Here is a 144,179-nt window from a genome sequence, read left to right as displayed (position 1 = left end):
GGGAATGAATTCCCTTGAACCCACAATCAATTTGAAAACTCCCCAAGAAAGCCAAAAATCAAGTCAAGGATGGAGAATCTAGACCCGATGAGAACCCGTTTCAAGAACCTAGATTATATTAAAATCTAGACCCGTTGAAGAACCCGTCTCAAGAACCCAGATTACAAAGGAGGAACGCCACAAAGGTTGTGATTTACCTTTGATAAGTTCAAGAGTTCAATCAAGAACAAGAGGAGAAAACTCAACTCACAAATAAAATTCAATATTGTCTAATCTCTCAAATGAGGCTACAAAGAGTTTTTAAACCCAAACCTAATCAAAACCCTAGCCAAAATAAAGCCCCTTTTTCCCAAAATTACCCTTGATGAACAGTACCGGCTACAGTACCCGCGGCTACAGTAACCCCAACAATAAATTGATGAAACCCTAGTTCCTAAAATGTAACTTTCCAAATAAGCCCTTGGCCAAAATACAAGGCCTTCCCAAAAACATAGTTCATAAGAAATAAGACATGTGAGCCAAGCATTTTCAATCCCACTTATTCTAAACTAGTAAAATCAATGAAGCCCTAGAATTAAATATGCAAGAAATAAAAGATAGAATAAGACCTGATTGGAAACCTTGCTCTGAATTCCATGCCATAAAACAGATGATGCAACCAACATAGCTAACTTGTTTTTCCGGGAGATAGTGCGACTCCATGGTGTACCTAAGAGTATTGTTTCTGATAGGGATGTTAAATTCCTTAGCTACTTTTGGAAGGTGTTGTGGGGGAAATTGGGTACTAAGCTCTTATTTTCCACTACTTGTCATCCGCAGACTGATGGTCAGACTGAAGTAGTTAATAGGACTTTAACTCAACTTTTACGCACTGTTGTTCATAAGAATTTAAAAACTTGGGAGGATTGTTTGCCATTTATAGAGTTTGCATATAATAGGACGATGCATACTACTACTTCATACTCTCCTTTCGAAATTGTTTATGGATTTAATCCACTTACTCCTTTGGATTTGATGCCTTTACCTGTTGATGACAGGAGTAGTTTGGATGGACAAAAGAAGGCGGAGTTAGTGAAGTCACTTCATGAGAGGGTACGGCTTCAAATTGCCCAAAAGAATGAAAGGGTTGCGTCCCAAGCCAATAAAGGACGAAGGCGTGTCATCTTTGAACCAGGAGATTGGGTTTGGGTTCACATGCGCAAAGAAAGATTCCCAGCCCATAGAAGGACTAAGTTACATCCTCGAGGAGATGGACCTTTCCAAATTCTTGAGAAAATTAATGACAATGCATATAAAGTGGATCTTCCAGGTGAGTATAAAGTTTCTGCAACTTTTAATGTTTCTGATCTTTCTCCTTTTGATGTAGGTGAAGATTCGAGGTCGAATCCTTTTGAGGAGAGGGGGAATGATAGGAACCAAGGTGGGCCTACTCTTAAAGATCCTTTGCAAGTTCCAGATGGGCCAATTACAAGATCAAGGGCCAAGAAGATCAAGGAAGCAATGCAAGGATTGGTGCAATCCACTTGGGATGAAGCCAGCAAGAGCCCAACACTGAAGATGGGTCTGAAAGAAGAAGAACCAGCTTTGATCCACTTTATTCATGCTGAGGAAGACATGACTTAGAGATACGGCCTATTGTTATTGGAGGCTTCTAATTTGGTTAAATGATTTATTTTACTAGTTTAGAATAAGTGGGATTGAAAATGCTTGGCTCACATGTCTTATTTCTTATGAACTATGTTTTTGGGAAGGCCTTGTATTTTGGCCAAGGGCTTATTTGGAAAGTTACATTTTAGGAACTAGGGTTTCATCAATTTATTGTTGGGGTTACTGTAGCCGCGGGTACTGTAGCCGGTACTGTTCATCAAGGGTAATTTTGGGAAAAAGGGGCTTTATTTTGGCTAGGGTTTTGATTAGGTTTGGGTTTCAAAACTCTTTGTAGCCTCATTTGAGAGATTAGACAATATTGAATTTTATTTGTGAGTTGAGTTTTCTCCTCTTGTTCTTGATTGAACTCTTGAACTTATCAAAGGTAAATCACAACCTTTGTGGCGTTCCTCCTTTGTAATCTGGGTTCTTGAGACGGGTTCTTCAACGGGTCTAGATTTTAATATAATCTAGGTTCTTGAAACGGGTTCTCATCGGGTCTAGATTCTCCATCCTTGACTTGATTTTTGGCTTTCTTGGGGAGTTTTCAAATTGATTGTGGGTTCAAGGGAATTCATTCCCACGGGTTCATATCAAACTCTGTTGGGGCCATTCGATAGGGTGCCTTATGCACTGGGGCTGTGGTTGGTTCAAGCTCAATTACAAATTCTGTCTTTTGATCTGGGAGTAATCCAGGTAGTTCATCAACAAAGACCCTAGGAAAATCCTCAATCACAAGGATTCCTTGGATTTCTTTTGGTCCTACCGTTACGTCCATCAACATTACTAGAAAAACGTTGTCCCCGTTCACCAAGCTCTTCTTGACTTTTTCCGCCGTTACTGTAGACAAATCAAGCTGAACAATCTCACCCATATAACAGATCCTTTCTCATGCAGGTAGATTGAATACTACTTCCCACCTTCGACAGTCTATCTAGGCATAATGACATAAACCTTGGCTTTCGCTGTTATCTTGGGTTTAGCGTTTGGTGTTAACGCTCCTCCAGGCGTAATCTGTGGACAATCCCGGATCATATGGCCGGTTTGACCACATCTGAAACAAGCTCCTGAGGCCCTACGACATTCTCCATTGTGCCTCTTCCCGCATTGGCGACAAGGTGGTGGAGTGACGGGTGCTGCCTTGCTGACTGCCACGCCCTTTCCTTTGCTTGGAGTTACAAGGGCCTTTCGCTTCCCCGTACTACTTCTTGGCGAGTAAGGAAATCCTCTTTTCCTATCCGCTTGAGCCTGTGCTATTAGTCTTTGTTGCTCCGCCTCTACTATTGAAGCTACATTGACCAATTCTTGGAAATTTCCTATCTGTAGGCATGCTACTTGGTTTCGGATATGAGGTTGCAAACCATCCTGGAACTTCCATGCTTGCATATTCTTGGTACTGATCAGATGAGGTACGAACCTCCCCATTTCCATAAAACGAGCAACCTACTGATCGACTGTCATATTCCCTTAGGTCAAACTTGCAAACTCCAAAAAGAACTCCCAAAACATGAGACCAATACATTTAATTATCAAAAGAGTCATGATTACGCCCAAACTAGTACGCGGTGTTATAGTATAGCTCAGGGTGTCGATCCACAAGGTGTCGGAACAAACACAATAAGATGCAAGCTTAAAAGGAAAGATCAAATTACAATATGACAAGAATCTGAAAATTCTACCTAAAGCATGTAAGTAAAATGAGATTAGGGCACGAATAAGAAGCGAAGTAAAACTTTGGGCTTCCATCAACCGAATCCAATACTCTGAGTATTTCAAGCGTATAACTATTAGATTCCAATCCTAGCATCAGATACCATGTGTTCCTAGGACAACTTGTGGTTTTACCCAGAGACATAATTGCTCTGATACCATGCTCTGTGGCTCCCCCAGCCCCAGCCCCAGCCCCCGCTTTGGATTTGGTTCAAACTAAAATGCCGGGATATACAACACAAGGTTACATACCGCTCGTACATGATAGATAAGATGCAATGCACCTAATGATAACTAGCAGTAGGCTATATATCACAGCAGAAAGTCAACTTAGGTCAAATAATAGAACAATAGTCATGCTACCGAAGAACATAAAATCTCAATATTTCATATTCCATAAGAGTCATCAAAAGTTGTTAAGAGTTTCCAAAAAGAACTCCCAAAACACAGGACCAATACATCCAATTATCAAAAGAGTCATGATTACGCCCAAACTAGTACGCGGTGTTATAGTATAGTTCAGGGTGTCGATGCACAGGGAGTCGGAACAAACACAACAAGATGCAAGCTTAAAAGGAAAGATCAAATTATAATATGACAAGAATCTGAAAATTCTACCTAAAGCACATAAGTAAAATGAGATTAGGGCACCAATAAGAAGCCAAGTAAAACTTTGGGCTTCCATCAACCGAATCCAATACTCTGAGTTTTTCAATCCAAACTATATACACAATTAAGAATTATAATACCAAATTCCTAATTTGAAAATATGACATTATATTCATTTACTTTCTCAAATTTAATTCTAGAATCTATTCTCCCTTTACAAACCACAATTCTCAAATATAAAAATGAATATCAGATCTAAAGACGACACTATGTTCTCAAACAATAATGCAGCAAAAGATCATGTCAATGGCATGAAAAGCCTGTTTAAATCACAATCATATATTCATAATATTATAGCTCAACAAAATCAAACCATAGCATGATATAATATAATTGTCTAAAACTTATAATGTCCAAAACAAATAGAGAATTGAATCCTAGAAATTAAACAATAAAGCTTAATCCATCAATTGAAATAGAGTCAAAGTATTTTCACCGATCAATTTTCGCCCTAGGCTTTACCTAAAATTTAGTTCTCTATGGAAGAACTAAAAATAAATAAAAATAGTATTTTTCTACTCTCTTTAGAACTGAGCCGTCTCACTTTTAAAACTCTCCAATTTTGTGCTAATGATATGCTTATATAGGATAGGAAAGAAACCATAATGTCTTCATGATTCCCGTATAAAAAATCGCCTAAATTTTAGGACTCATCTTGGCAACCACATATGCACTTCAAAGTTCAAATTTAGAAATCTCTATTAGAAACAAATTTGTAGCCCTTTAAGATAGCTTTTCAACGGATAAGAATCGAATCAATCCGATATGTGAGTGAAAAGTTACGATTAAAATACTAAACTATGTCCAAGTTGTCTCCTAGCGTGTTTTGGACTCCGACTTTTTCTCTTGATCCGAATTACTCTCAAACCCCCATCATTATCCTTATTTGAAGAGTCTTATACTCGTTGAAAGTTCATAGGTTGGTCCAACGTCTTGCCCACTTAAAAGTCCTTTGAATTTGACTGGGCTTTGACTTGATCTTTTATATACCCTGAAATTAAAAATAAAAATCTGCTTAGGAGTATTCCAAAGTAAGTAAAAACTCAATACAAGAATATATATTAATTCCAATAATTTCTATTTATATTTTAGCATTTTAGTTCAATAATAGGGTATTTAGAGTGCACTTTTGTACACTCATCACACCGCCCCCCCCCCCCCCCCAACTTGCTTATTGCTAGTCCCTAGCAATTTCTATGCAAAAGAGATGAAAGAGACTAAAGAAAATATTAAAATAGCCCATCAATTCATATTTTCGAGGTTTACATAACAAAACAATCTAAAGAATCCAATAACTCATCAAGATCAATACACCTGTAACAATTCACAGAGTGTGTGTGTATTCTTCAAGTCAAAACCATCTTACCATAAGTCTTGACACATGCAACATCAAGAACGTCTCAAGTAAAAGGTTCAACTCCATAACTCACGGGTATAATAGTGTTTCATGTAAGGGCTCTCTCTATGGAGTTGAGAAGTGGTGTACACACAATCACATAGAGATTTAGGTAATTATGAACAAGCAACAAGCAAGTATTGATCTTACAATAGGAATACTAACAAATGAGAATTCAATCATTCTTTCCACAGGCTTACTTGGGATCAGAACTGTCAAAACAAAAGGTTATAATGTGGCTTAGGTTAGGTTATATGACAAGAAAAGGAAAAAGATTCAAAAACTTCCAAGTACATACCTTAGGAATCTTATTAAACATCTCAATAAACCACATTTCTTACTTGATGTACTCTTCAACCTTTCAAATCATCGAATAATGCCTTTTTTCTTTTTCTTTTTCATTTTTTTTTATAATTTGGTGAACAATTATGTCACCCTGGTATTTTGCTATTTCTACCCAACCTTGGTATTTTTGCCTTTGAAACTCACTCACTTGAACACCTTGTAACTCATGTTCTTCCATTTTTTCTCTCTTTTTTTTTTTAATTCCTTGCAAAAGAAGAATTTCACATCTAGTACATACTTGGAAGTAACAAGGGTAGGAAAAATTACTGTATAGATTATACTCCAATGTGGAGAGGTATGGATAATGTACGTATATGAAGAATAAAAAAAAAAGGTTATATTTGTTTCTTGGCTCAAAGTTGGCTATTAGGGATCTATAATTCAAATGGTTGGCTTGAAAGGCTCGAACGTTAATCCTAAATTGACCTTCATCATATCCCAAGTATATCCGCCATCACACCACAAACCACGCAATGATATTCTCAAAAGAAGTGCCCAATTCAAATAACCAATGAATGCTTATCACAATTTCCAGAATTTGTTAGCTCTCAATCCTCTCCAGAACTCACAAATAAAGACTTAAGCAAAAGAGTTCTCCAGATACATGTGTCAAACCTCCATCTTACCACAAAACTTATATGAGTGCACTAGAATTCCTGTGAATACCTCAGCATAATGATCAAAATGGGTTGTTGAATTCACTAAGATGGCTATGTATGAGAATGAGTACCCATGTGAAATGATGTACGTGTGATGCTAAAAAGGAATTCTGACACATGTAAACGTGCCACAAAGTTCCAACAAGCATTTATGAATACATAATTTGCACCACCCCCAACTTAAAAGAAAGAAAAGGAATGAAATGAAAACAAACCAAAACAAATAAAAAAAACATACCTGCATGGTGTGACCAAGGTTGATAGACCGAATCTGTAAGTGGAATGTCTTCCACTTCAGGCATTTGCCTATCAATAAGGATTTAAGGTGTTGACCATTTACTTTAAAGACCCGGCCATCCCTAGGGTTCTCTGTTTCTACCACCCTGTTTTCAAAAACATGTTTCACTATAAAGGGGCTGGTCCACCTAGATCGAAGTTTTCCTGGGTTCTTGTGGCGCCCCTAACCCTCGCATGGGATTGGAGGATGACTGAAATGCTGGGACATGTAACACAAGGCTACACACCCCTCGTACATGATAGATAATATGTTATGCACTTAAGTACACTAGCAGTATGCAATAACGTAGCAGCAGACCTAGTCGTCCACTCCTTCTTTTCCCAAGTTGATACTTCATTTTACTAGTGCTGCTTCCCTAGGTGACCTTTCATGTGTCATTGGTCCAAAATAATCTAAGTGACAAGTGGCAAGTGAATGGGGTGCTTGGGAGTGTGCTAGCTGAAACCCTAAGGGCATATTTGTCCTTGATACAAAAGTCTCTTCACATATTCTTCTAGAAACTTAGTGCATGCTTCACACTTGGCAAAAACTGACCAAATTCGAAATTCTATGTGCCTCCCTTCGGTTTCCCTTGCAGATTTTCTAGAAAAGCTATATTTCACTTCCCTAGGCTTCCTTTCTCGAGAAATTTACCTTGGAACTCGAATTTTGGGCAAGACAATGGGCTAGGCGTGTGGGAAGATAGGCTTAGTGGCGGCCCCAGCCCCTGCTTGGGATTGGACGGTGACTGAGACGCCGGGACATGTAACACAAGGCTACACACCCCTCGTACATGACAGATAATATGTTATGCACCTATGTACACTAGCAGTATGCAATAACGTAACAGCAGAAAAATAGTAAAAGTCAGATATACTAAGCAACGTGATAAGCAATTGCAAACCACATGGCACCGTACTAATATCATACCCCAAACAGTCGAAACGTAAACATGTGTCATAGAGGCATAACATCCCAAATCATAGAGTATAGTTTAAAACTCCCAAAACACGGGGGACCTCCTCAAAAAGACATACTTCCACAAATGCTGAAGTCTAAAACCATAAGTATTGTTTTCCTTCTTCAATTTTTTTTTCCAAAATAACTTAAGCTCCCTTATTCTTCAAGAAGATTTGAGCTTCACACGTTTTTCCAAAGCCTTATTCGTGTCCCAGTTGTTATGCCGCTTGAACTCCGTAATGAATTCGAGTATATCAGTGATCTCCTAGTCATGGCCTCGAGTCATTCCAAGAAGAAGGGCTCGGGCCGATTCACAGTCATCTTAGGCACAATCCTCTCCAGAGGAGGATATGTCGTTCTCTTCCTCTTGGTCATGGTTGTCACTTACTAAACCTATCACAACTTCTACCATTCATGTTGGGGAATGGTAGTGGAAACTACCACAATGAGATTTCAAGAAATCTCAGCAAGTAATCACACAACATAACACAATTAACACAAGCATACAAAAGGTATATCATGAAATGCGTGCATGGACATGTACTTGACTTATGCCTTTGACCAGAACTTGACTTGTGCAGTTGACCATTTTCAAAATACTTGTAACCAAGACTTAAGCTTTTCATAGAAACTTCTTAACGTTTTCTTATTCATGTGAACTTATTCAAAACTTGTCTTATCAGAATATATCACAAGATTTGCATCGAGTGATCCTTAGCACTTAGGCTCATATTCTTATTCAGCAGGTGGACACAACATGGTTCCCCTTAGCACCGCGTGTTCCTGCTAGTTACAGCACCATCAATGGTTCATGCATCATCACGAATACATCATAAACAGAGATTCATATTAACTCGACCTTACTTCATCGGGTTACATGCATTATCCACCCACTAGCGTTAGGCACTTCCTTGCTCCAGTATCCTTTGAAAAGAATCCATTCGAGGCTCGTCTATGGTACTTTGTCGACCCAGGGGTTACCACTTCATTCTTAACACTCCAGAGTGGACAGAGGAGTTTCACTAGGACATTCCCCCACCCTAGCACTTGGGGTTGTGATAAAACTTATAAATTCTTTTCTTTGAAAACATTTTCCTTGAAAACATTTTTGAATACACTTTCTTTGAAAACATTTTTCCCCAAATGAATGTGACATGAGACTTATAATATGCGTACTTGCACTTGACACGTGACATGTGAAATGTCGTGCATGAAATATCTAAGCATAACATGTTCATTTCATGGCATGATAACATAAACCATATGAGATATCGAAACACATACATGGAACCATGAGAACTTGCTTAGGCCGAAACTCAGGTATAAAAACATGAAGATTCATGACTCAAACATGTTCCAAACCTCAAAAATATAACATAGAAATCAAGACATAGTGAAACAAAACATGAAATCATAGGTTTTTTACCAAGGTCCGAAACTTCCAAGACATGTTCAAACCGAAACATCACATTGCATAAACCATCAACCTCAATCAAGTGAAAACCAAAACTTATAGGAGTATTTCATGGCATTTTCATCACAAATCCAAAACATATAATTCCTTCTTTAGAGTTACTCAAGATCATATTACCACATTCAAACAAACAATCAAGAGATAGCAAGCAAAGCAATTGAAACCATGGAAGGATTTACACAAATATATACAAGCATTAACCAAGAGTAAGTTGAGTGTGTACCGACAAAAATCCACTTAAAGAAATACTAGCAAGCTATAAATCCAAACATACTATATTAGAAAGAGTAACTAAAACCCTATCTCATGTTCTTAAGTGTGTGTCTGGATTTCTAGGACATCACTTGGACTCAATCATTTGGCTTCTAGGATTTTTGGGTTAAAACCCCTTCATTTAACTCATGAAGTAAAACAAAACCTAAAGTAAGCAAAGATACATGTGGTGGTCGAAAACATGGAGGATGAGCTCCCCCTTACTAATCGGCTTCAAGGGTTTTCATAAAACCCTAAGTCATTTTTCCAATAAAACGTTAGAAAGTGTGGGTGTTCTATTTTCTCAAAGTCTAATGAAATTTGAACCTCATTTTCAGATTGAGAAGTGACGTCTGTGTGCAAAAACTTAAGGGAAGCCGATCCTTACCTTACTTATCCTTGGTGGTGCCGAAATCCTTTCTCTTGCAAGGATCCTCCTTGTTTGGTTGGAAAGAAAATACACGAAAGTGAGGGGACTTTCAAATGAACATGGGAGAATTGTGTGGAAAGAGTGAGAGCTCATGCAATTCTGAAAAAATGGGAAGGGAAAAGCCTCGCGGCGTGAACCCCTTCCTTTTTATAGAACACTCTTCACTTCCCTTCTTGGTTGCTTCCAAAATCCTTGCATGGGTGACAAGTGGCATAGGTTTCTTCTTCCCCTTTCCCTTTTGCCAAAAATGCCTCTTGGAGTTCACCACTTAGATTGCATTGGGAAGGGACATCTTGGGAGTGGCATGTAGGGTTTCTCTTACCTTGGCCAAAATTCCCTTTTCTCTCCTTTATGCCCTTCCTTTCCTTAAACAAGTAAATATTTCTTCAAGGGTAACTTGGTAAAACAATACATGCCTTTTCCTTTTCCCAATAAGTAACCTTTGGCATGGATGACAAGTGGCATTGGCAGTGTGCCATAGCCTTAGCCGTCCATTCCTTCTTCCTTTCCCAAGTTGATACTTCATCTTCCAAGTGCTCCTTCTCTAGGTAACCTTTCATGTACCATTGGTCCAAAATAAACTAAGTGAATGGGATGATTGGGAGTGTGCTAGCCGAAACCCTAAGGACATACTTGTCATTGATACAAAAGTCTCTTCACATATTCTTCTAGAAACTTAGTGCATGCTTGACACTTTGCAAAAGCTGACTAAATTTGAAATCCTATGTGCCCCCCTTCAGTTTCCTATGCAAAACTTCTAAAAAAGCTCCATTTCACTTCCCTAGGCTTCCATTTCCAAGAAATCTACCATGGAACTTGAATTCTGGGTAAAACAATGGGCTAGGCGTGCAAGCCATTCTTGGTGCTTTCCTACACCTCGCTCTCTCTCCCTTAACCCACTATCAAGACTATATTCAAGGTGTAACATTCTCATGACACATGGCACTAGTGACTTAGAATCGGGTCATGGGCCTAAACCATTGGACCTGGGTTTCTAAATAGGGCCGAAATTACAAAGTAAACTAAGGCCACTCTCCTCTTGGGCTCAAGTTACCACATCAAAGATTCTAAGGCCTTTCAAAGTAACTAAGGCTCCTAAAATGTCATGGCAACCTAGAACGAATTCTAAGGGCCAAGCCTAGACAAACTCGGGTCATCACATCCTTCCCCCCTTAGAAAAAGATTTCATCCTCAAAATCGTCACTGTAACCATTAATCAAAAAAACACTCATAGGAAGAAATACCAGGCTACTACCTCTTCCGTAGGAGGCTGTAGACTTCTCGGACGATGTTGAGGATTAGGGCACTTCATCTGCCTCTTCAGTCACAGAATCCTATGAAAAGTAAAATATGGCTTCCAAGTCATAATCAAAATACATATTGACTTGCATTTCATTCAACCTATGCTTTATCTCAAGCTCTGTGTCCTCAATTGGTTGACCTTCTTCATGGAAGTGAATATTATCTGTAGACGTATCTGAGGTCTCACAAGGTATAAACCAACTTGCGCGTTCTTCCGTTGTGCAACTCGATTCTGCTTCTGGATCGAAATTGCATAGATTTCTTCTTTTTGACTCCTTCGAGCTACACCACGGTTGTCGTTCCTTATGTGGTAATGCTCGTCAAAAATGAAGCCTTCCTCGAGCGTCCACATCCATCACATGAGTGCGATGATGCTCAAATATCTCCATCTATCTCGATTGTTCTGCTATCACCTGTTGCTTTCTTCTGAGGCAATCTTTGATACGACATTCTCTTCATTCTCTCAACTGTGCCACTGAAGAAACAGACATACGTGGGGTCCTTCTAGATCGTGCTGCCCCTGTTTCAAGGGTTTGGTAGGTGTACTGATATGAACCCGCGAGAATGAACTCCCTTGAACCCACAATCAATTTGAAAACTCCCCAAGAAAGCTAAATTCAAGTCAATGGATAGAAAAACCCGCGGGAATGAAATCCCTTGAACCCACAATCAATTTGAAAACTTCCCAAGCCCATCTTGAGTGTTGGGCTCTTGCTAGCTTCATCCCAAGTGGATTGCACCAATCCGTGCATTGCTTCGTTGATCTTCTTGGCCCTTGATCTTGTAATTGGCCCATCTGGAATTTGCAAATAATCTTTAAGAGTAGGCCCAACTTGGTTTCCATCTTGTACAGAAGGTTACCACGCTTAAACTAACAAACATGTGACCGACATATTTCACATAGAACAAAACATTCACAATATATATATATCAAACAATGCATGCATACGTCAAGAGTTCTAAGATACCAACAAATGAGGATATTCACTTCTCATTGTATCCTCTCGTTCCCAAGTTGCTTCTTCAAATTCCGTGTTATTCCAGAGTATTTTCACTAGAGGTATCTTTCGATTCCTCAACTCTTGTTACTTGCAGTCCATGATATGCACTGGCCATTCTTTATAAGACAAGTTGGGTTGAAGCTGAATCTCATTGGGCTCCATTACTGCTGGCCATCTTTCTCCAAAGCTCTTCTTCAAGGTTGACACATGAAACACATTATGTATTCCCTGCATTTGTGCTTGTAAATCCAACTTTCCCATTTTACCGAAACGTATGACTCCTTTCATGGGTGATACTTTGAGGTATACCCAATGTCCTACTTGATAGGAACCAAGGTGGGCCTACTCTTAAAGATCCTTTGCAAGTTCCAGATGGGCCAATTACAAGATCAAGGGCCAAGAAGATCAAGGAAGCAATGCAAGGATTGGTGCAATCCACTTGGGATGAAGCCAGCAAGAGCCCAACACTGAAGACGGGTCTGAAAGAAGAAGAACCAGCTTTGATCCACTTTATTCATGCTGAGGAAGACATGACTTAGAGATACGGCCTATTGTTATTGGAGGCTTCTAATTTGGTTAAATGATTTATTTTACTAGTTTAGAATAAGTGGGATTGAAAATGCTTGGCTCACATGTCTTATTTCTTATGAACTATGTTTTTTGGGAAGGCCTTGTATTTTGGCCAAGGGCTTATTTGGAAAGTTACATTTTAGGAACTAGGGTTTCATCAATTTATTGTTGGGGTTACTGTAGCCGCGGGTACTGTAGCCGGTACTGTTCATCAAGGGTAATTTTGGGAAAAAGGGGCTTTATTTCGGCTAGGGTTTTGATTAGGTTTGGGTTTAAAAACTCTTTGTAGCCTCATTTGAGAGATTAGACAATATTGAATTTTATTTGTGAGTTGAGTTTTCTCCTCTTGTTCTTGATTGAACTCTTGAACTTATCAAAGGTAAATCACAACCTTTGTGGCGTTCCTCCTTTGTAATCTGGGTTCTTGAGACGGGTTCTTCATCGGGTCTAGATTTTAATATAATCTAGGTTCTTGAAACGGGTTCTCATCGGGTCTAGATTCTCCATCCTTGACTTGATTTTTGGCTTTCTTGGGGAGTTTTCAAATTGATTGTGGGTTCAAGGGAATTCATTCCCACGGGTTCATATCATTTGGTATCAGAGCAAGGTTTCCAATCAGGTCTTATTCTATCTTTTATTTCTTGCATATTTAATTCTAGGGCTTCATTGTTCTAGGATTGATTACAAAAAAAAAAAAAAAATAGTGGTGGTTAGCAGACTTCTTCACTATTGTTAGGGTTGCTGGAAATCATTGTTCTAGGGTTTGTGTTGGCTGAAATCTCTTGTTCTAGGGGCTGCCGTATATCACTTGCCCAAGGGTTTCTGAGTTATTGTTAGGGTTTTCTCAACTGCTTATTCTTGTTTGTGATCAAATCAGTTGGTGAAAGGAAAAGAAAAGAAAAGAAAAGAAAAGAAAAGAAAAGAAAAGAAAAGAAAAGAAAAGAAAGGAAAAAAAAAAAAAAAATTCGAGGATTTTTTTCTTGAGCCTTATCATCAAAGGGGGTGATTCTAGTTGGTATCTTGTCTTATTGTTAACTGTTTCATTCGTATAATTTCCTTGATTCACGTGCCATTTTTTTTCTTTCCTTTCGTGTTTCTCTTGTTCTTGTTTCTTGGACCTAATTACTAGTTGGGATAAAACAAAGTTGCTTTGTCTTGATTGAGTCAATTAGTTCTTAAAGAACTGGAGTGGGAAAACTCTTGAGGTAAAAGGCAAGAGAGTGTGAGACTATTATCGAAAAAAGCCAATTAAGAGTGAAACACGAGTGGAGTGTCATTATTCGAGTGTAAACACGTGAGGGAGTGTGTGAGGTTTATTTATTTATTTATTTTTTTTCCCACTAACATTCTTTTGTGTAGCGCCTGATAATGTCTCATCGGAGTAGCGCATCACCAAGGGGGAGAGCAGATAACTCATCCTTTGTGTTGCAAGCCATGCAACAACAGTTTGAGCGGTTGAACTTGGTGTTGGGTGAAGTGAGGGATAGGATGGATCATCAAGAAGCCGCGATTAGAAATCTACAAGGTGGGAGGGACAGGAGGCGACGTGAGCATAGAGTTGAAAATCAGTATGAGAATGAAGGAGATGATGAGGATGAGGAAGACTTAGCATCTGACGTTGGGTCGGGTAGAAATAGAAGAGTTAGGCATGAAAGAGGATTTGAGGGGAATCTAAGGGGTCGGGATGGTGTAGATGGAGACCTTGGTAGCATCAAAATGAAAATACCACCTTTCCAAGGTAGAACTGACCCTGAGGTTTATCTAGAGTGGGAGAAAAAAATAGAGTTGGTGTTTGATTGCCATAATTACTCTGAGGAGAAGAAAGTGAAGTTGGCGGTAATTGAATTCACTGATTATGCTATTATTTGGTGGGATCAATTAGTGACCAATAGGAGGAGGAATTATGAGAGGCCTATAGAGACATGGGGAGAGTTGAAAGCTCTCATGAGGCGGAGATTTGTTCCTAGCCATTACTATAGAGACCTTTACCAGAAATTACAAAATCTTACACAGGGGTCTAGGAGTGTAGAGGATTACCATAAGGAGATGGAGGTGGCGATGATTCGGGCTAATGTAGAGGAGGACCGAGAGGCCACCATGGCTAGATTTTTGAGTGGGTTAAATAGGGACATAGCCAATGTAATTGAATTACAACATTATGTGGAGATAGAGGACATGGTGCACATGGCTATGAAGGTGGAGAGACAATTAAAGAGAAAAGGGACAGCAAGGTACACTTCGGTTTCTAGCACTACTTGGAAATCAAAATGGGATAGGAATGATCCAGGTGAAGCAAAGAGAAAGACCGAACAACCTAAGGGAAAAGATGAGGGAACTAGCAACAAACCCAAGGTAGAATCCCAACCTTCACGGAATAGAGATATCAAATGTTTTAAGTGTTTGGGTTCAGGGCACATTGCTTCTCAATGTCCAAATAGGAGGGTGATGATTATGCGTGACAATGGAGAGGTGATGACTGAGAGTGAGGATGATAGTGATGAGGTGCCCGAGTTGGATGATGCTAGTGATGATGATGGAGTGGTATACCCTGTGACAGGTGAGTCTCTTGTTGCCAGGCGTGCTCTTAATGCACACATTAAGGTGGATGATGCAGAGCAACAGAGAGAGAACATTTTCCATACTAGATGCCATGTCAACAATAAGGTATGTAGTATGATCATTGATGGAGGGAGTTGTACTAATGTGGCTAGCACTACTTTGGTTGAGAAATTGAATTTACCAACCTTAAAACACTCTAGACCATACAAATTGCAGTGGTTGAATGATTGTGGAGAGGTTAGGGTGGATAAACAAGTGTTAGTTACTTTTTCTATTGGGAAGTATCAGGATGAGGTGCTTTGTGATGTTGTGCCTATGCATGCGGGCCATATTTTGTTGGGGAGGCCATGGCAGTATGATAGGAGGGTGACACATGATGGGTTCAAGAACATGTACAGCTTTGAAAAGGAGGGCAAAACAATTAAGCTTGCTCCTTTAACTCCAAGCCAGGTCTATGAGGACCAATTGAAATTGAAAAGTGAGGTTGCTCAAAAAAGAAAAAGTGAAAATGAGAGTGATCAGAAGAGAAAGAGTGAAAATGAGAGTGATCAAAAAAGGAAGAGTGAAAAAGAGATTGAGCAAAAAAGAAAGAGTGAGAGTGAAAAAGAGCATAAAAGAAAGAGTGAAAAAGAAAGTAGAGAGGTGGCTGAGAGTAAAGAAAAAAGAGTAGAGCCACTAGAGAAAAAAGAAAGAGAGTCTTCTGAGAGAAAAGGAAAGGCAAAAGTGAGTTTCTATGCAAGAGAGAGTGAGGTTAAGAGGGCTTTCTTCGCAGATCGCCCTATGATTTTTCTTGTCTATAAAGAGTCTTATCTTACTCTTGATGAAACTAACCAGTTTCTTCCTAGTTTGGCTGTTTCTTTGTTGCAGGAGTTCGAGGATGTATTCCCGGATGAGATGCCAAATGAGTTGCCACCCATTAGAGGCATTGAGCACCAGATTGATTTTGTGCCCGGGGCTGCTATTCCAAATCGACCAGCCTATAGGAGTAATCCAGAGGAGACAAAGGAGCTTCAGAGGCAAGTTGAGGATTTGATGAGCAGGGGGTACGTGAGGGAGAGCATGAGCCCTTGTGCTGTACCAGTGCTACTGGTGCCAAAGAAGGATAGGACGTGGAGGATGTGCATTGATTGCAGGGCGGTCAACAATATCACGGTAAAGTATCGCCATCCCATTCCTAGATTGGATGATATGCTTGATGAATTGCATGGCTCATGCATTTTCAGTAAAATTGATCTTAAAAGTGGGTACCATCAAATTAGAATGAAAGAGGGTGATGAATGGAAAACTGCTTTTAAGACTAAATATGGGCTTTATGAATGGTTGGTTATGCCATTTGGACTTACAAATGCGCCCAGTACTTTCATGAGATTAATGAACCATGTCCTACGTGCATTCATAGGCAAGTTTGTGGTTGTGTACTTTGATGATATCTTAGTGTACAGCAAGAACTTGAATGAACATATTGACCATTTGAGATATGTGTTTGATGTGTTGAGATGTGAAAAGTTGTATGCTAATTTCAAGAAATGTGCCTTTTGCATGGAAAAAGTTGTTTTTCTTGGTTATGTTGTTAGTACGAAGGGTATTGAGGTGGATGAAGAGAAAGTCAAGGCCATCAAGGAGTGGCCAACGCCAAAAAGCATCACTGAGGTAAGAAGCTTTCATGGCTTAGCAAGCTTTTATCGGCGTTTTGTTAAAGACTTCAGCACCATTACTGCACCACTCACTGAGGTAATTAAAAAGAATGTTGGGTTTCATTGGGGGGCTAATCAAGAGAATGCTTTTGCCACTATTAAAGAAAGGTTGTGCTCTGCACCTGTGTTAGCATTACCTGATTTTAACAAAGCTTTTGAGATTGAATGTGATGCCTCAGGAATTGGGATTGGAGCCGTTTTGATGCAAGATAGGCGTCCCATAGCCTTCTTCAGTGAAAAGTTAAGTGGGGCATCCCTGAACTACCCTACTTATGACAAAGAGCTTTACGCTCTTGTTCGTGCATTAGAGACTTGGCAGCACTACCTATGGCCAAGGGAATTTGTGATCCACACCGATCATGAATCATTGAAGCATCTCAAGGGTCAAGGTAAGTTGAATAAAAGGCATGCTAGATGGATGGAATACATTGAGACATTTCCCTATGTCATCCGTTACAAGCAAGGTAAGGAGAACATTGTTGCTGATGCTCTATCCCGGAGGTATGTATTTCTTACTTCTATGAGTGCTAAAATGCTTGGGTTTGAATATGTGAAAGACATGTATGCCGATGACGCTGATTTTTCTAATGTGTATGTGGCATGTGATAAGGCGGCATTTGGTAAGTTTTACAAGCATGATGGTTATTTGTTTAAAGAAAGCAAACTTTGTCTGCCAAATTGTTCTATGCGTGAGTTATTGGTGCGTGAGGCACATGGTGGGGGATTAATAGGACACTTTGGTGTCAAGAAAACTTTAGACATTTTGCATGAACATTTCTTTTGGCCTAAGATGAAGAGAGATGTTAACCGTATTTGTGGAAGGTGCATTACATGTAGAAAGGCCAAATCTAAGCTTTTGCCACATGGGTTGTATACACCCTTACCCGTTCCTAGTGAGCCATGGGTAGACATATCTATGGACTTTGTTTTGGGGCTGCCTAGGACCAAAAGGGGTAGAGATTCTATTTTTGTGGTTGTGGATAGATTCAGTAAGATGGCACATTTCATTCCATGCCATAAAACAGATGATGCAACCAACATAGCTGACTTGTTTTTCCGGGAGATAGTGCGACTCCATGGTGTACCTAAGAGTATTGTTTCTGATAGGGATGTTAAATTCCTTAGCTACTTTTGGAAGGTGTTGTGGGGGAAATTGGGTACTAAGCTCTTATTTTCCACTACTTGTCATCCGCAGACTGATGGTCAGACTGAAGTAGTTAATAGGACTTTAACTCAACTTTTACGCACTGTTGTTCATAAGAATTTAAAAACTTGGGAGGATTGTTTGCCATTTATAGAGTTTGCATATAATAGGACGATGCATACTACTACTTCATACTCTCCTTTCGAAATTGTTTATGGATTTAATCCACTTACTCCTTTGGATTTGATGCCTTTACCTGTTGATGACAGGAGTAGTTTGGATGGACAAAAGAAGGCGGAGTTAGTGAAGTCACTTCATGAGAGGGTACGGCTTCAAATTGCCCAAAAGAATGAAAGGGTTGCGTCCCAAGCCAATAAAGGACGAAGGCGTGTCATCTTTGAACCAGGAGATTGGGTTTGGGTTCACATGCGCAAAGAAAGATTCCCAGCCCATAGAAGGACTAAGTTACATCCTCGAGGAGATGGACCTTTCCAAATTCTTGAGAAAATTAATGACAATGCATATAAAGTGGATCTTCCAGGTGAGTATAAAGTTTCTGCAACTTTCAATGTTTCTGATCTTTCTCCTTTTGATGTAGGTGAAGATTCGAGGTCGAATCCTTTTGAGGAGAGGGGGAATGATAGGAACCAAGGTGGGCCTACTCTTAAAGATCCTTTGCAAGTTCCAGATGGGCCAATTACAAGATCAAGGGCCAAGAAGATCAAGGAAGCAATGCAAGGATTGGTGCAATCCACTTGGGATGAAGCCAGCAAGAGCCCAACACTGAAGATGGGTCTGAAAGAAGAAGAACCAGCTTTGATCCACTTTATTCATGCTGAGGAAGACATGACTTAGAGATACGGCCTATTGTTATTGGAGGCTTCTAATTTGGTTAAATGATTTATTTTACTAGTTTAGAATAAGTGGGATTGAAAATGCTTGGCTCACATGTCTTATTTCTTATGAACTATGTTTTTTGGGAAGGCCTTGTATTTTGGCCAAGGGCTTATTTGGAAAGTTACATTTTAGGAACTAGGGTTTCATCAATTTATTGTTGGGGTTACTGTAGCCGCGGGTACTGTAGCCGGTACTGTTCATCAAGGGTAATTTTGGGAAAAAGGGGCTTTATTTCGGCTAGGGTTTTGATTAGGTTTGGGTTTAAAAACTCTTTGTAGCCTCATTTGAGAGATTAGACAATATTGAATTTTATTTGTGAGTTGAGTTTTCTCCTCTTGTTCTTGATTGAACTCTTGAACTTATCAAAGGTAAATCACAACCTTTGTGGCGTTCCTCCTTTGTAATCTGGGTTCTTGAGACGGGTTCTTCATCGGGTCTAGATTTTAATATAATCTAGGTTCTTGAAACGGGTTCTCATCGGGTCTAGATTCTCCATCCTTGACTTGATTTTTGGCTTTCTTGGGGAGTTTTCAAATTGATTGTGGGTTCAAGGGAATTCATTCCCACGGGTTCATATCACTACTACAACCTCCAGACTCCAACATCAGTGATGGGAACCAAGGTGGGCCTAGTCTTAAAGATCATTTGCAAATTGTAGATGGGCAAATTACAAGATCAAGGACCAAGAAGATCAAGGAAGCAATGCACGGATTGGTGCAATCCACTTGGGATGAAGCTAGTAAGAGCCCAACACTCAAGATGGGCTTGAAAGAAGGAGAACCAGCTTTGATCCACTTGATTCAAGCTGTGGAAGACATGGCTTAGAGATAGGGCCTATTGTTATTTGAGACTTCAAATTTGGTTAAATGATTTATTTTATTAGTTTAGAATAAGTGGGCTTGAAGATGCCTGACCCACACGTCTTATTTTCAATGAACTAGGGTTTTCAAGAAGGCCTTGTATTTTGGCCAAGGGCTTATTTGGAAAGTTACTTTTTAGGAATTAGGGTTTTAAGAGGCACTGTAGCGTTACTGTAGCCGTACTGTAGCCGCGGGTACTGTAGCACGACACTGTTCATCATGGGCATTTTGGGTAAAAAGGGGCTTTATTTTGGCTAGGGTTTTAATTAGGTTTAGTTTAAATACTCCTTGTAGCCTCATTTGAAGGCCTAGACAATATTGAATTTTATTTGTGAGTTGAGTTTTCTCCTCTTGTTCTTGATTGAACTCTTGAACTTATCAAAGGTAAATCACAACCTTTGTGGCGTTCCTCCTTTGTAATCTGGGTTCTTGAGACGGGTTCTTCATCGGGTCTAGATTTTAATATAATCTAGGTTCTTGAAACGGGTTCTCATCGGGTCTAGATTCTCCATCCTTGACTTGATTTTTGGCTTTCTTGGGGTGTTTTCAAATTGATTGTGGGTTCAAGGGAATTCATTCCCGCGGGTTCATATCATTTGGTATTCAGAGCAAGGTTTCCAATCAGGTCTTATTCTATCTTTTATTTCTTGCATATTTAATTCTAGGGCTTCATTGTTCTAGGGTTGATTACAAAAAAAAAAAAAAAAAAAAATAGTGGTGGTTAGCAGACTTCTTCACTATTGTTAGGGTTGCTAAAATTCATTGTTCTAGGGTTTGTGTTGGCTGAAATCTCTTGTTAGGGTTTCTGAGTTATTGTTAGGGTTTTCTCAACTGCTTATTCTTGTTTGTGATCAAATCAGTTGGTGAAAGGAAAAGAAAAGAAAAGAAAAGAAAGGAAAGGAAAAGAAAAGAAAAGAAGAGAAAAGAAAAGAAAAGAAAGGAAAAGAAAAGAAAAGAAGAGAAAAGAAAAGAAAAAAAAAGAAAGGAAAGGAAAGAAAAAGAAAAGAAAAGAAAATTTGAAAAAAAAAAAAAAAAAAAAAAAAGAAGAAGAAGAAGAAGAAGAAGGAGAAGAAGATAAGCAGAGGTAGCATATTTAAATGTTGCTACATAGTTACAACAAAAACAAAGAAAAACATTTGTTGATTGAGTTTTATCCTCAAAGGGGCTGAATACATATTTGTAGTTGGTATCTTGTTCTATAATTACTCTTTCTCTCATATAAATTCCTTGAGTCCGTGTCGTTTTATTCCTTCCTTGTTTCTTGTTTCTTGGATCTATATTACTGGTTGGAATAATACAAGGTTGTATTATCTTGATTTAGTTCAACTAGTTCTTAAAGAACTTGAGCGGGAAAACTATTGAGGTAAAAGGCAAGAGAGTGTGAGACTATTATCGGGGAAAAGCCAATTAGGAGTGAAACACGAGTAGAATGCCATTATTCGAGCGTAAACACGTAAGGGAGTGTGTGAGGTTTTTCCACTAACATTCATTTGTGCAGCATTTTACAATGTCTCATCGGAGTGGCTCTTCACCAAAGGGGATGGTAGATAACTCATCATTTGTATTGCAATCCATGCAACAACAGTTTGAGCGGTTGAACTTGGTGTTAGGTGAAGTGAGGGATAGGATGGATCATCAAGAAGTGGTAATTAGAAATTTACAAGGCAGGAGAGATAGGAGGAGGAGTGAACCTTGTATTGAACATAACTGTAAGAATGAAGGGTATGTGAGTCTCTTGTTGCTAGGCATGCTCTCAATATACAAATTAAGATGGATGATATAGAGAAGCAGAGCGAGAACATTTTTCATACTAGATACCACATCAACAACAAGGTATGTAGTATGATCATTGATTTGCGGAGTTGTATTAATTTGGCAAGCACTACTTTAGTTGAGAAATTGAATTTACCTACCTTAAAACACCCTAGACCATACATGTTGCAGTGGTCAAGTGATTGTGGGGAGGTTAGGGTCAATAAGCAAGTGCTAGTTACTTTTTCAATTGGAAAATACCAGGATATGGTCCTTTGTGATGTAGTGCCTATGCATGCTGGTCATATTTTGTTGGGGAAGCCATGGGAGTACGATAGGAAGGTGATCCATGATAGGTTAAGGAACATGTACAGTTTTGAAAAGGATGGAAAAACAATCAAACTTGCTCCTTTAACTCCAAAACAAGTCCATGGGGACCATTTGAAACTGAAAAGTGAGGTTGCTCAAAAAAGAAAGAGTAAAAATGAGTGTGATCAAAAAAGAAAAAGTGAAAAGGAGATTGAGCTAAAAAGCAAGAGTGAAAGTGAGATTGAGAAAAAAAGAAATAGTGAGGCCGAAAACGAGAGAGAGAATAAAATGAGTGAGATAAAAGATGAGGGTGAGGCTAAAACCTCAAGAGAAAGAGAGAATGAGTTGAAAAACAGTTGTCAGGTCGAGAGTTCAAAACAAGATGAAGGAAAAGAGAGTGACAGAAAAAAAGAGAGTGAAAAGCAAAAAGAGAGTGAAAAAGAAAGAATTGTGGAAAGAAAAGAGAGAGTGAAGAAAGTGAGAGAAAAACAAAAAGAAAAGTGAGTTTTTATGCTAAGGCGAGTCTTAATACTAACGAACTTGACGTATCTTTGCCTAGTGTTATTGTCTTTTTGTTGCAGGGATATGAGGTTATGTTTCCTAGAGGTGTGTTTAGTGGATTGCCACCTATTAGGGAAATAGAGTACTACATTGATTTTGTGTCAAGTGCGACAATTCCTAACCGACCTTTCTTTGAAGAACATGAGTCTTTTTCACACTTGAAGGGACAAGGTAAGTCGTTGACTATAATGCATGCTAAGCGGGAGGACTGTGTTGAGACTTTTCCTCATGTATTTAAATACACACAAGGTATGGAAAATTTTGTGGTTGATGCTTTAGCAAGAAGGTACGTCCTTATCTTCATTTTAGATGTAAAATTGTTGAGACTTGCATATAATAAGGAATTGCATGCTAATGATGATGACTTTGCTAGTGTCTATGGAACATGTGAAAAAGTATCGTTTGGTAAGTTCTATAAATTAGATTGGTACTTGTTTAGAGAGAATAGATTTTGTGTGCCAACTAGTTTTATGCTTAAGTTGCTTGTGTGTGATAGACATGGTGGTTTGTTGGGTAACTTTGGTGTAAGGAAAACTTTCAACATGTTGCATGAACATTTGTGGAAGTATTACTTGCCATTCATTGAGTTTGCATATGATTGGAGTGGTGTAAGAAAAACTTCAGGTGTGTTTCATGAACGTTTGTGGGAGTATCTTTTGCCATTCATTGACTTGCTACATGAACATCTGCGGGAGTATCATTTGCCCTTATTAGAGTGTGCATATAAAACCTTGCATACTACTATTTCTTATTCTCCATTTGAGGTTGTTTATGGTTTTAATCCACTTACTCCTTTACCTTTGATGGCTTTGCTTGTTGATGATAGGAGTAGCTTGGATGAACATTTTCAATTTCTTGAGAAAATTCATGAAAATACACATGAAGTAGATCTTTCAAGTAAGTATCAAGTTTTTGCTATTTTCAATGTTACGAACATTTTTCCTTTTGATCCAGGTGGAGATTCGAGGTCGAATCCTTTTGAGGAGAGGGGGAATGATGGGAACCAAGGTGGGCCTAGTCTTAAAGATCATTTGCAAATTGTAGATGGGCCAATTACAAGATCAAGGACCAAGAAGATCAAGGAAGCAATGCACGGATTGGTGCAATCCACTTGGGATGAAGCTAGTAAGAGCCCAACACTCAAGATGGGCTTGAAAGAAGGAGAACCAGCTTTGATCCACTTGATTCAAGCTGTGGAAGACATGGCTTAGAGATAGGGCCTATTGTTATTTGAGACTTCAAATTTGGTTAAATGATTTATTTTATTAGTTTAGAATAAGTGGGCTTGAAGATGCCTGACCCACACGTCTTATTTTCAATGAACTAGAGTTTTCAAGAAGGCCTTGTATTTTGGCCAAGGGCTTATTTGGAAAGTTACTTTTTAGGAATTAGGGTTTTAAGAGGCACTGTAGCGTTACTGTAGCCGTACTGTAGCCGCGGGTACTGTAGCACGACACTGTTCATCATGGGCATTTTGGGTAAAAAGGGGCTTTATTTTGGCTAGGGTTTTAATTAGGTTTAGTTTAAATACTCCTTGTAGCCTCATTTGAAGGCCTAGACAATATTGAATTTTATTTGTGAGTTGAGTTTTCTCCTCTTGTTCTTGATTGAACTCTTGAACTTATCAAAGGTAAATCACAACCTTTGTGGCGTTCCTCCTTTGTAATCTGGGTTCTTGAGACGGGTTCTTCATCGGGTCTAGATTTTAATATAATCTAGGTTCTTGAAACGGGTTCTCATCGGGTCTAGATTCTCCATCCTTGACTTGATTTTTGGCTTTCTTGGGGTGTTTTCAAATTGATTGTGGGTTCAAGGGAATTCATTCCCGCGGATTCATATCAATCAGTTATCGACATAGCTATTCTGCCTGTTCTGGGCTGCTTTCATTCTTTCTTGAATCGTGGTTACTTGTTTCTAAACTTCATGTAAATATTCGGGTCCTAGCATTTTACTTTCACCCACTTCATCCCAATACAATGGGGATCTGCATTTTCTTCCATATAAAGCCTCGTAGGGTGCCATCTGAATGGTAGCCTGAAAACTATTATTGTAGGCAAATTCTACCAAAGGTAGGTGACTTTCCCAATGACCACTTAGCTCCATAATGCATGCCCACAGCATGTCTTCCAAAGTCTGGATTATACATTTCGTATGTCCATACGTCTGAGGGTGATAAGATATGCTAAAATTCAGACGAGTGCCTAACATCTTTTGCAAACTCTACCAAAATCATGAAGTAAAACGGGTATCTTGGTCCGATACTATGGTTTTAGGTACTCCGTGCAATCGGACAATTTCCTTAACATAAACTCGAGAGAGTTTTTCCATAGAGTCTGTGTTAGCTATGGGTAGAAGATGTGCACTAGGTTAATCTGTCAACTATAACCCATATAAAATTCTTTCCTGAAGATGTCCTTGGCAGACCGATTACAAAGTCCATCGACACATCATCCCTTTTCCACTTTGGGATAGGCAATGACTGTAGTTCACCTGCCGGTCTCTGATCTTTGCCTTTTACCATTTGGCAGATGGAGCATTTTGCCACAAACTCTGCTACTTCTTTCTTAATTCCATCCCACCAAAACTGACTTTTCAAATCTTGGTACATCTTTGTACTGCCAGGGTGTACTGTGTAATGGGTGCAATGAGCCTCCCTTAGTATCTTTTCCTTCAATTCGGTGATGTTAGGAATCACTTTCCTCTCCTTATAAAAGAACATCGCATTCCTTCCCATAGAGAAATGTTGCAGCCCTTCTGATTTCAGAATCTTTTGTCGAAGCTTTTCCAGTTTCTCATCTTTACGCTGTCCCTCCAAGATTTCTTCTTCAGTCATAGATATGAACTCTTATACTACTATGAAAATGGCATCTCGCGGCAGATCTCCAATCATTAGATTCCTCAATCTTGCCAAGACTGATGGCAAGTCTATCTGAGCTTTACGGCTAAGTGCGTCTGCTACAACGTTCGCCTTGCCAGGGTGATATTTAATCTCACGCTGATAATCACTAATGGTCCCCACCCATCTCCGTTGCTTCATATTCAGATTTTTCTTACTGAACAAGTACTTGAGATTTTTGCGGTCCGTGTACACTTCGCATTTCTCTCCATACAAATAGTGCCTCCAAATCTTGAGTACAAAAACTACCGCTGCCAACTCCAAGTTGTGGGTAGGATAATTCCATTCATGATCCTAGAGCTGTGACGAAGCATAAGCGATGACTCTTCCTTCCTGCATTAGAACGCATCCCAAACCCATCTTAGAGGCGGCATTGTAGACCACGTAAGGCTTATGAGGTTCTGGTAGTGCTAATACTGGGGCCGAACTCAACCTCTTCTTCAATTCTTAAAAACTCTTCTCACACTACTCAGTCCATACATATCATTCTTCCTTGTCAGAGCCATTAAAGGGCTAGAAAGTCTAGAAAACCCTTCTACAAACCTTCGGTAGTATCCTGCCAAACTGAGGAAACTACATACTTCATGAGTATTAGTTGGCCTTTGCCATTTCGTTACAGCATCAATCTTGGCAAGGTCCACTGCCACTCCTTTGATAGAAATCACATGTTCCAAAAATTTCACTTCGCGGAGCCAAAACTCGCACTCACTAAGTTTGGCATGCAACTGATGTTCCTACAATATCTCCAATACCATCCTCAAGTGCCTCTAATGCTCTTCCTCATCATGGGAGTAGATCAATATGTCATCTAAGAACACCACTACAAAATTGTCCAAGTATTGCTGGAAAATCCGATTCATCAATTCCATAAATGTTGCAGGGGCATTTGTCAGCCCAAAAGGCATGACTAGGAACTCGAAGTGTCCATAGCGAGTTCAAAAAGTAGTCTTAGAGATGTCTTGCTCCCTAATTCTGAGTTGGTGATATCCAGATCGTAGATGAATCTTTGAGAAAACCGCAGCTCCTTGTAATTGATGTATCCTTGGCAAGGGATATTTATTCTTGACATTCACCTTGTTCAATTCCCTATAATCGATAAACATCCGTAGAGTCCCATCCTTTTTCTTAACAAACAAGACCGGTGCTCCCCACGACGATGAGCTAGGGCGGATAAAACCCTTCACTAGAAGCTTTTCAATTTGCACTTTAAGCTCCTTCAACTCTATTGGGGCCATTCGATAAGGTGCCTTATACACTGGGGCTGTGGCTGGTTCAAGCTCAATTACAAATTCCGTCTCTTGATCTGGGAGTAATCCAGGTAGTTCATCGGTGAAGACCCTAGGAAAATCCTCAATCACAGTGATTCCATGGATTTCTTTAGGTCCTGCCATTATGTCCATCATCATTGCTAGATAAATGTTGTCCCCGTTCACCAAGCTCTTCTTGACTTTTTTTGCCGTTACCGTAGACAAATCAAGCCAAACAGTCTCACCCATATAACAGATCCTTTCTCATGGAGGTAGATTGAATCCTACTTCCCGCCTTCAATAGTCTATATGGGCATAATGGCATAAACCTTGGCTTTCGATGCAGTCTTGGGTTTAGTGTTTGGTGTTGACGCTCCTCCAGGCGTAATCTGTGGACAATCTCGGATCATATGGCCGGTTTGACCACATCTGAAACAAGCTCCCGAGGCCCTACGACATTCTTCGTTGTGCCTCTTCCCACATTGGCGACAAGGTGGTGGAGTGACGGGTGCTGCCTTCCCGACTACCACGCCCTTTCCTTTGCTCGGAGTTACAGGGGCCTTTCGCTTCCCCGTACTACTTCCTGGTGAGTAAGGAAATCCTCTTTTCCTATCCACTTGAGCCTGTGCAATTAGTCGTCGTTGCTCCGCCTCTGCTATTGAAGCTACATTGACCAATTCTTGGAAATTTCCTATCTGTAGGCATGCTACTTGGTTTCGGATATAAGGTTGCAAACCATCCTGGAACATCCTTGCTTACATCTTCTCGGTACTAATCAGATGAGGTGCAAACCCCCCCATTTCCATAAAACGAGCAAAATACTGATCTACCATCCTTGGGTCAAACTTGCTAACTCCAAAACTTTTTGATGTTTAGCCATTTCTAGAAAGAAACTGATATGAACCCGTGGGAATGAATTCCCTTGAACCCACAATCAATTTGAAAACTCCCCAAGAAAGCCAAAAATCAAGTCAAGGATGGAGAATCTAGACCCGATGAGAACCCGTTTCAAGAACCTAGATTATATTAAAATCTAGACCCGATGAAGAACCCGTCTCAAGAACCCAGATTACAAAGGAGGAACGCCACAAAGGTTGTGATTTACCTTTGATAAGTTCAAGAGTTCAATCAAGAACAAGAGGAGAAAACTCAACTCACAAATAAAATTCAATATTGTCTGATCTTCAAATGAGGCTACAAGGAGTATTTAAACTAAACCTAATTAAAACCCTAGCCAAAATAAAGCCCCCTTTTACCCAAAATGCCCCAGATGAACAGTGTCACGCTACAGTACCGCGGCTACAGTAACGCTACAGTACTTCTTAAAACCCTAATTCCTAAAAGTAACTTTCCAAGTAAGCCCTTGGCCAAAATACAAGGCCTTCTTGAAAACTCTAGTTCATTGAAAATAAGACGTGTGGGCCAGACATCTTCAAGCCCACTTATTCTAAACTAATAAAATAAATCATTTAACCAAATTTGAAGTCTCAAATAACAATAGGCCCTATCTCTAAGCCATGTCTTCCACAGCTTGAATCAAGTGGATCAAAGCTGGTTCTCCTTCTTTCAAGCCCATCTTGAGTGTTGGGCTCTTGCTAGCTTCATCCCAAGTGGATTGCACCAATCCGTGCATTGCTTCCTTGATCTTCTTGGTCCTTGATCTTGTAATTGGCCCATCTAGAATTTACAAATGATCTTTAAGACTAGGCCCACCTTGGTTCCCATCATTCCCCCTCTCCTCAAAAGGATTCGACCTCGAATCTCCACCTGGATCAAAAGGAAAAATGTTAGTAACATTGAAAATAGCAAAAACTTGATACTTACTTGAAAGATCTACTTCACGTGTATTTTCATTAATTTTCTCAAGAAATTGAAAATGTTCATCCAAGCTACTCCTATCATCAACAAGCAAAGCCATCAGAGGTAAATGAGTAAGTGGATTAAAACCATAAACAACCTCAAATGGAGAATAAGAAATAGTAGTATGCATGGTTTTATATGCACACTCTAATAAAGGCAAATGATACTCCCGCAAATGTTCATGTAGCAAGTCAATGAATGGCAAAAGATACTCCCACAAACGTTCATGAAACACACCTGAAGTTTTTCTTACACCACTCCAATCATATGCAAACTCAATGAATGGCAAGTAATACTTCCACAAATGTTCATGCAACATGTTGAAAGTTTTCCTTACACCAAAGTTACCCAACAAACCACCATGTCTATCACACACAAGCAACTTAAGCATAAAACTAGTTGGCACACAAAATCTATTCTCTCTAAACAAGTACCAATCTAATTTATAGAACTTACCAAACGATACTTTTTCACATGTTCCATAGACACTAGCAAAGTCATCATCATTAGCATGCAATTCCTTATTATATGCAAGTCTCAACAATTTTACATCTAAAATGAAGATAAGGACGTACCTTCTTGCTAAAGCATCAACCACAAAATTTTCCATACCTTGTGTGTATTTGAATACATGAGGAAAAGTCTCAACACAGTTCTCCCGCTTAGCATGCATTATAGTCAACGACTTACCTTGTCCCTTCAAGTGTGAAAAAGACTCATGTTCTTCAAAGAAAGGTCGGTTAGGAATTGTCGCACTTGACACAAAATCAATGTAGTACTCTATCTCCCTAATAGGTGGCAATCCACTAAACACACCTCTAGGAAACATAACCTCATATCCCTGCAACAAAAAGACAATAACACTAGGCAAAGATAAGTCAAGTTCGTTAGTATTAAGACTCGCCTTAGCATAAAAACTCACTTTTCTTTTTGTTTTTCTCTCACTTTCTTCACTCTCTCTTTTCTTTCCACAGTTCTTTTCTTTTTCACTCTCTTTTTGCTTTTCACTCTCTTTTTTTCTGTCACTCTCTTTTCCTTCATCTTGTTTTGAACTCTCGACCTGACAACTGTTTTTCAACTCATTCTCTATTTCTCTTGAGGTTTCAGCCTCACCCTCATCTTTTATCTCACTCATTTTACTCTCTCTCTCGTTTTCGGCCTCACTATTTCTTTTTTTCTCAATCTCACTTTCACTCTTGCTTTTTAGCTCAATCTCCTTTTCACTTTTTCTTTTTTGATCACACTCATTTTCACTCTTTCTTTTTTGAGCAACCTCACTTTTCAGTTTCAAATGGTCCCCATGGACTTGTGTTGGAGTTAAAGGAGCAAGTTTGATTGTTTTTCCATCCTTTTCAAAACTGTACATATTCCTTAACCCATCATGGATCACCTTCCTATCGTACTCCCATGGCTTCCCCAACAAAATATGACCAGCATGCATAGGCACTACATCACAAAGGACCATATCCTGGTATTTTCCAATTGAAAAAGTAACTAGCACTTGCTTATTGACCCTAACCTCCCCACAATCACTCGACCACTGCAACATGTATGGTCTAGGGTGTTTTAAGGTAGGTAAATTCAGTTTCTCAACTAAAGTAGTGCTTGCCAAATTAATACAACTCCGCAAATCAATGATCATACTACATACCTTGTTGTTGATGTGGCATCTAGTATGAAAAATGTTCTCGCTCTGCTTCTCTATATCATCCATCTTAATTTGTATATTGAGAGCATGCCTAGCAACAAAAGACTCACCATACCCTTCATTCTTACAGTTATGTTCAATACAAGGTTCACTCCTCCTCCTATCTCTCCTGCCTTGTAAATTTCTAATTACCACTTCTTGATGATCCATCCTATCCCTCACTTCACCTAACACCAAGTTCAACCGCTCAAACTGTTGTTGCATGGATTGCAATACAAATGATGAGTTATCTACCATCCCCTTTGGTGAAGAGCCACTCCGATGAGACATTGTAAAATGCTGCACAAATGAATGTTAGTGGAAAAACCTCACACACTCCCTTACGTGTTTACGCTCGAATAATGGCATTCCACTCGTGTTTCACTCCTAATTGGCTTTTCCCCGATAATAGTCTCACACTCTCTTGCCTTTTACCTCAATAGTTTTCCCGCTCATGTTCTTTAAGAACTAGTTGAACTAAATCAAGATAATACAACCTTGTATTATTCCAACCAGTAATATAGATCCAAGAAACAAGAAACAAGGAAGGAATAAAACGACACGGGACTCAAGGAATTTATATGAGGGAAAGAGTAATTATAGAACAAGATACCAACTACAAATATGTATTCAGCCCCTTTGAGGATAAAACTCAATCAACAAATGTTTTTCTTTGTCTTTGTTGTAACTATGTAGCAACCTTTAAATATGCTACCTCTCCTTATCTTCTTCTCCTTCTTCTTCTTCTTCTTCTTCTTTTTTTTTTTTTTTTTTTTCAAATTTTCTTTTCTTTTCTTTTCCTTTCCTTTCCTTTCTTTTCTTTTCTTTTCTTTTCTTTTCTTTTCTTTTCTTTTCCTTTCTTTTCTTTTCTTTTCTCTTCTTTTCTTTTCCTTTCCTTTCTTTTCTTTTCTTTTCTTTTCCTTTCACCAACTGATTTGATCACAAACAAGAATAAGCAGTTGAGAAAACCCTAACAATAACTCAGAAACCCTTGGGCAAGTGATATACAGCAGCCCCTAGAACAAGAGATTTCAGCCAACACAAACCCTAGAACAATGAATTTCAGCAACCCTAACAATAGTGAAGAAGTCTGCTAACCACCACTATTTTTTTTTTTTTTTTTGTAATCAACCCTAGAACAATGAAGCCCTAGAATTAAATATGCAAGAAATAAAAGATAGAATCAGACCTGATTGGAAACCTGGCTCTGAACCCGTGGGAATGAATTCCCTTGAACCCACAATCAATTTGAAAACTCCCCAAGAAAGCCAAAAATCAAGTCAAGGATGGAGAATCTAGACCCGATGAGAACCCGTTTCAAGAACCTAGATTATATTAAAATCTAGACCCGATGAAGAACCCGTCTCAAGAACCCAGATTACAAAGGAGGAACGCCACAAAGGTTGTGATTTACCTTTGATAAGTTCAAGAGTTCAATCAAGAACAAGAGGAGAAAACTCAACTCACAAATAAAATTCAATATTGTCTGATCTTCAAATGAGGCTACAAGGAGTATTTAAACTAAACCTAATTAAAACCCTAGCCAAAATAAAGCCCCCTTTTACCCAAAATGCCCCAGATGAACAGTGTCACGCTACAGTACCGCGGCTACAGTAACGCTACAGTACTTCTTAAAACCCTAATTCCTAAAAGTAACTTTCCAAGTAAGCCCTTGGCCAAAATACAAGGCCTTCTTGAAAACTCTAGTTCATTGAAAATAAGACGTGTGGGCCAGACATCTTCAAGCCCACTTATTCTAAACTAATAAAATAAATCATTTAACCAAATTTGAAGTCTCAAATAACAATAGGCCCTATCTCTAAGCCATGTCTTCCACAGCTTGAATCAAGTGGATCAAAGCTGGTTCTCCTTCTTTCAAGCCCATCTTGAGTGTTGGGCTCTTGCTAGCTTCATCCCAAGTGGATTGCACCAATCCGTGCATTGCTTCCTTGATCTTCTTGGTCCTTGATCTTGTAATTGGCCCATCTAGAATTTACAAATGATCTTTAAGACTAGGCCCACCTTGGTTCCCATCAGAAACGATTATCAAACTCTGTCTTGAATCGTTCCCAAGTGAGTGCAGTCAGACTTCCCAATTCTTGAGCCAATAGTTGAGGTTTGGTGCGCCACCAGATTCCAACTTCTCCTTGAAGCATGTGGCCTGCGTATTGGACCTTCTGCTCTTCTGTGTATCCGCTAACTTCGAAGGTTCTTTCTAGATCCATAAGCCATTTGTTAGACTTTAAAGGTCGTTCTGTTCCAACAAAATTCGGGTATCTATACACCATGAACTTCTCGTAAGTACATCCTTGTTCCCCTCTGGGCGGTACTTGTCTGGCGTTCTGTCCTTGTTCCATCTGTGTGCGTACCACCTTAGTCATCTGTCGAATGGCTTCTGCTATAGCCTGTCACCCTTCCATTGGAGGATTCCCAGTCTCTTAATCCCCACCTCTCCAAAATGTATTCTGATGCCGGTTTCCAACCATGATTTCCTTCTCCTAAAAATGCACAAACCAGCATGCGTCAATCTGTTCCTTAAAGAAGGATAACCTTTCTTCTCTTGAACTCGCGATCTTTCGGGCGTATCTTCTTCTTCCTCTGGATTCAAGCCTATAGCTATAAGATCCAAGCCTACAACTACAGATCTCAAACCTAGTTAAAGGTACCATGCATTCCTTAGACAATGTGTGGGTTTACCCAGAGACGTAATTGCTCTGACACCATGCTCTGTGGTGCCTCCAGCCCCCACTTGGGATTGGACGATGACTGAGATGCTAGAACATGTAACACAAGGCTACACTGCCCTCGTACATGATAGATAATATGCTATGCACCTAAGTACACTAGCAGTATGCAATAACGTAGCAGCGGAAAAATAGTAAAACTCAGATAATCTAAGCAACGCAATAAGCAATTGCAAAGCACATGGCACTGTACTAATATCATATCCCAAACATTGCCCAAAACTTAAACATGTATCATAAAGATATAACATCCCAAATCATAAAGTATACTTTAAAACTCCCAAAACACGAGTCCTCCTCAAAACATAGTTTCACAAAAGTTGAGGTCTAAAACCATATGTACTGTTTTCTTTTCTTTCTTCTTCCACAAAATGACTTAAGTTCCTGTACTCTTCATAACCATTGTTCCATTAGGAGACAGACACCAAAAGGCCCCATGGGATTGCTCAGGCTTGGGCAGTATCAAAACCTAATTCCTTGGGCACTGCGTTTGCCTCAGCCGAGGCCATCAAGGCTCGCTCAAGATAAGTAGACAGCTGGTCCATTTTCCACCAAAACTTCAGATTCTTAGAGGGTGGGTAGATCGTACCATCGATCTCGGTCTCACAAATACTATTTAGGATCTTCCTGAGAAGCTTAGCCATATGTATCAATGCATCAGCAGTACAGTCATGACAAGCCTGAACAATGTACTCTTCCTCTATCAGAGAACCATCTGGGCTCATGTTTCCTGGGTATCCGGGCTACCTATAACAACTTCTATCATTCCGATTGGGGAATGGTAGTGGAAACTACCACAATGAGATTTCAAGAAATCTCAGCAAGTAATCACACAACATACCACAGTTAACAAAAGCATACAAAAGGTATATCATGAAATGCGTGCATGGACATATACTTGACTTATGCATTTGACCAGAACTTGACTTGTGCACTTGACCATTTACAAAAGACTTGTAATAGAGCTTTTAGCTTTTCAGAAACTTCTTAACTTTTTCTTAATCACGTGATCTTAATCAGAACTTGCCTTATCAGAACATATCACAAGATTTCCATCGAGTAATCCTTAGCACAGAAGCTCATATTCTTATTCAGACGGTGGATACAACACGGTTCCCCTTAGCACTGCATGTTCTTGCTAGTTACCGCACCATCAACGGTCCGTACACCTTGATGAATATGTAATAAACAGATATTCATATTAACTCGATCTTACTTTGTCGAGTTACATGCCTGATGCACCCACTAGCGTTAGGCGCTTCCTCACTCTAGTATCCTATGAAAAGAATCCATTTGAGGCTCGTCAACGGTACTTTGTCGACTCAGGGGTTACCACTCCATTCTTAAACACTCCAAAGTGGACAGAGGAGTTCCACTAGGACATTCCCCTGCCCTAGCACTTGGGATCATGATAAAACTTTTAAACTCTTTTCTTTGAAAACATTTTCTTGGAAAACACTTTTTGAAAACACTTTTTCCCAAATGCATGTGACATGAGACTTATAACATGCGTACTTATACTTGACATATGACATACGAAATGTCGTATATGAAATAACCAAGCATAACATGTTCATTTAATAGCATGATAACATAAACTGTATAAGATATCAAAACACACACTTGGAACCATGAGAACTTGCTTTGGCCAAAACTCATAGGTACAAAAACATGAAGAATCATTGCTTAAACATGTTCAAGACTTCAAGCATATAATATAGAAATCAAGACATAATGAAACAAAATATGAAATCATAGGTTTTTGACCAAGGTTTGAAACTTCCAAGACATGTTCAAACCAAAATATCTTGTTGCATAAACCATCAATCTCAATCAAGTGAAAATCGAAACTTATAGGAGTATTTCATGGCATTTTCATCACAAATTCGTAGCATATAACTCCTTCCATAAATTTACTCAAGATCATATTAGCATATTCAAACAAACAATCAAGGGATAGCAAACAAAGCAATCGAAATAGTGAAAGGATTTACACAAATATATACAAGCATTAACCAACAGTAAGTTGAGTGTATACTTACAAAAATCCGCGTATAGAAATACTAGCAAGCTGTAAATCCGAACATACTATATTAGAAAGAGTAATTAAAAACCCTATCTCATGTTCTTGAGTGTGTGTGTGGATTTCTAGGGCATCACTTGATCTTAACCCACTCAGCTTCTATGATTTTTGGGTTAAAACCCCTTCATTTCACTCATGAAGTACAACAAAACCTAAGGTAAAGCAAAGATACATGTGGTGGTTGAAAACATGGAGGATGAACTCCCTCCACTAATCAGCTTCAAGGGTTTCTTGAAAACCCTAAGTCATTTTCCAATAAATCAGTAGAAACTTTTGGTGTTCTATCATTTTCGAAGTCCAATGAGGTTTGAATCTCATTTTCGGGTTGAGAAAGTGACATGTGTGTGTAAAACTTATGAGGAAACCGATCCTTACCTTATCTATTGTTGATGCTGCCGAAATCCTTTTTCTTGAAAGGATCCACCTTGTTTGGTTGGAAAGAAAATACGAGAAAGTGAGGGAACCTTCAAGTGAACATGTGAGAATTGTGTGGAGAGAGTGAGAGTTCATGCAATTTTCGAAAAATGGCAAGGGAAAAGCCCCTTGGCATGTACCCCTTCCTTTTTATAGTAGACTCTTCACTTCCCTCATTGGTTTCTTCCAAAATCCTTGCATGGATGACAAGTAGCGTAGGTTTCTTCCTCCCCTTTCTCTTTTGCCAAAAATGCCTCTTAGAATTCCCCACTTAGATTGCATTTGGGAAGGAACATCTTGGGGGTGGTTTGTAGGGTTTCTCTTCTCTTGGCCGAAATTCCCTTCTTTCCCCTTTATGCCATTCCTTTCCTTAAGCAAGTGAATATTTCTTCTAGGGTAACTTGGTAAAACATTACATGCCTCTTCCTTTTCCCAACAAGTAACCTTTGGCATGGATGACAAGTGGCATTGGGCGTGTGCCATAGCCCTAGCCATCCACTCCTTCTTTTCCCAAGTTAATGCTTCATCTTCCTAGTGTTGCTTCCCTAGGTGACCTTCATGTGCCATTGGTCCAAAATAATCTAAGTGACAAGTGGCAAGTGAATGGGGTGCTTGGGAGTGTGCTAGCCGAAACCCAAGGGCATATTTGTCCTTGACACAAAAGTCTCTTCACATATTATTCTAGAAACTTAGGGCATGCTTAACACTTGGCAAAAACTGACCAAACTTGAAATCCTATGTGCCTTTCTTCGGTTTCCCATGCCGATTTTCTAGAAAAGCTCTATTTCACTTCCTTAGGCTTCCCTTCCCAAGAAATTTACCTTGGAACTCGAATTTTGGGCAAGACAATGGGCTAGGCGTGTGGGAAGATGGGCTAGCTGAAAATCCCTTGGTCTTCCTAGGTTCCTTTTGCCCCTTGGTTCATCTAGAAGGTTTCTAGCAAGTTGACATGTGGCAATTCTTCTAGGCTAGGCGTGCAAGCCATTTCTTGGTGCTTTCCTACACCTCTCTCTCCCCCTTAACCCACTATCAAGACTAGATTCAAAGTGTAACATTTTCATGACACATGGCACTAGTGACTTAAGATTTAGGTCATGGGCCTAAAGCCATTGGGCCTGGATTTCTAAATAGGGCCGAAAATTACAAGGTAATCTAAGGTCACTCTCCTCTTGGGTTCAACTTACCAAATCAAAGATTCTAAGGCCTTCCAAAGTAACTAAGGCTCCCAAAATGCCATGGCAACCTAGAATGAATTTTAAGGGCCAAGTCTAGACAAACTCGGGTCATCATAGTGCTTCTGAAGTCTAGAATCATATAAGTATACTCGGTCATTAGGCTTAAACGTCTTCTAACAACATTTTTATCATGAAACACTTTCATTTTAGCCTTATAAATTGTAGAGTTCTAATAAGCATCATTTCCAAACTCCTCTAACTCGCTCAACTGAAATTTCTTTAGCTTACCCGCATTCCATTTCGAAAAAATACTAATAGGAGAAGTGTCACCTAGGCCGAGAATTGTATGCTTTAAACCTGAGGACGGCAGTTTCAATTCCAATTTGGGACTCTCCACACTTGAAGGAATTTGGTTTTCACTTTTCTTAGGCAACTCCTCAAATTTTGATTGCCAAGCCTGTGTTCCATAATCCTGAGTTTCATAAAAAATAGCACAAATATCAACAACATCAAATGAATCACTAATAGTATCAAACTCAAAATTAACCAGGAAATATTCAAGGGGATCAAAAGTATGAGTTGTGTGAACTCCCTTGTCTATGAGTGCATCAATCATGTATGTTTATTGGCACTCATCATCCTCCCTGGGCTGCTTACTGATGTGGAATATGTTGACCTTCATGGTCATGTTTCCAAAAGATAGTTTCATCAGCCCAATCCTATAATTTATAAGTGCATTAGCCATAGCAAGGAAAGGTCTACCTAATATGAGAGGAATCTTAGAGTCAAACTCGACAACCGACTGAGTATTCAAAATTAAGAAATCAACAGGGTAGTAAAACTTATCAATTTGGATCCAAACATCCTCAACTATCCCTCTTGATTTCTTAACTGAATGGTCAGCCAATTGAAACACAACAAAAGTGGGCTTAATTTCACCCAAATCAAGCTGCAAATAAATGGAATAAGGCATCAAATTTATACCAACTTGCTCTGTCAGGAATGTTGTCTTCTTCACACGGTGCTTCCTCTTAATTGTACACAAATCCTTGAGAACTTTTGCATAAGTAGGAACTTGTTTAATCACATGCAAAAGAGGAAGATTGATTTTTACCTGCCTTAGATTTTCTAGGATTTCATTGTTAGGATCTAGAGTTCACTTGCTATTTTAAAGCTTGAGGGAATGGTACCTTAATAGGACTCTTCGCCACCTCAGGTTCCTTGGGCAGCTTGGCATCACTACTATCTTGATCCTTTTCCACATCCTCTGACTTCCGGCTAAAATTGGGGTGATTGCGCCACCCCAGATTATAAGTATCAGAGAAAGTTGTAAAAGGTTTCTTGTACATACCTAAGGCATTACATTGTTCCTCATACATCCCCCTCATCTCAATAAATGTTGGACACTCTTGGACGAGGTGATCTACCCCGCCACACACAAAACATGGTCCAAAAGACTTTGCATGATTAGCCACGTGTGTTGGCTTTAAGTCCTTAGTCTTTAACACTTCTAGCTCCCTAGTGAGCATCTCAACCTTAGCCTTTAGATTATCCTCTTCCCCGAGATGGTAAATTCCACCACCATTTGGGTTCCCTATAGGTCGTGACCTATTTGTGCTCTCAGTAGCACTAGGTCCGGTCCAAGTGTGAGCTTTTTCAGCAAGCTAATTGAGGTATTCTATTGCCTCATTAGGATTTTTCTGTAAGAACTCACCATTACACATCATCTCCACAAATTGGCACTCTTTAGGTGTAAGTCCCTCATAATAATAGCTCACTAAGCATCAATTCTCATACACATGGTGAGGACACATACTCAACAACTCCTTAAATCTTTCCCAAGACTGATACAAAATCTCACTCTCCTTTTGCGCAAATGTGAAGATTTACCTTTTTAAAGCGTTGGACTTATGTTGGAGAAAGTATTTATTAAAGAAGACCTGAGTCATCTCATTCCATGACCTAATAGATCATGGTCTCAGCGAGAATAGCCAACTCTTTGCTCTATCCTTCAAAGAGAAAGGAAAGAACTTAAATCTCACAACATTATCTGTAGCATTATGACTATAGAAAGTTGCAACTACTTCCTCACACTCTTTAATGTGCAAATAAGGATTTTCATTCTCTAAACCATGAAAGGTGGGAAGTAGCTATATCATCCCTGTTTTAAAATCAAGTTGATGAGTGTTGGTTGGAAACATGATGCATGATGGTGTGATTGTGCGTGTAGAATGGAGGTAATCCTGAAGAGTTCTAGTGGGTTGATCTTCGTGTTCACTCATTTCTTCAGGATTAGATAGATTGTCAAATAGACAATTTAAAAATTTTGATTTTGACTCTAGTGTAGGCCTACAAGAAAATATACCCAAGGTGTCTCTATATCTATGCATGCAAGGTAAAAAAAAACACACTAAAAAAAAAACTTCAAAAAGAAAAATAAAATAAAATAAAATAAAGATGTAGCAAGCTAGACGAGGGAATAAAGTTTCCACCTTTACAAACTGCTGAAAAGAAAAACTATCTAGCAATTCTTCTATCGTCTCCCCGACGACGACACCAAAATTTGATTATGCCCAAACTAGTATGCAGTGTTATAGTATAGTTTAGGGTGTCGATCTACAGGGAGTCGGAAGAAACACAATAAGTCGCAAGCTTAAAAGGAAAAACCAAATTACAATATGACAAGAATATGAAAATTCTACCTAAAGCACGTAATTAAAATGAGATTAGGGTACGGATAAGAAGACAAGTTAAGCTTTGGGCTTCCATCAATCGGATCTAATACTCTGACTTTTTCAATCCAAACTATATACATAATTAAGAATTGTCGCACCAGATTCCTAATTGGAAGATATGACATTATATTAATTTACTTTCTCAAATTTAATTCTAAAATCTTTTCTCCATTTATAAACCATAGTTCACATATCTAAAAATGAATATCAGATCTAAAAATGACAATATATTCTCAAACAATAATGCAGCAAAAGATCACATCAATGGCATAAAACGCCGGTTTAAGTCACAATCATATATTCATAATCCTATAACTCAACAAAATCAAACCATAGCAAGATTTAATATAATTGTCTCAAATTTATAATATCCAAAACAATTAGAGAATTGAATCCTAGAATCTTAAACAATAAAACTTAATTTATGAATTGAAATAAAGTCAAAGTATTTTCACCGATCAATTTCTGCCTTAGGCTTTATCCAAGATTTAGTTCTCTATGGAAGAACTAAAAATAAATAAAAATAATATTTTTCTCCGATCTTCAGAACTGAGCTGTCTCCCTTTTAAAACCCTCCAATTTCGTGCTAATGATATGCTTATATAGGGTAGGAAAGAAACCCTAATGTCTTTATGATTACCGCATAAAAAATGCCTAAATTTTAGAACTCATCTTGGCAGCCATGTATGTACTTTAAGAGTTCCAATTTAGGAATCCCTATTAGAGACAAATTTGTAACCCTTTAAAATATCTTTGCAACGCATTAAGAATCGCATCAATCCGATATGTGAGTGAAAAGTTACGGTTAAACTACTAAAATATGTCCAGGCTATCTACTAGCGCGTTTTGGACTCCGACTTTTTCTCTTGATCCGAATTACTCTCAAACCCCATCATTATCCTTATTTGAAGAGTCCTACACTCATTGAAAATTCATAGGCTATTCCAACATCTTGCCCACTTGAAAGTTCTTTGAATTTGACTGGGCTTTAACTTACTATTTTATAGACCCTGAAATTAAACATAAAAATCTACTTAGGAGTATCCCAAAGTAAATAGAAACTCAATTCAAGAATACACATTAATTCCTATAATTTCTATGCATATTTTAGCATTTTAGCCCAATAATAGGGTATTTAGAGTGCACTTTTGTACACTCATCAAGTCATTCCCCAAAAGTGGCCCCCTAACATAGATCTTTATCCTGAGTGAGGATCGGGCTTCACTTGCTTCTCTAAAGCCCAGTCCTTGTCCCGATAGTGAAATCTTTTAAACTTCTCAATGTCCTGAAGTATCTTAGTAATTGCTTGATCAATTGATTCAAGATGCTCCAAAATGGAGGGCTCGGTCGAGCTTAGGACCATTTTAGGCATGATCCTCTCCGAAGGAGGTGCTGTCCTTTTGCACTTCTTCATTGGAGTTTACTAAACCTGTCACAACTTCTGCCATTCCAAGTAGGGGAATGATAGTGGTAATTACAACAGTGTGATTTCGAGAAATCTCAATAAGTAAACAAATAACATGTAACAGATATCGTAAGCATATGTAAGCAAACTTGACAATAAATGCATGGACATGAGACTTTACTTATGCATTTGACTTTTCAAAAGACATCATGTAAATCATGACTTTCATAACCTTTTCTTTCATAAAACATTCTTTCTTCATTTCATGCTTGTTCATTTAACATACTTGTGACCTCAGTTCTTGATCATACAACATAACTTTGAGCTCGAGGCCTTTCTTGACTTTTAATATATAAATGGATACCTCATGGCTCTTGCGTGTTCCCTGCTAGTTACCGCATCAACCGTTGGCCACTTTGACCGAGGTGACTATGTCTTACTTTTAATCTTTCATATACGACAGTTCGCTTCACCTTCACCGTGGTACACCCACTAGCTTTAGGTGCGATCCCGCTCTAGTATCCTTTCCTTTTTGGAATCATTTGAGATCCGTCTACCATACTTCATCGACTCAGGAGTTATCACTCCATTTTAAATACTCCTGAGCTGACAAAGGAGTTTCATTAGGACATTTCCCCGTCCTAGCCCTTAGGGTCATGATAAAAGCTTTAAAATGACTCTTTTTTATTTTCAAAAGATTTTCACAATCCCAATGCATGTAACATGACAATGACACTTAAAACTTTCATAAGACACATGCGATGTTGAATACTTCATCATAACCATATGACATTCAAACATGCAATTCCAATCCATTTCGCGTTACGACTTGAAAATATTAAAACATGCGAACATGTTCCTTAATAAAAACACTAAGGCATTGACCATCAATCAAGAATCAAACATTCAATATTTAACATGTAGAGGCCAAAAAATGTAAACCCTAGTACATTCAAGAATCGGTCTTAGCTCATTAAACCTTAACCACCAAATGATCATACCTCATCCATAGCAATAACCGAGACCTTTAAGTTTGAAAACATGGGTTCCAATCAATTTTCATGAACTTAGAATCTTCTAATGTGTTAAGTAAAACCTTTAACAATGAACACTCATGGGTGGCCGAAACATTGTAGTGATCATAGATAAACATTTTCTTGAACTTAGTCCCATACTAGATTCGGTCAATATGATGACCCGAACTTGCCTAAGCATGGCCCATAGATCTTAGTCTTAGTTCCCATGACATTTTGGGAGCTTTAGTTAGACCATCCTTAGAACAATGGCACTTGAGACTATCTTTAGACCAATGGCACATGACAAGTCACCTAGGAAAAGAGCACTAGGAGATGAAGCATCAATTTAGGAAATGGAAGAAGAAGCAGTGTTTTAAATTTCGTACGGCCAAAATTTTTCGTACCGGCCTCAATTTCGACCTGTACCGACCTATATTTCGGCCTGTGTTTTTTTTTTTCATTTTTTCAAACTACAAGCATATTTTTTAACCCCCAATTCAGACTAGACTATTTATAATTTATATATATGTGTATTTATATATAATTTATTTATATATCGACTATCCCAAAACGGTACCGATACCGAAATATTTCATTCCAGTGCCTTGACCGGTACGGCGTCCGGTATGGTATTCAAAACATTGAGAAGGAGTGGACGGCTAGGGCAATGGCACACGCCCATGCCACTTGTCCCCCCATGACTTGTCCCCCATGCCAAAGGTTGCTTGTTAGGACAAGGAAAAGGCATGAGATATTTTACAAAAGTACCCTTGAAGAGATACTCACTTGCTTCAGAAAAGGGAGGGCATAAAAGGAAAAAATGAGGGTTTCAGCCAAGGGAGGAATAACCCACACACCACCCAAGCTTTTTGTCTTCCCAATGAAATCCAATGATGGGGAACACCAATGGACACTTCAGCTATAGAGAAAAAGGAAGAGGGAAAGGTCACTTGTCTTGCATGCAATGGACTTCAAACAACCAATGAGGGATTGAGGAAAATTCTATAAAAAGGGAGAGGAGTCACACGCCCAAAGGCTTTCCTCTTTTTCCATTTTCAGATTTTCCGTGCTCTCATTCTCACCACACTCTCTTATGAGAACCAAGGTGGGCCTACTCTTAAAGATCATTTGCAAGTCTCAAATAGACCAATTATAAGATCAAGAGCCATGAAAATCAAGGAAGCAATGCAAAGATTAGTGCAATCCACTTGGGATGAAGCTAGCAAGAGCCCAACACTCAATATGGGCTTGAAAGAATGAGAACTAGTTTTGATCCGCTTGATTCAAGTTGTGCAATACATAACTTAGAGATAGGGCCTATTGTTATTGGAGGCTTTCAATTTGGTTAAAGGATTTATTAGTTTAGACTAAATGGGCTTGATGATGGTTGGCCCATATATTTCTTATGTTCTATTAATTAGGGTTTCAAAAGAACTTTTATTGTACGCACTGAAGGGGGGGCCAGCCAAATAGAATTTTGGCTAGGGTTAATTTTTCAACTAGGGTTCTAGGGGGCAGGTCATGTAATATTCGGCCAAGGGCTTTTTGGGAAGAATTCACTTTGGGCGCCTAGGGTTTCTTTTATTTTTGGCTTATTTGAGCTTGTAGCCGTGCAACACTTTGAGTTTTAGACAATATTGAATTTTTATTGTGAGTTAAGTTTACTCCTCTTATTCTTAATTAAACTTTTGAACTTATCAAAGGTAAATCACAACCTTTGTGGCGTTCCTCCTTGTAATCTGGGTTCTAGAGACATGTTCTTCAACGGGTCTAGATTTTAATATAATCTAGGTTCTTGAAACGAGTTCTCAACGGGTATAGATTCTCCATCCATTGACTTAATTTTGGATTTCTTGGATGAGTTTTCAAATTGATTGTAGGTTCAAGGGATTTCATTCCCACGGGTTCATATCATTTGGTTTTTAGAGCAAGGTTTCCAATAAGGTCTGATTCTATCTTTTATTTCTTGCATATTTAATTCTAGGGCTTCATTGTTCTAGGATTAAAAATAAAAATAAAAAATAAAAAAAGGGTGCTACCAAATTTCTTCACTATTCTCAGGGTTGCCAAATTTCTTAACTATTCTTAGGGTTGCCGAATTTCATTGTTCTAAGGTTTGTGTTGGCCGGAATCTCTTGTTTTAGGGGTTGTCGTATATCACTTATTCTAGGATATTTGAGTTATTGTTAGGGTTTTGTCAATTTCTTATTCTTTTAATTGTGATCAAATCAGTTGGTGAAAAGAAAAGAAAAAAAAATTCTCCAAAAAAGGAAAAGAAAAAAAAAAAGAGTATAGAAAGTCCAAAATTTTTTCTTGAGCCTTATCATCAAAGGGGCTACATACATCATTCTAGTTGGTATCTTGTCTTATAGTTACTCTTTCATTCTTATAATTTCCTTGATTCTCATGTCGTTTTTTATTCCTTCTGTATTTCTCTTGTTCTTGTTACTTGGACCTAATTACTAGTTGGGATAAAACAAGGTTGCATTGTCTTGACTAAGTCCAATTAGTTCTTAAAGAGCTTGAGTGGGAAAACTCTTGAGGTACAAGGCAAGAGAGTGTGAGACTATTATCGAGAAAAAGCCAATTAAGAGTAAAACACGAGCGGAGTGTCATTATTTGAGTGTAAACACGTAAGGAAGTGTGTGAGGTTTTTTTTTTACCACTAACATTCTTTTGTGCAGCACATTACAATGTCTCACCGGAGTGGCTCATCACCCAGGGGGAGGGCAGATAAGTGTTAGTTATCCATGCAAATTGCAGTGGTTGAATGATTGTGGAGAGGTTAGGATGGATAGACAAGTGTTAGTTATTTTTTCAATTTGGAAGTATCAAGATGAGGTGCTTTGTGATGTTGTGTCTATGCATGCTGGCCATATTTTGTTGGGGAGGCCGTGGCAGTATGATAGGAGGGTGACATGTGATGGGTTCAAGAACATGTACAACTTTGTAAAGGAGGGCAAAACAACTAAGCTTGCTCCTTTAACTCCAATCCAGGTCTATGAGGACCAACTAAAACTAAAAAGTGAGGTTGCTCAAAAAAAAGAAAGAATGAAAATGAGAGTGATCAAAAAAGAAAGAATGAAAATGCAAGTGATAAAAAAATAAAGAGTGAAAAAGAGATTGAGCAAAAAATAAAGAGTGGGAGTGAAAATGAGCAAAAAAGAAAGTAGAGAGGTGGCTGAGAGTAAAGAAAAAAAAAAGTGGAGCCACGAGAGAAAAAAGAAAGAGAGTCTGCAGAGAGAAAATGAAAGACAAAAGTGAGTTTCTATGTAAGAAAGGGTGAGGTTAAGAGGGCTTTCTTCGCAAATCGCCCTATGATTTTTCTTGTCTATAAAGAGTCTTATCTTAATCTTGATGAAACTAATCAGTCTCTTCCTAGTTTGGCTGTTTCTTCGTTGCAGGAGTTTGAGGATGTATTCCCAGAGGAGATGGCTAATGAGTTCCCACCCATTAGAGGCATTGAGCACCAGATTGATTTTGTGCCTGGAGCTGCTATTCCAAACCGACCAGCCTATAGGAGTAATCCAAAGGAGACAAAGTAGCTTTAGAGGCAAGTCGAGGATTTGATGAGCAAGGGGTATGTAAGGGAGAGCATGAGCCCATGTGCAGTACCAGTGCTACTAATGTCAAAGAAGGATGGGACGTGGAGGATGTGCGTTGATTGCAAAGCGGTTAACAATATCACAGCAAAGTATCGCCATCTCATTCCTAGATTAGATTATATGCTTATGAATTGCATGGCTCATGTATTTTCAGTAAAATTGATCTTAAAAGTGGGTACCATCAAATTACAATGAAAGATGGTGATGAATGGAAAATTGCTTTTAAGACTAAGTGTGGGCTTTAAGAATGGTTTGTTATGCCATTTGGACTTACAAATGCACCCAGTACTTTCATGAGATTAATGAACCATGTCCTACGTGCGTTCTTAGGCAAGGTTTTGGTCGTGTACTTTGATGATATCCTAGTGTACAGCAAGAACTTAAATGAATTTATTCAGCATTTGAGATATGTGTTTGATGTATTGAGATGTGAAAAGTTGTATGCTAATTTTAAGAAATGTACATTTTGCAAGGACAAAGTTGTTTTTCTTGGTTATGTTGTTAGTACAAAAGGTATTGAAGTAGATAAAGAGAAAGTCAATGCCATCAAGGAATGTCCAAACGCCAAAGAGCATCACTGAGGTAAGAAGCTTTCATGGCTTAGCTAGCTTTTATTGGCATTTTGTTAAAGAATCTAGCACCATTGCTGCACCACTCACTGAGATAATTAAAAAGAATGTTGGGTTTCATTGGGGGGCTGATCAAGAAAATGCTTTCGCCATTAATAAAGAAAGGTTGTGCTCTGCACCTGTGTTAGCATTACCTGATTTTAACAAAACTTTTGAGATTGAATGTGATGCCTTAGGAATAGGGATTGGAGCCGTTTCGATGCAGGATAGGCAACTCATTGCCTTCTTTAGTGACAAGCTAAGTGGGGCATCCCTGAATTACCCTACTTATGACAAAGAATTTTATGCTCTTGTTCGTGCATTAGAGACTTGGGAGCACTACCTGTGGCCTAGGGAATTTGTGATCCACACCGATCATGAATCATTGAAGCATCTCAAGGGTCAAGGTAAGTTGAATAAAAGGCATGCTTGATGGATGTAATATATTGAGACCTTTCCATATGTCATCCGTTACAAGCAAGGTAAGGAGAACATTGTTGCTGATACTTTATCCCGGAGGTATGTACTTCTTACTTCTATGAGTGCTAAAATGCTTGGGTTTGAATATGTGAAAGACATGTATGCTGATGACGTTGACTTTTCTGATGTGTATATGGTGTGTGATAAGGCAGCATTTGGTAAGTTTTACAAGCATGATGGTTATTTGTTTAAAAAAAGCAAACTTTGTGTGCCAAGTTGTTCTATGCGTGAGTTATTGGTACGTGAGGCACATGGTGAGAGATATCAATCGCATTTGTGGCAGGTGCATTACATGTATAAAGGCCAAATCTAAGGTTATGCCACATGGGTTATATACACCCTTACCCGTCCCTAGTGAGCCATGGGTAGACATATCTATGGAATTTGTTTTGGGGCTGCCTAGGACAAAACGGGGTAGAGATTCTATTTTTGTGGTTGTGGATAGATTTAGTAAGATGGCTCATTTCATTCCATGCCATAAAATAGATGATGCCACAAACATATCTGACTTGTTTTTCAGGGAGATCGTGTGACTCCATGGTGTGCCCAAAAGTATTGTTTCTGATAGGGATGTTAAATTCTTTAGCTACTTTTAGAAGGTGTTGTGGGAGAAATTAGGTACTAAGCTCTTATTTTTCACTACTTGTTATCTGCAGACTGATGGTCCGACTGAAGTAGTTAACAGGAATTTAACTCAGCTTTTACGCATTGTTGTTCATAAGAATTTAAAGACTTGGGAGGATTGTTTGCCATTTATAAAGTTTGCATATAATATGAGAATGATGGAAACCAAGGTGGGCCTACTCTTAAAGATCATTTGCAAGTTCCAGATGGGCCAATTACAAGATCAAGGAAACAATGCACGGATTGGTACAATCCACTTAGGATGAAGCTAGCAAGAGCCCAACACTCAAGATGGGCTTGAAAGAAGGAGAACCAGCTTTGATCCACTTGATTCAAGTTGTGGAAGACATGACTTAGAGATAGGGCCTATTGTTATTGGAGACTTCCAATTTGGTTAAACGATTTATTTTATTAGTTTAGAATAAGTGGGCTTGAAGATGCCTGGCCCACACGTCTTATTTTTAATGAACTGAGGTTTTCGAGAAGGCCTTGTATTTTGGCCAAGGGCTTATTTAGAAAGTTACTTTTTAGGAATTAGGGTTTCAAGAGGTACTGTAGCGTTACTATAGCCGTATTATAGCCGTGCGTACTGTAGCGTGACACTGTTCATCAGGGGCATTTTGGGTAAAAAGGGGCTTTATTTTGGCTAGGGTTTTGATTAGATTTAGTTTAAATACTCCTTGTAGCCTCATTTGAAGGTTAGACAATATTGAATGTTATTTGTGAGTTGAGTTTTCTCCTCTTGTTCTTGATTAAACTCTTGAACTTATCAAAGGTAAATCACAACCTTTGTGGCGTTCCTCCTTTGTAATCTAGGTTCTTGAGACGTGTTCTTCAACGGGTCTAGATTTTGATATAATCTAGGTTCTTGAAACGAGTTCTCATCGGGTCTAGGTTTTCCATCCATTGACTTGAATTTAGCTTTCTTGGGGAGTTTTCAAATTGATTGTGGGTTCATGGGATTTCATTTCCACGGGTTTATATCATTTTGTATTCAGAGCAAGGTTTCCAATCAGGTCTGATTCTATCTTTTTTTTCTTGCATATTTAATTCTAGGGTTTCATTGTTCTAGGATTGATTACAAAAAAAAAAAAAAGGAAAAAAAAAATATAGAGGTGGCTGCTGTATTTCTTCACTATTGTTAGGGTTTCCGAATCTCATTGTTCTAGGGTTTGTGTTGGCTAAAATCTCTTGTTCTAGGGGCTGCCGTATATCACTTGTCTTAGGATTTTTGAGTTATTGTTAGGGTTTTCTCAATCGCTTATTTTTTATTGTGATCAAATCAGTTGGTGAAAAGAAAAGAAAAGAAAAGAAAGGAAAAAAAAAAATCACCTGGAAAAAAAAAAAAGTCCGAAATTTTTTCTTGAGCCTTACTATCAAAGGGGAAGCATACATTATTCTAATTCGTATCTTGTCTTATAGTTACTGTTTCATTCATATAATTTCCTTGATTCACGTGCCATTTTTTTTTTCATTCCTTCCATGTTTTTTTTGTTCTTGTTTCTTGGACCTAATTACTAGTTGGGATAAAATAAGGCTGCTTTGTCTTGATTGAGTTCAATTAGTTCTTAAAGAACTTGAGTGGGAAAACTCTTGAGGTAAAAGGCAAGAGAGTGTGAGACTAGTATCGGAAAAAAGCCAAATTAAGAGTGAAACACGAGTGGAGTGCCATTATTCGAGTGTACACACGTAAGGGAGTGTGTGAGGTTTTCTTTTTTGCCACTAACATTCTTTTGTGCAACACCTTATAATGTCTCAGCGGAGTAGTGCATCACCAAGGGGAGAGCAGATAACTCATCCTATGTGTTGCAAGCCAAGCAACAACAGTTTGAGCAATTGAACTTTGTATTGGGTGAAGTAAGAAATAGGATGGATCATCAAGAAGCAGCGATTAGAAATCTGCAAGGTGGGAGAGATAAGAGGCGATGTGAGCATAGAATTGAAAATGAGTATGAGAATGAGGGAGATGTGAGGATGAGGAAGACTTAGCATCTGAAGTTGGGTCGGGTAGACATGGAAGAGTTAGGCGTGAAAGATGACTTGAGGGGAATCTCAGGTGTAGGGATGGTGTAGATAGAGACCTTGGGAACATCAAAATGAAAATACCATCTTTCCAAGGTAGAGCTGACCTTGAGGTTTATCTAGAGTGGGAGAAAAAAATAGAGTTAGTGTTTGATTGCCATAATTACTCTGAGGAGAAGAAAGTGAAGTTGGCGGTAATTGAGTTTACTAATTATGCTATTATTTGGTGGGATTAATTAGTGACCAATAGGAGGAGGAATTATGAGAGGCCAGAAGAGACATGGAGAGAGTTGAAAGCTCTCATGAGGTGGAGATTTGTACCTAGCCATTACTATAGAGACCTTTAACAGAAATTACAAAATCTTACACAAGGGTCTAGGAGTGTGGAGGATTACCATAATGAAATGGAGGTGGCGATTATTCGGGCTAATGTAGAGGAGGATCGGAAGGCCACCATTGCTAGATTTTTGAGTGGTTTGAATAGGGACATAGCCAATGTAATTGAATTGCAGCATTATGTGGAGAATAAGGACATGGTGCACATGTCTATGAAGGTGGAGAGGCAGTTAAAGAGAATGGACAGCAAGGTACACTTCAGTTTCTAGCACTACTTGGAAATCAAAGTGGGATAGGAATGATCAAGCTGAAACAAAGAGAAAGACAAAACCACCTAAGGGAAAAGATGAGGGAACTAGCAACAAACCCAAGGTAGAATCCCAACCTTCATGGAATAGAGATATTAAATGTTTTAAGTGTTTGGGTTCAGGGCACATTGCTTTTCAATGTCCAAATAGGAGGGCGATGATTATGCGTGACAATGGGGAGGTGATGACTGAGAGTGAGGATGATAGTGATGGGTGCCCGAGTTGGTTGATGCTAGTGATGATGATGGAGTGGTATACCTCGTGACAGGTGAGTCTCTTGTTGCCAGGCGTGCTCTCAATGCACACATTAAGATGGATGATGCAAAGTAACAGAGAGAGAATATTTTCCATACTAGATGCCATGTCAACAATAAGGTATGTAGTATGATCATTGATGGGGGGAGTTGTACTAATGTGGCTAGCACTACTTTGGTTGAGAAATTGAATTTACCAACCTTAAAACACTTTAGACCATACAAATTACAATGGTTGAATGATTGTGGGGAGGTTAGGGTGGACAAACAAGTGTTAGTTACTTTTTCTATTGGGAAGTATCAAGATGAGGTGCTTTGTGATGTTGTGCCTATGCATGCTGGCCATATTTTGTTGGGGAGGCTGTGGCAGTATGATAGGAGCGTGTCACATGATGGATTCAAGAACATGTACAACTTTGAAAAGGAGGGCAAAACAATCAAGCTTGCTCCTTTAACTCCAAGCCAGGTCTATGAGGACCAACTGAAATTGAAAAGTGAGGTTGCTCAAAAAAGAAAGAGTGAAAATGAGAGTGATCAAAAGAGAAAGAGTGAAAATGAGAGTGATCAAAAGAGAAAGAGTGAAAAAGTGATTGAGCAAAAAAGAAAGAGTGAGAGTGAAAATGAGCATAAAAGAAAGAGTGAAAAAGAAAGTAGAAAGGTGGCTAAGAGTAAAGAAAAAAGAGTGGAGCCACAAGAGAGAAAAAAAAAAGAGGCTGAAGAGAGAAATGGAAAGGCAAAAGTGAGTTTCTATGCAAGAGAGAGTGAGGTTAAGAGGGCTTTTTTCGCAGATCGCCCTATGATTTTTCTTGTCTATAAAGAGTCTTATCTTACTCTTGATGAAACTAACCAGTCTCTTCCTAGTTTGGTGGTTTCTTTGTTGCAAGAGTTTGAGGATGTATTCCCGGAGGAGATGCCAAATGAGTTGCCACCCATTAGAGGCATTGAGCACCAAATTGATTTTGTGCCTGGGGGCTACTATTCCAAACCGACCAGCCTATAGGAGTAATCCAGAGGAGACAAAGGAGCTTCAGAGGCAAGTTGAGGATTTGATGGGCAAGGGGTACGTGAGAGAGAGCATGAGCCCTTGTGCAGTATCAGTTCTACTAGTGCCAAAGAAGGATGGGACGTGGAGGATGTCTGTTGATTGCAGGGCGGTCAACAATATTACGGTAAAGTATCGTCATCCCATTCCTAAATTGGATGATATGCTTGATGAATTGCATGGCTCATGTATTTTCAGTAAAATTGATCTTAAAAGTGGGTACCATCAAATTAGAATTAAAGAGGGTGTTGAATTGAAACTGCTTTTAAGACTAAGTACAGGCTTTATGAATGGTTGGTTATGCCATTTGGACTTACAAATGCGCCCAGTACTTTCATGAGATTAACGAACCATGTCCTACGTGCATTCATAGGCAAGTTTGTGGTTGTGTACTTTGATGATATCTTAGTGTACAGCAAGGACTTAAATGAACATATTGAGCATTTGAGATATGTGTTTGATGTGTTGAGATGTGAAAAGTTGTATGCTAATTTCAAGAAATGTGCCTTTTGCATGGAAAAAGTTGTTTGTCTTGGTTATGTTGTTAGTACAAAAGGTATTGAGGTGGATGAAGAGAAAGTCAAGGCCATCAAGGAGTGGCCAACACCAAAAAGCATCACTAAGATAAGAAGCTTTCATGGCTTAGCTTGCTTTTATCTGCGTTTTATTAAAGACTTTAGCACTATTGCTGCACCACTCACTGAGGTAATTAAAAATAATGTTGGGTTTCATTGGGGGCTAATCAAGAGAATGCTTTTACCACTATTAAAGAAAGGTTGTGCTCTTCACCTGTGTTAGCATTACCTGATTTTAACAAAGCTTTTGAGATTGAATGTGATGCCTCAGGAATAGGGATTGGAGCCGTTTTGATGCAGGATAGGCGGCCCATAGCCTTCTTCAGTGAAAAGCTGAGTGGGGCATCCCTGAAGTACCCTACTTATGGCAAAGAGCTTTATGCTCTTATTCGTGCATTAGAGACTTGGTAGCACTACCTATGGCCAACGGAATTTGTGGTCCACACCGATCATGAATCATTGAAGCATCTCAAGGGTCAAGGTAAGTTGAATAAAAGGCATGCTAGATGGATGGAATACATTGGGACCTTTCCCTATGTCATCCGTTACAAGCAAGGTAAGGAGAACATTGATGCTGATGCTCTATCCCGGAGGTATGTACTTCTTACTTCTATGAGTGCTAAAATGCTTGGGTTTGAATATGTGAAAGAAATATATGCCGATGACGCTGACTTTTCTGATGTGTATATGGCATGTGATAAAGTGGCATTTGGAGTAGCTTGGATGGACAAAAGAAGGCGGAGTTGGTGAAGTCACTTCATGAGAGGGTACGACTTCAAATTGCCGAAAAGAATGAAAGAGTTGCTTCCAAGCAAATAAAGGGCGAAGGCGTGTCATCTTTGAACCGAGAGATTGGGTTTGGGTTCACATGCGCAAAGAAAGATTCCCAGCCCAAAGAAGGACAAAGTTGCATCCTTGATGAGATGGACCTTTCCAAGTTCTTGAGAAAATTAGTGACAACGCATATAAAGTGGATCTTCTAGGTGAGTATAATGTTTCTGTTACTTTCAATGTTTCTGATCTTTCTCCTTTTGATGTAAGTGAAGATTCGAGGTCGAATCCATTTGAGGAGAGGGTGAATGATGGAAACCAAGGTGGGCCTACTCTTAAAGATCATTTGCAAGTTCCAGATAGGCCAATTACAAGATCAAGAGCCAAGAAGATCAAGGAAATAATGCACAGATTGGTGCAATCCACTTGGGATGAAGCTAGCAAGAGCCCAACACTCAATATGGGCTTAAAAGAAGGAGAACCAACTTTGATCCACTTGATTCAAGCTGTGGAAGACATGACTTAGAGATAGGGCCTATTGTTATTGGATACTTCCAATTTGGTTAAATGATTTATTTTATTTGTTTAGAATAAGTGAGCTTGAAGATGCATGGTCCATACGTCTTACTTTTAATGAACTAGGGTTTTCGACAAGGCCTTGTATTTTGGCCAAGGGCTTATTTGAAAAGTTACTTTTTAGGAATTAGGGTTTTAAGAGGTACTGTAGCGTACTGTAGTTGTACTGTAGCCGCGTGTATTGTAGCGCGACACTGTTCATCAAGGGCATTTTGGGTAAAAATAGGCTTTATTTTGGCTAGGATTTTAATTAGATTTAGTTTAAATACTCCTTGTAGCCTCATTTGAAGGTTAGACAATATTGAATATTATTTGTGAGTTGAGTTTTCTCCTCTTGTTCTTGATTGAACTCTTGAACTTATCAAAGGTAAATCACAACCTTTGTGGCGTTCCTCCTTTGTAATCTAGGTTTCTTGAGACGGGTTGTTCAACGGGTCTAGATTTTGATATAATCTAGGTTCTTGAAACGAGTTCTCATCGGGTCTAGGTTTTCCATCCATTGACTTGAATTTGGCTTTCTTGGGGAGTTTTCAAATTGATTGTGGGTTTAAGGGATTTCATTCCCGTGGGTTCATATCAATATGACCATGTATACTACTACCTTATATTCTCCTTTTGAATATGTTTATGGTTTTAATCCACTTACTCCTTTAGATTTGATACCTTTACCTATTGATTGTAACGCCCCGACCCCAAGGGTCCGGAGAGTTAACTCATAAAACCTGATAATCAGCTCCAACAAGGCTAGAGTACTTCCAAATTCAAGAATATATCCATTTTCCAAACCTCAAATTGAACGTAAATACTTCAATTAAATAAATCAAATAAACTCATTTATCCAATATTCAATCCAACAACCCAAATAAAATCAACTCTTCTTCATGTCTCAAACTCTTTTTCATGTCTCGAACAAAATATTTACTTTCAGAATGTAGAAACAAAACTTGTACAAAAACATTAGAGCAAAATTTTCAGAAAAATATACTTAATCCAAAAAGAGAATCCGTTGGCATTTCTAAACTAAAACATTATAATCTTATCATCGTTTAATATCACATCACGACAATACCATGTTTAACTCCCGTGGTAGGGTTATAAACCACCATTATACCCGTGGCTGGGCCATTTTCCATGTTTCACCCCCGTGGTAGGGTCATAAACCACCATTATACTCGTGGCTGGGCCATATACCATGTTTCACCCCCGTGGTAGGGTTATAAACCACCATTATACCCGTGGCTGGACCGTATACCATGTTTCACCCCTGTGGTAGGGTTATAAACCACCATTATACCCATGGCTGGGCCTTAACAAAAACAGAACGGATTTCATCGAAAATCCGATTACAATCATATACAGAATCAGAACTTCATGCCAAGGTTTTCAGATGACACATCACATCAAAACAAAACACTGAAAAGCTTCAGATCATTTCACATGTTCGAGATAAACATAAACAAAATATTCTCATTTGTTCATAACAAACTTTTAGAATTCCTTATTCGCTCTTTTACATAGTTCAGAAATAAAGTGCACAAAACTAGCTCATGTCTACACCAGTCATGACAGAAAACACTTTCTCTTATGTAGAATTTATGCATATGCAGAATAAACATCTGAGGTTGTTTTCAGATCACCTCTTTTAAAAAAAATAAACACATTTATTCTCAAAGTCAACCTCATTTTATTTGTTTTATGCAAAACTAGTATATGAACTCCGCTTACCTGACTTCTTCGTATTATCAACACCTTGAGCCGGAACTCTAATAGTAACACCACCTAAACAAAAAGAACATATATCCAACATTTAATAATCAATCTAGTAGACTGCTATTTATTGAGTAATAAATCAAAACAGTCCCTTCACAACTCAATAACTATCCTAATAATTAAACCCGAACAACTCTCCTCACCCATTCGCATTTAAAACCCAAAACAGCCACCTTCTATAACACCAAACCAATCATAATTATTTCCAAAACCAACAACCGCAACTTCAATAATTAAAAACATAACCCAACTCAAACTTCATTTCCAACCTTCCAATAAAACAAATTCAGTGTCCGCATCAATAATTAATTCATTCAACAATTTAAGACTTGCATAAAAGTTAAATACAACTAGCTCAAAATACCCATAAATTTACACCAAATAGTCTTAATTAATAGTCCAAAACAGTCTCACAAATCCATCCAAAAATCATACTCCTCAACTTCAATAATTCCATCACCTCACCACAATCCAACATATGAAACACCCACACAAAAAATAAATATATAATTGTAACAATTTGCCAAAAGTAACTGCAGGAATGCAAAATCTTATCCACGCCATAATCAAATCAGTAACACTTTTACAATTCACAACCCAATCACAAAATCCAAACACTACCACAAGCTTCGGGTGAGATTACCTAACCAAGTCACGAAAGCTTCAAATCCACCCCGAACCAAAACAATCCGCTGTAGTCTACGCTCAGAAAAATTCACAGCACTTCCTAGTGAAAGAAAAAATGCTTCTGCACAAAGGGAAAAATTAGAGTACTCCGAACATGATTTAGTGTTCCAAGCATGAACACTATGAATTCAGATGGAACGGGGATGTGTGCGAAAATTAAGCAACGAAAAAAAAATAAAAGTGAGACAGGAAATGAATGGTGGGAGATGAGCAAGACTACACTTCTGATGTGCGGCTCAGCAAGCCAAGCAGTGTGTGTGTGCGTGTGATCAAAACACGGTAGAAACCGAAAATGGAAGGAGACCCGCACGAGTAAGAACCAGCAAAACAGAGAAAAGAAAGGAGAATAACCATAAAGGAAAAAGAAAAGCCATAATAGAAGATGAAATTACCAAGTTTTGTTCAAAAACAGAAAGAAATTGCAGTGGAGAAACAGTTTGAAATTCGAAACCCTTGAGTCGAGCAGATGGTGAAGATATGGAGAAGATGAGAAGAAGAAAAAAAAATTGGATGAGAGGATCCGGTTGCAATGTCTGCCGAAGTGAGCCAAACCGATTCTTGAGTGTGGTGAGAGATGAAGATCAACTGCTAGGATTATGGGGGTTGGTGCGCACGGTTAGTGTGATGTGCAGAAAAATGAGGTGCAGAGGGGAGAAATCGTGGGGAAGAAAAACAATGCAGCAGAGGGAAACTCACCTAAACGACGCCGTCCGTCCCTCCACTTGAGCTCATGGGCTGGGCTTCGTCCTGACTTCAAAGGGGCTGGGCCTAAAGCCCGTTATCACATTCTCCCCCCTTATAAAAATTCCGTCCTCGAAATTTATTACAAGCAATTAGGATCATCGTCGAATAACTGTGGGTACTTGACTTGCATATCCTCTTCTAATTCCCATGAGGCTTCACTGATAGCATGATTATTCCATACCACTTTAACCAATGGAATAGTCCGATTACGTAATACTTGTTCTTTTCTCTCTACAATCCGCACCGGCTCTTCTGTATAAGTCAGATCTTCCTGAAAATGAAGTGGCTCGTAATCGATAACGTGGGTGGGGTCAAGTACATACTTCCTCAGCATAGATACATGGAAAACATTGTGTACACCTGAGAGTGCGGGTGGTAGGGCTACTCTGTAAGCCACTGGTCCAATCCGATCAAGAATCTCAAATGGTCCGATGTACCTAGGGCTCAACTTACCCTTCTTTCCAAACCTCATAACCCCTCTCATGGGTGCAATCCTCAAGAATACCTTATCCCCAACCTCAAACTCTAATTGGCGACGACGATTATCTACATAGCTTTTCTGTCGACTCTGAGCTGCTCTCATTCTAGCTCGAATGGTCTCAATCTTCTCTGTTGTCTTCTGTATGATTTCAGGCCCAAAATTTGTCTTTCTCCCACTTCGTCCCAATATAACGGAGATCTACACTTCCTACCATAAAGTGCTTCATAAGGTGCCATCTCAATACTAGCCTGGTAACTGTTATTATAAGCAAACTCGACCAAAGGCAATTGTCGAATCCAAGTCCCCTTAAAATCCAACATACAAGCTCTCAACATGTCTTCCAAAATTTGAATGGTCCTTTCCGACTGACCATCTGTCTGTGGGTGAAACGTCGTGCTGAAATTTAACTTAGTGCCCATGGCCTCTTGTAAGCTTCGCCAAAATTTCGAAGTGAAACGCGGATCTCTATCCGACACAATGGACACAAGTGCCCCATGCAACCTCACTATTTCCTGTATATAAAGCTCAGCTAGTTTCTCCAACTTATAAGAAACTTTGATAGGTACAAAATGAGATGTCTTCGTCAAACGGTCTACTATCACCCAAATTGCATCTTGTCCGGTCGATGCCCGTGGAAGGCCTGTAACAAAGTCCATAAAAATATGCTCCCATTTCCATTCTGGAATCTGAAGTGGTTGCAATAATCCTGCTGGTCGTTGGTGTTCTACTTTCACCTGTTGGCATGTTAAGCACTGTGCCACAAATTGAGCAATCTCTCTCTTCATACCCTCCCACCAAAAAGACTCTTTCAAATCTCGATACATTTTCGTACTACCCGGGTGAATTGTGTAAGGGGAGCGGTGCGCTTCTTCAAGGATAAGTCTTTTTACTACAACACTGTCCGGCACACAACATCTGTTTCCAAACCTTAATACTCCATCTTCAGAAACATTAAACTCAGGTTTATCCCCTTTTTCTACTTCTTCAATTAATCTCGCCAACTTAGAATCTTCTTTTTGGGCGAGCTTGATTCTGTCTATCAAAGCTGGTTGAACTATTAAATTGGCTATTAATGCTTGCTGGTCACCCACAACTACTTCAATAGTGGCTCTTTCCAAGTCCATTAATAAGTGGGGCTGAGTGGTAAGAGTTGCAATTACTGGTCCCACTGGCTTCCTGCTAAGTGCATCAGCTACAACATTAGCTTTTGCCTAGTTGGTAGTTAATGTTGCAGTCATAGTCCTTGACTAGTTCGAGCCATCTCCTCTGTCTCATATTCAGTTCTTTCTGAGTGAAGAAGTATTTCAAACTCTTGTGATCCGTGTAGATTTCGCACCTTTCACCATATAAATAATGCCTCCAGATTTTAAGTGCAAAGACAACGGCGGCCAACTCCAAATCATGTGTGGGGTAATTTTGTTCATATGTCTTCAATTGCCGAGAAGCATAAGCTATTACCTTTCCATGCTGCATCAAAACACACCCCAAACCCAATCGTGAAGTGTCACTATAAACCACAAATCCTCCTCTTCCGCTAGGGACTGTCATAACTGGAGCTGTCACCAATCTCTTCTTCAATTCCTGGAAGCTTTCCTCACATTTTTCAGTCCAAACATACTTGTTGTTCTTCCAAGTGAGGGCGGTAAGGGGAACCGCTATTTTTGAGAAATTGTCTATAAATCGACGGTAATAACCAGCCAAACCCAAGAAACTCCTAACTTCATGCACATTGGTTGGTTGAGTCCAGTTAACTATTGCTTCAATCTTCCCGGGGTCTACAGAAATGCCATCTCTTGAGACTACATGTCCCAAAAATGCGATAGACTCAAGCCAAAATTCACACTTCTTCAACTTAGCAAATAATTTCTTATCCCTGAGTGTCCCTAGTACTTGCCTCAGATGGTCTTCATGTTCGGCTTTGCTCTTGGAGTAGATTAATATATCATCAATAAACATCACTACAAATTTATCCAGAAACTCATGAAATACTCGATTCATCAAGTCCATAAATACTGCTGGGGCGTTGGTTAAACCAAAAGGCATGACTAAAAATTCATAGTGGCCATACTTGGTCCTGAAAGCTGTCTTAGGCACATCCTCCGCCTTGATTTTTAATTGATGATAACCCGATCTGAGATCAATTTTAGAGAACACCTGCGCACCTTGCAACTGATCAAATAAATCATCGATGCGGGGCAACGGATATTTATTCTTTATGGTCACTCGATTCAGTTCCCTGTAGTCTATACACATCCTCATTGTCCCATCCTTCTTCTTCACAAACAAGACTGGAGCTCCCCAAGGTGACACACTAGGTCTAATGAAACCTTTGTCTAACAAGTCTTGCAACTGTTCTCTGAGCTCGGCTAACTCTGATGGCGCCATTCGATAAGGGGCTTTGGAAAGAGGCGCCGTGCCTGGAGCTAATTCAATAGCAAATTCTACCTCTCGCTCAGGCGGTAATCCAGACAAATCTTCAGGAAAAACTTCTGGATATTCCCTCACAATAGGAATCTCTTCTAGTTTCAATTCTTCCTTTGGTTCATCCACCACAAAAGCCAAACACCTTTGACACCCGTCACGGATTAACTTATCAACCTGAAAAGCAGAAATAACTGATGGAGGGATACGCACCTTGGAACCCATAAATCGAAGTTCCTCTTCTTCCGGGAACTTGAACACCACTTCCCTTTTAAAACAATCAATACTAGCATAACTGGAAGCTAACCAATCCATCCCCAGAATTACATCAAATCCAGTCATAGGAAAGACTATCAGGTTAGCTGGCATTTCCTTCCCGCTAATAGTTATTGGACACTTGAGTAAAATCTTGTTACAAGTCACTATATCACCAGTTGGGGTAGAGACCCTCAAATTGCAGTCCATCTCATCAGCATCAATGGGGCACAATTTAACATAATCCATTGAAATAAAAGAGTGGGTAGCCCCCGAGTCAAATAAAACAGTAGCCTTATTGAGAAATAAGGGAATAATTCCTGGTTACGTCATATAACCCATAGAGATAATAAGACAAATATTCCTTAATTCTCAACAAATACAATTTTAAGATATGGTTAGAGAATTATACCTGTGATGACATCATCCTTGTCCTCAGCTTCTCCCGGTGTCAAAGCAAACACCCGAGCAGGTACATTCCTCCGCTGATTGTTGCCCTGATTATTCGGCCTAAAGTTTTGGGGTGGGTTGGGCCTTCTGTTGTTCTCCGAAAGCAATGGGCATTCTCTAATGAAATGCCCATCCCACTTCCTTCCTGCACTCCCCATGGTGTATGCGGTTACAGAACTTACAGGGGTTAGGTGTATGATTTTCCTATATCTGTCTCTGACTTGAACTGCTCCCCTCATTTCTCTTTTTCCATTGCCCTTGATCCGAACTAGGAAACCCTTGTGGAGAAGCTCTCTTCCTCTGTTCTTGCAATTCAGCACCCCTCTTAAGATTCTGTTCAACTAGCATCGCCTTGTGCACTAATTCTGAAAAATTCTGAATCTGTAAGACCATCACCCGTTCATAGATCCTGTAGTTCAAACCTTCTTCAAACTTCCTAGTCTTTTTCTCCTCATCGGGAATCAAGTATGCGGTGAAACGTGATAATTCCGCAAACCTTGTAGCATACTGGCGCACAGTCATGGTCCCTTGCACCAAATTGGTGAACTCTCGGGCTCTTGCATCCCTATCTGCCTTAGGGAAAAATCGATCGAAGAAAATCTGCTTGAATTGAGCCCAAACAATTACTCCGATCCCCTCAGCTTCCCTGATAACTTTCTCAGAATTCCACCATCTCTTTGCTTCTCCAGATAGTTTGAAGGCTGCGAACTTGACTTTTTGCTGATCGGTACAATCCAAAACACCAAATATTTCTTCAATGTCTTGTATCCAATCCTCCGCAGCGTTCGCATTGCCTCTTCCATCAAAGGTGGGACGATGCGTTCGATTAAATTGTTCAAACGTGCAACCCCCACCATTGTCGTCTTCATTCAAATCTTCAAGAGTTCGAACTCTACAACGAGCAGCCATCCTGAAAGTCTAAACTCGGTGAAACGTTCTAAAATAAAAGAAAACAAAAATACCAGGTAAATAGAAATAAATAAGAGGATAAATAAAATATGCATATAAACACACATACATATATATATATATAAATCAGATAACTATGCCAATCAGGCATCACTTATTACACACATATATCACTAGAATTCTCAAAGTTCCAAACTCAACTCCTAACATTAGCCAGATCTAAACCTCAAATCCCATCAAAATCAATCTTAATGTCCTTGGAACTCAAACTTAAATACCCCCATGACTATCCTTATAATCCTCCAATTCCTATTTTGAAATTCCCACATCTTATGAACCCACATATATCTAAACCTCCAAGGTCTACAGTATGCAGAATTCAAACCTGTCTCTGATACCAACTGTAACGCCCAGACCCCAAGGGTTCGGAGAGTTGACTCATAAAACCTGATAATCAGCTCCAACAAGGCTAGAGTACTTCCAAATTCAAGAATATATCCACTTTCCAAACCTCAAATCGAACGTAAATACTTCAATTAAATAAATCAAATAAACTCATTTATCCAATATTCAATCCAACAACCCAAATAAAATCAACTCTTCTTCATGTCTCAAATAACAACTAGAAATAATAAAATATTAACATAGTCTCCATAAACCGTCTAAATCCATTGAAGCAAACTTAAGAAAGATAATTAACCTCCAACACCAACACTAATATCATGAGATACCCAATAACAAATCAATGCTAATCTTCTCCATAGACTCTAATACTGATCTTCAGCTGAGCCATCGATGTCATCCGAAATATTATGAAGATTAACGGGGTGAGTTATCAACAACTCAGCAAACAGAGAACATATACTAGCATGTAAACATGAGCATTTATAACATCTGATAAGCCGAACAAAATATTTACTTTCAGAATGCAGAAACAAAACTTGTACAAAAACATTAGAGCAAAATTTTCAGAAAAATATACTAAATCCAAAAAGAGAATCCTTTAGCATTTCTAAACGGAAACATTATAATCTTATCATCCTTTAATATCACATCGGGACAATACCATGTTTAACCCCCGTGGTAGGGTTATAAACCACCATTATACCCGTGGCTGGGCTATTTTCCATGTTTCACCCCCGTGGTAGGGTGATAAACCACCATTATACCCGTGGCTGGGCCATATACCATGTTTCACCCCCGTGGTAGGGTTATAAACCACCATTATACCCGTGGCTGGGCCGTATACCATGTTTCACCCCCGTGGTAGGGTTATAAACCACCATTATACCCGTGGCTGGGCCTTAACAAAAACAGAACGGATTTTATCGAAAATCCGATTACAATCATATACAGAATCAGAACTTCATGCCAAGGTTTTCAGATGACACATCACATCAAAACAAAACACTGAAAAGCTTCAGATCATTTCATATGTTCGAGATAAACATAAACAAAATATTCTCATTTGTTCATAACAAAACTTTTATAATTCCTTATTCGCTCTTTTACATAGTTCAGAAATAAAATGCACAAAACTAGCTCATGTCTACACCAGTCATGATAGAAAAACACTTTCTCTTATGTAGAATTTATGCATATACAGAATAAACATCTGAGGTTGTCTTTAGATCATCTCTTTTAAAAAAAATAAACACATTTATTCTCAAAGTCAACCTCATTTTATTTGTTTTATGCAAAACTAGTATATGAACTCCGCTTACTTGACTTCTTCGTATTATCAACACCTTGAGCCGGAACTCTAATAGTAACACCACCTAAACAAAAAGAACATATATCCAACATTTAATAATCAATCTAGTAGACTGCTATTTATTTGAGTAATAAATCAAAACAGTCCCTTCACAACTCAATAACTATCCTAATAATTAAACCCGAACAACTCTCTTCACCCATTCGCATTTAAAACCCAAAACAGCCACCTTCTATAACACCAAACCAATCATAATTATTTCCAAAACCAACAACCGCAACTTCAATAATTAAAAACATAACCCAACTCAAACTTCATTTCCAACCTTCCAATAAAACAACTTCAGTGTCCGCATCAATAATTAATTCATTCAACAATTTAAGACTTGCATAAAAGTTCAATACAACTAGCTCAAAATACCCATAAATTTACACCAAATAGTCTTAATTAATAGTCCAAAACAGTCTCACAAATCCATCCAAAAATCATACTCCTCAACTTCAATAATTCCATCACCTCACCACAATCCAACATATGAAACACCCACACAAAAAATAAATATATAATTGTAACAATTTGCCAAAAGTAACTGCAGGAATGCAAAATCTTATCCACGCCATAATCAAATCAGTAACACTTTTACAATTCACTACCCAATCACAAAATCCAAACACTACCACAAGCTTCGGGTGAGATTACCTAACCAAGTCACGAAAGCTTCAAATCCACCCCGAACCAAAACAATCCGCTGTAGTCTACGCTCAGAAAAATTCACAGCACTTCCTAGTGAAAGAAAAAATGCTTCTGCACAAAGCGAAAAATTAGAGTACTCCGAACATGACTTAGTGTTCCAAGCATGAACACTATGAATTCAGATGGAACGGGGATGTGTGCGAAAATTAAGCAACGAAAAAAAAATAAAAGTGAGACAGGAAATGAATGGTGGGAGATGAGCAAGACTACACTTCTGATGTGCGGCTCAGCAAGCCAAGCAGTGTGTGTGTGCGTGTGATCAAAACACGATAGAAACCGAAAATGGAAGGAGACCCGCACGAGTAAGAACCAGCAGAACAGAGAAAAGAAAGAAGAATAACCATAAAGGAAAAAGAAAAGCCATAATAGAAGAAGAAATTACCAAGTTTTGTTCAAAAATCGAAAGAAATTGCAGTGGAGAAACAGTTTGAAATTCGAAACCCTTGAGTCGAGCGGACGGTGAAGATATGGAGAAGATGAGAAGAAGAAAAAAAATTGGATGAGAGGATCCGGTTGCAATGTCTGCCGAAGTGAGCCAAACCGATTCTTGAGTGTGGTGAGAGATGAAGATCAACTGCTAGGATTATGGGGGGTTGGTGCGCACGGTTAGTGTGATGTGCAGAAAAATGAGGTGCAGAGGGGAGAAATCATGGGGAAGAAAAACAATGCAGCAGAGGGAAACTCACCTAAACGACGCCGTCCGTCCCTCCACTTGAGCTCATGGGCTGGGCTTCGTCCTGACTTCAAAGGGGCTGGGCCTAAAGCCCAGTTATCTCATTGATGGCAGGAGTAGCTTGGATGGACAAAAGAAGATGGAGTTGGTAAAGTCACTTCATGAGAGGGTACGGCTTCAAATTGCCCAAAAGAATGAAAGAGTTGCTTCCCAAGCCAATAAAGGGCGAAGGCGTGTCATTTTTGAACCAGGAGATTGGGTTTTTGAGTTCACATGCACAAAGAAAGATTCCCAGCTCATAGAAGGACTAAGTTGCATCCTCAAGAAGATGGACCTTTCCAAATTCTTGAGAAAATTAATGACAATGCATATAAGGTGGATCTTCAAGGTGAGCATAATGTTTTTGCTGCCTTCAATGTTTATGATCTTTCTCCTTTTGATGTAGGTGAGGATTCATGGTCGAATCTTTTTTAGGAGAGGGGGAATGATGAGAACCAAGGTAGACCTACTCTTAAAAATCATTTGCAAGTCCCAAATGGGCCAATTACAATATCAAGAGCCAAGAAGATCAAGAAAGCAATGCAAGGATTGATACAATCCACTTGGGATGAAGCTAGCAAGAGCCCAACACTCAAGATGGGCTTGAAAGAATGAGAACTAGTTTTGATCCACTTGATTTAAGCTGTGGAAGACATGACTTAGAGATAGGGCCTATTGTTATTGGAGGCTTTCAATTTGGTTAAAGGATTTATTAGTTTAGAATAAATGGGCTTGAAGATGCTTGGCCCATATATTTCTTATGTTTTATTAATTAGGGTTTCAAAAGAACTTTTATTGTATGCACTTAAAGGGGGCGCCGGTCACATAGTATTTTGGCTAGGGTTAATTTTTCAGCTAAGGTTCTAGTGGAAAGGTCATGTAATATTCGGCCAAGGGCTTTTTGGGAAGAAGTCACTTTGGGCGACTAATTTTTGGCTTATTTAAGCTTGTAGCCTTGCAACACTTTGAGTTTTAAACGATATTGAATTTTCATTGTGAGTTAAGTTTACTCCTCTTGTTCTTAATTGAACTTTTGAACTTATCAAAGGTAAATCACAACCTTTGTGGCACTCTTCCTTGTAATCTGGGTTCTTGAGACATGTTCTTCAACGGGTCTAGATTTTAATATAATCTAGGTTCTTGAAACGAGTTCTCAACAAGTCTAGATTCTCCATCCATTGACTTGATTTTGGCTTTCTTGGGTGAGTTTCCAAATTGATTGTGGGTTCAATGGATTCCATTCTGATGAGTTCATATCACTCTCTTACACGACCACTTAGAGATTTCCTCTACTTTCTCACATTTTCTCTTGGTTTCTTTCCAACCAAACAAGTGGATTCCTTTTCAAGAGAAGTTTTCACCACCCTCAAGACTAGGAAAGGTAAGGATCGGTTTTTCTCTTAGTTCCACACACACAAGCCACTTTCTCAATCCAAAAGTGTGATTCAAATCTCATAAGATTTCGAAAATAATGGAACACACACACTTTCTACCCGATTTCTTGGAAAATGACTTAGGGTTATTAAGAAACCCTTGAAGCCAAATGGTGGGGGGGAGTTCATCCTCTAAATTTTCGGCCACACTCATGTATTTTCACACTTATTCTAGATTAGTCGAAGATACAAGGAAGTTGAAAGTTTTCTTGATTCAAAACCCTAGAAACCAATTGGTTTGGGACTTCTTAAGCCTTAGTGATAACCCTAGAAACCCTCACACACTCAAGAATATGGATGAGGGTTTTGGAACCCTATTTCTAACGAGTTATATTTCTATTTACAGCTTGCAATTTGTTTCATTTCGTGGATTTTTGTAGGTATACACTCAACTTACTCTTGGTTAATACTTGTATATATTTGTGTAAATCCTTTCATTGTTGTGTTTTCTTTGTTTGCTATCTCTTGATTGTTTGTTTGAATATGCTAATATGATCTTAAGTAAATCTATGGAATGAATTATATGCTTCAGATTTGTGATGAAAATGCCATGAAATACTCCTATAAGTTTCAGTTTTCACTTGATTATGGTTGATGATTTATGCAACATGATATTTTGGTTTGAATATGCCTTGAAAGTTTCGAACCTTAGCCAAAAACTATGATTTCATGATTTGTTTCACTATGCTTTGATTTCTACGTCATATGCTTGAAGTTTGGAACATGTTTAAGTAATGATTCTTCATGTTTTTGTGCCTATGAGTTTCGGTCTAAGCAAGTTTTCATGATTCCATGTATGCGTTTTGATGTCTCATGTGTTTCATGTTATCATGCCATGAATTGAACATGTTATGCTTAGTTATTTCATGCATGGTATTCCATATGTCATGTATTAAATGAAAGTACGTATGTCTTAAGTCTCATGTTACATGCATTTGGGGAAAAATGTTTTCAAAAAGTGTTTTCAAAGGAAAGAGTCTAAATGTTTTATCACGACCCCAAGTGCGAGGACGGGGGATTGTCATAGTGGAACTCCTCTGTCCACTCTAAAGTGCTTAAGAATGGAGTCTTAACCCCTGGGTCGACGAAAAATAGTCGAAAAGCCTCGAATGGATTCTTTTTAAAGGATGTTGGAGCGAGGAAGCGCCTAACGCTAGTGGGTGCATAAGGCATGTAACCCAATGAAATAAGGTCGAGTTAATATGATTCTCTATTTATGACGTATTTATCACAGTGCACGAACCATTATTAGTGCGGTAACTAGCAGGAACACGTGGTGCAAAGGGGAACCGTGTTGTGTCCACCCTACGAACAAGAATAAAAGCTCATATGATAAGGATTAGTCGATGTAAATCTTGTGATATGTTCTGATAAGAAAAGTTCAGATTAAAATCAACATGAAAAAGAAAGTCAAAGAAGTTTTTCGAAAACATTTAAAAGTCTCTGTTACAAGTTTTTTGAACATGGTCAAGTGCATAAGTCAAGTTTTGGTCAAGTCATATGTCAAGTACATGTCTATGCACTCATTTCATGATATACCTCTTGTACACTTGCGTTAACTATTATATGTTGTGTGATTGCTTGCCGAGATTTCTCAAAATCTCATTGCGTTAACCATTCACCAACCGGAATGTTAGATGTTATTATAGGTACCCCGGATTCCCAGGAATCATGAATCTAGATGGTTCTCTGGCAGAGGATGAGTATTCTATACAGGTTAGTTCCGACTTTTTGAAGTTCGATTGGTACATGACCAGTTGTCCGCTTATCTTAAGTAAACCTCGAAGCCCTCATCTGATCCAAGGGCAGTAGCCAAGGAATTAGAGTTGTCACCACCCGGACCTTAGAAGTCTCACGGAGTCTTTTGGTGTCTAGCTCCTAATGGGACATTAGCAATGAAGAGAACGGGAACCTAGTTATTTTGTGAAAAAAAAAAAAGGAAGAAAAAACTTATAATTTAGATCTCAGTTTTTGAGAAACAATGTTTTGAGGAGGTCCCGTGTTTTGAGAGATTAAACTTTACTCTATGTTTTTTCGGGATGTCGTATCTTCTGATACATATTTATGGTTATAGACAATGTGGGGATATGTTTTTTGTTAGTACGGTACCATGTGCTTTGCAATTGTTTATCGCGTTGCTTAGAATACTCGACTTTTCATTATTTTTTTCAGTGCTATGATATTGCATATTTCTAGTTTACTTAGGTGCATTGCATATTATCTGTCATGTACGAGGGGTGTTGTAACACCCCGCTTCCCAAAAAGACATTTTAGAATTTTTGGGAAGACAGTGTGCTACTACTAAACTTAAACTTAAAAGCTTTTCTTTTTTAACAAAACGCCAGATGCAAAAGATTTCCATAAATAACAAACTTCAATAAATGCTGAAAATCCAAAAATAAAGTCTGCGGAAGCACTTATTTAAAAAAATTACGGAAGTCTCATGTGCTTATCAAAATGATTTATTTAAACTATAAACCATAGAAATAATTATAGCATAATCTATCTAGGCCTCTGCCTCGCCTCCCGGGGTCAAGTCCTGTTCTGCAGTTTCATCCTCATAAATGTCATCATCACCTGGGGTAGTTTAAAAACATAAAAACAAACTAAATGAGTCGAATACTCAATAAGCAACACATCATACAGTAAACATAATAAACATAAAGTTTCTTGAAAAACGTGTATACTCACAAATACATATGTAATTAACGTGAACATGAACATGGACTTATATTTTCATTTATCATAGGCCATTACCCACTATTGACCCCCACGAGTTAGGGTTAGCGAATCTAAGTAGATTCCGATTCCGATTCTGCCCGTGGCCGCGGGTTATGGAATCCATACATAAGGAAGACATACTGGGTGCACTACCAGCATGCATGACCTGGCAATGCAATATGCCCATAACATAGGTACCGTTTTCATATCATAACATAGGCCGTTACATATTTCATCAAAACATACTTGCATACTTGTCATTTCATACATTTCAAAAGAAATCACATACATACTTGTCATATCGTATCATAGATTTCAAATGAAATCGCATTCTTTCATAAATATCGTGATACATGTTCCCTCACATAAACTCATGACTTTTCATAGATAATTTTATACATAACTCTCACATAAAATCATGCATTTCATAAATAATTTTATGAAATAACTCTTACATAAAATCATGCATTTAATAAATAATTTTATGAATAATCTCTCACATAAAATCATGTATCACTTTCCATAATTATTTTAATGCATAAATTATCACATAAGATCATTAATATTCATAAACTTTCACATAAAATCATAGATTTTCATAAATATATAATGATTGGATATGTAAAGAGGAGCTTCCAACGAAGGGCATACATGCAAAATATTTTTATAAAAGACATGTCGTTTACCGTACATACGTGTAAGGATATGATCATGCTACTTACCTTGTAGTGCTAATCCACTATTTTCGGCACATAATCGATCACCTATAAAATAAACACATAATTTACATAAATTTCTAATTAAACATGTGATTTTATTTAAAACCTAAAATACTAAAATAGTCTATATTTCCTAAACCTAGATTCTTTCTAGTACTAAAATATTCTCATATTTTCATCCTAAATAGGCATGGGTATTTTTGGAAAATCAACACAAGGGCATTTTTGTAATTGTGTCAATAACCTACGGAACCTAAACTACAACTTATACTTGTAGAGAAACAGAAGATACGAGAGAAAGAGAGACGTGCGATACTTCACCGAGAGGAAGAAGCAGTCGCGACGGTGGGTCTGGTGGCTGGGCACGGCGTCAACTCCGATGAGTGGCGGCTATGCAACTGAGAGTAAGAGAGTTATGAGAGAGAGAGAGAGAAACTGAATCTTAGAGAGAGAGATTACGGGGAGAAAGTTTACGCACCACGTAGTGTGCATGGGGCTTTGGGTGGTGGAGCTGGGCGACACTGGGTGGTGGAGGCTAGATCTTCGGCGTCATTTGTTGCTACCGAAGGTAGCGTCGCCGCCCAACAGTGGCAGAATGTGGCTCTCAGTTTGGGTGAGGATATCTCCTCTATTTCGGTGCAGTAAAACAGAGTATTGTCCGTGTGTTGGATGGGCGGTGGGCTGGCAGATATCGCCGGATGTGGTTGGCTTGGCCAAGCGACAGTGGTGGAGGGCATCGTTATGGAGGGTGTCGGCACGTTAGGTGGCTTCCGATCGGGGTCCTTGTGCTGTGTTAAAGGAGCTGGCAGTGGAGATATCGTGAGTTTGCTGTGAAGAAAACTGGTGGTTCTAGGTGATGTGGCTGTGGCTTTCGGTGGGCGTCACGGAGGAGGTCTTGGGTGGTCTGCTAGACGAATTGAGGGGAGTTGGTGGAAGAAGGCTGTGTGTTCGTGGCTTACGGAGTGTGGGCTGGCAGCGGCGTTGAGGAGAGGCTGGTGGTTGGACGAATGAGCCTAACTATATATATAGACTAGTGAAAACCCTAGTGAAGAAGGAGAAAAACGTGCGTGCATGGAAGTAGATTAGATTTCGTGCATGTTTGAAATACATAGAATAAAATCCGGTAGCTAGGAGTTATATTATAAAGAGGAAATAAGAATAGTGATCGTGTTTGGACTCTAACACACGTGTTTGGAGTAAAAAAAATAAAAAAATAAATAAAATAACAATAAAAACTACCAAAATAAAATAATAATAATGGAGCATTAACTCTAGGTTTAAAAAAATTTCATCTGATAATTCTCATATGAGCTTTAACTCATTTATTGAGTCAAAAAAAAATTTCTGTAATTTATCTCTAAAAAAATAGGATCGGGTCGTTACAGGTGTGTAGCCTTGTGTTACATGTCCTAGCGTTTCAGTCACCGTCCAATCCCAAGCAGGGGCTGGGGGCGCCATACTCAAGTAACAAACATTCATATACAAAACACACATTGTGCAATCCGAACCCTAAGATGGCTTCTTATTCCATTTTCATAACATGAATACATTCCATAGGCCATTCTATTCATACATTAGATAGTCATGCTAATAAGAGATTATATCACATGGAAGAAACATCAATATCACAAACATTCACATAAAACTAAGCAACCAACAAGTTCACATGACATATACACAAGATATCCAAGATGGTAAATTCCACCACTATTTGGATTTTCAGCAGGTCGTGACCTATTTGTACTCTCAGTAGCACTAGGTCCAATCCAAGTGTGAGTTTTTTCAACAGGCTCATTAAGATATTCTATGGCCTCATCTGAATTTTTCTGCAAAAACTAACTAAGCACCAGTTCTCATACCCATGGTGAGGACACATACTCAACAACTCCTTAAACCTCTCCCAAGCCTAATACAAAGCCTCACTATCCTTTTGTGTAAAGATGGAGATCTGCCTCTTCAAAGTATTGGTCTTATGTTGGGAAAAGTATTTGTTAAAGAAGACCTATGTCATCTCATTCCATGATCCTATTGATCATGGTCTTAGTGAGTACAACCAGTTCTTTGCTCTATCCTTCAAAAAGAAAGGAAAGAACTTAAGTCTCACAACATCATCTGTAACATTATGACTATGGAAAGTCGCAACTCTTCCTCAAACTCCCTGATGTGCAAATAAGGATTATCATTCTCTAAACCATGAAAGGTGAGAAGAAACTATATCATCCCTATTTTAAAATCAAGTTGACAAGTGTTGGCTGGAAACATGATGCATGATAGTGTTGATGAGTGTATGAAAGTGCACTCTAAAAACCCTATTATTGGACTAAAATGCTAAAATATGAATAGAAATCATAGGAATTAATGTGTATTCTTGAATTGAGTTTCTATTTACTTTGGGATACTCCTGAGTAGATTTTTATGTTTAATTTCAGAGTCTATAAAAGTGCAAGTCAAAACCCTGTCAAATTTAAAAGACTTTCAATTGGGCAAGACGTTGGAACAACCTTAGAACTTTCAATGAGTGTAGGACTCTTCAAATAAGGATAATGATGGGGTTTGAGAGTAATTCGGATAAAGAGAAAAAGTCAGTCCGAAATTTGCTAGAAGACAGCCTCTACATATTTTAGTATTTGATCGTAACCTTCAACTCAAATATCGGATTGATGCGATTCTTAATACTTTGGAAATCTATCTTAAAAGGCTACAAAGTTGTCTCTAATAAGGATTTCTAAATTCGAACTCATGAAGCTCATACGTGGCTACCAAGATGAGTCCTAAAATTTAGGCAATTTTGTATGCTGGAATATGAAAAAATTAGGATTTCTTTCCTACCCTATATAAGCATTTCATTTTGTTATGGATTGAGGAAGTGCTAGAGTGGAAGGATTGTAGTCTGGAGTGGAAGGGGGCAAGGTGTGATGAGGAGGGAAGCTTCTGCTATGAGGAGGGAAGCCTCTGTGTTGTGTTCATAAGTCAAAAATGGAAAGGTGGTTAATGACAGTTAGTTGTGTGCGAGAAGCTAAGAACGGCGTTGTGTGATGTAAAATTAGTTTCATTCTTTTAATAGAACGTTGTCGTTTAATAACTTTTCTTCTTATTAATTGTAAATGCAATCATTTTTACTTACGGGAACTACAATAAGTGTTGTTTAAACACTACCGTTTTGTTCAAACAATTACTGTAAATAGAAGACTTGGGGGGAAAAGTCCCCGCCGGATAATTCATGCAATTACAGACTCGCCTCTTCTATCTTCACTTCATTCTTCTTCCTCACCCTAATTCTGGAGAGTGACTTCTCGAATAAGTCAGTTTGGGTCCATTACAGTTGGTATCAGCCATGGCAGAAGGAACGTGTTCATATGCTCAAATAGTTGATTCAATGAATCATTTACGGCAGCAATTGGATCGACAACAAAAACAAATCGAGGATGCGATTGGTTTATTGTTGAAGCAGCAAGAGGCTGCCAGATCGGAAAGAGAAGCACAAGATAAGAAGTTTTAGGAGGTTTTACAACAAATCTCAAAGATTTCGTGTCATGATTCTGAGGATTCTGGTAACACACATCAAGATAATCAAGAGCAACAAACGCTGCACAGAAACGAAGATATGGAGGAAGGCATGGAAGGAATGCGTAACATAGAACTTGTGGATAGAGGTTTTGTAAGAGGAATTAAGTTAGACTTTCCTCGCTTTCATGGTGGTAATCCATCACCATGGATTTATCGTGCGAATCAGTACTTTCTGTACATCAGGTCCCTCTTAGTCAACATATTTTCATTGCTTCATTCCACATGGATGATGAGGCTTTGGTTTGGTTCCAGGATGCCAGTGAGGTAGGAACATTCCACTCTTGGGAGGACTTCATCAAAGCTGTTCAAATTCGATGATCCAATGGAGTCAATTACTCAACTCAAGCAGGTTAGTACAGTTAATGATTACAAAGCTGAATTTGAGATGTTTTCCAATTGTATTAAAGGTTTGTCAGAGAAGAATAAGTTGAGCTGCTTTTTGAGTGGCCTACGTGATGAGATTAGGCTACCTGTGAGGATGTTAAATCCTTCATCTTTGAATGATGCGTTTGGCTTAGCCAAAATTCAAGAACAATATGTGATGAGTATAAGGAAGCCTTGGAGAAATTCACTTACTGATTCGAGTACGTTTAGTCCAGAGTCGAGTATGTTGAAGTCTAGGCAGCCTCCTTCAATTTTAGGCACACCGAGGGTTCCACCTTTAGCCAAGTTTCTTTATCATAAGGTCTCTAAGTCTCAAATGGTGGAGAGGCGTAAAAAAGGCCTTTGTTATTTCTGTGATGACAAATGGCAGCCTGGTCATAAGTGTGCCAAACCAAAATTATTTCTGTTAGAAGGTATGGAATTTGATGATTCCAGTTGTAAAATGGATGCTGATACTAGTGGTGAAGTGGTTGTTGAGCCTGTGGAAGCTGAAGCTGAAATACCTTCTATCTCATTTCAGTCTATGGTTGGAGCTGGGGGACCTAAGACAATGAGACTTATTGCTTCTATAGGCAAGAAAAAGTTGGTCATCTTAATTGACACTAGCAGTACACATAATTTTGTGGATACTGCAGTGGCTGCTTGATGTAAGTTGCCTGTGCAATTGGGCCAGACTATTCGTGTTAAGGTGGCTAATGGCCAGCTTATTAACAGTACTGGCAAATGTAAGGTTGTTTCCTTGTTAATTCAGGGCATACCATTCATAGTAGATTTTTTTACTCTCCCTTTGGGAGGATGTGATGCAGTTCTTGGCATTCAATGGTTATCTACATTAAGTCCTATTCTCTGGGATTTTGTGAATATGAATATGCAATTTCAGTGTATTGGTCAGAAAGTTTCCTTGAAAGGATTGACACCACCTCAGTCTGATCTTATTGATGATGATGAGTCTTTTAAGACCTTTGGCTGTGGCAGCAAAGGATTTTTTTTTGCAGTTAGTTGCTTGTGACTCCAGTGAGTTTTCAGCTTTGCAAGATGAACAAGTGCAGCAGCTTTTACAGCAGTATAAAGATGTTTTTTATGAACCTACTGGTTTGCCACCCAATAGATTCCATGATCACAAGATTAACTTGAAGCCAGGCACTTCTCCTATTATTGTTAGGCCCTATAGATATCCATTTTTTCAGTAAACAGAAATTGAAAAAATTGTTAAGGAGCTCTTGGCTTCTGGTGTTATACGGCCTAGTCAATCACCCTTCTCTCCTGTTTTGCTAGTCAGGAAGTCTGATAGCACTTGGAGAATGTGCATTGATTATAGGGCGTTAAATGAAGTCACTGTTAAATACAAATACCCCATTCCTGTTGTGGATGAGCTCTTGGATGAACTTTCAGGTTCTACAATTTTTTCTAAATTGGATCTTAGGGCAGGTTATCATCAAATACGCATGAGGGACAAGGATGTTCATAAGACTGCTTTCAGAACTCATGAAGGGCATTATGAATTCCTTGTAATGCCTTTTGGCCTTACTAATGCTCCTTCAACCTTTCAGGGCCTTATGAATGAAGTTTTCAGACCATTCCTTAGACAGTTTATCATTGGTTTTTTTTATGACATACTAGTTTATAGCAAATATATGCCATCTCATTTAGTTCATCAAGCTACTGTGTTGCAAACATTACAACATCATCAGCTTTATACTAAACAATCGAAGTGTAGATTTGCATGCCAGGAAATAGAGTATTTGGGGCATCTGATTTCAAAGGAGGGAGTGAGAGCAGATCCTAGGAAATTGGAGTCTATGGTTACTTGGCCAATACCTAAAAACCTGAAGTCATTAAGAGGTTTTTTATGATTGACAGGTTACTATAGAAAATTTATTAGGGGCTATGGTCAGATTGTTGCTCCTTTGACATCTTTGTTAAAAAAAAGATGCTTTTGCTTGGACAGATTCTGCTACTAAGTCTTTTGATGCCTTGAAAGTTGCTGTCACAAGCCCTCGTGTTCTTGCTCTACCTAATTTCACTAAGTGTTTGTCATTGAATGTGATGCTTGTGCTACTAGTGTGGGAGCAATTTTGATGCAAGATCAAAGACCATTAGCTTTTTTGAGTCAGGCTTTGAAGGGCAAGAATTTAGCTCTACTTACTTATGAAAAAGAGTTCCTAGCCTTAGTGCTAGCTGTTAAGAAATGGAGGCCATACCTTTTGGGAAGTGCTTTGTGGTCAGAACTGACCACCATAGCCTTAAATATTTACTTGAGCAGAAAATTGGCACTGTTACACAGTAGAGATGACTTTCTAAACTCCTTGGCTATGAGTTTACAATTGAGTATAAGAAAGGTGTGGAGAACAAGGTGGCTGATGCCTTGTCTCGCAAAGATCAGGTTGATGTAGTTGGAGAGCTGGCAACTTTATCATATCCTATACCAACATGGCTTTCAGAATTAAAAGTAGCTTATGATGCAGATCAGGCTATACAGAAACTAATCACTGCATTGCAACTTGATCCTATTCTAATTCTTCATTTAAACTGAGGCATGGCATTTTGTTTAAGAAGGACATAATTTATGTGCCTGATTCTCTGTCCTTGAAATAACAAATTTTAAATTACTTGCACTCTAGTCCTGTTGCTGGCCATTCTGGATTCCACAAATGTTTGCACATAGCAAGATTAGAATTTTATTGGCCTGGTCTCAAACATGATGTTAAGCAGTTCATTCGAAAATGTGACACCTATCAAATGAATAAGATTCAAAATGTCCTTCTAGTGGAGTTTTTACAACCCTTACCTATTCCTGAGCAAATATGGACTGATCTCTCAATGGATTTTGTTGAAGGGTTGGCCATTCCCAGAGGGTATTCTGTCATTATGGTGGTAGTGGACAGATTATCAAAGTATGCCCATTTTATGCCTTTAAAACATCCATTTACAACTGCTCAAATGGCCTCATTGTTCTTCAATAATGTTTTTAAGTTACATGGTTTACCTAAAACCATTGTTTCTGATCGTGGCTCAACATTTACTAGTTCATTTTGGAAAGAATTTTTCAGATTGCAGGGAGTTAATCTTTCCTATTCTTCAGCTTATCACCCTGAAAGTGATGGCCAAACAGAAGCTGTCAACAAATGTCTTGAACATTTTCTGAGGTCTTTTCTGGTGACAAACCAAAGCTATGGGTGGATTTGCTTTCATTAGCTGAATGGTGGTATAATTCCACATTTCACACTTCCACAAAGCTAACTCCATTTAAAGGTGTGTATTGGGTTTCTCCAATTAGACTTCAGGCTTATATTCCTGGGTTGACTTCCAATAGACAGTGGACCAGCTCTTGCAAACTCGAGAACAGATTTTTCTTACACTAAAGTTCAATTTATCTCTGGCTCAAGATAGAATGAAGTTTTATTATGACAAGCATAGAACTGACAGGGAATTTTCTGTGGGGGATTGGGTTTATCTTAAACTTTAACCCTATAGACAGCAGTCTGTGGCAGCCAGAAGGAATCTTAAACTTTCACCTCAATATTTTGGGCCATTTCAGGTCACTCATAGAGTTGGCAAAGTGGCATATCGTTTATGTTTACCCTCAGATTCACTCATACATCCAGTTTTTCATTTTCTGTTTTGAAGAAAAAAATTGGTGATCAGTTTACACCTCTCTCTACTTTACCTCCAATTGACTTGCAAGGGGAGTTAAGGCCTCAACCTGTGAAAATTTTAGAGAGAAGGAGTGTCAAGAAGGACAATAGAGCATTGGTGGAAGTCTTGATTCAATGGGAAGGTGCTGGAGTGGAAGATTGCACATGGGAACCTTACTGGCAGCTTCGGCAGCAATTCCCTCACCTTGTGGGCAAGGTGCTTTAAAGGGAGAGGGTGTGTTATGGATTGAGGAAGTGCTGGAGTGGAAGAATTGCAGTCTGGAATGGAAGGGGGAAAGGTGCGATGAGGAGGGAAGCTTCTGCGATGAGGAGAGAAGCCTCTGTGTTGTGTTCATAAGTCAGAAATGGAAAGGTGGTTGATGACAATTAGTTGTGTGCGAGAAGCTAAGAACGACGTCGTGTGATGTAAAATTAGTTTCATTCTTTTAATAGAACGTTGTCGTTTTATATCTTTTCTTCTTATTAATTGTAAATGCAGTCGTTTTTACTTACAGGAACTACAATAAGTGTTGTTTAAACATTGCCGTTTTGTTCAAATAATTACTATAAATAGAAGACTTGGGGGGGGGGGGGGGGGGGGGGGGGGGGGGGGGGGGGAAGTCCCCGAAGGATAATTCATGCAATTACAGACTCGTCTCTTCTCTCTTCACGTCATTCTTCTTCCTCACCCTAATTCTAGAGAGTGACTTCTCGAACAAGTCAGTTTGGGTCCATTACACATCTGCACGAAATTTGGAGTTTTTCAGAAGGGAGACGGCTCAGTTTGAAGAAGGAAGATCTGAAATTAATTTTCATGGCCGTCGTTTGCTTTATTTTTCTCTCGAGATTTTTGTTGTACATTATATTTATGGGTAACTAAATTCTCAAGTAGGCTAGGGATGAACTTGCACCGTAGATGGTATTTTTAATTTATTTTTAATTTTTGTACTTGATTTTCAATTACTAAAACTCTTTTGTTTTATCATTTTCAATTCATTGTTGATATTTTCTTCTCCGAATAATCATAAAATTTATTCTGTTTATAAATTCAGTCATGCTTTTTCTATTAAATGGATTGGTTCTTTGATTATGTTTGGATCAATTATTTATCTATATTGATTCAATTCTTTGCTGCAATAATGCTCTATGAATATATTATCATCGTTGGATTTTCTCAGTAGGGATAATAATTTACATGTTTTAAAAGTGGTGAATGATTTTTCAAAGGGTTACATTTAGTTTAATTTTGCTTTATAAATCTATACCTTCCGATTGTGAATTTTGGAAATTGAGTTCCCAATTGAGTTATTCAATGAATTAAGAATAATTAAAATATAGGATTTGTGCAAGGGATTCCTGGCACTTTGTTGTTCATCAAATTTGAATACTTTTTCCATTAGTTTCTTTGTGCCTTTGCTATTCTTTTAATTTGTCTCTCTGTGGAATCGACACCTCAAAGATGTGCTACAACTACTGCGTTATTCTTTGGGCTTAATCAAGTGTGGTTGTGCATGTAGGATGAAGGTAATCCTAAAGAGTTCTAATGGGTTGACTTTTGTGTTCACTCATTTCTTCGGAACTAGATGTGTCAAGTAAAAGATTTAAAAATTTTGATTCTGACTCTATCAACTGGCCTACAAGCAAATCTACCTAAGGCGTCTCTATATCTATGCATGCAAGGTAACCAAAAAACTAAAAAAAATACTATGAAAAAAAAGAGAAAAAAAAAAAAGCAATGCAGCAGGCTAAACGAGAGGGAACGACGTTACCGCCTTTACAATATGCTGAAGTAAATTATGCCTTCTATCGATTCTTGCACCGTACTCCCCAACAACGGTGCCAAAATTTGATTATACCCAAACTATTATGCAGTGGTATAGTATAGGTCAGGGTGTCAATCCACAGGGAATCAGAAGAAACTCTACAAGATGCAAGCTTAAGGGAAAATATTAAATGACAATATAACAAGAATATGAAAATTCTACCTAAAGCACTCAATTAAAATAAGATTAGGGCATGGATAAAAAGGCAAGTAAAGGTTCAGGCTTCTATTAACCGAATCCAATACTCTGACTTTTTCAATCAAAATTATATACACAATTAAGAATTATAGCATCAAATTTCTAATTGAAAGATATGACATTATATTCATTTACTTTCTTAAAGTTAATTCTACAATCTATTCTCCATTTACAAACCATGGTTTTTATATATAAAAATGAATATCAGATTTAAAGACGACACTATGTTCACAAACAATAGTGTAGCAAAAGATCATATCAATGACCTGAAAAACAACTATTAAGTCACAATCATATATTCATAATCATATAGCTCAATGAAATTAAATTATAGCAAGATTTAATATAATTGTCTCAAACTTATAAAAATTCAAAACAAATAGAGAATTCAATCCTAAAATCTTAAACAATAAAACTTAATCTCTGAATTGAAATAAAGTCAAAGTATTTCACCAATCAATTTCTACCTTAGGCTTTATCCAAGATTTAGTTATCCATGAAAGAATTAAAAACTATAAATGATATTTCTCTTCTCCCGAACTATGCTGTCCGTCCATGCCCTTCTCTAAAAAAGTATTCTATTTGCAAATAGTCCTCCTCGTTGAAGAGTCTTCCCACTTTGAGAGTCTTTGTTGAAGAGTCCTATCCATTGGTTTGAAGAGCTTCCTTGCAGTTTGAAATTGAAGAGTCCTAATTCATCCCCCGCCCCAGTACATCCTCACCAATCCATCCTTATCACAGTATCTAATTCACTTGCCTACCTACCAACCCATCATTATCACGTCATTCCAAAAGTAAGTGTTTTTCTTTTTTTTTCTTTTTCTTTTTTTGAAAAATAATTGTTTATCCAATCCGTCCACCAACTTCTTTTTCCACCCAATATCCATTATCTTCAAAAGTCCTCCTCTAATTTAAATCTTGGCCTTTAAAATCCAAATATTGTCAATGGCTTTGCATCTTTCTTTTAATGGGCTTTGGCTCTCATTTGACTGGGCTGTGACATCCTCTTTTATGGATTTTGCAATTAAATATAAAAATGTGCTTAGGAGTATCCCAAAATATATAGAAACTACATTCAAGAATAAAAATTAATTCCTATGATTTTTATTCATATTTTAGCATTCTAGTCCAATAATTTGGTATTTAAAGCCCACTTCCGTACACTCATCAGGTGACATGATCTCACAGCTTGATTTCCTTCACATTTCCATCTCATAGTTCCTCTTGGTGTCAAGTGTCCATTACTATTCATCAAGTGTTGCTAAGATCTTGCCAAGTGTCCAAATAAAACTTTTCTAACCTATTTTAGACTTTCCACACTTTGATTTTGAAAATAATGCACTTGGTGCAACTATCGAGATTATTATTCACTCCGAAAAAGTAAAAAATAAACTTTGCACTGAAAGTTCCAAAATTAACCTACTAACCTAATAGTGCAATTCGTTAATAAACTTTGACCAAAGAGGTTTTGCATTTTTTAAATAGTGGCAGCATGCCTTCGGGGTTAAATCATACTTTTATTGCTTTGGTTCCGAAGGTAAACTCTCCTAAATCAGTTAATGAATTCCGCCCAATTAGTTTATGCAATGTATGGTATAAACTAATTTCTATGGTTTTAGCCAATCGATTGAAATCCGTTTTGACGAAGATGGTCTCTTGGAATCAAAGTGCTTTTATTCCTGGATGTTTAATCACTGATAATGTCATGATAGCTTATGAGCTTCTTCACTCAATGCATGCTAGGAAGAAAGGCAGGGAAGGGTGCATGGCCATTAAATTAGATATGTTTAAAGCTTATGATAGGGTGGAGTGGGATTTCTTGGAAGCAATTCTAACTCGTTTGGGGTTTGGTGCTCATTGGATCAAGTTGCTTATGACTTGTGTTAAGTCAGTCACTTATTCTGTTGTGATTAATGGAAAACCTGGAGATGTACTTGTACCCTCAAGGGGGCTGCGACAAGGTGATCCTTTGTCCCCGTACTTGTTCTTACCATGTGCCGAGGGCCTTAGTAATTTGCTCTAGCAAGCTGAACTGAAGGGTATGATTAAAGGGGTGGGTGCAGCTAAGGGAGGCATAAGGATCAACCATCTCCTTTTTGCTGACGACTATGTTATTTTTTGCAAGTCTATGGAAGTAGAATGGTTCAATTTACTCCAAATTTTACACATGTATGAAGTGGCTTCTGGGCAAGTGCTAAACAGACAAAAAACTTCAGTTCTTTTCAGCTCTAATACAAGGGCTTCTGTGAAGGAATGTATTCTCCAACACACTGAAGGAGTTGTTTGTGATAATTACAATAAATATTTAGGTTTACCTACTGTTGTGGGCAAATCAAAATATGATACTTTTAAAGGGCTCAAAGACAAGGTTTGGAAGAGGGTCACGAGTTGGAAGACAAAACTTCTATCAACTGCAGGAAAGGAAATCTTGATAAAGAGTGTTCTTCAAGCAATCCCGGCATACACAATGAGTGTATTCAGACTTCCAAAAGGTTTGCTCAAGGAAATTGAACAGTTGTTTGCAAAGTTTTGGTGGAATCATAGCTAAGATAATAAAGGAATACATTGGACAGGTTGGTCAAAACTTGGTTCTGTCAAGAGTGTGGGAGGTTTGGGCTTTCGAGATCTTAATTGTTTTAATAGAGCGCTACTGGCAAAACAGGTATGGAGGTTCATTCAAGATCCTTCCTCCTTGGTTGCTCGGGTATTTAAACAAAAATACTTTCCATCTTGTCATGTATTGAAGGCAAAAGTGGGATATTGTCCCTCACACATATGGAGAAGTTTATGCTCAGTTTTGGACTTGGTTAAAAGGGGGTATGTTTGGCGAGTTGGAAATGGAAAGCAAATTAAGATTTGGAAAGATAAATGGATCTCCATCCCAACTACTTTCCAAATTCAAACCCCAATTTGTCATTTGAATGCTGAAGCTACTGTGGATGAACTTATAGATGAAGACACAAAGACATGGAAACGAGATGTGGTATATTAAATTTTTAGAAGGGAGGAGGCAGATTGTATTTGTAGATTACCCATTTGCTATCGAGGTATGGAGGATCAGGTTATATGGGGTTTAACAGCAAATGGTTTATTCACAGTAATATCCGCCTACTTTACTGATTTTGGAATGAAGAATCAGAGTATCGGTCAGGCTTCTATATCTTTGCATGATTCTAAGATATGGAAGAAGGTGTGGACTTTGGACTGCACAGGGAAGGTAAAGCAGTTACTGTGGAAGGCTTTAAACAATATTTTACCCACAAAAGAATCTATGTTCAAAAGAAGGATAGTGGAAAATGCATTATGCCCGATTTGTCAACTGGCTGAGGAATCTGTGTTACATGTTATGTGGCTATGTCCTGCGTCTATGGATGATTGGGGGGAGTTGATTAGTCCTTTACAGAAGTGGAAACAGAGTTACGCTAATTTTAAATCCTTATGGGGTGATCTGGTTTCAAAATTAGATGATGGTATTATGAATATAGCGGCTGCTGTTTTTCATGGCATTTGAAAGAGGAGGAATGAGTTTATGTTTAGAAACATGTTTAGAAGCCCTTCTATTCTATTTCAGTTGGCCATTTAGGATGCTGTAGTGCCTGCCATTCAAAGTTCACAGGTCCCGAATGAAGACATGCTAGAAGTGTCAGCAGTGAATAATACTGCACAAGGTTGGATCCCACCAGATATTGGTTACTTTAAAGTTAATGTTGATGCTGCTTATGTCCAAGAAAGTGAGAGATCATTGTGGTGAAGTACATGCAGTTCTTGTTGCCTCCAGAAGTGGTATCCCATCTGCTGTTATAGCATAATGTTAGGCTCTACTTAGAGCTGTGACCTTGTGCCACGAACTCTGTTTGAGGTGTGTCCAATTTGAGGGTGATGCAAAATTGGTTGTCGGTGCTGTTAATAGGATCTCTGTTGATTGTTCTTGGTATGGTCAACTCATTGAGGATATAAAAGGTGCTTTGATGGATTTTCAGTACTGGTCTGTTATGCATGTGAATAGACATAGAAATCGAGTAGCGGATGCTGCTGCAAAGTTAGGACTAAAGTTAAATTCTGAACAAGTGTGGTTAGAGGAGGAACCTACTGAGGTTACTCTGTTTGTTATTCTTGATAAATCATCTTGTATTCTTTGATTTATGAATGGAAGTTTCATTTCAAAAAAAAATAGTGCAATTCGTTTATCAAAATTCAACTCCAAAGTGCTTCAAAATAATCAAAATGCTTTTTCAAACAGACGTTTCGTTCGAAAATTGAAAATGAGTTTATTATGACATAAGATCCTAAATATTCAAAAAAAACTAATGGCACAGACTGCATGCCATCCTGACACTTCTAACTACCTCAGATAAATAAAATTGCATTTTTTGCCTCATAGTGATTGGCAACACTAAGTATGCTAACAGAACAAAACCTACGCAATTGGTCGAGACCTGAAAACTTACAAAGTTTTCACGAGGTTGTAAGCCTTTAGAAATTTCACTATTGAATTTCTAGAGGGCTGTTACATCCTCCCATCCTAACATAAAAGATTTTGTCCTCGAAATCGACATGTAATACCGCACCTAAAAAGCCCATTAGGACTTGACCTTAGCACCCATGATCCTAGTTAGTATTGTGATTTTTTTTAAGAAAAAATCTAGAGTTTATTATTAGCATGCGAATCACACAATGAGTTTAGTTAGAGCTACTGAAGGATTCTAGTATTTCATTTTATTTTTATTTTTAGAATAACTACCAAAAAGCCAATACTGGTATGACACTTGGCACCATTGATGGACTAAGCTGAAAGGAGTTTTGGTTGGACTGAAGTAGCCCAAGAATGGCTTACTTAGGGTCCTAAATCACTAAGGATGTGATGGACCTAAGAAAGACTTGATATTTGGACCCAAACTTAGTAGGCCTTTGAGGCCGCCATAGATAAGCCTCTAAAATCTGGACATAAGGTCCATACAATAACCCATGCCAAAGCCCACATCCAAGGCCTATACAAATGGCCCAACAATCCCAACCATAAGGCCTAAAAAGCCTTGTCTTTCATTTTATCCTTCCAAATGAGGTCCACATATACCATACTATTGGTTTCCCTCAAGCCAAAATGAACCAAATGCCCCTAGGGTTCCCACCCAACCATAGTTAAGCTTCTAACTTTAGTTAAGAAGCACTATTCATCTCACACATGAGTAGTAACCTCAAAACCATGATGTTTGCATAGTTTTCTTTAAAATGTTTTTGTCTCATTTATCAAGAAAGGGGGCATTTACTCTCCCTTCTCTCTCTAGAAAAAAATTATCTCCCTTCTCTCTAAACTCCCTCCACAAATCTAGTTAGAGGGGGTGGGAGCTTCGGCTCCCTTCCCCATCCCTCCCTATCTCCTCCCTCCTCCTCTAAATAGTAACAAGTCAGTTACTATTCATGCCACAACACCTCACTCATGGACTAGACCTAGCAAAGGGCGAAATACTTCCAAGAAACCAAACCAAAACTCAATTACTTCCCTAGGAAATGTAGTTGGATGCAAACCGAGTGACCTTAGTTCTTCAAGGATTTCATGCTTCTCATTAAGCAACCTCCACACGCCACCACCCTTGCCCTCCAATCCCTAAGAGGTCCCTCAAGGCACTCAAAAACTTGTTGACCATTTATCCCCCAAAGAAATGCCAAACTGATTGGCAATAGAAGAAGGTTGCACATGTCACTTGGCAACCACCTTCATTTCACTTCCTTTCATGACCTGCACTCATATGATCACTTGGCACCCAATCCAGCTTCCTTCCACCACCTGAAAAGCCATCAAATGAAGGTCATCATACCTACAAAACAAAGTCAAAGAGATGAGACAAACAAATGAGTAAAAACTGGACAGCTAGGGGTGATTCAAATCCGTCGGCTAGCTTGATCTCACCTTGAATGATTGTTTCGATTTTTCTTCTTATTTCTGAACCAAGCCAGCCCTGCACCCATAGAGTCATTGTAGCACCTGGTCTTGAAGGAGTCATGAGAAAAGAAACACTATTCAACCCTCACTCCACTGCCCACTTCCACCAATCCCAAGCCTCTTCTTCATCCAAACCCATGCCCCTCACCCTCCATGAAGCCCTATAAATACCTCCTTCACCTTCTCACTTCCTCACACCACTCCTCAAAGCTTTCTTTTGAGTTCTTATGTGACGCCCCCAACCTCCACTTGGGATGGAATGGAGACTTAGAGCGTCGGGACATACAACACAATGTTGCATACCCCCGTACATGACAGTTATTATGCAATGCATCCTAGTATGCAATTAGCAGTATGAAATAATTGCAGCGGAAATAAAGGTAAAAGTATAACTTCTGCCAGAATAACTAAAAACATCCCAATTCATTAGTGATCATCAAGTTCAAAGTACCAAATGTAGCATAATCTTAGAACAATTAAGGGTCAAAGTCAAATCATCCGCTACTTGCGTTCTAAAGCATGAAGGACTTGGGCTATAAACATAAAGATTAAATCCAATCTCCTCTCAAGATTCGACTCCTCCTCAATCAGTCAGATCCAGCACTCCTCTAACTCTTCCTCCTCAAGACCGGACATAACTTCTACCATTCCAAGATTGGAAGTGGTCCCACAAGGGGTGAGATTTACTCAAAATCTCAGTAAGTTAAACAACCAACGTGCACAAAAATAAATTAAGCATGAAGAATGATAAATATGCAATGCATGAAATGCAGAAAAATAGTATGCATGACTCCATCCAAATTCCTTAACATTTTCAGATAAATGGAGACACATGTTTTCATTCAATGAACATTTTTACTTCTATTTTTGAAAACACAACTTCATCATAAATTTTCATCATTATTAACAATTCATATAACATCATAATGTGTGGTAACGTCACAATTCCCCATATGCATTGTAAGTACTTGCCGATAACCGTAGTACAACTCATATTGAGACTACGTTGTCTATAGACTCATTCTCAATGCATTGGTAAATATAACATAACATCATAACGTATACACCTACCAATATTAGGTGTCATAACATATTGACTTCGCTCCGACGTTTTTTAAAAAGAACTCATTCAAAGCCTATTGACTGTTCTTTGTCAACCCAAGGGTTATCACTCCATTCTTAAACACTTTAGAGTGGACAATGGAGTTCCATTAGGATAATTGCCCACTCTAACCTTTGGGGTCGTGACAAAAATTATTTTCATGTTATGCTTGAAAAATATTTTTCATGATATGTGCATATGTAGCAAGTTTTCCTGCAAAAATAACATTTTGATGGGAACCAAGGTGGGCCTAGTCTTAAAGATCATTTGCAAATTCCAGATGGGCCAATTACAAGATCAAGGACCAAGAAGATCAAGGAAGCAATGCACGTATTGGTGCAATCCACTTGGGATGAAGCTAGCAAGAGCCCAACACTCAAGATGGGCTTGAAAGAAGGAGAACCAGCTTTGATCCACTTGATTCAAGCTGTGGAAGACATGGCTTAGAGATAGGGCCTATTGTTATTTGAGACTTCAAATTTGGTTAAATGATTTATTTTATTAGTTTAGAATAAGTGGGCTTGAAGATGTCTGGCCCACACGTCTTATTTTCAATGAACTAGAGTTTTCAAGAAGGCCTTGTATTTTGGCCAAGGGCTTACTTGGAAAGTTACTTTTAGGAATTAGGGTTTTAAGAGGTACTGTAGCATTACTGTAGCCGTACTGTAGCCGCGGTACTGTAGCGTGACACTGTTCATCAGGGGCATTTTGGGTAAAATGGGGCTTTATTTTGGCTAGGGTTTTAATTAGGTTTAGTTTAAATACTCCTTGTAGCCTCATTTGAAGATCAGACAATATTGAATTTTATTTGTGAGTTGAGTTTTCTCCTCTTGTTCTTGATTGAACTCTTGAACTTATCAAAGGTAAATCACAACCTTTGTGGCGTTCCTCCTTTGTAATCTGGGTTCTTGAGACGGGTTCTTCAACGGGTCTAGATTTTAATATAATCTAGGTTCTTGAAACGGGTTCTCATCGGGTCTAGATTCTCCATCCTTGACTTGATTTTTGGCTTTCTTGGGGAGTTTTCAAATTGATTGTGGGTTCAAGGGAATTCATTCCCGCGGGTTCATATCATTTGGTATTCAGAGCAAGGTTTCCAATCAGGTCTGATTCTATCTTTTAATTTCTTGCATCCTTAAATTTAATTCTAGGGCTACATTGTCCTAGAGTTGCCAAAAAAAAAAAAAAATTACAGAAACGAAAAGTAGGCTGCCAAAATTCTAAGGGTTTTGGGTTTGGCTGAAATTTGCATCACCTAGGGTTTCAAAATTCTAGGGTTTAATGCATATCTGAGTTTGTCATTTGCTTGGAATGCCGTTCCATTGATTCTCTTCCATTTCGTTGTCAATTCTTGTGTGCTTCAATTCAATTGCTTGATTTTTACAATTGAGTATTTCTGTTTGTGATTGAATTAGAAAAAAAGAAAAGAAAAGAAAAGAAAGGAAAGGAAAAGAAAAGAAAAGAAAAGAAAGGAAAAGAAAAGAAAATTCGAAAAAAAAAAAAAAAAAAAAAGGCGAAGAAGATAAGGAGAGGTAGCATATTTAAAGGTTGCTACATAGTTACAACAAATACAAAGAAAAATATTTGTTGATTGAGTTTTGTGCTCAAAGGGGCTGAATACATATTTGTAGTTGGTATCTTCTTCTATAATTACTCTTTCCCTCATATAAATTCCTTGAGTCCCGTGTCGTTTTATTCCTTCCTTGTTTCTTGTTTCTTGGATCTATATTACTAGGTGGAATAATACAAGGTTGTATTGTCTTGATTTAGTTCAACTAGTTCTTAAAGAACTTGAGCGGGAAAACTATTGAGGTAAAAGGCAAGAGAGTGTGAGACTATTATCGGGGAAAAGCCAATTAGGAGTGAAACACGAGTGGAATGCCATTATTCGAGCGTAAACACGTAAGGGAGTGTGTGAGGTTTTTCCAATAACATTCATTTGTGCAGCACTTTACAATGTCTCATCGGAGTGGCTCTTCATCAAAGAGGATGGTAGATAACTCATCATTTGTGTTGCAATCCATGCAACAACAGTTTGAGCGGTTGAACTTGGTGTTAGGTGAAGTGAGGGATAGGATGGATCATCAAGAAGTGGTAATTAGAAATTTACAAGGCAGGAGAGATAGGAGGAGGAGTGAACCTTGTATTGAACATAACTGCAAGAATGAAGAGTATGGTGAGTCTCTTGTTGCCAGGCATGCTCTCAATATACAAATTAAGATGGATGATACAGAGAAGCAGAGCGAGAACATTTTTCATACTAGATGCCACATCAACAACAAGGTATGTAGTATGATCATTGATTTACGGAGTTGTATTAATTTGGCTAGCACTACTTTAGTTGAGAAATTGAATTTGCCTACCTTAAAACACCCTAGACCATACATGTTACAGGGGTCGAGTGATTGTGGGGAGGTTAGGGTCAATAAGCAAGTGCTGGTTACTTTTTCAATTGGAAAATACCAGGATATGGTCCTTTGTGATGTAGTGCCTATGCATGCTGGTCATATTTTGTTGGGGAAGCCATGGGAGTATGATAGAAAGGTGATCCATGATGGGTTAAGGAACATGTACAGTTTTGAAAAGGATGGAAAAACAATCAAACTTGCTCCTTTAACTCCAACACAAGTCCACGGGGACCATTTGAAACTGAAAAGTGAGGTTACTCAAAAAAGAAAGAGTGAAAATGAGTGTGATCAAAAAAAGAAAAAGTGAAAAGGAGATTGAGCTAAAAAGCAAGAGTGAAACTGAGATTGAGAAAAAAAAAATAGTGAGGACGAAAATGAGAGAGAGAGTAAAATGAGAGAGATAAAAGATGAGGGTGAGGCTGAAACCTCAAGAGAAAGAGAGAATGAGTTGAAAAACAGTTGTCAGGTCGAGAGTTCAAAACAAGATGAAGGAAAAGAGAGTGACAGAAAAAAAGAGAGTGAAAAGCAAAAAGAGAGTGAAAAAGAAAAGAATTGTGGAAAGAAAAGAGAGAGTGAAGAAAGTGAGAGAAAAGCAAAAAGAAAAGTGAGTTTTTATGCTAAGGCGAGTCTTAATACTAACGAACTTGACGTATCTTTGCCTAGTGTTATTGTCTTTTTGTTGCAGGGATATGAGGTCATGTTTCCTAGAGGTGTGTTTAGTGGATTGCCACCTATTAGGGAGATAGAGTACTACATTGATTTTGTGTCAGGTGCGACAATTCCTAACCGACCTTTCTTTGAAGAACATGAGTCTTTTTCACACTTGAAGGGACAAGGTAAGTCGCTGACTATAATGCATGCTAAGCGGGAGGACTGTGTTGAGACTTTTCCTCATGTATTCAAATACACACAAGATATGGAAAATTTTGTGGTTGATGCTTTAGCAAGAAGGTACGTCCTTATCTTCATTTTAGATGTAAAATTGTTGAGACTTGAATATAATAAGGAATTGCATGCTAATGATGATGACTTTGCTAGTGTTTATGAAACATGTGAAAAAGCATCATTCGGTAAGTTCTATAAATTAGATTGGTACTTGTTTAGAGAGAATAGATTTTGTGTGCCAACTAGTTTTATGCTTAAGTTGCTTGTGTGCGATAGACATGGTGGTTTGTTGGGTAACTTTGGTGTAAGGAAGACTTTCAAAATGTTGCATGAACATTTGTGGAAGTATTACTTGCCATTCATTGAGTTTGCATATAATTGGAGTGGTGTAAGAAAAACTTCAGGTGTGTTTCATGAACGTTTGTGGGAGTATCTTTTGCCATTCATTGAATTGCTACATGAACATTTGCGGGAGTATCATTTGCCCTTATTAGAGTGTGCATATAAAACCTTGCATACTACTATTTCTTATTCTCCATTTGAGGTTGTTTATGGTTTTAATCCACTTACTCATTTACCTCTGATGGCTTTGCTTGTTGATGATAGGAGTAGCTTGGATGAACATTTTCAATTTCTCGAGAAAATTAATGAAAATACACGTGAAGTAGATCTTTCAAGTAAGTATCAAGTTTTTGCTATTTTCAACGTTACTAATATTTTTCCTTTTGATCCAGGTGGAGATTCGAGGTCGAATCATTTTGAGGAGAGGGGGAATGATGGGAACCAAGGTGGGCCTAGTCTTAAAGATCATTTGCAAATTCCAGATGGGCCAATTACAAGATCAAGGACCAAGAAGATCAAGGAAGCAATGCACGTATTGGTGCAATCCACTTGGGATGAAGCTAGCAAGAGCCCAACACTCAAGATGGGCTTGAAAGAAGGAGAACCAGCTTTGATCCACTTGATTCAAACTGTGGAAGACATGGCTTAGAGATAGGGCCTATTGTTATTTGAGACTTCAAATTTGGTTAAATGATTTATTTTATTAGTTTAGAATAAGTGGGCTTGAAGATGTTTGGCCCACACGTCTTATTTTCAATGAACTAGAGTTTTCAAGAAGGCCTTGTATTTTGGCCAAGGGCTTACTTGGAAAGTTACTTTTAGGAATTAGGGTTTTAAGAGGTACTGTAGCATTACTGTAGCCGTACTGTAGCCGCGGTACTGTAGCGTGACACTGTTCATCAGGGGCATTTTGGGTAAAAGGGGGCTTTATTTTGGCTAGGATTTTAATTAGGTTTAGTTTAAATACTCCTTGTAGCCTCATTTGAAGATCAGACAATATTGAATTTTATTTGTGAGTTGAGTTTTCTCCTCTTGTTCTTGATTGAACTCTTGAACTTATCAAAGGTAAATCACAACCTTTGTGGCGTTCCTCCTTTGTAATCTGGGTTCTTGAGACGGGTTCTTCAACGGGTCTAGATTTTAATATAATCTAGGTTCTTGAAACGGGTTCTCATCGGGTCTAGATTCTCCATCCTTGACTTGATTTTTGGCTTTCTTGGGGAGTTTTCAAATTGATTGTGGGTTCAACGGAATTCATTCCAGCGGGTTCATATCACATTTATAGATGTAATATGTAAAAGTGGTGAAAAATATTACGTGTCATGTTAGTATGTACTCAATGTATCATATAACATGATATTTTATGCGCAAAATGATAATTGAAATATGAATGAAATATTTATCAACAATTCATAAATAATCTATCAAGGTGTAAGTTAGAGGCTAACTTACAAATTTCCTGAGAAGTCGAAAAAAAGTCGTAGTAGTTGAAATCAACTGTGCAACTAAAATCAACTGCGCACTAAGCTAAGATTAATACTAATATGGATGAGGTTTATAAAAATGGGTATTTACAAAAATATCTCCAAACTTTCAAAAATTACCGCTAAAGCCCTAATTTTTTACTAATTGCAAACGAACTCCAAATTTAACCAAATTTCATGGGCTTCTTATTTTTGGCATTATAAAACCATCTATACCCTTAGATTTTTAAAAATAAAAGTGGAACTTTCTCAAACAGTCTGAACTCGTGGCATGCACTCTAGTTGATACCTAAGTGTGTTTTCAACTATTGATCCTTATGAATGCATGCATATGATATTTTCTTTAATCACAAACAATCACTAAAGTCTTTAATGACATGATGGAGGCTAAATATTTTATAATCAAGCTCATCCCAACACTTAATCATAGCTAAGAAATCCTTAATCTCCAATTTATTTAAAACCAATATATGCTTGATGATCAAAATAAGATTTAAAGTCTATCATGGCATACTTTTAATCAAGAATTAGACCTTCCATAATCATTCTAAGACAATAATAAATCATATCAAATCATACTTAAGACATTCCATAGCTAAATTTCCACTTAAAATCATTTAAACATTCAAACCATCCTTTAATGACCCGGTTTTAAACTAAGCATGATAATCTTCTCAAAACTCAACCAAATCTCGTACCAACACTTGAAAACAAAGCTTGACATGCAAACTAAGATCAAGAGCAAGAAAATTTACAAACTTCATGGCTTTCAAAGCTCTCAAGACAACCTTGCTCAAAAACACTCAAGAACTCTCCAAAACTCACTCAGTTTCACTCAATTGCTCTCTAAGGGAAAGAACTGCTCTCAAGACTCAAGAGGAAGCTTGGAACTGAGGTGTGGAGGAAATTAGGAAGCGAGGGAGGTATTTATAGGCTTCAAGAGGGGAGGAGACATTGCTTTGGTGCAATGTGATTAGGTGAAGTGGGCGGTGCACAAGTCTGAATTTTTTCTAGCTAGCTTCCATGGGCTAATGTCACCTTGTGCAGGGGGAATAGTGGCCTGAAACCACCATGATTTTCTCCTTACTATGGCTAAAATGGTCCTGTAGGGGTGTCCAGGTCGTGGGGCATGGTTCAAATGAAAAAAAAGTCAAGCAAACCACCCATGCAAACCGGCAAATTCAAGTGGTTTCACTTAGTAGACTTGAACTTTGGTTTTCAATGGTTTTAGGTGGGAAAATCTTAGTCAAATTTCTCATGATGGTCATGAGACCTCTTGGGAATTGGATGGCGATGGAGGTGGTGTGGGGTGGTGGCTCAACGAAGGCAAATGGTTAAATCTCAACCCAACCGGTTCCAACTCAAACTAGACTAAGGTGTAATCGGTTTGGCTTCTTGGTTTGGTTTGTGGAACCAATTTCATCCAAGGCTTATTCTGGGTTTGAAGGGGTCTCATGAGGTGTCTAAGGACCATATTACCATTGAGAAAATGGCACAAAAATATTAGTCCTAAGGGTAAAACAGTCCAAGTACTCAAAGGCATACACAATAACCGATTGATGTGGATTTGGGGTTTGATATGTCATTTCCCTTAATGACATGTGGGGAGGTTTGTCTAAGGTATTAGTAAGGTCTAATTATGATGGAATGAAATAATAAATCACGAAAATTTTGGATTAAAAGGTTAAGAAAAGATTAAGATGAAATTAAGTTTCAAAACATGGCTTAAAGATCACTAATCTCGTGTATGTTGATTAATAGTTTAAGCCAACTTTCAAAACTTAATTTAGGCATTTAGGGTATGATATGGGCTTATGGTGTATTGGGCTTTCAACTTGAATAGTAAAATAAACACAAACATGGCTTTGGGCCTTGTGGGCTAAAAAGGGCCAAGTGTGTGGGTTGATAACTTGTGGGCTTTTGGGCTTGAATGAAAGGGGACCTCGTTTCCGGATTTTGAGAGTTAAAATGAGACCTCAAGATCCACTAAGATGGGCTTGAAACGGCTTGACTTGGCCTAATTGGGCCATGGGTCAGCTCTACACCAAGTTTGGCCCAAAGGCCTTAAGCTTGGGCCAAAGCTAGCTACTAAGTCTTGAATCCCTAAGAGCTTGGTTCAAGGCTTCTTGGGCTAGGCCCATGAATGTTCTAAGGTCCTAAAAGCCTCACTAAATTCACTAATGAGCTTGCTTCTCTAATCATTTGCTTAATGATATTAAGTGCCAAGGTTAAGGCTAACCTCACTATCAACATTGATGTTAGTAATAACATAAAATTAAAAACTTAATCTAGAGCATTTAAGGATTAATCTTAATGGTGAATTAGGTGGGGTGTTACATCTTAAGAGCCATCCCTTCTTAGTGTGAAGAAATAGTGAAACCGAGCGTGTTTGAGAGAGTTCTTGAAGTGAGGTTGTGTTGAGAGCTCAAGGCCACTCTTTTTGTAAGTAACCTTGCCTTATCCTTTGTTTAGTATTAGCATAGCATGTTAGGCTTTAATTTATGGCATGAGAATGAAGTTTTAATTGTGTTTTATTGAGGACTACCATGCTATATGCAAATCGGGTCAATGTGGGAGTATTGAATGAAAAATTACTTTTGAGTTGAATGTTTAGCCATGGTATATCTTAATATGATTTTATATGATTCACTAAAGTCTTGGAATAAACTTCGAAGATTTAAATTTGAGGTTGAAAGCATGTTCTGATAGGTCATAAATTCATATATTGTGTTCATCATCTGGCATGCATTGATTTTACTTGATTTAAGTTTAATTTGTGGAGTTTGCTTAAGTTGCCTAGGCTTGAATAATGAACATTTAGAAAAAGCCTTGTGATTGGGATAAGAATGGAAATGCATGATTTAGTTAAACATTTCTTGCTAAAAGAAAAGCTAGAAACATCATTCATATGTTTAGTGGATGGTTTAATGATGTTTTGGCCTTAATCAAGTGCTTAAGTGTTGGTATGAATTTTTATGACCTAAATCTAAGTTTTTAAGTGTTCCCTAAGGTTATAATCATAGTTTCCACTTTATGAATTCGAACACATGCATCCATAGAGGTTTTAAGCTTAAAATCACATATAAGCCTTAGGAGATGGATACCACTGGTTGGGTATGTTTGGCATAGTTGTAACTTTAATTTTGAAATTATAAAGGCATAGATGATTTTAGAACATAGAAAATATGAGGTTTATGAGATTTGATGAATTTTGGGGCTCGATTGTAAATAGTGAAAATTTAGGGCTTCAATGGCAATTTTGAAAAGTTTAAGGGAAGTTTTGTATATACCAATTTTTGAACCCTTTTGATTATGAACATTCATAAGTGTAATTTTTATTTGATTTTTATTACTCTTTTAGTTATGAAAAGTGTCAGTTTTCCTTCAATTCTATTGATTTTATTTTATTTCTATATATTTTTTAGATTTGAAAGAATGATAAAATTTAGTACAAAAGGAGAGCATTTTGGTATAAAAGAAAAAACTACGCATCCAGACTAACGAAAGACAACTAGATATGAAGAGAGAGTAGGAGATTTGGGCGAGGAACCTTATCCCGTGCGCAGCAAAGAGATGTGTCTCGCCAAATGGCAAGAAGACTTACCCCTTGGTAGGCAAATAGTCTTTCCTCTCGATAGCTGAGGAGATTAGTATATTCAGCACACACGACATTTATCCGATGGAACCCTCTCGAGTTCCGCAATAAATTTGGTGACCACCAAATCATCCCAAGTTCCAAAATTCAAGTCACATATCACTGAATCTTCCATTTTAGAACAATCTCGTTATTATTGGGATAATTTTCTTTTATGTTAACATCTAACTTTAGAAATTATTTTTCAGATTTTTAGACTAGATTGTAGCCGCATTTATCATGCTTCCGCATTTGAAGTTTTGACATTTATTTAATCTTGACTTGTGGGATGGATAGGAGAGTCAAAGTTTTAGAGGCCAATAGTCCAGAGTTTAATATTTAAGTTTCTTTCAAGGAGGCAAATCGGGAGAGCAGAGGCAAGAGCCACATGCTTCATCAATCGACTCTAACGAAGAATTATAGTTTTATTCTTTTTCTTTTTAGTTTCATTATAAACTAATTTTATTTTCTATAACTTTGATGTAGTCTAGGATTGAACATACAATTTATATTCTAAGTTATTTTATTTTTAATATTTTCATGATTGAGTGTTTATTTCTTGTTCGTTTTGCTTGCAATCTTCTAGCTAATATTGTTCGATCTATTGAATCGCAATAAGACCGAGAAATGAAGCATTATTGGTGCCACTTATCTATTATCTGCCGACGCATGAAGACAAACAACTTTAGGTGTCTATTATCAAATTACTGTTTGACTCCACTCAGAAGCATTATTGATTCCACTCATCCATTATCTGCCAACGCATGAGGAAAAATAACTTTAGACGTTTATTATCAGATTATTGTGTATAAAGTTACTTTTTAGTGTCTATAAAATGAAGTTTGTAAACAAAGAAGACATTCAAAAAAATCTCAAATGAAGCTATTTCCTTCTCTTAATCCTAACTTCCGAAAAATCTCTTTGTAAAAATTTTTTCATATTTTTTGCCTCAAATTCCTTTGAGAATTAATCTCCTTATAAGTATGAAAAAGTATTGGCATCAGCCCACTATTTGGAATCATCTAAAACACACCATAGTAAAATGACCAAAAACACCCACAACAAAATCCACTTCCCTCTCATTCAAAACTCACCCATATCGCCCAAGACCTCCCCCCTCACCAAGGCCTCTCGCCCCTCGCCCATCCTCGGGCGTCGACTGTTGAGGTGTCAATGATTGTCGAGATGGCGCTAGTCAGTGGGTAGTCCGGCGGTGGAGATTTGGCTGTGAGGGAGGGATTACCCATGAGGGAGAGGGCATGTAAGGGAGAGAGAAACGGTCGGTGTGAGTAGTTCGTGTGGGTTGGGTAAGGAGGGTATGGCCGAGGAGTGGACGTCCGGCGTGCTCGTGGGCGGCGACACTCGGCTGTAGGTGGCGGAATGTGAGCCGCAACGTGGGTGCGTGGGGTTGGGCTATGGGTGTGCGTGCGGAGGAGCTACGGGCCTTGGGCTGGGGAAGGAGGACGGGCTCGGTGGTGGTGGTCGGTGGCTGCGATGGGAGGCCGAATCGGTGCCGGCGGTGGATCTGGGCTGCGATGGGGACACAGGTGAGAAGTGAGAAACGAGAAGGAGAGAGGGAAACAAGTGAGAAGAGAGAAACGGGAGGAGAATGAGAAACGAGTGAGAAGAGAGAAACGAGTTTTTAGAAAAAAAAAAATTGGGACACATAAGGTGTGCTGCGGATCAGCCGTGAGCAGGGGCTGTTCCGTAGCATTACTTTACAAGTATTATGTTTTTAATGAAATCAAATTTATCAATTATGATTTTTATCTTTCATAATTGTTATATCTTGTATATAGTCGGTTATATCATCTGTTATTATTATTATTATTATTATTAATCTAGATATTATATTATTATCCTGTCTATACGTTATTAACATCAATGATATTGAAATTGTTATATTTTATAATAATAAAAAGATTCATAAATAATTTTTTTTGTTTATAAAATAATAATAAAATAGATAAAGAGGTAGTAATTAAGTACCGTACCAGCCCAAAAGGACAGGAGAGAGGGAAAGATGAGAGGTGAACTATGTACCCTCGCAAAATCTGAGTGAGAGGGAGCGATTTGGATTTGGGGGTTTTGCAAGCACGGTGGCGCTTCTTCTTCTCTGAGATATTCTTCCCCTTTCCCTCGAGTTTTCCTTTTGAAAACGTACTGTACCCGCGGGTTACGAGGGAGTCCAATTCATTTATCTCATTCGATTTGATTGGATTTGCTTTATTATAAGGCGCCCGAGAAGGCAGACAGGGAGAGTCATGCAATTGTGGTGGTTCTGGTGGCGTTGGGGCACTTGTACTTTAGAGACGAAACCGTCCGATGCGTCACAGGAAACGGAGGTGGCAGGTGGTCTTCTTTGATGGCCTTGCAATTGCAAATGAGTTGGCAGCCGAGTTTACTCAGTCAGAAGCGCAAGAACGGCCCCCCTATAGGGCTCAAGAACCTCGGCAACTCCTGCTATCTCAACAGCGTCCTCCAGTGCCTCACCTACACCCCTCCCCTCGCTAATTTCTGTCTCAAATGCCAGCACTCCTCTCTCTGTATGCACTACTTTCTTCTTTTCCTCCCTTTGCCCTAATTTCCTGGCCTTCTTCTTTATTCGTCTCAATTTTCGCGCAGGCGATTTGACGCGCGACTGTCCGTTTTGCATTCTGGAGAAGCGGATTGTGCGCTCTCTGAGCGTGGATCAAACCCCTGACGCGCCCTTAAAGATCCAGAGCTGTCTCCGCATTTTTGCCGAGCACTTCCGGTGCGGCCGACAGGAGGACGCGCACGAGTTCCTGCGCTATGTGATCGACGCCTGCCACAACACATGCCTCCGCTTGAAGAAGCTGCAGCTGCGGCGTTCCAACTCAAAGGGAGGCGAGCAAAGTACTTCCACTGCGACTGGTGCTACAACTACTGTGGTGAAAGAGATCTTTGGGGGTGCGTTGCAGAGCCAGGTGAAGTGTCTTTCTTGTGGCAACGAGTCGAATAAGGATGATGAGATAATGGATATTAGTCTTGATGTTTTGCTTAGTAATTCACTTAAAGAGGCATTACATAAGTTCTTTCAACCCGAGGTTTTGGATGACAACAATAAGTACAAGTGCGACAAGTAAGTCACTCTTCCAAAATTCAAATGGCGATTTCCTTTGTTTGTGACCTATCAAAAAATATTGTTATCATTATCGTTGAAGGAACTTATGCTTGTTTAGATGTAAGAAACTGGTGGTAGCAAGGAAGCAAATGTCTATACTTCAAGCCCCCAACGTCCTTGTAATCCAGCTCAAGGTGGGTCTATTTTTAAAAAATGGATTAAAATAGTACCTTGGTAACAATAGGTTTCATTGCTTTCTAGTGAAGCTGACGCTGATGGATTTTGCTGGCAGAGATTTGAGGGCATACTTGGTGCTAAGATTGATAAGGCCATTGCATTTGAAGAGGTTTTGGTGCTTTCCAGTTTCATGTGTAAGGCAAGCCGGGTATGTTTTAGTTCTATTTTTAATGAAGTTCATCCAGATGCCAAATGGTTGCTAAAAATGTAATTTATTCTTAGTCATTAGATTATAAGTTTTCCTGTATACTTGGGCTTTTGCCTACTCTTTTGATCAATAAAAACTTGTTTACCGATAAAAAGAAGTTATTAGATTCTAAGTTTGATAATATCTGCACAAACTGACACACAGTGAACTGATTGAATTTTCCAAGGCGTAGAAGATATATATCATCATTCACGGGCTTTGATAAACGTTATTTGGTTCTATGTTTGATAATATTTACACAAGCTGACACACAGTGACCTGATTGAATTTTCCAAGGTGTAGAAGATATATATCATCATTCACAGGCTTTGATAAGAATTACAACCTAGCCAATTGGAAAAATAATAGTGAGAACACTTCATGATGCTCTTTTCTTCCTTATTAAAAAAAGAAAATTTTGCAAAGCTGCAAGCCATAAGAGATATGTCATCACATTGATCATGTAACAACCACTTCCATTAAGAATAGGATGCCTCATATCATTCATGCCCTAGTGCAAAGATCGAAGAATTGTGTAAACCCAAAACCAAAAAAAATCTTTATCAATGTCTTTACAAGATCAGATAAAGAACCAAATAATTGTTAAAAACCAAAATAGCGTACTAAAAATAAAGTCTACTTGCTGCAAGCACTTTAAATGGTCTCTCTAGGAATGACTTCAACTCTAGATTCTGCGGTCTATACAAATTATCTTTGATGGTATCCAAGTAGTTTAAACAGAAAAATAAAATGATAATTGAATACACAATAAGTAAATATGTCATAAAGTAAATAGAGTTCTAAGTATGTTGGCTATTAAAAGGACCCCAACTCCATTCATGTGACCAATGAGTTTAGTTGCTTCGGCATCCAGGGGTGATCTCTTAGGATATGAACATCACTTGTTAAACTCTAGTGTACTCGAGTGAGCTTATCCCTGTGGACCATACAATATGGTTGCACTCGCCTTTTAGCTACGGAGCCATTGCACATTATATCATATGACAAAAAACTTTAAAAACATGTCTTTAATCCCGTTAAACAAATCCCAAAGACTGTACAAATGCAACATGTCTTTAATCTTGTTTAATCTTGGACCCATGCAATGCATCCCATCACACGGATCATGTAGATAATCGGCTTTTCACCAATGGGGTGTCACCACAAGAAATTGTTTGCACCTAAGGGTTCGAACCTTAGACCTGGAGGGGGCAAACCACTAAGATCAAAGCCCTTACCACTTGAGCCAATTCCTAGGGGTTACATTTCATGCATTTATACATCATCTTTCTTTCCTTTTTGTTCTTTCCATTTTCATAGCAATGGTATATTTATATCACTTTTAATGCCCCTCTTATATTGGGCAATGGCTTGAAATAGTGTGGCTTCTATTGTTTATATGGTTCGAGATTTTTTTAGCTTTCTCCCCCCTGTCTCTCTCTCACACATACATAGATGCTTCAAACTCAATACCATCCTCATCGGACTCCTCCTCTTTCCTCACAACGTTAGAGTGATCTATTGCTAATGGGTTTTTACAAGTGGTTACACATTGAAGCTAATGTATTGAGTTAATGAAAGTTGTAACATCCCCTTCCCAATAGGCTTGGGAATGCTACTAACTTAAACATCATGTGAGCCGGATATGACTACTAACAAGATTCCATAAACATTAAAACAATCCCAAATTTGATTAATAAAAATCATGGGCAGCACTTCATGAAAAACCCTAGTCTGTGGATGTTCATTTTTTTTTTTGATAAGTAAGAACTTTATTGAATGAAACTAGGCGAAACCCATGTACAAGGGAAATATGCAAAAGAAGCACCTAATTACATTCTAGAAACCTGAAAGAAAAAAACAAAAACTCATGAGCTTTCCCTTCCTTAAGAACAATAGCTGAAACCACTGCAGCAAAGAAGATACAAACAATTTCTAGATATCCTCAACAGTTTGCTCCTTGTCGTTGAAGCACCTCTCATTCTTTTCCTTCCATAAACACCACATTAAACACAAAGGAATCATCCTCCACACCGTTGCCAACTGAGAGCTATTGTGCTGTAACATCCTATAACACCCATTTCCTGTAGGTTAGGAGTGTCACATGTTTTTCATAAAATAAACTCGGCAAGAGATCTCATATTTAATAAATGAAATTATGATTTATTTTTTAGAAAAAATGTCTGATAAAATGTCTTCCAAAAATATTAAACGAATAAACTGAATAAAATTTATGTCATGAAAACAATTTTATTCTAGAAGATCTAAAACTAAATCAATTGCTCCTTCTAATCCTGGCCTGCCTACTTGTGTTCATCATCCTCCCCTGGATGGTTAAAAAAATATGAAATAAACTATACATAATAAACATAAGGTTTTCATAAAAACTTTCATGCTGAGAGCTTAAAACCATGACTGTACATACTGATGCTTATGCTATGCATGACTTGATTTATCTGAATTAACTGACTGATCTGACTGGCCAACACACTTAACCCTGTGTGTGAGGTTGTGCACTGGCCCCACGTCCCTTGGCCGCTAGGAGAGTCGTTGATAGTATTTTGGCATACTATGGTGGATCACGCTTGAGTCCGTGGCTTGCACATCCACCCTGAAACTGAATTGCATTGGTACCATGCATCTAAATGACCATTTGAGTACACTTTTTCACCTCTGTTCATGGGAGACTGAGTGTGTGATTCTAGAAAGTGTGGGAAAGAACATGGGTACGTTGAATGTTGTTAGTATTGATTTTAAAAATTTTGAGGTAGTAAGGAAGGGAAGATGGGTGCATATCACTGAGAGGGTATGGAAGTGGGTTAAGAATCTTCATCTGGAGTTAGCCACGGCATGGTGGTTCACAAAAGCACTGGAGGATTGCTTAAAGTCAGGGAGAAAGGGTTTTTACTCAGCACACAGAAAAGGTGATAGGGGCTTCATAGCTCATAGAAGCTCCAATGCACAAGGGGTTTTCATGGCCCTGGTGGAATACAAACAGGGGGGCCGGCGCAACTGCATTATCATTCCTGAAGGTCGAGAGGGGAAGGGGTGGAGGAAAATGGTGGAGGTTTTGAAGGAGGAGGGCAGAGGAGGCCGTCACGTTGGAGTGGCCTCAATGAAGATGGCAGCGACGTTGGTAGCTCAACCTTCGTCGCAGTCGTTAAAGGAGGCTTTACAGAAACCCAAACCGATGCCTGTTGCTAACCCTAGCAGGCGTGAGGTTGCCATTTTTGCAGAGGTACAGCGTAGAGGGGTCGATGGCAGGGGAGCTATTTGCCCAAATAAGGAAGAAATACTTCGGGTGCTGGCAGAGATGCAGGCTCAAGTGGGAGAGTTGCAGAGGCAGATGTTTGGCTTAATTCGGTATATAGAGGAGGATAAAGAGGAGGGAAAGAAACGGTGCGGAGTGGAGGGTAGGGGGCAGGAAGTAAAACAGTGTGGATCATTAATTGATAATGGCGTGGGCTGGGGTGGGCTTGGGTCAAGAGTAAGGCCTGTTGGAGGGGTGTTGAAGGGGAAGGGAGTTGGGCAGTTGGAAGGCCCGGTTGAGGAGGAAGGCCCAAAAGCCGAAATGATATCGGCGTTACGGGGGGGCTTCACACGACGGCGTCTCCGCACATGACGGAGCCACCACTTACACAGAAAGTGTCGCTGTCCCGTGGGGAGTCATCCGGTCGCGTGTCAGAGCCGATGCCGTCGCCGGAGGAAGATGAAAAAAAAATAGTAAGCCGATTGGGCCTGTGGTGGTTTTGCAGGAGCTGGAAATGGAAGAGGGGGAATTTTTGGGAAGTAAGGTAGGAGATGAAGGAAGGGATCATGCTGGTGAAATACCACATGAGTCCGAGACTGAAGAACCAGAGAATCTCGGGCCAATACAGAACACGCGGAGGGAGGGTGAGAAAGGGTCTGATAGTGAAGATATGGGAACACTGGTGATTGTAAAGGAGAAGGAGCAGAGGGAGGGGGAAGGTGAAGGCTCCTTGGTTTTATTCAATGCTGAATCTGAGACTGAAGAGCCTGCAGGGGAGGATCCCTCTCCGATAAGAATTATGCATCCTTTACCTGCAGATTGGGTTATGGAAAAGGTGGAAGAATTACAGAGTTGTGTGGGGATTTCTTGCGTGGGATATGCAGATCAGTTTAGGGCATTGTTAACAGCCATTGAGGCAGGCCGTTATCAACAGGAAGCAAGGCCAAAAAGAAATAGAGATTTGCAGCGGCTGGATTGGTCTATTAATTATGACAATAAGGAGGGGAGTGCAAGTCGTGGTAGGAATAAAGGGAGGGCTGGTATGGTTGTTAAATGAAGCAAAAAATTCTGATATGGAATGTAAGGGGGTTGAATGAGATTAACAAACGCCTCCAAATAAGATCCTTATTAAGACAATGGAAGATGGACATTATTTGTTTGCAAAAAACGAAGCCGAAGCTTATTACAAGAAAAACCATACGGAGTATTTGGAGTTGTCAATATGTAGGATGGTCATACTTACCTTCGCAGGGGGCTTCGGGTGGTATATTGGTTATGTGGGACAAAAGGGTGGTGGAGAATATGGAAGAATTTGTGGGAGAATACTCGGTGGGATGTTTTTAAAAAAATACTATAGATGGTTTTGTATGGGCCTTTGCTGGGGTGTATGGGCCTAACTTAGATAGCAAAAGACGTTTGCTTTGGGATGAGCTGGCTGGTTTATGTTCTTGTTGGGAGGTTCCTTGGTGCATTGGTGGAGATTTTAATGTGACAAGGTTTTCCAGTGAAAGATCCGGGGATGGGAGAAATAATCACGCAATGGTGGAATTTTCTGACTTAATATCTGAGCTAGAACTTATGGACCTTCCTCTTATGGGAGGTGATTATACGTGGTCTAATAACCAAGCTTGGTCAAGGCTAGACAGATTCCTCATATCTCCCTTATGGGAAGCGCAATTTCCAGATGTATGCTAAAAGAGACTTCCACGGGTATGTTCTGATCACTTTCCTATAATGTTAGATTGTGGAGGAATTCCAGGGGGGAGAAAACCTTTTAAATTTGAGAATATGTGGTTAAAGACGGAAGGGTTTGTGGAACTGGTTAGGCACTGGTGGAAATATTAGTGGAAGAGATCTCGTGGAGGCAAAAGTCAAGAGCTTTGTGGCTCAAGGAGGGGGATAGATGCACAAAATTCTTTCATCGAGTTGCAAACTCACATAGGAGGTTTAATGCCATAGAGTCCATGATAGTAGATGAAGGTATATCCTCAGATCAAGCCGTAGTTAAAGATCATGTTGCTGTACATTTCGAACGATTGTTGACAGAACCCCATGAATGGAGGCCAAAAGTGGATGGTCTAGTTTTTGAGGCCATTGATCAAAACAGCATGACTTCGTTGGAGAGACCATTTGAAGAGGAAGAGGTACGACTCGTCGTCAGAAAAATGAACAAGGACAAAGCGCCAGGTCCAAAAGGCTTTAAACTATGGCATTTTTTCAAACTTGCTGGGAGGTGGTGGGAGGAGATATCATGCAGGTGTTTCAGGAATTTTTCTCGTTTGGAAAATTTGAGAAAAGTTTAAACGCTACTTTTATTGCACTTGTCTCTAAAAAGGTGGGTGCCATAGAGGTGCAAGATTTCAGGCCGATTAGTCTTGTGGGCAGCATATACAAGATAATAGCCAAGGTACTTGCCAATAGGATGAGCATAGTAATGGATAAGATTATTTCTAAGTCTCAAAATGCATTTGTGAGAGGTAGACAAATACAAGATTCAGTTCTTGTAGCCAATGAATGTCTAGACAACAGGCTTAAGTCGGGGGTACCAGGTATTTTATGTAAGTTGGACATGGAGAAGGCCTATGACCACGTCAATTGGGATTTTCTGGTTTATTTGTTAGGTAGATGTGGATTCGGGGAAAGATGGAAGGGGTGGATAATGCATTGTGTCAACGGCTTGCTTTTCGGTTTTGGTAAATGGTGACCCGGTGGGCTTCTTTAATAGCTCACGAGGACTACAACAAGGAGATCCACTTTCACCACTCTTATTCGTCCTCGTGATGGAGGCACTTAGTAGAATGGTGTCGGCGGCTGTAGCGGGGGGGTTTTTCTTCAGTTTTTCAGCGGGGGCTTCTAACCATGGCTCCATCAATATTTCTCATCTTTTGTTTGCTGATGATACGTTGCTGTTTTGTGAGGATAATGCAGGACATATTCAATCTCTAAAAGCTATCTTACTTTGTTTTGAAGCGGTTTTCGGGTTAAAGATCAATCTTGCTAAAACGGAGATGGTTGCAGTGGGTGCGGTGAGAAATATTAGTGGGTTGGCCAGCTTATTGGGATGTGTGGTCTCCTCGTTGCCGTTAAAGTGTCTTGGTCTTCCGTTGGGTGCAAATTTTAAAGCCAAGACAATTTGGGAGGAGGTGTTAGAGAAACTAGAGCGTAGGCTGGCCCGGTGGAAAAGGTTATACTTATTGAAAGGGGGAAAGATCACACTTATCAAGAGCATGCTATCTAACCTTCCCACATACTTCTTGTCTTTATTTCCCCTCCCGATAAGCATTGCATCCAGAATTAAGAAACTCCAACGTGACTTTTTGTGGAGTGGACTAGGGGATGAGTTTAAATTTCACTTAGTTGGATGGGATAAAGTATGTACTCCCTTGAGCGTTGGTGGGTTGGGGGTTCACAATGTTAGATTCTTTAATAAGGCTCTACTAGGAAAATGGTTGTGGCGTTATAAGCATGAGAGGGAAGCCTTATGGAAAGGGGTAATTGATGCGAAGTATGGGTGTGCAAGGGGGGGGGGTTGGTGTTCTAATGAGGGGAGGGGACTTTCTCGAATAATACTAGGTTGTGTTTGGGGGAGGGCAGTAGAATCAGCTTTTGGAATGATGTGTGGGTGGGAGATATGGCCTTCAAAAATGCTTATCCTAACATTTTCAGAATTGCAAGAGAAAAGGAAGCTATGGTGGCTGATGTGAGGGTGGTTAGACAAGGTTCACAGGAGTGGAACATTAATCTCACTAGGGAGGCACAAGATTGGGAAGTGAGTGAGCTGGTGGATTTTTTCAGCTTATTATATAACATCACTACCGTGGGTCCAGCTGACAACATGATGGAATGGAGGCTTTCCAAGAACGGGAAATTTTCGGTACACTCTTTTTATTACATTCTTTCAGCTCAGGATAGACCCTATTTTCCTTGAAAGAACATATGGAGGAGTAAAACACCTCCCAAGGCTGCGTTCTTTGTTTGGACAGCAGCTTTAGGGAAGATACTAACCATGGACAACTTAAGAAGGCGTGGACTCATAATTATGGATTGGTGCTGTATGTGCAGAAATAGTGGAGAAACGGTAGATCATTTATTATTACAATGTGATTTTGCAAGAGACATATGGACTTACTTTTTCAGCAATTTGGGAGTCGCATGGGTAATGCCTGGAACAGTGGTGGAATTACTAGCTAGCTGGAGAGGGATCACAGGGACACCACAGATTGTAGCGGTGTGGAAGATGGCACCTATTTGTATTTTCTGGTGTATTTGGAGTGAAAGGAATGGAAGATTCTTTGAGGATCATGAACGCTCCTCGGAGGAGTTTAAGAGCTTTTTTTGGAAGACTTTATTTATGTGGGCCATTGTTTTAGAGTTAAATGGTCTCAACTTCCATGATTTTCTTGTAACAATTTCTAGTTCTTAATTTGGTATACTCATATGTATACCTCCGGTGTACTTGGGCTATGCCTATCTTTATCAATACAATTGCTTATTACCTATCAAAAAAAAAAAAAAGACCATTTGATTAACTGATCTGATCTTATTTTGCACTTGAACTTAAGATAGCTTATGTGTCTTATGCGCATGAGATGCATAACATAATACATACAGAATTATAATTTCTGAATCTGAACATGATGCGGAATGACATGATCGTATGCTATGTTGGATGATATGTTTGCATATGACACTAGTGGTACATAAAAATGGTTGTTAAAGAATTGGCGCTAATAATAAACTATATAAGCTGAACTATGATGATCCTAATTTGTGATCAAATTACTTATCTCTTAGCACTGCTTTCTGAATCTCACTTCGTAGCTCGTCAGCTATACGAAATATTAACGTCACTAAATCTGTCTAGGAAAACGTGTCCTACTATCCCACTTAATTAAATTCATATAGTAGAAAATATTATGTTTATCACGAAAATCAATGAATATTGATGTCTTAGATTATTTAAAATATTAATAGCATATTTTTACTTCCAAGATATAACTTAGTATAATACTTGGGATATAAGTCATAATCAAAACCTAAATTCTTAAAATAGATTTCATTTCTTAAGATAATTATTCAATCTTATAAGAAATCTAATAAATATTAATATCATTTAAATATTCTTAACATATTCCTTAATTTCTTTTTAAGTATAATATAATAATTTTATTAAAATCCGACTAAATAGACAAAGGGAAATATTAACTAAAATAATAGGCTCAAGAGTATACTTTAAAATACATTTCAAATTCTTTAAACATTTTCTTATAGAAATGAGCCTATGACTAATATATTTAGTTAAGTAAAAACTTTGGCTTAATTATCAGCCCAACTCAACTTTAAATAAAATGACGTAATAATCTCCATAATTAACATATAGTTAAGTGTATGGTTATAAATGTAATTATACTTGAAACAATCCTACGGGAAGGGATTAAAAAGGGCATAAAAGTAATCTTATTTAACACCTTCAGTAAACTGAAAACCTAAAAACACAACTTATAATTTGTAGAGAAACAGAGGGTATCGGGAAAGTGGGAGAGAGGCGTGCGTTTACATGGGACGAAACTCACCGAGGGAAGGCTGAGGCGACGGTGACTTTGGAGTGGCTGGAAGTGGCCGGCGACGTGACTGGGTTCCTCTGGTCAGGGTGGTGCGACGCCATGAGAGGGAGAGAGAGTTCTTTCAAAGCTTAATGAGAGGGAGAGAGAAGGGTGGCGACGGCCGTGGCTTACTGGGATGGAATGGGTGTGACGGGGTTGTGTTGGTCGGTGTGTTCTGTGGCTGAGTTGGTTCGGTCTTCCTTGAGGTGGCGTCGTCTTGTTCTGGGCAGTCGTGTCGCCTTGGGTGATGGATGGAATGTTAGAGACTTCGGTCAAGTCCCTAAACACTATGATCTCCACACCTAGGATCTCCTTGAGATGACCGAAAGCCCGTTCCTCTCTTGCTTGATTCTCGAACGATGGTGGTCAAGATGACCACTTTGGTAAGGTGAGGTTAGATGTTTAGGCTTGAATTGATGTATGGGATGATGGAAAGGTTTGATGAAGTGTATGGCTACAATGGCGGAAAGGGGTGCATGGCACTAGAGTGGAGCTAGGGTTGGCGCCACTTGGGACTAGGGTTTAGGGTTTGGAAAGTGGTGATGGACGGCTAGGGTTTGCAATTAGGGTTTGGAATTAGGGTTTGGAGATGGGCGGCTAGGTTTGACTTGTTTGATTGATTGAGAAAGGATATGGTCAACTAGGGATTCCTAAATTATAGGAACACCAATATGGAAAGAAGTGTGGGCGGCTAGGTCACTCCCAATTTGGCAAGTGATTGCCGAAATTGAGTTGGATGATGGCAATGATCTTATGATCGGCTAGGGCAAAGATGATGAGGCAAACAATTATGGAAAGTTGACTAACACTATGGTTGGTCGACTTTTAGGGTTAAATGGATTGGAAGAGCAAAAATGTGATGAACACCAAGAATACAATGAAGAATACTCAAGAACAAAAGCATAAAACACTTAAGGACTTAAATGAACAAATGAACAATAATGATAATTCAACACTTGATTCACGAATTGCACAAGAATTGAATAAACCTCATATATTGATAAACACAACTTGGATTCACAGATTGCACCAAGTTGCAAGAAAACAAGATAAATGAATTACACCTATTCAATGAATTGCAAGGTGTAATCCTCTCTTTAGGATTCACGAATTTCACCCAAAAAGTCCAAGTGCAAAGGCACCGTTTGTGATCTCTCAAACAATAGTCTTCCCTCTTGGAAATTTGCCAAAAAGATTCTAAGGCAAGTGAATGGAGTCCTATTTATAAGCAATACAATTTAGAAACCCCTAATAGGTCCATTGAAAATAAATAAATAAATCAAAATAAATAAATAAAATAAATAAACATGATAGTAGCATGGACCAAGTCTGGCCGTGGCATGCATGGCCCATGGTGGGCTAGGTTGGTGCATGGTGGTCTTCGGGCTGATCCATGGCTAGGTGGTGTGGCATGGCTTGCTGATGGTGAGCCATGTGTGTGCGCTGCATGGCTCAGGCTGGTGGCCTAGGCGTTGAGGCTGCAAGGCATGGGCTAGAGCCATGTGCTGGATGGCATGCCTGGTGGGCATGCCACTGGCCTATCCTACAAGGCACGGGCTGGAGCCATGTGCTGGATGGCATGCCACTAACCTCGCTAGCGTGCGGTAGGGGTTGTGCGTGCGAGCGCACTGGGTGGGCTAGCTGTGTTGCGCATGGCCTTGCGGCACATGGGCGCGCGTAGGGCCACGCAGCCCATCAACGTGCGCATGGGCCTGCGCACTGGAACCCGCATGCTGGGAGCCCTGTGTGTGTCATCACGCATGGGCGCGCTGCTGCGTCCATGTGCGCGGCGCATGATTGTGCGCATGGGCAGGCGCTCACTAACCTCGCTGGCCTGCATGCTGGGAGCCCCGTGTGTGTCATCACGCTGGCCAAGGCATGCATGCATGCTGGGTGCCCCGTGCATGTCACCCCACGAGCCAAAGCATGCTTGTGGGCTAGCCAAGGTGCATGTCCCCACCATGACTAGGGCATGTGCGGCATCTCTAGAGGCAACTCAACATGGGGGTCTAACAGAATGGTGCCGTGTGGGTGCGTGAGTTTGGCTTTCGTGGTAAGGAGCAGCTCGGACTGACAGGTGGTGCAAGGACAACCTTACAGTTTAGCTGTGGCAGTGGAGAGGTTGAGAGGTTTGCTATGTGTGGAAGAAACGACATGGAGGAGCTCTCAGTGGGGCTACGGTTTCTCTATTTTTCGGTGGTTGCTCGACGGTGATTGGCAAGGGTTGTGAAGGAGGAAGTGGTGGTGGGTGGTTTGTGCGTCTTCCATAAGCTGTGACCGTGGGTAAAAGGTGTGGGTTGTTGGGTTCGATGATGATGGTTCTTGGTGCACTGTCGTGTGTGTGCTGTGCGGTGTCCTCGTGGTTGAGCTACGATGAGGGTGGGTTGTGAAAGCGAAGGGTGCTGTGCGTGAATGAGGTCCAGCTTCTCCAGATTTGTTTTGTGTTTATTTCTGGGAGTCTAGGATGAGTTTTATAAATGAGGCGGATGGAGATATCGTAAGTGATAATGAGATTGGATAAGTTGGAGTTGAGAGTTGTTTTCCCATTAGGAAATTTATTCAACTAGGAGATATACACTGAGGCTTACAGGTGGAGATAGGAAGAAACAAGGCTTTATAAAAACAAAAGAACTCTAGCGGTTATTGCAAAATTTGAAGGGTCATACAACAATATGATAATAATCCTATTAAAATTAACAATTTAAAATCTGATAAAATAATAATAACAATATTTATAGTTATATGAAAAATACATAAAACTTATCTTATGGCTTAATCTTAGGATTGAGTTGTTACACATCCCCTTCCCTAGAATTAGGAATGTCATGTATATACGTAACTAAAGCCAGGCAAGAGGCTTGCATAATTTAACGAAAACATTGTTCATCTCAAAAGAAATTTTTTTTTTTTTTTATGAGTAAAAAATATTATATATAAAAGAAGAAACCAAGTACATTGAATGTATACAAGAAAACACCTTGTCCAAAATGACCCAAAAAGTCCCTAATGACTCAAAAAGCCCGTGAAAAGAACAACCCAAAATACACCAGACCGGTCCCTAACCCTTGTTTCTCGTAGAACTAAAACTCTACCCGAACACCCAACCCCCAACCGTTGATTCCCCCGTCTTCACAATGGCCTCTCTTTAGACTTCCCTCTAGTCAAGCTACCACTCTTAGCGTTGTAGTTGATTGCCTAAGAAAGATGTTGTAACTCCCTGCTTTTCTTGAAACTTTTGGCTTCAAGCGAGTGGCTTGCCTCAATCGCAACGATTAGTTCATTGAATTGTTCTTCACATCCTCCATGTGAAATTCCCACAAACTGCTGAATCTCATTAACTTTAGGCAAAATCCAGTCCGCTATTGGTGGAAGAGACACCAGGGGAGCAGCATTATCCCCAGACACAGTATCCAATTGCACTCCCGACTCTAAACATTCATCTACATGAGGCACCAATGCCAAACCCTTTGGTTCTCCAACAAATCTATTAGTTTGCTCCAATGGTATCATGGTCCACATTGGAGATTCTAGGGTGACGGCAAGTCCCTTCACCTTTGGGGTTCCTACATCTCCTTCAGACCTTGGCACACTATTTAAATGAAATGATTAGCTAAAACTGTATTATTTTCGGGGCTCCAAAAATATAAAGAGGCTTACTTTAAAATTAGGCTTGGTCCAATAACACTAAAGATATCCGATTTAAAATAATTGTGAACATTTAAAATATTTCAAGGATTTTAAAATACTCGGTTTGCTTTAAAATTCATTTGCTAAATTTAAAACACAACTTCGAGATTTAAAATGCAAAGGCGAGACTCGTGACCAATCGAGAGAAAATGGAGCAATTGGTCACACAGATGGAATGTTGAGGCTCTTTTTGTCCTTTGATGATATTGTTTCTGATTTCTCTATTTTTCAGTTTTATGATTTCATGTTTTTTCATATTGGCCACTTCAGTTTCTGGCTCATAACTGAAAGCAGAGTTATTGCTGAGCAACACTGTCGTATATAGCTTGGTAGAAATTTTACAGGTTGTTCATGCAGATGCCTAGCTGTACTAGAGTCCCATGGGATTTTTTTTAGTTTATACTTATCTTATACAATTTGATACATTACTAAAGTTGTTTTTTTAATTTTTTAATTTTTGCATTTATCTGATTCAGGATCCACTACCAGAATATAAGCTCTTTGGTACTATTGTGCATTCGGGCTACTCACAAGACTCTGGTCACTATTATGCCTATATTAAGGTCTCATTTACATGTCCTGCACTCTTTGACATTAAATGATTTCCAAGAAAGCAGCTGAAATAATAGTTTTTGCTGATCAGTATTCCCCATGTGTTCAGGATGCAATGGGTCAGTGGTATTGCTGCGATGATTCGTTTGTCTCACTTTCGACCCTGCAGGAGGTTTTGTCAGAGAAAGTCTATATTCTTTTCTTTTCTCGCACTAACCAACGGCCGACATCTGCCAGCACTGTTCTTACTTCAAATGGAATAAAGTCTAGAGATTGCAATGGCAGTGAGGCATTTAAAAGCCCAAAGGCCATCCCACAGAAAGCGGCGTATACAAAAGCTTATGTTGAGCAATCTTCTCAGGATATCTCAAACATATCTAAGGTTGTTAAGTTGCCTTCTAGCCCACAGATGAGGTTTAGCATAGGAAACTCTACTTCCAAAAGAACTTCTGCTACTGGTAATGTAAACGTTGAACTTCATAAGAGTCAACCCATGGAAACAAATGGGTATGCAAAAGACTCCATTCATAAAGAGAAAAGTGAAAAAGATGTGGCTTTGACCATAAACGTTAATGGTTTTAACAGAATCAGAACATTTGAGGCTGCTGATAGTAAGCATAGCACAGGATTCCCTTCAACTGGTGAAAATGGCAATAGTCAGTGCAGTATTAACTTAGGGAAATCAGATCTCGGAGATTGTAATGGTACAAGGACTGGGGTGATGAAGGGAGGGCCTAACCACCCTGAACTGGGGACTTCTCGTGTCAACGGTGGCGCTGAGACTTATAAAAAAATTGGTGGTTTTGAAATCTCGGGCTCTAAGAGAAAATTGAAGGAGGAGAGAGGTGGTATTTTTTTTGCTCAGGATGCTCATTCTCAGGAAGAATATGAAGAACTGAAAGAAAAGTATATTCACTTACTCCATTGCATCTAACCTGCTTATCTTGTCCAGAATTTAATTTGCTTAAAATGCATTTCATGCTCTCCTAGTAAGCTATTCCTTCATATTCCTCAATTGGTTGAGTTATTGATGAACCGATTCTACATCTGAACCAATTAGTAAATAGAAAGAAACAAAAGTTTGAGTTGGGTAGAAAGTTTTTGAAATTGAACCATAGTGGAGTCTTTTGGTCGCATAAAAGGATAGAAATGCGTTTTTTATTTGAGTTATTGATGAACCAATTCCTCATTTGGTTCGGGCCCAAATTGATATCTTTGGACCTCCTGAATTTCCCAATTACCCATATTAGTTTGGAAAATATTTTTGGGTCTGATTATTTGCTTGATACAATTGCTGTGATTTCTCTGTTGATGATCCACCTTTTTATATATAGAAATTCTTGTAACTCAGGATTGGATCTATGTGCTAACCCTCCACTCTTGTGGGGGAGGATATGTCATTTGGTCGTACTTGGGACCATTTTATATTGTTTTACCTTGTCTCTGATGAATTTCTGCCTATTCGTTCACTTGGGGTCTTGCATGGGCCATTTTGTTAGCACATTTCGAGATTTCCTCTGTGATTCTTGTAATTAATTATTATTTTGTTTATTTAAATGTACTTGACAAATGTTTAATAAAAGATTATGTTCCGTTTTGGTTCTTATATGCCAGTTTTCATTTCAATTCCTTTCCTACTATTAGGTCACTCATGTTTGCCTTTTAAATGTTCTTTTTTGTTGGCTTAAAAATTTCTTTGTTGTATTCTTTTGTAGTCTCAAACAAGAAGCCTCTTCTTTTCTACGTTCTTGTGGTTGGTCAGAAGAGGTTTATAAATTCATGAATACAACAAAGAAGCAATGTCGAGAAGCAGGAAATTATCCATCAAGTAGTTGTGAATTCAAGTAAGTTTCATTTATCTTTTATACCTGTATTTTGGGCATATTGGCTTTAAGATGCTCGATGTTGGACTCTCCATTTCTACAAACATGCATGTACTCAATTCTTATTTTAAATTTTTAAATTTTCATTTTTGAAGTGTTTCAATGCTTCTCTAAGCTTTTTCCCAAGACATTCTTTTTGTTCTTGAATATCTACATGTTTTAGCCACTTGAAAGAGTTTCTTTCAGTTTGTTTTTATGTTTGGCTCATAATTATCCTTTCTTTGGGATATGATTTAGCCGAACCCTTCTTCTAGGGTTTCTTATATGGTATCTGTACTAGTAACAATTATGGGATATCAACCCCTAGGGGTTGGCTCAAGTGGTAAAGGCCTTCAGCTTGGGGGTATGCTCCCCCCAAGTCTAAGGTTCAAATCCCCTTGGTTGCAAACAATCTCTAGGGGCCATTGCACTGGGGGATTTTCTCCTTGAATTACCCGAGGACCCGAGGTGCACTTGCGGGAAACTCCTTACTGAGGGCCTGTGCACCTCCGGAATTAGTCGGGATGTTGGTCCTGGACACCCTGTGCCAATCCAAAAAAAAAATAGTATGGGATATCTTTTTGAGGCTGTCCATCGGTGACTCTCGCCGGAGAACACCATGATTTTGTGTCTTTACTTTCTGGTGTTATTTCCTTTGCTGTTGTTGCTATGAATTGGATCATGATTGAATCGAAGCTTTCTGAGTTCTTGCTTGTGGAGAGTACTTTGTAGTATGAACAAATGAGAGGACAGGTATGTTCTTCATTTGGTTTCACTGGGGAACATTAGTGTTGGTTTGTTGCTGTCTTATATGGCAAGGGATGAAAAACTGTTGCCTACCCCTTAGGATCTCGAGTACTCCCTGAAACTTCCTCCCGAATTAACCTTTGAAGATGACAACAACCAATTGGCAGTAATTTTGTAACCCCCCCTTCCCATAGGTTAGGAGTGTTACGTACTTCGTAACTGTGCTCGATAAAGAGACTCAACATAATAAAAATACAGAATTTATTGAAGAAAAATTTCCCAAAGAACAAAACATAAAAGTACAGTCACATAGAAAGAAAATGTAAACTGATATTTTTGTGTAAAAAAAAAAAAATAAACTTATTAGCTAAGTCTGAAAATCCCTTGACACATGATCTATACATGGCTGTCAGATCGTCAACACTATATCTTCTTTACCTGGACATTTTAGAAACATAAAAAATAAAAAAACAACGAAAACAAGTTGAATAGTCAACAAGTAGTAAACTATATAGTGAATATAATAAATATAGGGTTTTCTTGAAAGCGTGTGTACTTAATACTTATACTAACATAAACATGTAACATGTACTATGCCTAACTCATTAAACTTGTCTTTCCCTTTCTAATGGCCAGCACACCTTAACTCCCTCGTGTGCAGGGTTGTCCATTGGTTCCATTGCTCATGGCCACAAGAAGAACCGTTTAACTTATAATAACATACTATGGTGGACCATGCTTAGGTCCATGGCTTGCACATCCACCCATAACTACATTGGTACTATGTATCTCTTATGGCCATTCTTAAAACATATCATGATGCATATAAAACATATAATAATATGACATTGAAACTCACTTTCATCATTTTATAACTGGGTACGTAAAAGGGAGCTTTCAATAAAGGGACATACATACATAATACTTTAAAAACATTGTTAACCATGCATGTAAGGGTATGATTATGATATTTACCTCTTTGCTTCCATTGATAACAAATGTGCCAATAATCACCTACTTGAAATTGCTGGAAAAGGGTTGGACTTGATTGGGTGGGGCTGGTTCTTTTTTCAATCTTCTGAAATTGCAGCAGTTATCTAGGGTTAGGGATTAGTTTTCTTGAAGAACATCGCATGAGATTGCTATACAAACTGTCCAGACTTGCAGCAGTCTCTATTTTCTAGTTTTCAGGCCATACAGTCATTTGAAGAAACATAATTTTACTTATAAAAAAAAGAAAAAATGGATGAATAAAACCAAAACAAAAAGTTATTTCAATTGACATATTGGAACAAAACCACGTCATGCTTCAGGTTTCATCCGGTCTTTTGTTTTTTTTTTTTTTGGTTTTTCTTACAAATAGATTTTTTTAAATGGACCATAAGTAATAACAAGCATGGCTTGAAAATTAAACAAACCTAGTGTAGAAGCATGGGTGATAGAGAAGAACATATATTTGTTCTCTAAAACCTATCTTCATCGGTGATAGCTCCAACTCCCAATCTTGTGCCACCCTAATGAAGTCTACATTCCGTTGAGGGGGGGCCACGAGAGAAGAACAAGAGATTAGCTACTGAAGCATCCTTCACCCGTACAAGGTCAAAAACGTCAGAGAATGTTTCTTTGAGGCTTTGTTCGCTACACCATTTGTCGTGCCAAAATTTGACTCAAGAATTGTCACCTATTTCAAGACGTGCATGACTTAGGAAAGTCTCCCACCCTTCTCTAATATGTTTCCACAAACCCACCCTATATGGTTTATGTACCGCATTCGAGTACCATCCTCCACAAACTTCGAATCAATAACTAACTTCCATAGGGCCCCATTTCTTGTTGGTACTGCCACAACCATTTACCCAACAAAGCTTTATTGAACTTCACCAAATTGTGGATTCCCAAGCCAGCCCCATATAGTGGTGTGCAGACCATTGACCAGTTCACTAGATGGAATTTGAACTTGTCTCCTATCCCACTCCACAAGAAATCCCATTGTAGCTTCTCAATATGATTGGCTACCTTTGTAGGGATTGGGAACAAGGACATGAAATATGTAGGTAAATTAGAAAGGGTACTTTTGATAAGAGTAAGCCTACCCCCCTTAGACAAGTATAAGCTCTTCCAAGAAGCCAATCTATGTTCCATCTTTTCAATCACGACATTCCAAATCCCCTTCGATTTGAATGAAGCACCCAATGGTAAGCCAAGATACTTCATAGGTAGAGAAGATACCTTACATTCTAGGAGGCGGTGAGCTAAATTCACCGCATTGGGAACAACCCCCATCGGCACCAATTCAGACTTGGCAAGATTCACTCTCTATCCATAGACAGCTTCAAAATAGGGAAGAACCCTCAAGGATTGAATGTGCCCAAGATTTGCTCCACAAAAGATGAGTATCATCGGCAAAAAGCAAATAAGAAATATCAATAGAGCATAATCACCATTTCGCACTGAGAAGCCACCTTCCACAAGGCCCGAAATCATCTTGCTAGGAGTTTCCATGACAATAATGAAAAGTAATGGAGAGAGCAGATTCTCCTGTCTCAAGCCACGAGAGGAGTCAAAAAAACCAATTGGTGAAGCATTCACCAAGATAGAAAAGCAAGCTGTAGAAAGGCAAAATGCTACCCAAGCACGCCATTTAACCCCAAAACCACATCTTGTAAGAAGATAGACCAAGAAGTATTAGTTGACATGATCGTAAGCTTTCTCCATGTCTAGTTTGCACAGTAATCCAGGTTCTTTCGATTTGAGTCTTTCATCCAAAACTTCATTGGCAATTAATGTTGAGTAAAGAATTAGTCTGCCATTGACGAACGCATTTTGAGGCTTTGAAATTAACTTCTCCATCACTGCACTCAATTTGTTCACTAGGACTTTATAAAGGGTCTTGTACACCTCCTTGACTAAGCTAATAGGGCGGTAGTCTCTGATATCCACGAACCTCATTTTTTTAGGAATGAGAGCTAAAAAAGTAGCATTTAGACTTTTTTCAAACCTTTCATTAGCATGAAACTCTTGAAACACTCTTATGACATCATCCTCGATCACTTCCCAACAAACTTGGAAGAAACCCATGGTAAAACCATCAATGCCTGGAGCCTTGTCACTAGCCATGCTACGGATCACTTTACGCACTTCATCTTCTTCGAACGGCCTCTCAAGCCACCTTGAACCTTGTTGGTGTAGTGATTCAAGAGTTAATCCATCCACTTTTGGTCTCCATGTGTACTGTTCTGAGAGGAGGTGCTCATAATACTGTACAATGTGGTTCTTGAGGACTAGCTAGTCTGATGAAGGGGCACCATCTACCATCAAAGCCTCAATTGCATTGTTCCTCCTTCCTGAATTAGCCACCCGATGAAAAAACTTCGTGAACTTATCTCCCTCCTTTAGCTGTAGTGCCTTTGATTTTTGCCACCGAGAGATCTCCTGCATCAGTGTTGATCTATCAAGTTCCATGACTACCTTGTACAGATTCTCTCGGATTTAGAGAGATCTTGCTTCTTTCTCGCCCTCCAAACCCTGTAGCTCCTCCAAGAGAGAGCACCTCTAATGGAACCACATTCCCAAAAACTTGTTTATTCCATTGTTTCAAATAATTCTTCAATGCTTTTAGCTTTTTTGCCATTATCAAACTTGGAGAACGTTGGAAGCAATACGACGTCCCCATTGTCTGATCCTGTCTACAAAATTGTCAATTTTAAGCCACATATTCTCAAATTTAATATACTTTCTGCCCCCTTGGATGCCTCTACTGTCTAAGATGATAGGGAAATGATTTGAGCATAACCTGGGTAGTCGTTTTTTAAGTACGTCTGGAACATATAACTCCCAATATGGAGTTATCAAAAACCTGTCAATCCTCGAGCAAGATGGGTGTTCACGGCTGTTGGACCATGTGAACGTGCCTCTAAAGGAATATCCATAAGCTCATGTTCAAAAATGAAGTCAAAATAATCCCTCATAGTGGGGTTAATGTGATACACACCCGATCTTTCACTCGGGAAGTGGGTGACATTAAAGACCCCCCCCCCCCCCCCCCCCCCCCCCCCCCCCCCCCCCCCCGAAAAAAAAAAAAAACAAAATACAGCTTGGTAACTCCCACCAAGGAGCCCCACCAATTTTCCCACAATGATTGTTTTTAGGAATCAAGATTAGGGCCATATACTCCTCTCCTGCAAATGCCCACAGAAATCCATCTTCTATATTCTTAAAGGACTAAGCCACAGTAAATTCTCCTACACATTCATCCATTCTCTCCACCATCCTCTTTTATCATACATAACTAAAACACCTCCAGATGCCCCATTAGATGGCAAGTATGACCAGCCAACATGACGGCATCTCTATAAGCTTCGAACTATTTCTCTAGTGATAAATTTCAGCTTAGTTTCTTTGAACCATAAATGCCAAGTCAAACTTGTTTTACTCCCTCCTGCCTCTTTTTTGTTGCTGCAGTCTGAATTTGTTAGCTAAAAGGGCATGTGAAAGGGCCATATATATAGTAAAAGGGTTTTCGGTGCAGAGTACACATTGTCCGTAAGCACAGTCACATCTATGTGTTCAAGTAGAGAATGAGTGGAGAGTACACTGTGGTAAGGTTCCCACTACAGTGCGAGATTATAGAGGGAAAGTCTATCAAATTTGTCCGTCCCAAAAATTCATCTCCTCTCTAAGTTTCTGCTTATGTCCCATTTTGAGTCCAATATTATTGAAGGGTTTCAATAGTCTTCAAAGTACATAATTTGCCTCGCCAAAAACCTGAAAAGTCTTTTTAAACTAGGAGTATTGAGATGGTCATTTTTCAAGGTTTCTCACCATGCTCACACTTCAGATTTTGAATAGGAGGTTAAAACACAATGGATTTATGCATACAAAAAAAATCAGTCGCTGCATCAAAATTTTTTGATGTTCGGTGTACCACTTGTAATTTGCTTCTTTATTAATTTCATGCATAGGTATACAAAATTGATTGACTCACAGATAGATGAGAATCGTACCACCATGCAGACCATAGACTTCAAAAGCTCGAAGCCTTGAGTCATTCCTAATAAACAGAGAATATACATCATATCAGGAAGGATCGACATTTCACCCTTATATATATTTAACGTATTTTGTTTTCAGGGCTCCTTTCATCTTTGAACATTTTCCATTACACAGTAAAATCTACCATCTTCAATTAGTTTCAGGCTCACTCTACACTTTTTACTCTAATATGAAAATCCGTAGAAAACACATTTCCATAGAAATTTCTAATAGAAAAAGACGGAACAAAACTACACTAAAAACCTTACTTATTCAGCAATTCAGATCTTAAAAATATATATTTTTTTTTATGTCAGAAGAATTTATTGATCCACATAATTAAGCATAGCCCAGGTACACAGGAAGTATACAAGAGATGAACCTAATTACAAGCTAAGTTCTGTGAAAATCAGCATAAAAGTCATGAAAACTAATCCCATTCAGTACAATCGCCGAAGCCCAAAGTAAGAATGTATGAAAGAAAAAGTCCCTGAACCATCCCATCGAACGTTCCTTATTATCAAAACAGCGACCATTCCTTTTGTTCCAAGTACACTACATTAAGCATGGAGGTATGATCTTCCAAATGGCCGCGATTTGATGATTACCCTAAATTCCTCTCCGACATGACAATAAGTCGACCACCCTCCTAGGCATGACCCAAGCAATGCCAAGCCTAGTAAAGATTTCATCTCATAAAGCCTTAACCACCTCACAGTGAAGAAGAAGATGAGTTGTTGTTTTTCCACTTCTTTTACACATGAAGCACCAATCCATTATAAAAAGACTGCACTTTCTCAGCTTATCAATGGGCAAAATTTTCCCATGAGAGGCCAACCAGCCAAAGAAAGCAACCTTAAGCAGAACATTACTCCAAATGCTCTTCCAAGGGAAAACGATAGAAGAATGGGGTGACATAACCTTATAAAAGGATCTGACCCAGAAGTTCTTGCTCCCCCAAATGAATCGAAAGCAACCTGTCCTCCCATTTGGCTTTTAAGTTCAACGCATATAATGCACTTTAAAATTCTATGATGTCTCCCAAGTCCCAATCTTGGACAGCTCTAATAAACCTCACAGACCATTGAAGAGAACCAGCTGTAATGTCCATGTTATCGGCCACTGAAGCATCCTTATCCAACGCAATCTTTACAATCCAATGCAATCCTGTAAAGTGAAGGAAAAGCGTTCTTTAAGTCAACATCGCCACACCAAATATCGTACCAGAATTTGATTTGTGTTTCCCTTCCCACCTCAAATCTGAAATTGCTGAAGAAATCTTCCCAACCATTGTGAATAAATTTCCAAACTCCCACACCATATGCATCTCTTACTTCTTTTGAGCACCATCCTCCCCAAATATTCCCATATTTGACATCAATAACATTCCTCCAAGGAGCATCCCCTTCCCGATTATACCGCCATAGCCATTTCCCTAATAGTGCATTATTGAAGGTTCTCAACTTTTTGATCCCCAGACCACCATGAGATAAAGGTGTGCAGATATTGTCCCACTTAATCAAGTGGAATTTTTGCTCATCCTCTAAGCCTCCCCATAAGAAATCATGAAAAATCTTCTCCAATTTATTCGCCACCCTTGTAGGCAAAGAGAATAAAGATAGAAACTATGTTGGGAGATTAGAAAGCGTGCTCTTGATTAAGGTGAATCTACCACCTTTAGACAAATAGATCATCTTCCAACCCGCCGATTTGCATTCAATCTTTACAACAATCCCATGCCACAATGCCTTGGATTTATGAGGAGCCCCCAAGGGAAGACCAAGATAATTCATAGGCAAGGATGACACCGTGCAGCCCAAGATAGCAGCCAATTCGCTTATGTTATAAACCAAGCCAACAGGAACCATTTAAGATTTAGCATGTCGTCAGCAAAAAGGAGATGAGAGACATTTAAATAACCGTTCGATGAACCACCCATTGAGAAACTTGAGATAAAGTCTGATATGAACCCGCGATAATGGAATCCCTTGAACCCACAATCAATTTGAAAAGTCATCCAAGAAAGCCAAAATCAAGTCAATGGATGGAGAATCTAGACCCGAAGAGAACTCGTTTCAAGAATCTAGATTATATTAAAATCTAGACCCACTGAAGAACTCGTCTCAAGAACCTAGATTACAAGGAGGAACGCTACAAAGGTTGTGTTTTACCTTTGATAAGTTCAAAAGTTCAATCAAGAACAAGAGGAGATAAAACTCAACTCACAATGAATAAATTCATCAAATTTCATAAACTTCTTAACATGAGGGAACAAAGAGTATTTAAAGTAAAACCTAATTAAACTCTAGCCAAAATAAATCCCCATCTTCCAAAAGTGCCCGAGTGAATAGTGACGCATCTATAATACCGGTGCTACAGTAACTCTCTACAGTACCTCTTTAAACCCTAGTTCCTAAAAAGTAACTTTCTAAATACGCCCTTGGCTAAAATACAAGGCTTTTCCAAAATCCTAGTTCATAATAAATAAAACATATGTGAGCAAAGCATCCTCAAACTCAATTATTCTAGACTAATTCCTATAACTAATAAAATAAGCCCCATTAAAAAAATAAACAAGTCCATGGCCTTCAATCACATAATCATAATAGTAGGCCCTAATTTATGTTGCACTGTTCCATAGCTTGTATCATGTGGATGATCACTAGATCTCCTTCTCTCAAGCCCATAGTGAATATTCTTCTTTCTAGACTTGTCCCAAGTGGATTGCACCAATTCTTGCATTGATTCCTTGATCTTCTTAGCTCTTGATCTTGTAATTGGCTTATCGGGAGCTTGCAAAGGATCTTTAAGTCTAGGCCCACTTTGGTTCCCATCATTTACCCCCCTCAAAAGGATTCGACCTCGAATCTCCATCTGGATCAAAGGGAAAAATGTTAGTAATATTGAAAATAACAGAAACATGGTACTTACCTGGAAGATCCACTTTATATGCATTTTCTTTAATTTTCTCTGGTATTTGAAAAGGTTCATCCAGGCTATTCCTGCCATCAACAAGCAAAAGTTTCAAATCTAAGAGTAAGTGGATTAAAACCATAAACAATGTCAAACAGAGAATAAGAAATAGTAGTATGCAAGGTTTTATTATATGCACTCTAATAAGGGCAAATGATACTCCCACAAACGTTCATACAACACATCAATGAATGGCAAATGATACTCATATAAACGTTCGTGAAACACACCTAAAGCTTTCATTATCCCAAAATGACCACTCCAATTATATGCAAACTCAATGAATGACAAACAATACTCCTACAAACGTTCATGCAACACAACAAAAGTCTTCCTTACATCAAGGTTACCCAACAAACCACCATGTCTATCACACACAAGCAACTTACACATAAAACTAGTAGAACTTACCAAACGATGCTTTCTCACATGTTCCATACACTAGCAAAGTCGTCATCATTAGCATGCAATTCCTTATCATATTCAAGTCTCAACAATTTTGCATCTAAAATGAAGACAAGGACATACCTTCTTGCCAAATCATCAACCACAAAATTTTTCATATCTTGTGTGTATTTGAATACAGGAGGAAAGGTATCAATGAATTCCTCCCACTTGGCATGTTTTCTATTCAACTTATCTTATACCTTCAAGTATTTCAAGGACTCGTGTTCGTCAAAGAAAGGTCGGGTAGGAATTGTTGCACCCGGCACACAATTAATGTAATGCTCTATCTCTTTAATAGGTGGCAATCCACTAAACACACCACTAGGAATCATGACCTCATATCCCTGCAATAAAGAAACAACACTAGGCAAAGAGTCGTTAAATTCGTTAGTATAAAAGCTTGTCTTAGCGTAAAAACTCACTTTTGTCTTTCTGTTTTTCTCTGCGATCTCTCTTTCTTTTTCTTTTCGTGGCTCTACTCTTTTTTCTTGACTTTCAGCCACCTTTCTATTTCATTTTTCACTCTCTCTTGATGTTTCGGCCTCATTCTCTTTTATACTCTCTTTTTCCTTTCCACTATTTTTTTCTCTCCTTTTTTTTGAACTCTCGGCCTCATAATTATTTTTCAACTCATTCTCTCTTTTTCTTGAGGTTTCAGCCTCACCCTCATCTTTTCCCTTAGGTGGTTCGGTCTTCTCTTTTGTTACAGCTTGATCATTTTTGTCCCACTTTGGTTTTCAAGGAGTACTAGAAACTAAAGTATACCTTGATGTACCCTTTCTTTTCAACTGTCTCTCCACCTTCATAGCCATGTGTACCATGTTCTTTACCTCTACATGATATTGCAACTCAACTACATTGGCTATCTCCCTATTCAACCCATTCAAAAATCTAGCCATCGTGGCCTCCTAATCCTCCACTACATTAGCCTGAATCATAGCCACCTCCATCTCCTTATGGTAATCCTCTACACTCCTAGATCTTTGTAGTTTTTGGTAGAGGTCTCTATAGTAGTGGCTAGGTACAAATCTCTGCCTCATGATAGCTTTCAAATCTCTCCAAGTTTCTACAGGCCTCTCAAGATTCTTCCTCCTATTGGTCACTAATTGATCCCACCAAATACTAGCATAATTAGTGAACTCAATTACAACCAACTTCACCTTCTTGTCCTCAGAGTAATTATGACAATCAAACACTAACTCTATTCTTTTCTCCCATTCTAAATAAACTTCAGTGTCAGTTATACTTTGGAAAGATTGTATTTTCATTTTGATGCTCCCGAGCTCTCTATCTACACCATCCTGATCCCTTAGATTCCCCTTAAGTCATTTTTCACGCCTAACTCTTCCATGTCTCCCCGACCCAACTTCAGATGCTAAGTCTTCCTCATCCTCACCATCTCCTTCATTCTCATACTCATTTTCAACTCTATGCTCACGTCGCCTCCTATTTCTCCCATCTTGCAGATTTCTAATCGCTGCTTCTTAATGATCCATCCTCCCTCACTTCACCCAACACAAAAGTTCAACCGCTCAAACTGTTGTTGCATGGCTTGCAACACAGATGATGAGTTATCTGCTCTTCTCCTTGGTGATGAGTTACTCCGGTGAGACATTATAAGCTGCTGCACAAAAGAATGTTAGAGGTAAAAAAAAAGAAAACCTCACACTCCCTTGCGTGTTTACACTAAAATAATGACGCTCCACTCGTGTTTCACTCTTAATTGGTTTTTTATCCGATAATAGTCTCACACTCTCTTGCCTTTTACCTCGAGTTTTCCCACTCAAGTTTTTTAAGAACTAATTGAACTCTATCAAGACAATGCAATCTTGTTTTATCCCAACTAGTAATTAGGTCCAAGAAACAAGAATAAGAGAAACACGGAAGGAATAAAAAATGACACGTGAATCAAGAAAATTATACGAATAAAACAATAACTATAAGACAAGATACCAACTAGAATAATGCTTGCAGCCCCTTTGATGACAAGGCTCAAGAAAAAACTTGGGATTATTTTTTTATTATTCTTTTTTTCTAGGCGATTTTTTTTTCTTATCTATTCACCAACTGATTTGATCACAATCAAGAATAAGCAATTGAGAAAACCCTAACAATAACTCAAAAATCCTAGGACAAGTGATATACGGCAGCTCTTGAACAAGAGATTTCAATCAACACAAACCCTAGAATAATGAAATTCAGCAGCCCTAACAATAGTGAAGAAATTCGGCAGCCACCTCTATTTTTTTTTTGTTTTTGTAATCAATCCTAGAACAATGAAGCCCTAGACTCAAATATGCAAGAAATAAAAGATAGAATCAGACCTGATTGGAAATCTTGCTCTGAATACCAAATGATATGAATCCGCGAGAATGGAATTCCTTGAACCCATCAATTTGAAAAGTCATCCAAGAAAACCAAAATCAAGTCAATGGAAATCAAGTCAATGGATGGAGAATTTAGACCCGAAAAGAACTCGTTTCAAAAACCTAGATTATATTTAAATCTAGACCTGTTGAAGAACCCTTCTCAAGAACCCAGATTACAAGGAGGAACGCCACAAAGGTTGTGATTTACCTTTGATAAGTTCAAAAGTTCAATCAAGAACAAGAGGAGATAAAACTTAACTCACAATGAATAAATTCATCAAATTTCATAAACTTCTTAACATGAGGCAACAAAGAGTATTTAAAGTAAAACCTAATCAAACCCTAGCCAAAATAAATCCCCATCTTCCAAAAGTGCCCCTGAATGAATAGTGATGCAACTACAGTACCGGTGCTACAGTAACTCGCTACAGTACCTCTTTAAACCCTAGTTCCTAAAAAGTAACTTTCCAAATACGCCTTTGGCCAAAATACAAGGCCTTCCCAGAAACCCTAGTTCATAATAAATAAAACATCCTCAAACCCAATTATTCTAGACTAATTCCTATAACTAATAAAATAAGCCTCATTAAAGAAATAAACAAGTCCATGGCCTTCAATCACATAATCATAATAGTAGGCCCTAATTTATGTTACATTGTTCCATAGTTTGTATCATGTGGATGATCACTAGATCTCTCTCTCAAGCCCATATTGAATATTCGGCTCTTGCTAGACTCGTCCCAAGTGGATTGCATCAATTCTTGCATTGCTTCCTTGATCTTCTTTGCTCTTGATCTTGTAATTGGCTTATCTAGAACTTGCAAAGGTCTTTAAATCTAGGTCCACTTTGGTTCCCATCAAAGTCCCTATCCCCCGCCGCCTTCAACATTCTGCTCAACACATCCATTACTAAAACAAACAAGAAAAGGGACAAAGGGTCCCCTTGTCTCGAACCCCAAGAACAATTAAAGAAGCCTTCCGGAGTGCCATTTACCAAAATCGAGAATCTGACAGTTGTGATGCAGAATTACATCCATTGACACCATCTCTCCCCAAAACCATATCTAACAAGAATATACACCAAAAAATCCCAATTAACATGATCAAACGCCTTCTGCATATCCAATTTACAAAGAATACCTGGGGTGCCGGCTCTGACTCTACTGTCCAAGCATTCATTGGCTATAAGTACGAAGTCAAGAATTTGTCTTCCATTGACAAAGGCGGTTTGACTTCAAAATGATCTTCCGCATGACTTCACTCATCCGATTAGCTGGAACTTTTGAAATGATTTTGTATACCCCACTCACCAAACTAATGGGGCGGAAATCTTCACCTCCATCGACCTTGCCCTTTTTGGAATAAGGGAGCGTTAGGATTTTTCTCAAATTTCTTTGATGAGTGAAATTTGAGAAAAACCTTCATGATGTCTTCCCTAACCATATCCTAGCAAGCCTGAAAGAAAGCTATTGAGAAGCCATCTGGACCCGGTGCTTTGTTTTTCTCCATCCCTCTTAATACACTAAGGACAAGTTTGGGGAGTGAGATGAGATGAGAATTTGTGAATAGTAGTAAGATAGTTTGTGAATAATAGTGAGATATTTTGAGTTATTGTTTTATGAGGTTATGGGAAAGGAGAGAGAAAAAGTTGAATAAAAAATATTATAAAGTTAAAATATTGTTAGAATATAGTTTTTAATATTATTTTTGTTTGGGAATTTAAAAAAGTTGATTTTTTTTTTTATTTTTTGTTTGAAAGTTTTGGAAAGTTGTAATGATTAGTTTAGAAGTATTTATGTTTGAGTGATGCTTGGAAAGAAGATGGGATGAGATGAGATGATATGATATGATATGAGAATTTTAGGATGGAAACCTTTTCCAAACAAGGCCTAAGTACCTCATCTTCTTCAAATGATTTCTCCAACCAAGTCGCGCATGACTGATCGATTGAATAAAAAACTAGCCCATCCACCATAGGCCTTCAAGGGTATTGTACTTTGAGAAGCTTAACATAAAAGTGAACAAGGTGATCCTTAATTTCAGCGCTGTCCATAAGTACTCTACAGTCCGAGTGAAGAGCCTCAATGGCATTACTTCTTCGGTGGGGACTTAGCTACTCTGTGAAAAATCTTTGTGCATTTGTCTCCTTCCATCAACCCTAGAGCCCAAGATTTTTGTCTCCAAGAAATCTCCATAAGGGTGATTTTTTCCCAGCTTAGTCTCAACAACCATTTTCCTTGCCTAGTCTTGAACCGAGAGAGCTCCATCAACCTCTTTTTCATCAAAACATTGCAACTCCTGAAAAAGAATATTTTGTTGGTCATTAATGTTCCCGAAGACTTCCATGTTCCATTTTTTCAAATTACTTTTCAGGGCTTCAAGTTTCCTAGCCAAAACAAAACTAGGATTGCCCAAAAATTGATACGAGAACCACCACGATCTAACCTTGTCCATAAACCCAAATGCTTTCAGCCACATATTCTCAAATTTAAGGTATCCCGCCCCTCATGAAGGCCTCCACAATCTAATAAGAGGGGAAAATGATAAGAACACAACCCAGGGAGGCATTTTTGACATAGGTTAGGAAAGTGGGCCTCCCATGAAGGAGAGACAATAAATCTGTCCAGCCTAGACCAGGGCTCTCATTAGACCAAGTGAAGTCTCCTCCAGCCAAATGTAGATCAACCAAATCCAGCTCAAAAATTAGAGATGAGAAGTCAGCCCTGGCTGACCTGATACTAAAGTCCCTTGACCTTTCACTCATAAATCGAGTGATGTTAAAATCCCCTCCAATACACCACAAGCCATCCAACCAACTACACAAACCTGCAATCTCATCCCATAATAGCCTTCTATTACTGTCAACATTAGGTCCATATATTCCAGCAAAATCCCACCCAAAACCATCATCCACATTCATGAAAGAACAAGCCCCAAAAAATTCACTGACGACTTCACCACATTAATTACTCTCTTGTCCCACATCACTATAATACCTCCTGAGGCTCCCTTGGAAGCAAGAGAGACCAGTCTTGTAACGCCCCAATGGAAGGCCCAAACCACTTGACCTATACTCCAAAAGGACTAGTCAATGATACAATTGAAGCTTGGTTGGAACATTATAAAGAGCAAAAACTTCTTCCCAAGGAATGTGGAATAGCATACACCACCTACCATATCTTCTTATCATATGAGATATCACAATCTCTCCTCCTTAAATTTTCGACATCCTCGTTGGGCCCAGCTGTCGTAGGTGGCATGGCTTAAATCCCACATTTCTGGTTGAGATAGACTCTAATACCATTTATAACACTCCAATGGAAGGCTCAAACTACATGACCTATATTCCAAAAAGGCTAGTCAATGATACAATTGAAGCCTCATTGGAACATTATAAAGAGCAATAACTTCTTCCCAAGGAGTGTGGGATCCCATACACCACCTACCTTATCCTCTTATCATATTGGGTATCACACGTACAAACATAAGGACCCTGCGAGAGAATGGATTACGTACGGACCCTGAGGAAAGAAAAACTTTTGACTGGAACAAGTAAAACAACTGAAAACAGCTGTGCACCCCCAGGATTAGTCGAGGCTTTGTTCTTGGACACCCGGTGTCAATGTTAAAACTATAAATATGATCAATCTGCTCAAGTAGTGAAGGTTAGATAGGTTTTGTGTGTTGTGCCTAAACAAGCAGAACACGATGAATCTAAGCTGGTGAGTTGGCGTAGAATGAGCAAAACTAAGCAAGAGAAAAATCAGAAAGAGAGAGAAGGAATGTCCGTGAAGAGAGAGAGAGAGAGAGAGAAAAAGAAAATCAGTCGTTACCTCTGGTGTGACTACAGCAAATGGTGACAGCAGACTGTGCGGGGAGTTGAGCTTAATTGGGAGGAGAGAGGGTCTGCTCTTCTTTGAGAAATGAAAACAGCTTCATACACAGCTGAAAGGGTCTGGAGTCGCGAGGCTAGGGTTCTGAATCAGATGAGATGAATCTTACAATCTAGTCAGGTCGGTTTGGTCCCCTGACTTCGAAACCTGTGACAGATTGGGTGGACTATTCAACCTATTCCCAATATGATATAAACAGACATTAATCAGGTTGGGTTAGCAAGTTTTATGCACAGCCCTAGTTCCCAATTGTCAACAATGTGATAATTTGGATCTTTAATGGATTGCAACCCAATATTTTATGGGAAATACTCTAGTCACAAAGGGATTACACAAGCAATTCCACAAACTGACGTGGCTTGATGTGGTTCGTTAGATTGTAAAATAAATCTAAAAGATCAGATGAAGACACGTCAGTTTGTGAGATTACTTTTGTATAAATTATTTTGTGGATGTAGCACCCATATTTTATACTGCATTTATTGAATTGCATCAGGCATGTGTAGCCTTTGAGTGGTTCTTTCCGAAATCAATTGAAAATCGGCATGCTAACAAAAGTTAATAGAAGCTGAAGGTGCATAAACCCATAAAATTTAGTTTTTCTGACCTTGTAGTCAATAGATAATGCTTTGTAAGTAGTAGACCTTAGGCAGTTTTTTCTTTTTTCTTTTTTTTCCTGGTCATTTAATACGGTGTAACTTGATTTGGTTATTTGTTCCGCTTTAGTTCTTTTCTCCTCGAGGAAATTGCATAAATCTCATGCATTCTTGTGTTAAACAGCTCTTGGAACTAACGTCAGCAATTGCATTACTTTAAACACGTGGAAAGAGTTTTTATTTTGCTTTACTAATCTTACTTCTTTTGAATTTTTTACACTTTTTTATCATAAATGAGTATGCTCCACTGTGTATCTGCTGTATATTTTCTGATGTTATTTTGCCTTGCCTAAGGTTTAAATTCTGTGTCATCTGCATTTTCTGTTTACAGGAAGACGTTAATTGCAGATGCCAAACCAACCTTTATTTCACAAATACCAGAGTCGTTGAAAGAGGATCTTATTGGCCGTCTGCGGTCATTTAACCAAGGAAAAAAGTTATTCCCCCGGACTTTAATAAACTGAACTTGGATGAAGGGATCCTGATGCATGAAGGGACTATGACTGAAATTTTCAAATGCCTACGTCAAATTCTGCTGGTGGCATAACAATTGTTGCAGATGTTTCATAATATTGTCTTCTGACATTGCCACAGATGGGTCTTGGTATATTAATGGGAATTGATGACGGGATATCCTCTAGCAAAAAGCAGGGGTATGTTGTATAATGCCCTTTACAGCAAGTTCTTGCCACAACAAGAGACTGTTATCTTTTCATTCATTACTCTATCCATGCTCACATGCTGTAGGTGCGCTCTCAGCCGATTTAAGATGCAAGGGCTGATTGCAGATCTTCCTGAAAGTTTTGTTTCTCCCTTGAGGCTGAGCAGTTGATTATGGTAGATCGAAAGATGAGTTTTACTCAGTTTGTACAATATCCTTTTCGGCGGTATCTTCAGTATACAATTCTAATCACAATTTTTTTTTCCTATATAATTGTGGCACTACAGACTCGGAGAATATGCTATCAAGTATATCCATTTACAATGAAATGGTTGTTTCCCGAGGCTTTCAAATACCCTCCACCACTGAAAGAGGGTGGCTGAACCCCATCCCCCAGTTCCCATTCCCCCTGAACAATTTTGAAGCATTTTATGTGTGGCTGTTTGTTAGTGCAACCAATGTGCAATTTTGTGTACTGTCTGTTCCTGCATGTGCTTAATGGTAAGCTGGTAGTTGCTTGTTAATGTTTGTGTACGGGGCAAAGTAGTGAACGTTTGCGCGCTCAGCTCGTATAGAAGTTGAAAAATAGAAATTAACCATGAACTTAACTAAAAATTAGTTTTCTATTAATTAGTAAGGCTTTTAGTATTAAAAAGGTCAGTTAATAAATGTTGTAGTATTGTTTCTAACTTAGAAAGTATGAATCACTTTGATTGATATAATACACCGGTGGACGCATCTCGCTTTTTATAGACGCGCTACTTGATATAAATGGGTCTTTTTTACTTTTTGTGCTTGGTTATGGATTATGATACTAACTTTTAAATGAGTACAAAAAAGGGCCTAGGGCCCTTACTTATAATTGAGCTTCATAGGCTTATCTTTGAAAAATAAAAGAACAAAAAAATTGCTTAAAGACCAATGGAGGTTATCAAGCAAATAAGGATACGTGATAGTTCTTCAAAACTCTCCTCGCAGTTGTCAGGCCATGCGAATTTAAAATTCTTCTTGGTTAAAGTTGTGAAAGGACTTAACAGCCTAGATAACCCTTCCACTGACCTTTGATAGGAACCAATTAAGCCCAAGAAACTCCTCACATCGGGCATCGAGGTTGGTCGTTGCCACTCTACCACTACCTCAATCTTACTCGGGTCAACCGTGACTCTCTCCTTAGATATGGCTTGACCAAGGTCATACTTGTTGCGTTTGGCAAACAATTAATGGTCCTTGACTTCCCCAATGCTAATCTCAAATGATCCTCATGAGCTTCGGCACTCCTAGAATACACTAGTATATCGTTTATGAACACTACTACAAGTAAGTCTAGGAATGGTCGGAACACCCTATTCATAATGTCCATAAAAGCTGTTGGGGAGTTAGCTAACCCGAAGAGCATCATCGTAAACTCAAAATGGCCATACTTTGTCCAAAAAGGTGTATTTGGTATGTCGCCTTCCTTAATCCTCAAAAGGTGATATCTTAACCTAAGATCAATCTTGGAGAACATCGCAATTCCTAGTAGCTGGTCAAAAGAATCGTCTATCCTCGATAGCGGGTACCTATTCTTTATGGTTACCATATCCATTTCTCAATAATCGATACACATCCTAAGGGTTCCATCATTCTTTTTTCACAAATAGCATTGGCGTTCCCAATGTGAGATACTAGGCCTAATAATTATGTCAACAACTACTGGAGTTGGCCCTTCAATTCTTCTAACTCAGTCGAGGCCATCCAATAGGGCGCTTGTGTGCTGGAACTGTCCATGGTTCTGTGTCAATCAAGAACTTGATTTCCTTAGGAAGGGTAATTCGGGTAGTTCTTCGAACACCTTTGAAAATTCACTTACTACGGGTATATCCTTGATCTCTTTAGGTTCTCTCTCCTTAGGCAACAGGTGTACTAAGTAGGCCTCAAACCCACTCGCCATCTCCTTCATGGCATATAACAAGGTAATCAATTCTGGCACTGACTTTAACATGCTTCCTCGAAAAATCCTATCATCCATTCTAGGTACCTCTGCCGGCAGTCTATACTTGCAAAGTACCTAAACAAGCAATCCATACCTTAAATGACATCGAATCGCAGAATACTATTAGGTCATCTCCAAAAGGACTCCACCTATCTCCTAGGGGCACTCCTTAACTCTTTTGGTGTAGAACACCATTCCTCCATTGGTAACGGTACTAGACTCCCTACCGCATTGATTCCATCCGAAGACCAATCAGCCTAGTGAAAGCAATGGACACAAATGACTAGGACACACCTGAGTCAAGTAGTGTACTAGTGTAGTAATGAGATATTCTATCTCACCCTAAAATGAATGATTGAATCACTACTTAACTACATTCCTACAAATATGACTAATTAATCGCGGGCTGGCATTATGTACTAATGATGATGCATGCCTCCTGGATTTCTGGGGCCTTTGTCAACTTCTCCTGGAGTGAGGGCGTACACTCTCTCTTGTATAGCCTATCTGTGATCTCCAAGTCCTTCACCATAATCCGCTCATTGCACCAGTCTTGCATGAGGGCAATCTTTAGCGTAGTGTGTTGTTTGCCTACAACGATAACACAAGATCAGACCCTGATGACAATCTCCCTACTAAGCCCTATGACCGCACACTGCTGTCCTTCCTCCCATGCATGCTTTGGGGGTAGTCAGTTGTCGTCCTCCACTAGTAGACATCCTCTTCTTTAATCCTGGGGGTAAGGCCAACAAGTTTTTCTATTTCCACTCAGCAATGGAGGCCACGTGTACCAACTACTTGGGCCCTGATTCGCGTTTATAGCCTATCCTGAAATTGCTCCGTCCTCATGCTCTCAGTAGAAATGAGATGAGGGGTAAACCTTCCTAGCTCCCCAAACTTAGCAGCATACTGCTCTACTGAAATGCTACCTTGAACCAAGTTAGCAAAGTCCTTCGACTTCTATTGCCTCACAATAATGGGAAAGTACCGATCGTTGAACTCCTTAAATCTTTCCATGAGATTCTTTCCATTGCTCCTAGTTCCATGGTAAGAAGTTCTCTTTTGGTACCCCACCATAGTGCCACCTCTCCTTGAAGCAAATAACTTGCTTACAATACTATCTGGCTTTCAGTGCACTCACACCTCAAAAGCTCTCTAATGTCCGTGATCCACCTCCCTGCCTTCATTGGACCCTCGTTACTAAAGAATCACGAGTAACAATACGCCAAAAATCATTTGTACATACATCCCTTCTGCTCCTCCCTAGGGGAATCTAATTTCTAAACTTGCTAGTAGTGTGAGTAGAATTCACATTCCAACACATATGAGATGTGATTAAGCGCTCTTGCTAACTCTCCATCTCTCCTCTCGTTCAAAATCTCTCCCTCTAGACTACCTGCCAGTTGCTCCCTCGCAGCACTCTCTGTCGCATCATTTTTAAATCCTGCCACATAACTCAAACCTATCACTTGCTATCCCAACACTCGTTTTGTAGATGTAGATTAAGCCAAGGGTACTTAAAATTTCAAGTTTACAACACTAGGATCAATTCTTATATATCTAGTACTAGTTATACGTAAACAAGTGGGTTTTACCTAGACTCATAAACGCTCTAATACCACGTTGTGGTGTCCCGTTCCTCGGTAAAGGACTTGGTGAGAATCTGTGCTGCCAAGGGTGCTAGCCAATCGGCAACACCCAAGGTTTGAATCAAGTCAGGTGTGCAAAGTTCGCATGAAAGTGCACTTGTAAGGATATAGATATTGAGTTGCAGCGCAAAAATAGAGGTTTAGTTTGGAGGCTAAACATTGTAGTACCATAAGTATAATCCATTTATAAATTCACAAGTTACTCTACTTCTTCAAATAAATACACAGGTATCCAAAAACTTTGTTCATACACCGAAAATGAGGCAGACCGAGTACAAGTGGTCACCCAACTAAAGGATAGGTACAACTTCCAAGGATAAACAATGTCTACGATGGAGAAAAGCCTCTATGACTACGGTTTGGGCAAGGTTGGCTCTTCCTCCTCAGATATCGCTCTTAGGTCTATCTCTGCATCAAAATCTATGGTTTTGATGTTGAAACCATAGGTAAGTTATGGAGCTATAACAAAAATGCTAATACTCGAATGTATAGTTTCATGTAACGAAATAGATGAACACATATATTAGTGCATGGTGAGGAATCACCCTCTTAGACAAAAACACATGCATTCGTAAACAAGGCAAGGATCACCCTCTCAATAAAATACAATTATATAAGCATAGGCGAGGAATCATCCTCTGAGGAATTACCCCATATGCAAAACATCATTAAGCATAAGTATAATTGAGGCAAGGAATCATCCTCCTCTTTAGTACGTAAAGCTCATAATTGTCATCACACAGATGTTCATCACATAGACATTTGTGATGCAAACATTCGTCGCCTCAAATGGCAATAGGGGATGCCATTTCACCATTTGAAATCGGGGAACCACTCCCAGCCGACCATCGTGCAAGTTGACTCACCTACATTCACCCAAAGTTACTCACATAGAGATATACATGTTGCACCAGAAAAACATATACTCAGCCAATCAACTTGAAGACACCACATGTGATATACCTGGGGTATTATCCATCTCATCTATCAAGTGAGGCCAACACAATATCGTCCCACCCCAATCATCATGGGGACTCCCTCTGCCCGTATGATAGTCATGGTGATGCATTGCAGGAATGGTTCGATGACTCTCTACCTATCCATGATGATAGATACACGATAAGATTACACACATTCGAATATCACACCGAATTAATAAAAAAATAGTCATAGTCAAGATCTCAGAAAACACGAAGTAAAAATATTCATAAACATAATGCGAAAACATCTATAATTTCATGATCAGCAAGGGTGAGATTACAAAGTATGGATATGTCATTTTCATACATTCTCACAACATTCATCCCACATTGCCCATGTAACACCCCGTTCTTTCATTCTTACATACGCTTCTTTCTTTCTGACGTACCTTCTTTCTGACGTAAGCAAATTCCAATGATGGGATTATGCAACAGTCTGTCCTCCCCCTAGCGACTGTGAGCCTCTTTATGAGGGCCGAACCTTGATGGCGTGTTTCTTAAGATAGTGTGACTTCTAAGGCACGCCCAATGTTTTAAATGTACTCGAAATATTTATAAGGAGTTTTCCAGTGTTATTGAACTAAGTTTGATTTTAAATACGACAATTATAATATTCTTGAAGAGCTCCAAAAATATTATAATTGTCGGAAATCATTTTAATATTAATATTAAAATGATTTCCGTTATTTAAATATTATGAGATTTAAATTATGTTGAAAGTTTTAATTAATTAAATGGTTTTATCCTTTTAAATATATTGAATAAGACTTCATCATTTATTAATGATGAATGAATATTATTTTATAAACTAAAGTTAGTTTAAATAATATTCTATCTTAATTCCTCTAAGTGCTTTTAATTAAGTTAATGTTTACGCATTTTCAAATCAGTAATCCCCCACCATTAGATCGTTTTGAAGATCCCAAGACGAAGGGACTGGGTTAAATATCCAGACCCCTCTTCCTTCTCCCTCACCTTTCCCCCAGCTCTATCTCTCTCTCCTCCCTCTCCCTCTTGGCTTGTACTGCACGACACCCCCATGCCCAAATTGCTCCACCCCACATCCCTGCGCCGCTGTGCGCCTGTAGGTCTCACCTCCGCCACCGTCGACACCTCCTCCCTCCGGTGAGTCCTCCCATGCCAGCCCTTCTCTCTCACGCTCTCTCTTCCTCTCTCTCGGAAGTGCACAGCCCGAATGGGCTTCACGTTTCTGCGCCGCCGTGTGTCGTCCTCCGACGCCACCACCTCCACGATAGCTCCTCCTCCCACCGGCCATCACCCTCCAACGAGCTTGGCCCCCTCCATGCAGCCACCTTCCCCCACGCACGTACACAGCCTTACCCATGCAAGGGTTCACTGTGCACGTCTCTAGTGCCGTCGTGCGCGGCCACCTTGGCCACCGGACACCAGCACGAGCTCCTCCTGGTCTCCCCCTTCCTTTTCCCTTGGACCCACGACCGGTAGCCTCCCCTAGATCCACTGCACATGACTCCTCCACCGCAAGGGTTTCTCACCCTCCACCACCGTACGCCGCCACCCATGGCATGTGACCACCCTTTTCGGCATCCTCAGGCCACCACGGACCCATCCCAACCACCATTGGCCCCAATCTGCCACCCATGCATGCACACTCTCTCTCACCCTCTCACACAGCCATTCCTCTCTCCACCACCGTGGACTGCCATGCCACCACCACCGAGCCTCCACGGCTCCACCAGCAACCTCCCTTGGTCTAATCCTAGATCCAAACCACCACTTTATGTTGTGGGCAGCCACTACGCACGGTGGACAGTCACTGCGCGTGACTGACCACCACTGCACACGGCCAGATCCGCGGTGCTACATGGAGTACACTCAGCGTGTACTGTTCCCATTCCACATGCCACGTCACCAATACAACACATACTCCACAACCACACGCACATAAGGTTATGTGTATGCATGTAGGTTACCATTTGACACGCACATGAATGGACTGCATGATATGCAAGTAGCATGGAGTCCAGGCAAGTGTTACGTTCATACTCTTCTAGAGTCTTCTAAAATATAAAGAAAGGATACCAAACGGTTTTCCTTACGATGCTTTACGAAAAGACACGAAATACGTTTTAAGAAAGAAAATGCTAAGTGTTCAAAGGTATATGTATGTACGGCCCTCATTGGCAGCCCCTTTTTATGCAACGAAAGTATTAATTATATGCATGTGAATGGATGACTATACGCTGTATCTATTGTATGTATTTTCTAAGAAAATCCATGAACTAATAAAAATGCATGAAAGACATGAAAACGGATGCTTTTATGGATCCTACGAACTGATGCTTTCATGTATGCCTTGAGGTGATGCTTATGGATGCCATGAAAGACGACGTTTAAGGTGATGCTTATGGATGCCATGAAAGATGACGTTTAAGCTCATGTATGTTTTTAAATGACGTTTTCCATGAATGAACTGTTAAATGAAGGATAGAGCTGAAATGAACTGAAAAAGGAAAGACGATTTTCAGGCTTATGCCCCAAACGATGTTTTTCTCATGAAATGACTATTAAATGAAAGAAAAGAAAAGAATGAAAGTTGCAGCTCTTTAGAACTGACATGAATGAATGAATGAAAAGCAAAAAAAGACATGAAAGCATGAAATGTATAAAGATACGTAACAGCCACATGAATGGATGGAAAGGGTACCAATGAATGGGCAGATTGCAATGCCAGGTAAGTAGACTCGTAGTGCACCCAGTGCTGCCCCCCATGAAAGGGATTCCCAACCCGTGGCCACGAGTGGAGTCCGGGTCCAAAGGAAGACCGCTAACCCCAACACACGGGGCGTAATAGTGTGTACTGTCCTATGAAAGTGATAAGAAAGAATGTATGAATGCATATATGCATGAACGCACGAACTTTTAAGAAATGAAGGCACTAACGAGGGAAACGTTTTACGAAAAGAAAACCCATTTTCAAAAGAAAACTCCGCCCCGTGATGTTTTCAAATGAAAGCACATATGCATGTACACATGTACATATAGTATGTATGGAATGATGAATGCATGAATGAAAACCTACGTTGTTATATTTTAACTGTATGAAGTAATGCTTACGAGTCATCGACTCATTTTAGTTTTTATGCATGTCCCTCCCCCCACAGGAACTGAATGATCAGGACAGACACGGCCCATGGGGAAGAGCACCGAAGTCTAGGCATGAGTTTTAATTGTAAGAGAGGCTTTTTAATTGTAAGATTAATGTTTTCTGCTGTAAACCTCTTTTATTGTCAAAGCACATTTTATTTTATAAACATAGAGTCTTGCACCCTGGGTATGCAAGAAAAAAGTTTTAAATCGAATGGTAATTCCCGTCGTCCTGTCTAAAATCATTTTATAAAAAGTCTCACCACAAGGATGAGCGTTATAGCCCAGCACTGTCTTAGAAGCTAGCCTACCTCACTACCTTAGAATTACGGCAGCGCCGCGCTGCTCCTCTCATTGTCTCCTTTGAAGTCTTTTGCTTTCTTTGAAGATTCTAGTTTCAAAGAAAATCCAACCCTTAGTATCTTTAAAGTGCGATTTTGGCTTTTACCTTAAGCCTTTTATAGAACGCATTCATCAGATATCCTTCTAACTCCAGACGTGCTCAAATAAGTGTCCCTTACAATCCGTTTGGGAACACAACTATTCTCATTTATTCTAAGATATTTTAAGATATTCTCAAACATTTCCTTTGCAAACATGAACACAAAACATTTTTTAATTTCAAATCTCCAACTTTTCCATATAATTATTACCTAAATGTTACAATGTTCCCAAATCTTCAAGCAAAATAAAAAAACTAATACAACTTTTTCAAATTTCAAAGCAAAAATATATTACAAAATTATTTTCAAACAATTTTTTAAATTTATAGTATTATTATTCAACTTTTTTTCTTTCTTTTCACCAAACCCAATAAAGAATCTTAACACAAACTATTTCACTAGTATTCACAAATGATTTCACGACTATTCACAAATATTATGAGATGTTCTTAATATCCAAACAGGCCCTAGGTCTTAATGTCTTACTTTAGGGTGACAGAGACATACTATCAGGACAAGGCTTGTACGTCCTTAGGATATGTATTAAGTCCAATCCATAGTCTCTACTTGAATGGGGGTTTCCTAGGTGGCGTTGGACCATATCTCTGGGTTTAGACGGTATGGTCTGTCAAGAAGTATTCTATAGACCCACTCTGGATGTGACTCTTTAGATGGAGTGTGGGTTTCTACGTACAAAGGACTAACTGCACTATGCTTTAACTGCACTATGCTTCACCTGTAGCTATTTTTCGCCAAACCAATGTAGTGTTTCTCATCTTTGCCTTTCATTCACACTTGATTGGTTGTCTGTCCCCTTGCGTTGGCGTGGTCCTCACACTGTACTTGGATGTTTTTCTTTTTGGTTTTTATGAATGTGCTCTTGGCAGCAAGACATGGCACAAACTAGGGCTCCATCATGTAAGTCCATATTATCAGTTGAGAGAATTAAAATGATGCAGGAACGTATGTTTATCTTACTGGCAACAAAAGGAGAGGTTTGAACATCATCGGATGCATGTGATGGATTATGATAATAGAGGAAACCTTTTCTCACAAAGGGCGCTACCACATTAGCAGCGTCAACCGTTGCCTAATCCACTTGTTTGGAAGTAGGCCACTAGATCGCTTATGTTAGGGATTCAAGATGATGTGGAATCTAGTCATGCTGCTAAAATTTGAGTCTCAAAGTCATATGAGACGTCGAATTCTTCAGTAACATTTTCTGATTTCTTTCATTTTTGTTGGCTAGGATTAGATGACTAGGACCTATTTGAATTATTGGATGAATATAATTTGTATTTATCTTTATCTATGAATATTTAAATTCAAAGATAAATAGATTAATAGATAAAGATTTGACTTTATCTTTATCTATGAATATTTGAATTCGAAGATAAGTGTTGAATAGATAAATGTTCAAAAGACTTTTGATCAAGATTAAACGCTCGAAAAGATAGGAGATATCAAGTGACTTGGATAAAAGATTCAAAAATAAGATATCAAGCAGAAAGAATTTTGAACTATCAAGAAGTTATCTAAAGCAGTTATCTGATGAAGCTTCAGCGCTGGCTGTTAGCAGTCTGTCAGCAGAGTTCTCTCGTCAGTAGATTCTTGCTGCACCTGAAACTCCTATCAGATTTGTTTCGTCAGCAGAACCCTACTGCAGTTACAATTGATTTTCAGATTATTTATTTAAGGGATCCTATTGATTAGGATATGTAGATATTCAAATCTACATATTTTCTAGAGCACTTTCTAGTGCATTGTTTGGTGAGAAAATTCCTTTGTGAATTTTCATATTTGTGATCTCTCTTTGAGAATGATCGTGCTTCGAGTGTGGATGATCGTGTGATTGGACTTCAGCCTCTAGAGTTCTAGGAGGAAATGCAATATTTGAAGATCGCCAGAGGTTCTGGCTGCTACTGCGGTAGAAGACAAATGGGTCATTTGTCTGGGCAAGTAAAAGAGTCAAGTTGCAAAGGTTTTGTAATTGATGAGTACTTGTAATTGATTTTCAAATAATAAGATTGACTTTCCTGGGTTTGGCTGCCCCGTAGGGTTTTACCTTTAAAGAGTTCTTTAAAGGGTTTTTCTTCGATACCAATCTTAGTGTTATGCAATTTATTTATTTTATGTTAGTGTTTAATTATTGAATTAATTGCATGCTTATTCCTAACCAATTTGTTGAGTGAATTGATAGATATTTCCGCTGCATTATAGGGGTACTTGGGTAATTTCAATTGGCATCAGAGCGTGGTTCACTCATTTGAGTGTGATCCGTTCCCCTGTTGACTATGCCGCTACATATCCCGCCACACTTTGATGGGAAAAACTATGCAAATTGGAAAGTTCGTATAAAGGCTTTTCTCAAATCGTTGGATGAATGAGTGTGATATTCCGTTGAAAAAGGATGGACTAAACCATCAATAAGTATTGATGCTTGGACAAAAGATGAAATCAGCAACTGTAATTGGAAAAGCAAGGGACTGAATACTATATTCATGGCTGTATCTCCAGAAGAATTTAAGAGAATCTCCATGCGTGAGATTGCTAAAGAAGCATGGGACATCTTGGAGGTTACACACGAATGAACAAAAATTGTGAAAAACTCAAAATTACAATTGTTTTCTTCAAAGTTTGAAGAGATCAAGATGTTGGAGGATGAAAGTTTTAATGATTTTTATGCTAAGTTTAACAATATTGTTAATTCTAGGTTTAATCTCGGTGAGAAGGTGGAAGATTCAAGGGTTGTGAGAAAGATTTTGAGGTCTCTACTTGAAAGACTGCAGCCTAAGGTTACTGCTATTGAGGAAAGTAAGGATTTGGATGCAATAAGAGTTGAAGAGCTGGTTGGTTCCTTACAAATGTATGAATCCTCACTTCCTAAAACAAGAAAAGGTAAGTCCATTACTTTAAAAACAATAAAAGAGGATCAAGATGATTTTTCTGATAAAGAAAATTTTAACAATGAGGATATAGATCTCATTGGAAGAAAATTCGAAAAATTCTTGTTTAACAAGAAAGCTAGTGGAAAACAAAAACGAGATAAAGAACTTTTTACAAAGAAAAATTTTTCTAAAAATTGGAATAAAGAAAAATTTGATAATAATAGTAAAGTAAAGTGCTATAAATGTTCTAATTATGGCCACATAAGAATTGAATGTCCAAATTTCAAGAAAAGTAAAGGAAAAGCATTGAATGTCACATTTAGTGATAGTTCAGATTCTAAAAGTTCAAGCTCATCATTTGATGATGAAAATTTTTTTATGGCTTTTTCTTCTATTGTGAATGATTTTCTTGAGATTGCACTAACAAAATCTGAAAGTGGTTGTAATTTCAGTAATTAGGATGTATCACTTGCTGATGCTGACCAAGAACTAAGTTTACAGTAAATATACAATGATGTGTGTGAAGAAGTGATCAAATTAAAGAAACTCAACAAGAAACTGTACAATAAATTTACTACTGTGGAGAATGAGAAAAACAATCTATCTGAGGCATTAAAAATTTCTGGTGTTGAAGTATCAATATTAAAAGATCAAAAGGCTGCACTTGAAAAAGAATTGGAAAATTTTCAAGAGTGTAAGCAAAAAACAGCATCACAAAAATTAGAAGAGATGTTGAGTTTTCAAAGATCTAGTTGTGATCGCACGGGTTTGGGGTATACAACTTCCCAAGGTATGGAACTTAAAGGCTCATCATCTGCTACCACTTCATCAAAATGTATCATTTTTATTAAAGGAAGTCGAGATGATGAAGCTCCAAACAAAGCCGTGTCTAAAACTCATGTTCCAAGAGCCTCACACGATAGATCAATGACAAAGAAGCCCAACCAAGGTAAGTCTAAAGGTAAGCTTATGCCTACTTGTCATCATTGTGGTATTCTTGGCCATATAAGGCCATATTGCTTTAACTTGAATGAAGTGAAGAAAAATGGAGGTGAAAGAAAGCTAAAAAAGAAGGGAAAGACTCTAGAAAATCAAGTTGATGAGATGAGTCAACAAATCACCTTCATAACTTTATAGCCGGTAAACTAGCAGAATTTTACCTTCACAATAAAGAAAAGATCATAGAAAGTTGCGTTGATGAAAATAATAGGCCAAAATTTAAAGCAAAGTGGGTGGTGAAAGAAGATGTTGTGTTACATTAATTGATAGGACCACTTGCTTGTTCTTGCATTCCTTGCATTTCATTTTATTAGTCTAGGACATGCATTTTATTTTTTTGTTTTTAATTTATGTTTTTGTTTTCAGTTTTTAAATAACAAAAATAATAGAAATTTTTTTCTGATTTGTTTCCATTTTATTTTTTGGGAAGTGCATGCTTGATATATCAAAGTTTTGAGCACGTGTTCTCACAAAGTAAATTTTTGAACTTATCCATCTCTTTACTTTGTGCAGTTCACTTTGTGAATACTAACCCTTTGAGCTATCTTGACAAAGTTCATTTACAAAGTACTGTGAGAAACTTTTGTGTATGCATCTCATAATCAAGTTCCATATTTATTATTAAGATGCTCACCATAGAGGGAGTTCATGCCTTGAATTGACTAATGCTAGTTGAATCTAGTACAATAATAAAAAGATCTTCCCTTGCCAAACACAAATAGTTGATCCATATAGAAAACGTTGGTATTATATCATTGTGGAAAAAGACAAACACCATACACGGATCTATTCCTTAAGTCCTTCTAGAAAGAATCGTGGCTCAAATCATTTTGGAAAAAGATGAACAACAAAAATGGACATGAAATGGGTTGTGCAAACTAGTATTTGGAGGAGATACTCTTGTGTTTAGGCCCTAGCATAAAGTTTAACTTTTGAGGTGAGTGACAATCTCTTGGGAGCATCTATAAGAAGAAAATACTCTTGAATAATATTATCAAAAATATATTGAACAGAAAAAGAAATAAAAAGTTACTGCTCTATATAAGTTTGTTCACTCACACACTCACATGAACTTTGACATTGATGATCTTATGAGGTGTGAACATCCATAGTGATTGTTGCAAATAAGATAGTGTACTCTATTGAATTTGTTTTGTGAATGACACTATATTTGGACTAAGATGCATCTGGACATGTTACTTTCCTCATTGTTATTGTATATATATAAAAAAAATTATTATTTTTTCTTGTGGTTTTACATAAAATAAATATGTGAATATTAAATATATTTAATAGTGAGGTATGAGTCAATGTTGGGCATTTGTAATTCTAAAGTTGAAGTCAAAGACTTGGTTTCTGTTTTATTGGCATAAGTCCCAGTGGCGGGTCACTATTTTGTTTCTAAGTGCCAGTGGGACTCGAAGGCACAAAGCGTGTGCACAGCTCCTAGTCACTTAAGTGACTTAAGTGTTTTATCCCCACACAAGTCACGCCCACCCGATATTTCCCATTCACACTTACGACATGTTCAGCTCGGGCCCTAGCCCGTTTTCTCCCTTATCACATTCGATTTATTTGTGAAAAGGAATTGGTTCCGAGTTCCTCGATTCAAGGTTTATCCATCATGGTAAGGTTCTTATTTTATTAAAATTCTTCTAACTCTCTAGTTCTAGATTTCGGTGCATATATGGAGATTGATAATTGATACATGAAGTTGGGGCTTGGATTGTTGTTGGGTTGTGTATGCATTTATACATAGGATTACATGAATATAATTTAATCATGTATAAAAGGCTAAAATTTGGTGGATTCCTGCACTCTACCTCTCGGTTTTAAACTAGTGCCCACCAAGTGTTTGTTTTTATGTATCAACCAAACTACTTCATTCATTTGGTTATGATTTTACTTGCATTAATGCTCATACATCAGATGAATTTAATCTGTGAAAAGTTGAGACACATGGGAGTTATGAGTCTTGTCAGATTAGTGACAAAAAGGGGGAAATATATTGGAAGATTGATTTACTTCGTATATTATGAAATTCGTATTGTGAGTTTTAGGGGGAGTTTAAGTAAGTGTCTTGTTCAGGGGGAGTTGAATGAATTTTTATTGTTCTGATTAATAAAGTTTAATATTGAGGGGGAGAACTAAAATATGGATATAATTAAACTCCAAGACTAGAACAAGCTTAGATTTTAAATCTTGTAAAATTTAATCTTAGTCATTGTTCTATGTCATTATTTTTTGCTTGGAATCTCTACTTGGTCTCTTGGTCAACTATTTGTGCTGTTGACAGGTTTTATATTACATTCATCAAGTTGGTTTTGTCTCAATCCGCCAAAGGGGGAGATTGTTGATGTAAAAGTTTGTTGGCTAAGATTAGATGACTAGGACCTATTTGAATTATTGGATGAATGTAATTTGTATTTATCTTTATCTATGAATATTTAAATTCAAAGATAAATAGATTAATAGATAAAGATTTGACTTTATCTTTATCTATGAATATTTGAATTCGAAGATAAGTGGTTGAATAGATAAAGGTTCAAAAGACTTTTGATCAAGATTGAATGTTCAAAAAGATAGGAGATATCAAGTGATATGGATAGAAGACTCAAAAAGAAGATATCAAGCATAAAGAATTTTGAACTATCAAGAAGTTATCTAAAGTAGTTATTTGATGAAGCTTCAGTGCTGGCTATTAACAGTCTGTCAGCTGAGTTCTCTCGTCAGTAGATTCTTGCTGCACCTAAAACTCCTATCAGATTTGTTCCGTCAG

General features: G+C 38.7%; 3 protein-coding genes, 1 long non-coding RNA gene and 1 other non-coding gene across 7 annotated transcripts; 2 read left to right on the top strand and 3 right to left on the bottom strand.

Moving 5' to 3' along the window:
• Positions 1-26,916: 26,916 nt before the first annotated feature.
• LOC121236555 lies at positions 26,917-27,360 on the bottom strand. The gene has a single exon (XM_041133005.1). It carries the CDS (start codon positions 27,358-27,360, stop codon positions 26,917-26,919), a length of 444 nt encoding a protein of 147 aa, XP_040988939.1.
• A 31,795-nt stretch (positions 27,361-59,155) lies between these two features.
• Positions 59,156-59,897, bottom strand: LOC121236554. Its single transcript, XM_041133004.1, has 3 exons — positions 59,702-59,897; positions 59,248-59,609; positions 59,156-59,179 (listed from the first exon to the last, which is right to left on the bottom strand). Exons 1-3 carry the CDS (start codon positions 59,895-59,897, stop codon positions 59,156-59,158), a joined length of 582 nt encoding a protein of 193 aa, XP_040988938.1.
• A 10,658-nt stretch (positions 59,898-70,555) lies between these two features.
• Positions 70,556-70,665, top strand: LOC121237995. Its single transcript, XR_005935042.1, has one exon. It is a non-coding gene; the product is annotated as a small nucleolar RNA R71 (small nucleolar RNA).
• A 25,431-nt stretch (positions 70,666-96,096) lies between these two features.
• On the top strand, positions 96,097-129,815 carry LOC121236854 (ubiquitin carboxyl-terminal hydrolase 25). 3 transcript variants are annotated; one of them, XR_005934820.1, is made up of 9 exons: positions 96,097-96,649; positions 96,729-97,206; positions 97,307-97,382; positions 97,481-97,573; positions 110,629-110,715; positions 110,814-111,610; positions 112,420-112,548; positions 129,014-129,335; positions 129,430-129,815. XR_005934820.1 is itself a non-coding variant. In XM_041133336.1 (8 exons), exons 1-8 carry the CDS (start codon positions 96,469-96,471, stop codon positions 129,144-129,146), a joined length of 1,965 nt encoding a protein of 654 aa, XP_040989270.1. In that variant the 5' UTR covers positions 96,097-96,468; the 3' UTR covers positions 129,147-129,815. The 3 variants fall into 3 exon arrangements, 2 of the variants coding, with proteins under 2 accessions (XP_040989270.1, XP_040989269.1); XM_041133336.1 differs by having other exon boundaries at positions 97,481-97,564; positions 129,014-129,815; XM_041133335.1 differs by having other exon boundaries at positions 129,014-129,815.
• Positions 107,494-110,588, bottom strand: LOC121236855. Its single transcript, XR_005934821.1, has 3 exons — positions 110,577-110,588; positions 109,090-109,096; positions 107,494-107,662 (listed from the first exon to the last, which is right to left on the bottom strand). It is a non-coding gene; the product is annotated as an uncharacterized LOC121236855 (long non-coding RNA).
• Positions 129,816-144,179: the final 14,364 nt, after the last annotated feature.

This window comes from Juglans microcarpa x Juglans regia, chromosome 6S, assembly GCF_004785595.1.
Source record: "Juglans microcarpa x Juglans regia isolate MS1-56 chromosome 6S, Jm3101_v1.0, whole genome shotgun sequence".
NCBI lineage: Eukaryota > Viridiplantae > Streptophyta > Magnoliopsida > Fagales > Juglandaceae > Juglans > Juglans microcarpa x Juglans regia.
This window is presented reverse-complemented; position numbering and strand designations above follow the sequence as displayed.

What these genes read in the sequence shown, in the direction of transcription:
- LOC121236854 (XM_041133335.1), top strand. Translation starts at nt 96,469, where the DNA reads ATGGCCTTGCAATTGCAAATGAGTTGGCAGCCGAGTTTACTCAGTCAG. An exon ending in TCCTTGTAATCCAGCTCAAG is followed by an intron (nt 97,383 to 97,480) that starts GTGGGTCTATTT and finishes TTTTGCTGGCAG; the next exon opens with AGATTTGAGGGCATACTTGG. An exon ending in TCAAGTAGTTGTGAATTCAA is followed by an intron (nt 112,549 to 129,013) that starts GTAAGTTTCATT and finishes TTCTGTTTACAG; the next exon opens with GAAGACGTTAATTGCAGATG.
- LOC121236555 (XM_041133005.1), bottom strand. Translation starts at nt 27,360, where the DNA reads ATGTTCCAGGATGGTTTGCAACCTTATATCCGAAACCAAGTAGCATGC.
- LOC121236554 (XM_041133004.1), bottom strand. Translation starts at nt 59,897, where the DNA reads ATGGGGAGTGCAGGAAGGAAGTGGGATGGGCATTTCATTAGAGAATGC. An exon ending in CAAGGATGATGTCATCACAG is followed by an intron (nt 59,610 to 59,701) that starts GTATAATTCTCT and finishes TGACGTAACCAG; the next exon opens with GAATTATTCCCTTATTTCTC. An exon ending in TTCGATTTATGGGTTCCAAG is followed by an intron (nt 59,180 to 59,247) that starts GTGCGTATCCCT and finishes CGGGTGTCAAAG; the next exon opens with GTGTTTGGCTTTTGTGGTGG.